The sequence below is a fragment of the Pristiophorus japonicus genome, unplaced genomic scaffold (assembly GCF_044704955.1).
Source record: "Pristiophorus japonicus isolate sPriJap1 unplaced genomic scaffold, sPriJap1.hap1 HAP1_SCAFFOLD_1116, whole genome shotgun sequence".
Classification (NCBI taxonomy): domain Eukaryota; kingdom Metazoa; phylum Chordata; class Chondrichthyes; family Pristiophoridae; genus Pristiophorus; species Pristiophorus japonicus.
The window spans coordinates 1-105302 of record NW_027250773.1 but is presented as its reverse complement, the minus strand read 5'-3'; the positions used below and the strand labels follow the sequence as shown (position 1 = coordinate 105302).

Below are 105302 nucleotides of genomic sequence, written 5' to 3'. Positions count from 1 at the left end.
AGTCTGGGAGCTGTTTAATATTTATAGTTAAAGCTCCTGTTAATTGACAATGAATTTAAATTATGATCCAATTTTGAGTCAGCCCCAGTGAGATTTGAACCCACAACCCCTGGTTTACGAGACCAGTGCTCTAACCCCTGAGCTATGGGTCATTCCCCAGTTAGTGCTGTGTGTTTGAAGAATGAGGAGGGGTCAGTGAAACACTCAGATTGTGTCTCATCCCCCAGACTCCTGCCTCCGTCTCTTCAATATTCGCTTCTCAACATCGATATATCGGGTCTTTCACGTAGTAAAACATCCCAAGGCAACTCAGTCACACTCTGCCTCAATCTCTCCGTCTCTCTGTCTCTCTGTCTCTCTCACTCCTGCTCCTATTTCTTGTGTTGTTATGATTGTTCAGAGATGAATCACCCAGTCTCAGAGCCACCCGTATATAACCCGATATTTCACACTTCCTGCTTTATTCCCAGGATGTGATGAAGGGGAAAATGAACCAGTTGGGGTTTTTACCCATAATGCATCCCTCAGCGATGTGTTTGACCCCTGATAGATAGATGGATAGATAGATAGATAGATGGATAGACAGACAGATAGATAGATAGACAGACAGACAGACAGACAGACAGATAGATAGATAGATAGATAGATAGACAGATAGATAGATCGATAGACAGACAGACAGACAGATAGATAGACAGATAGATAGACAGATAGACAGACAGACAGACAGATAGATAGATAGATAGATAGATAGATAGATAGATAGATAGATAGACAGACAGATAGATAGATACACAGCACTAACTGGGGAATGACCCACATGCCAAAACAGGTAGCTCCAAAGCTCAGGGGTTAAAGCCCTGGTTTGGTAAACCAGGGGTTGTGAGTTTAAATCTCAGTGGGGCCTACTCAAAATTAGCTGAGTATTTAAACTCACTGTCAATTAACAAGAGTCTTAAGAATAAATATTAAACAGCTCTGCAACCAACCCAGAAACAACAGACTCCTATTTGCCCCCTTCACCAATCTTTCTCACTCCTTTATTCTTCTCTCTATCTCTCCGCTTCTGCCTTTCCCTTCATTCTCACTTTCTATTTCCCCCCCTCTCATTGCCAGTCGCTCTGTCTCTCTCTCTGCCCTTTACGTCTCTCTCTCTCTCTTTCTGTCTCTCTCTGTCTCTGCCATTCGGCCCCTCGAGCCTGTTAGAGAGGGTGCAGAAAATATTTACCAGCATTTGTAGGATCTTGCGGAGACATCGTTGGTGGTATTTCTCCAGCGACTTGAGCTGTCCGCTGTACATGGTCCATGTCTCTGAGCCATACAGGAGGGTGGCTATTACTACAGCCCTGTAGACCATGAGCTGGGTGGTAGGTTTGAGGCCTGGTCTTCAAACACTCTTTTTCTCAGGCGGCCGAAGGCTGCACTGGTGCACTGGAGGCGGTGTTGGATCTGGTGGTCAATGCCTGCCCTTGTTGATAGGAGGCTCCCGAGGTTTGGGAAATGGTCCACGTTGTCCAGGGCCACGCGTGGACCTTGCTGACTGGGGGGCAGTGCTGTGCGGCGAGGACAATTTGGTGGAGGACCTTTGTCTCACGGATGTTTAGTGTAAGGCCCGAGCTCTCGTACGCCTCAGTAAATACGTTGACTATATCCTGGAGTTCAGCCTCTGAATGTGCGCAGACTCAGGTGTCGTCCGCGTACTGTAGCTCGACGACAGAGGTTGTGGTGGTCTTGGTGATCATCGATTCCATTCATGCCGCTTCAAAGGATACGTTTGCAAGGGCTGTGTAACAATGGGACACCTCCAACGTATGTGCAGGCGAGCTGCAAACCCTGCTAATCCTGCAAACCATCATGTTGCAGAGGAGGACAGATCCACGGCGCAACACGATGAACCAGAGCCTCAGACCGAGGAGGCAGAGGCTCCAAATCTTTCTCTGCCCTCCCCATCTACACAACCTGTTCTACATTTTTATCTTGTTTTCCCCATCTCTCACTCATTCCCCTCTCTCACCCTCTGCCTTCTCCCCTTTCTCCTCCCTCTCTCTCTCCCCTTCCCGCTCTTACACACTCGTTACCCTCTCTCTTGTTCCTTCCCCCCTCTCTCTCACTCCTTCACTTTTCTCTCTCCCTTTCCTCTCTCCTCTTCTCGTCTCTCTTACACACTCTCTCCCCTTCCAAATCCCTCTCTCCCTTCCCCATCACGACCCGTTCCACATCTTTTCACCCCTCTCTCCCTTTCCCGCTATCTCGTTTTCCCTGTCTCTCACTCATTCCCCTCTCCCTCCTTCCCCTTCCCTCACCTCACCCTCTCTCCTTCCCCCTCTCTCCCCTTCCCTCACTCACACCTTCCCCACTCGCTCCCCCTTCCACTCTCTCTCTCTCCCCGTCCCCTCCCTCTATCTCCCCTTTCCCTCCCTCTATTTCCCCTTTCCCTCTCTCTTCCTCCCTCTCTCTCCCCTTCCCCACTCTCTCCCCTTCTCCTCCCTCTCTTTCCCCTCCCCTCTCTCTCCCCTTTCCCTCTCTCTTCCTCCCTCTCTCACTCCTTCCCCACTCTTTCCCCTTCCCCCTCTCTCTCACTCCTTCCCCACTCTCTCCCCTTCCCAACTCTCTCCCCTTCCTCCTCTCTCTCACTCCTTCTGTTATGTATGTAAACCTGTAATTACCATGTCTAACCACCAGAGGGCTTATCCCCCGGAGTCCAAAGGGAGCCCACACTCCCTTGGGAGCACCTGTATATAAGGAGTCCACACAGGCTGGAGAGGCACTCTGAGATCTGCACTAAAGGACTACGGTCACACTTACTTTGAGCTTGCAGCATCTAGTCTGACACTTTTTTCAAGACATAACAACAGGCGACGAGATACAGATGACAAACCCCAATGCAACAATGCGGAGAACTGTGAGCATCCTGGAGAAATTTTCGAAGGGAGTAGTTTGGGAAACCTTCGTGGAACGACTTGAGCAATACTTCGTGGCCAACGAGCTGGAAGGAGAAACGAACACTGCCAAACCAAGGGCGATCCTCCTCACCGTTTGTGGGCCATCAACATATGGCCTCATGAAAATCCTGCTCGCTACAACAAAACCCACAGACAAGTCCCACTCACCCATCACCCCCTGTGCTCACTGACCCGTGTCCTAACTCGCACCGAGTCCCGCTCACCCATCACCCCCTGTGCTCACTGCCCCGTGTCCTAACTCACACCCAGTCCCGCTCACCCATCACCCGCTGTGCTCGCTGCCCCGGTGTCCTAACTCGCACCCAGTCCCGCTCACCCATCACCCCCTGTGCTCGCTGCCCCCGTGTCCTAACTCGCACTGAGTCCCGCTCACCCATCACCCGCTGTGCTCGCTGCCCCCGTGTCCTAACTCGCACCGAGTCCCGCTCACCCATCACCCCCTGTGCTCACTGCCCCGTGTCCTAACTCGCACCGAGTCCCACTCACCCATCACCCCCTGTGCTCACTGCCCCGTGTCCTAACTCACACCCAGTCCCACTCACCCATCACCCCCTGTGCTCGCTGCCCCGTGTCCTAACTCGCACCGAGTCCCACTCACCCATCACCCCCTGTGCTCACTGCCCCGTGTCCTAACTCGCACCGAGTCCCACTCACCCATCACCCCCTGTGCTCACTGCCCCGTGTCCTAACTCGCACCAAGTCCCACTCACCCATCTCCCCCTGTGCTCGCTGCCCTACATTGGCTCCCGGTTAAGCAATGCCTCGATTTCAAAATTCTCATCCTTGTTTACAAATCCCTCCATGGCCCTCGCCCCTCCCTATCTCTGTAATCTCCTCCAGCCCCACAACCCTCCCTATCTCTGTAACTTCCCACAACCCTCCCTATCTCTGTAATCTCCTCCAGCCTCACAACCCTCCCTATCTCTGTAACTTCCCACAACCCTCCCTATCTCTGTAACCTCCTCCAGCTCCTACATCCCTCCCTATCTCTGTAACCCCACAATCATTGAATGGCGGAGCAGGCTCAAGGGGCTAGATGGCCTACTCCTGTTCCTAATTCTTATGTCCTTATGTCTGCACTCCTCTAATTCTGCCCTCCTGACCATCCCTGATTATAATCGGTCCACCATCGGTGGCCATGCCTTCTGTTGCCTGAGCCCCAAGCTCTGGAACTCCCTCCCTAAACCTCTCCGCGTCTCTACCTCTCTTTCCTCCTTCAAGACTCTCCTTAAAACCGACCTCTTCACCTGCGCTAATTTCTACTTTTGTGGCTCGGTGTCAAATTTCTATCCCATAATCCTCCTGTGGAGCACCTTGGGACGTTTCACTACGTTAAAGGCGCTATATAAATATACATTATTGTTGGTGTTCCCTCTGTCTCTCCTCTTCCCCGTCTCTCTCTCACTCCTTCCCCTCACTCTCCCCTTCCCTCTCTCTCACTCCTTCCCCTCACTCTGCCCTTCCCTCTCTCTCACTCCTTCACCTCACTCTCCTCTTCCCTGTCTCTCTCTCACTCCTTCCCCTCACTCTCCCCGTCTCTCTCACTCCTTCCCCTCACTCTCCCCTTCCCTCTCTCTCACTCCTTCACCTCACTCTCCTCTTCCCCGTCTCTCTCTCACTCCTTCCCCTCACTCTCTCTCTCACTCCTTCCCCTCACTCTTTGCTTCCCTCTCTCTCACTCCTTCCCCTCACTCTCCCCTTCCCTCTCTCTCACTCCTTCTCCTTACTCACCCTTCCCTCTCTCTCACTCCTTCCCCTCACTCTCCCCTTCCCTCTCTCTCACTCCTTCCCCTCACTCTCCCCTTCCCTCTCTCTCACTCCTTCCCCTCACTCTCCCCTTCCCTCTCTCTTCCTCTAATAGAGCCCCACCTAGTGGACTACCGATGTAATAACAACTACTGACACGCTCCTCTCTCTCTCCATCTCACACTCTCCCTCTCTCCCCTTCCCCCCCTCACTCGCTCCTTCCCTCACGCTGTCCCATTCCCCCGCTTTCTCCCCTTCCCACTCTCTGCTCCTCTCTCTCCACTCACTCCTCAATCTCTCTCCTCCCTCTCTCTCTCTCTCTCCTTTCTCTTCTGACTTTCCCCTTCCCCCTCTCTAACCCCTTCCGGCTCGAGAGACAGTGAGCGACAGAGAGAAAGTGATAGAGAGACAGAGGGAGAGAGAGAAAGAGATTGAGAGACAGAGAGATTGGGGCAGAGTGTGACTGAGTTGCCTTGGGATGTTTTACTACGTGAAAGACCCGATATATCGATGTTGAGAGGTGAATATTGAAGAGACGGAGGCAGGAGTCTGGGGGATGAGACACAATCTGAGCGTTTCACTCACCCCTCCTCATTCTTCAAACACACAGCACTAACTGGGGAATGACCCACAGCCCAGGGCAGGTGGCTCCATAGCTCAGGTGTAAGAGCACTGGTCTAGTAAACCAGGGGTCATGGGTTCAAATCTCACTGGGGCCTACTCAAAATTAGCTCAATGTTTAAATTTACTGTCAATTAACAAGGGCTTTAATTATAAATATTAAACAGCTCTGAGACCAACCCTGGAACAACAGACTCCTGTCTCTCTCTTCCCCATCATGACCTGTTATACATCTCTTTCCCAGCTCTCACTCATTCCCGCCTCACCCTCTCTCTCCGCTATCCACTCTTTCGCCAACCCAGGCTCTCCACCCTCTCTCCCCTTCCCCTCACCTTTTCACTCTCCACTTCCCTCCCTCCCCTCCTTCCTCTCTCGCTCTCTTTTCCCTTTCTTTTCAGAGTCTCCCATTCTCCCTCTCTCTCCCCTTCCTTTCTCTCTCCCTTGCCTCCTCCCTCTCTTGCCTTCCCATCTCTCTCCCCTTCCCCCCTCTCCCCTTCCATCTCTTACTCTCCCCTTCCCCCTCTCTCTCACTCCTTCCATTCTCTCTTTTCCCTTCCCCTCCCTTTCCTGCTCCTTCCCCTGTCTTTTCACAAAGCAGGTGGCTCCATAGCTCAGGGGTTGGAGCACTGGTCTAGTAAACCAGGGGTCGTGGGTTCAAATCTCGCTGGGACCTACTCAAAATTAGCTCAGTATTGAAGTTCACTGTCAATTAACAAGGACTTTAATTATAAAAATTGAACAGCTCAAAGACCGACCCTAAAACAACAGGCTCCCTGTGTACTCTTACACTCTCTCCTCCCTTCCCATTGTAACCTCTTTTTCCCAGTCTCTCACTCATTCCCCTCTCTCACTCATTCCCCTCCCTCTCTCTCCCCTCCCCTTCTCTCCCCTACCCACTCTCTGTGTCTCTTCTCCCTTTCTTTTCAGATTCTACGATAAAAACATAAGAACATAAGAAATAGGAGCAGGAGTAGGTCATACGGCCCATCGAGCCTGCTCCGCCATTTAATACCATCATGGACTCAGCTCCACTTCCCTGCCCGCCCCCTTATCCCCTTATCGGTTAAGAAACTGTCTATCTCTGTCTTAAATATATTCAATGTCCCAGCTTCCACAGCTCTCTGAGGCAGTGAATTCCACAGATTTACAACCCTCTGAGAGAAGAAATTTCTCCTCATCTCAGTTTTAAATGGGCGGCCCCTTATTCTAAGACCATGCCCCCGAGTTCTAGTCTCCCCCATCAGTGGGAACATCCTCTCTGCATCCACCTTGTCAAGCCCCCTCATAATCTTATACGTTTCGATAAAATCACCTCTCATTCTTCTGAATTCCAATAAGTAGAGGCCCAACCTCCTCAACCTTTCCTCATAAGTCAACCCCCCTCATCCCCGGAATCAACCGAGTGAACCTTCTCTGAACTGCCTCCAAAGCAAGTATATCCTTTCGTAAATATGGAGACCAAAACTGCACGCAGTATTCCAGGTGTGGCCTCACCAATACCCTGTATAACTGTAGCAAGACTTCCCTGCTTTTATACTCCATCCCCTTTGCAATAAAGGCCAAGATACCATTGGCCTTCCTGATCACTTGCTGTACCTGCATACTAACCTTTTGTGTTTCATGTACAAGTAACCCCCAGGTCCCGCTGTACTGCGGCACTTTGCGATCGTTCTCCATTTAAATAATAACTTGCTCTTTGATTTTTTCTGCCCAAGTGCATGACCTCACACTTTCCAACATTATACTCCATCTGACAAATTTTTGCCCACTCACTTAGCCTGTCTATGCCTTTTGCAGATTTTTTGTGTCCTCCTCACACATTGCTTTTCCTCCCATCTTTGTATTGTCAGCAAACTTGTCTACGTTACACTCAGTCCCTTCTTCCAAGTGGTTAATATAGATTGTAAATAGTTGGGGTCCCAGCACTGATCCCTGCGGCACCCCACTAGTTACTGGTTGGTAACCAGAGAATAAACCTCTTGTGTTCCTAACACAGATGAGACTGCACACAGGGAGGTTAAAGTAACAGTGACCTCAGTCTTTATTAAGACACTCCAGAGTGAGGAACAGGCCTTAGGGCCCGGCTGAAATACCATGCTCCCAAGGGATGCTGGGATCCCTTGGGACTTCAGGGGATGTGCTCCCTGGTGGCGGAAGATGGGAGTGCCTGCTTTACAGATACACAACACAACCATCTATTCTTCTCTCTCCCCTTCCCTCTCTCAGTCCTTCCGCTCTCTCTCCCCCCCTTAACTCTATCTCTTCCTCCCTGCTCTTTCCCCCTCCCCCTCTCTCTCTCCCCTTCCCCTCCCACATTACCATTCCCCTCGCTCACTCCCCTTCCCCTCCCTCTCTCTCTCTCCCCTTTCCTCTCTACTGTCATTCTCCCCCCACTCCTTCCCCCCTCTCTCCTCCCTCCTCTATCTTGCCTCTCTCTCCCCTCCCCCTCTCTCCCCTTCCCCCTCTGCTTTTTCACTCTCCCTTTCACTCTCCCTCTCCCCTTCCACTCTCATCCCTCCCCTCCCTCCACTCTCTCTCTTTACCATTCTTTTCCGATTCTCCCCTTCGCCCTCTCTGTCTCCCCTTCCTTTCTCTCTCCCCTGCCTCCTCCCTCTCTCGTCTTCCCATCTCTCTCCCCTTCCCGTCTCTCCCCTCCCCCTCTCCTTCTCTCCCATTCCTCTCTCTCTCACTCCGTCTCCCTCTCTCTCCCCTTCCTCTCTTTCCCCTTCCCCATCTCTCTCACTCCTTCCACGCTCTCTTTTCCCTTCCCCTCTCTTTCCTGTTCCTTCCCCTGTAACTCCTCAAACAGGAGTCTCCATAGCTCAGGGGTTAGAGCACTGGTCTTGTAAACCAGCGGTCATAAGTTCAAATCTCAATGGGGCCTCCTCAAAGTTAACTCAATATTTAAATTCAACCTCAATTAACGAGGCTATTAAACAGCTTTGAGACTGACCCTGGAGCAACAATCTCCTTTTGTCTCCAGTAATATCGCTCTCCCTTCCCGTTCTGCATCTTTTTCCCGCGATGGAGCTTTCCCCGTCCCTCACAGACTCCCCTCCCCCTCTCTCCCCCATCCTTTCACTCTCTCTCTCTCCGTCCCCTCTCTTTCCCCTCGCCCCTCTTTCTCTCTCCCTTTCCCCTTCACTTCTCTTTCCAACTCCTCCATGATCACCTTCCCCTTCCCGCCTCTCTCTAACCCTTCCCTTTTCTCGCTCTCCACTTCCCCTCTCTCCCCTTCTCTCTCACTTTCATTCACCGCGCACTCCTTCCCTCTCTCTCCTTCCTCCTCTATCTTCCCTCTCTCTCCCCTCCCCCTCATTCCCCTACCCACTCTCTCCACCCTCTCTCCCCCTCCCGTTCTGCCTTTTCACTCTCCCTTTCCCTCTCCCCTCCCCTCTCTCTCCTCCCTTACCTCCTCTGTCTCTCCCATTTCCCTTTCTTTTCAGATTCTCCCCTTCTCCCTCTCTTTCTCGTTCCCATCTCTCCTCTCCCCATCTCTCTCCCCTTCCCCCTCTCTCACTCCTTCCACTCTCTCTCCACTTCCCCTCTCTCTCTCTCACTCCTCCCCTCTCTTCCCCTCCCCTCCCCCTCTCACTTCTTCTACTCTCTCCCTCCCTTCCACACTCTCTCCCTCCCTTCCACACTCTCTCTCCCCTTTCCCCCTCTCACTCCTTTCCCTCCCTCTCTTCCTCTTCCCCCTCCGTCCCCCTCTCTCTCACTCCTTCCTTCTCTGTCTCCCCTTCCCCCTCTCTCTCACTCCTTCCACTCTCTCTTTTCCCTTCCCCTCTCTTTCCTGCTCCTTCCCCTGTCTTTCCCAGAGCAGCTGGCTCCATAGCTCAGGGGTTAGAGCACTGGTCTTGTAAACCAGGGGTCGTGAGTTCAAATCTCAATGGGGCCTACTCAAGATCAGCCTATTTATTAAATTCACCGTCAATTCACAAGGGCTTTAATTATAAATATTAACCAGCTCTGAGACTGACCCTGGACCTGCAGGCTGCTCTCTCTCCCCTTCCTCCTTCCTGTCTCTCTCCCCTTGCCCACGTTCTCCCCTTGCCCACTCTCTCCCCTTCTCCACTCTCTCCCCTTCCCGCTCTCTTTCTCTCCCTTCCCCTCTCTTTCCTGCTCCTTCCCGTGTCTTTCCCAAAGCAGGTGGCTCCATAGCTCAGGGGTTAGAGAACTGGTCCAATAAACCAGGGGTCATGAGTTCAAAACTCCCAGGGGCCTCCTCAAAATTCAATGTCTATTCGGAAAAGTTTCAATCATAAATATTAATAAGGGTTTTAATGATAAATATTAAACAGCTCCAGGACCGACCCTCCAACAACAGTCTTTTGTCTCTGTTACACTTTCTATCCATCCAAATCTCTCTCTGCCTTCCCCATTCGACATCTTTTTACCCCGCTCTCCCTTTCCCGCTATTTCGCTCTCCCTGTCTCTCACTCATTCCCCCCTCGCCACACACTCTCTCCCCTCACTCTCTATCCTTTCCCGTCTCTCTCTCTCTCCCCTTCCCTCTCTCACTCCTTCCCCTCAATCTCTCCATCCCCTCCCCGCCCCTCCATCCCCTTTCCCCTGTTTCTCACTTCTTCCTACATTATACCCGACGTAAACTAGAGGTGATCTAAAACTCGGCTGCCCCCATATCCTAACTCGCACTGAGTCCCACTCACCCATCACCCCCTGTGTTCGCTGCCCCGTGTCCTAACTCACACCGAGTCCCACTCACCCATCACCCCTTGTGTTCGCTGCCCCGTGTCCTAACTCACACCCAGTCCCACTCACCCATCACCCCCTGTGCTCACTGCCCCGTGTCCTAACTCGCACCGAGTCCCACTCACCCATCACCCACTGTGCTCACTGCCCCCTGTCCTAACTCGCACCGAGTTCCACTCACCCATCACCCCCTGTGCTCGCTGCCCCATGTGTCCTAACTCACACCGAGTCCCGCTCACCCATCACCCTCTGTGCTCACTGCCCCGTGTCCTAACTCACACCCAGTCCCACTCACCCATCACCCTCTGTGCTCACTGCCCCCGTGTCCTAACTCGCACCCAGTCCCGCTCACCCATCACTCTCTGTGCTCACTGCCCCTGTGTCCTAACTCACACCGAGTCCCACTCACCCATCACCCCCTGTGCTCACTGCCCTGTGTCCTAACTCGCACCCAGTCCCACTCACCCATCACCCCCTGTGCTCACTGCCCCCGTGTCCTAACTCACACCCAGTCCCGCTCACCCATCACCCACTGTGCTCACTGCCCTGTGTCCTAACTCGCACCCAGTCCCACTCACCCATCACCCCCTGTGCTCACTGCCCCCGTGTCCTAACTCACACCCAGTCCCGCTCACCCATCACCCACTGTGCTCGCTGCCCAGTGTCCTAACTCGCACCCAGTCCCACTCACCCATCACCCCCTGTGCCCACTGACCCCGTGTCCTAACTCACACCCAGTCCCACTCACCCATCACCCACTGTGCCCACTGACCCCGTGTCCTAACTCACACCCAGTCCCGCTCACCCATCACCCACTGTGCTCGCCGACCAACATTGGCTCCCGGTTAAGCAACGCCTCGATTTCAAAATTCTCATCCTTGTTTACAAATCCCTCCTAGGCCCTCGCCCCTCCCTATCTCTGTAATCTCCTCCAGCCCCTACACCCCTCCGTATCTCTGTAACTTCCTCCAGCCCCGACACCCCTCCTTATCTCTGTAACTTTCTCCAGCACTACACCCCTCCCTATCTCTGTAACCTCCTCCAGCCCCTACACCCTCCCTATCTCTGTACCCTCCTGCTGCACCTACACCCTTCCCTATCTCTGTAACCTCCTCCAGCCCCTACACCCCTCCCTATCTCTGTAACCTCCTCCAGCCCCTACACCCCTCCCTATCTCTGTAACCTCCTCCAGCCCCTACACCCCTCCCTATCTCTGTAACCTCCTCCAGCCCCTACACCCCTCCCTATCTCTGTAACCTCCTCAAGCCCCTACATCCCTCCCTATCTCTGTAACCTCCACCAGCCGCTCACCCCTCCCTATCTCTGTAACCTCCTCCAGCCCCTACACCCCTCCCTATCTCTGTAACCCCCTCCAGCCCCTCGCCCCTCCCTATCTCTGTAATCTCCTCCAGCCCCACAACCCCCCGAGATGTCTGCACTCCTCTAATTCTGCCCTCCTGAACATCCCTGATTATAATCGCTCCACCATCGGGGGCCGTGCCTTCTGTTGCCTGGGCCCCAAGCTCTGGAACTCCCTCCCTAAACCTCTCCGCTTCTCTACCTCTCTTTCCCCTCTCTCCCCTTCCCCTCTCTCTCACTCCTTCCCCCTCTTTCTAATTTCTTCCCCCTCTCTCCACTTCCACTTCCTCTCTCCCCTTCCCCCTCTCACTCCCCTTCCCACCTGTCACTCCCCTTCCCCCCTGTCACTCCCCTTCCCCCCTCTCTCGCCCCTTCCTCACTCTCCCCCGTTCCCCTCTCTCTCCCCTTCGCCTCTCTCTCCCCTTCCCCTCTCTCTCCCCTTCCCTCTCTCTCCCCTTCCCCTCTCTCTCCCCTTCCACACTCTCTCCCCTTCCACACTCTCTCCCCTTCCCCTCTCTCTCCCCTTCCCCACTCTCTCCCCTTCCCCTCTCTCTCCCCTTCCCCACTCTCTCCCCTTCCCCTCTCTCTCCCCTTCCCCTCTCTCTCCCCTTCCCCTCTCTCTCCCCTCCCCCTCTCTCTCCCCTTCCACACTCTCTCCCCTTCCCCTCTCTCTCCCCTTCCCCACTCTCTCCCCTTCCCCTCTCTCTCCCCTTCCCCTCTCTCTCCCCTTCCCCTCTCTCTCCCCTTCCCCTCTCTCTCCCCTCCCCCTCTCTCCCCTTCCCCCTCTGCTTTTTCACTCTCCCTTTCACTCTCCCTCTCCCCTTCCACTCTCGTCCCTCCCCTCCCTCCACTCTCTCTCTTTACCATTCTTTTCCGATTCTCCCCTTCGCCCTCTCTCTCTCCCCTTCCTTTCTCTCTCCCCTGCCTCCTCCCTCTCTCGTCTTCCCATCTCTCTCCTCTTCCCGTCTCTCCCCTCCACCTCTCCTTCTCTCCCATTCCTCTCTCTCTCACTCCGTCTCCCTCTCTCTCCCCTTCCTCTCTTTCCCCTTCCCCATCTCTCTCACTCCTTCCACGCTCTCTTTTCCCTTCCCCTCTCTTTCCTGTTCCTTCCCCTGTAACTCCTCAAACAGGAGGCTCCATAGCTCAGGGGTTAGAGCACTGGTCTTGTAAACCAGCGGTCATGAGTTCAAATCTCAATGGGGCCTCCTCAAAGTTAACTCAATATTTAAATTCACCCTCAATTAACAAGGCTATTAAACAGCTTTGAGACTGACCCTGGAGCAACAATCTCCTCTTGTCTCCAGTAATATTGCTCTCCCTTCCCATTCTGCATCTTTTTCCCGCGATTGAGCTTTCCCCGTCCCTCACAGACTCCCCTCCCCCTCTCTCCCCCATCCTTTCACTCTCTCTCTCTCCGTCCCCTCTCTTTCCCCTCGCCCCTCTTTCTCTCTCCCTTTCCCCTTCACTTCTCTTTCCAACTCCTCCATGATCACCTTCCCCTTCCCGCCTCTCTCTAACCCTTCCCTTTTCTCGCTCTCCACTTCCCCTCTCTCCTCGTCTCTCTCACTTTCATTCACCGCGCACTCCTTCCCTCTCTCTCCTTCCTCCTCGATCTTCCCTCTCTCTCCCCTCCCCCTCATTCCCCTACCCACTCTCTCCACCCTCTCTCCCCCTCCCGTTCTGCCTTTTCACTCTCCCTTTCCCTCTCCCCTCTCCTCTCTCTCCTCCCCTACCTCCTCTGTCTCTCCCTTTGCCCTTTCTTTTCAGATTGTCCCCTTCTCCCTCTCTTTCTCGTTCCCATCTCTCCTCTCCCCATCTCTCTCCCCTTCCCCCTCTCTCACTCCTTCCACTCTCTCTCCACTTCCCCTCTCTCTCTCTCACGCCTCCCCTCTCTTCCCCTCCCCTCCCACTCTCACTCCTTCTACTCTCTCCCTCCCTTCCACACTCTCTCCCTCCCTTCCACAAGCTCTCTCCCCTTTCCCCCTCTCACTCCTTTCCCTCCCTCTCTTCCTCTTCCCCCTCTCTCTCACTCCTTCCCCCTCTCTCTCACTCCTTCCTTCTCTGTCTCCCCTTCCCCCTCTCTCTCACTCCTTCCACTCTCTCTTTTCCCTTCCCCTCTCTTTCCTGCTCCTTCTCCTGTCTTTCCTAAAGCAGGTGGCTCCATAGCTCAGGAGTTAGAGCACTGGTCTTGTAAACCAGGGGTCGTGAGTTCAAATCTCACTGGGGCCTCCTTAAGATCAGCTTATTTATTAAATTCACCGTCAATTAACAAGGGCTTTAATTATAAATATTAACCAGCTCTGAGACCGACCCTGGAACAACAGGCTCCCCTCTCCTCTCCTTGTCTCCCTCACACTCTCTCTCCCCTTCCAAATCTCTCTCTGCCCTCCCCATCACTGTTATGTTCAGAATAAATCCACGGGACCGTATCGTAAGCTGAACCTATTGTGACCTTGGTCTCTTTATTGAGACCCCAGAGTGGGGAAGCAGCATGGTGGATCACCTTATGTACCTGCTTGTCCCAGGTGCACAAGTGACCCTTAGGCCTCCCACAGGTGTGCCCCCTAGTGGCAAGTCTGACATATTGGTGAGGTTTAGGTGCATACATAACATCACTCCCCCCCCCGCCCCCTCCAAAGGCTTATGTACCAGTTATTTGCAAGTTGAGGCGATATGATGCCCTGTGTCCCCGGGTCGATCACCTGATTTGAATTCCTGGCCTGGGTGAGTTGGTCGGAACGTTGCTGCCCGGCCGAGTGCCTGGTGTGATGGGACAGACGTGGCCAGGTCCTTTCACAATGGTGGCCTGCTTATCGATAGTTTGCAGTCTGGTCTGGTCCAAACGCTTTCTGCGTTTGCTCAGTACATGGTTACACAACCAAACACTCCATTTTCATCACACACACACACACACTCCATTCCCCTCTTTGTCTCACACAGTGCTCTCGGCCCCATCTGGGGGCCCTGAATATTGTCCACGTCACTTATTCTGATGTGGCGTGGAGGGGGGCCGTACGATCGTGGTGCATTCTCTGCTGATAGCAGACGGAAGGCTCGGTCCTGAGCGACTCTGTCCGGTGACTGCGTAGCAACCCGGGACAGCCGGGGTCTGTAGGAAGTCTACCGCGACACGTGTGGTGCTCGGCTTGGTGATCTGGGCTGCCCGCTGCGGACTATTGTCGCTGACCCTAAGGCCTGGAGAGCCCAGGATGGGCCGATACGGCCCTCAGACTTTCAGTGGTAGCGGGAGGCCGTGTGGTCCCCCGTGGATCCTGGGACGTAGTACGGAGGTTCCCGCACCACCGACTGTGTGTAGCCTCCCTGCCTTTCTTTGTAACACGTTGCAGGGTTTGCCCCACACGGGGGGGGCGCAATCTGATGGGATGAGCATTACGTCTTTGCGACGGATAAGCTGCAACACTCCCGTCTGGCGGTTCGCCGTGAGCAGGCGGTAATGTGGGACCCTGGCTGGTCCAGGGCCTAAACTGAGGGGGCCCTTACGGTGGACCCATCGCTTTCTCGCACTTCCGTAACAACGAGCAGGTCTGTGGGCTGCGCCGTTTCCACCCCGGGGGGGTGGGCAAGGTTGGTCAACTGAGGGCATCAGCGCCATTCTCAGTGCCTGGCCCGTGGCGGATCATGTTACAGAGCACAGACAGTGTGAGACATATTCCAAACAAAGCCTTGATAATGTGCCTCTACTCTCCCGAAACTGTGGGATGGGCAGCTTGTCTGACTCGGGCACATATTGGGACCCTCGTTGGTGCCTCTCTTTTGCCCCATGAAGGCAGGCTACTGCCTTGGGTAACTTATAGGATACATGTACAACCGGTTGGGGCTCGCCCGCTACTTTGGCTCGGTGTACAACACTCCCGACCTCGTGTGGTAACACATCACTTGCTACAAGTACTTTGTCAGATACATATACGACCGGTTGGTGTTCACCCGCTACTTTGGCTTGTTTTAACGTACCCCCGACCCCATATGATGGTACATCATTGGCCGCGAAAGAACGCTCACATGGGTTCCACAGTGCAAACAACTTATTGGAACATAGTGGGTTCCTGGACTTCTCAGCGTCCCTCCGCTTTACCTTTGCACCAAATCTCACTGGGGCCTATTCAATTTTGGCTTCTGTTACTGAATTGACCGTCAAGAGGCGACAGGCCGACACCATCAACAGGAACCACTCATTCCGCACTTTACAATCTGCCCACAGCACTTTCACTTCCCACCCCCAGTCTGTATCCCACCTTTTCCACATCCAGTCTCAGAGACACCGATATATCATCGACTCATAGAAACTTACAGCAGCGAAGGAGACCATTTCGGTCACCTCAGGACTCATGTTTCGAGTGGGAGCAAGTCTTCCTCGATTCCGAGGGACTGCCTATGATGATGATATGATCCCAGCCTGATCCCACTTTCCAGCTCTCGGTGCGTAGCCCTGTAGCTTACGGCACTTCAAGTGCACATCCAAGTACCTTTTAAATGTGGTGAGGGTTTCTGCCTCTACCACCCTTTCAGGCCGTGAGTTCCAGACCCCCACCACCCTCTGGGTGAAGGAATGGAGGTCTCCCCTCAGCCTCCTCTGTTCCAAAGAAAACAACCCCAGCCGATCCAATCTTTCCTCGTCGCTAAAATTCTCCAGTCCCGCCAACATCCTGGTAAATCTCCTCTGCACCCTCTCCAGTGCAATCACATCCTTCCTGCGATATCCTGACATTTCCCAGTTCCTGCCTTCGCTGGTTTTAGGCTCAAGATGCGGCAATGGACACAAGATGATCCAGTTGGGATTTTCCACAAATAATGAATCCCACGGCCACATCTGTTTGACCCTCGGAGGGCACTCTGTAAATTCACCAAATTTATTAAATGCATACCTTACCCCCGCCCTGTGGTTACGCTCGAACTGTACACAACACTGGTTAGGCCACAGCTGGAGTACTGCGTGCAGTTCTGGTCACCACATTACAGGAAGGATGTGATTGCACTGGAGAGGGTGCAGAGGAGATTTACCAGGATGTTGCCGGGACTGGAAAACTTTAGCCATGAGGAAAGATTGGATAGGCTGCGGTTGTTTTCCTGGGAACAGAGGAGGCTGAGGGGAGATTTAATTGAGGTGTATAAAATTATGAGGGGCCTGGATAGAGTGGATAGGAAGGACCTATTTCCCCTTAGCAGAGGGGTCAATAACCTGGGGCACAGATTTAAAGTAATTGGGGGGAGGTTTAGAGGGGATTTGAGGGGAAATGTCTTCACCGAGAGGGTGGTGGGGGTCTGGAACTCACGGCCTGAAAGGGTGGTAGAGGCAGAAACCCTCACCACATTTAAAAAGTACCTGGATGTGCACTTGAAGTGTCGTATCCTACAGGGCTACGGACCGAGAGCTGGAAAGTGGGATTAGGCTGGGTAGCTCTTGGTCGGCCGGTGTGGACACGATGGGCCGAATGGCCTCCTCCCGTGCTGTAAATGTTTATGATTCTCTGATTCTCTCTCTCACTCCTTCCCACATTCTACCTGTCGTAAACTAGAGGTGATCAAAAACTCGGCTGCCCCATGTCCTAACTCGCACCGAGTCTCACTCACCCATCACCCCCTGTGCTCACTGACCCCGTGTCCTAACTCACACCCAGTCCCACTCACCCATCACCCCCTGTGCTCATTGCCCCGTGTCCTAACTCACACCCAGTCCCGCTCACCCATCACCCACTGTGCTCACTGACCCCGTGTCCTAACTCGCACCGAGTCCCACTCACCCATCACCCCCTCTGCTCACTGCCCCCCGTGTCCTAACTCACACCCAGTCCCGCTCACCCATCACCCCCTGTGCTCACTGCCCCGTGTCCTAACTCACACCGAGTCCCGCTCACCCATCACCCCCTGTGCTGACTGACCCGTGTCCTAACTCACACCGAGTCCCGCTCACCCATCACCCCATGTGCTCATTGCCCCGTGTCCTAACTCGCACCGAGTCCCGCTCACCCATCACCCCCTGTGCTCACTGACCCATGTCCTAACTCGCACCAAGTCCCACTCACCCATCACCCCTGTGCTCACTGCCCCGTGTCCTAACTCGCACCGAGCCTCACTCACCCATCACCCCCTGTGCTCGCTGCCCCGTGTCCTAACTCGCACCGAGTCCCGCTCACCCATCACCCCCTGTGCTCGCTGCCCCGTGTCCTAACTCGCACCGAGTCCCACTCAGCCATCACCCACTGTGCACGCTGCCCCGTGTCCTAACTCGCACCGGGTCCCGCTCACCCATCACCCCCTGTGCTCGCTGCCCCGTGTCCTAACACGCACCGAGTCCCGCTCACCCATCTCCCCCTGTGCTCACTGACCTACATTGACTCCCGGTAAAGCAACCCCTCGATTTCAAAATTCTCATCCTTCTTTAAAATCTCTCCATGGCCCCTCACAACTCCCTATCTATGTAATCTCCTCCAGCCCCACAACCCTCACTATCTCTGTAACCTCCTCCAGCCCCTACACCCCTCCCTATCTCTAACCTCCTCCAGCATCTACACCCCTCGAGATGTCTGCACTCCTCTAATTCTGCCATCTGACCATCCCTGATTATAATCGCTCCACCATCGATGGCCGGGCCTTCTGTTGCCTGGGCCCCAAGCTCTGGAACTCCCTCCCTAAACCTCTCCACCTCTCTCCCCCTCTTTCCTCCTTCAAGACGCTCCTTAAAACCGACCTCTTCACCTGCCCTAATATCTCATTTTGTGGCTCGGTGTCAAATTTTATCCCATAATCCTCCTGTGGAGCACCTTGGGACGTTTCACTACGTTAAAGGCGCTATATAAATATACATTATTGTTGGTGTTCCCTCTGTCTCTCCTCTTCCCCGTCTCTCTCTCACTCCTTCCCCTCACTCTCCCCTTCCCTCTCTCTCACTCCTTCCCCTCACTCTCCCCTTCCCTCACTCTCACTCCTTCACCACACTCTCCTCTTCCCTCTCTCTCATTTCTTCCCCTCACTCTCCCCTTTCCGCTCTCTCACTCCTTCCCCTCATTCTCCACTTCCCTCTCTCTCCCTCCTTCCCCACACTCTCCCCTTCTCTCTCTCTCACTCCTTCCCCTCACTCTCCCCTTCCCTCTCTCTCATTCCTTCCCCTCACTCTCTCCTTTCCGCTCTCTCACTCCTTCCCCTCACTCTCCCCTTCCCTCTCTCTCACTCCTTCCCCTCACTCTCCCCTTCCCTCTCTCTTGTTCCTTCCTCTCACTCTCTCCTTCCCTCTCTATCCCTCCTTCCCCTCACTCTCCCCTTCCCTATCTCTCACTCCTTCCCCTCACTCTCCCCTTCCCTCTCTCTCACTCCTACCCCTCACTCTGTCCTTCCCTCTCTTTCACTCCTTTCCCTCACTCTACCGTTCCCTCTCTATCACTCCTTCCCCTCACTCTCCCCTTCCCTCTCTCTCACTCTTTCCCCTCACTCTCCCCTTCCCTGTCTCTCATTCCTTCCCCTCACTCTCTCCTTCCCTCTCTCTCATTCCTTCCCCTCACTCTCCCCTTCCCTCTCTCCCACTCCTTCCCCTCACTCTCCCCTTCCCTCTCTCTCACTCCTTCCCCTCACTCTCCCCTTCCCTCTCTCTCAATCCTTCCCCCTCACTCTTCCCTTCCCTCTCTCTCACTCCTTCCCCTCACTCTCCCCTTCCCTCACTCTCAATCCTTCCCCCTCACTCTCCCCTTCCCTCTGTCTCATTCCTTCCCCTCACTCTCCCCTTCCCTCTCTCTCACTCCTTCCCCTCACTCTCTCCTTCCCTCTCTCTCACTCCTTCCCCTCACTCTCAATCCTTCCCCCTCACTCTCCCCTTCCCTCTCTCTCATTCCTTCCCCTCACTCTCCCCTTCACTCTCTCTCACTCCTTCCCCTCACTCTCCCCTTCACTCTCTCTCACTCCTTCCCCTCACTCTCCCCTTCCCTCTCTCTCATTCCTTCCCCTCACTCTCTCCTTCCCTTCTCACTTTCCCCTTCCCCCTCTCCAACCTGTTCCGGCTCGAGAGACAGTGAGTGACAGAGAGAAAGTGATCGAGAGACAGAGAGAGAGAGACAGTGATACAGAGACAGAGAGACAGAGCCAGAGTGTGACTGAGTTGCCTTGGGATGTTTTACTACGTGAAAGACCCGATATATCGATGTTGAGAAGTGAATATTGAAGAGACGGAGGCAGGAGTCTGGGGGATGAGACACAATCTGAGCGTTTCACTGACCCCTCCTCATTCTTCAAACACACAGCACTAACTGGGGAATGACCCACAGCCCAGGGCCGGTGGTTCCATAGCTCAGGGGTTAGAGCACTGGTCTAGTAAACCAGGGGTCGTGGGTTCAACTCTCACTGGGGCCTTCTCAAGATTCTTTCAGTATTTAAGTTAGCAAGGGCTTGAATTGTAAATATGGTCAAATACTTTATTAAGATGGAGAATGACAGAGGTAATTCAGAAATGAGGGGCCTGAAGTTCAGAAAAGGTAACTTTGATGGTATGAGACTGGAATAGACTGGCCAGTGATCCTGAAAGGGTTGATGTTGGATTGACAATGGCAAACAATTAAAGATCACATGGATGAACTCCAACAATTGTACATCCCTGTCTGGAGTAAAAATAAAATGGGGAAGGTGGCTCAACTGTGGCTAACAAGGGAAGGATAGTGTTAAATCCAAGGAAGAGGCATATCAATTGGCCAGAAAAAGCAGCAAACCTGAGGATTGTGGGAGTATTTTGTAACACAGCAGAGGAGGACAAAGGGTTTAACCAGGAGGGGGGGGAAATAGAGTATGAGAGGAAGCTTGCAGGCTTCTAAAAAAATTAGTGACGACAAACATAGATCCCTTGCAGTCAGATTCAGGTGAATTTATAATGGGGAACAAAGAAATGGCGGACTTACTACTAGGGGGATCAAGGGGTATGGTGAGAAAGCAGGAATGGGGTACTGAAGTTGCATGTTCAGCCATGAACTCATTGAATGGCGGTGCAGGCTAGAAGGGCCGAATGGCCTGCTCCTGCACCTATTTTCTATGTTTCTATGAAACTATTGTGACCTTGGTCTCTTTATTGAGACCCCAGAGTGGGGAAGCAGCATGGTGGATCACCTTATGTACCTGCTTGTCCCAGGGTGCACAAGTGACCCTTCGGCCTCCCACAGGTGTGCCCCCTAGTGGCAAGTCTGACATATTGGTGAGGTTTAGGTGCATACATAACATCACTCCCCCCACCCCCGCCCCCTCCAAAGGCTTATGTACCAGTTATTTGCAAGTTGAGGCGATATGACGCCCTGTGTCCCCGGGTCGATCACCTGATTTGAATTCCTGGCCTGGGTGAGTTGGTCGGAACGTTGCTGCCCGGCCGAGTGCCTGGTGTGATGGGACAGACGTGGCCAGGTCCTTTCACAATGGTGGCCTGCTTATCGATAGTTTGCAGTCTGGTCTGGTCCAAACGCTTTCTGCGTTTGCTCAGTACATGGTTTCACAATCAAACACTCCATTTTCATCACACACACACACACACTCCATTCCCCTCTTTGTCTCACACAGTGCTCTCGGCCCCATCTGGGGGCCCTGAATATTGTCCACGTCACTTATTCTGATGTGGTGTGGAGGGGGGCCGTACGATCGTGGTGCATTCTCTGCTGATAGCAGGCGGAAGGCTCGGTCCTGAGCGACTCTGTCCGGTGACTGCGTAGCAACCCGGGACAGCCGGGGTCTGTAGGGAGTCTACCGCGACACGTGTGGTGCTCGGCTTGGTGATCTGGGCTGCCCGCTGCGGACTATTGTCGCTGACCCTAAGGCCTGGAGAGCCCAGGATGGGCCGATACGGCCCTGAGACTTTCAGTGGTAGCGGGAGGCCGTGTGGTCCCCCGTGGATCCTGGGACGTAGTACGGAGGTTCCCGCACCACCGACTGTGTGTAGCCTCCCTGCCTTTCTTTGTAACACGTTGCAGGGTTTGCCCCACAGGGCGGGGGGCAATCTGATGGGATGAGCATTACGTCTTTGCGACGGATAAGCTGCAACACTCCCGTCTGGCGGTTCGCCGTGAGCAGGCGGTAATGTGATAACACATCACTTGCTACAAGTACTTTGTCAGATACATATACGACCGGTTGTTGTTTGCCCGCTACTTTGGCTTGTTTTAACGTACCCCCGACCCCATATGATAGTACATCATTGGCCGCGAAAGATCGCTCACATGGGTTCCACAGTGCAAACAACTTATTGGAACATAGAAACATAGAAACATAGAAAATAGGTGCAGGAGCAGGCCATTCAGCCCTTCTAGCCTGCACCGCCATTCAATGAGTTCATGGCTGAACATGAAACTTCAGTACCCCCTTCCTGCTTTCTCGCCATAACCCTTGATCCCCCGAGTAGTAAGGACTTCATCTAACTCCCTTTTGAATATATTTAGTGAATTGGCCTCAACTACTTTCTGTGGTAGAGAATTCCACAGGTTCACCACTCTCTGGGTGAAGAAGTTTCTCCTCATCTCGGTCCTAAATGGCTTACCCCTTATCCTCAGACTGTGACCCCTGGTTCTGGACTTCCCCAACATTGGGAACATTCTTTCTGCATCTAACCTGTCTAAACCCGTCAGAATTTTAAACGTTTCTATGAGGTCCCCTCTCATTCTTCTGAACTCCAGTGAATACAAGCCCAGTTGATCCAATCTTTCTTGATAGGTCAGTCCCGCCATCCCGGGAATCAGTCTGGTGAACCTTCGCTGCACTCCCTCAATAGCAAGAATGTCCTTCCTCAAGTTAGGAGACCAAAACTGTACACAATACTCCAGGTGTGGCCTCACCAAGACCCTGTACAACTGTAGCAACACCTCCCTGCCCCTGTACTCAAATCTCCTTGCTATGAAGGCCAACATGCCATTTGCTTTCTTCACTGCCTGCTGCACCTGCATGCCAACCTTCAATGACTGATGTACCGTGACACCCAGGTCTCTTTGCACCTCCCCTTTTCCTGATCTGTCACCATTCAAATAATAGTTTGTTTCTCTGTTTTTACCACCAAAGTGGATAACCTCACATTTATCCACATTATACTTCATCTGCCATGCATTTGCCCACTCACCTAACCTATCCAAGTCGCTCTGCAGCCTCATAGCATCCTCCTCGCAGCTCACACTGCCACCCAACTTAGTGTCATCCGCAAATTTGGAGATACTACATTTAATCCCCTCTTCTAAATCATTAATGTACAATGTAAACAGTGGGACCCCAGCACAGAATCTTGCGGTACCCCACTAGTCACTGCCTGCCATTCTGAAAAGTACCCATTTACTCCTACTCTTTTCTTCCTGTCTGACAACCAGTTCTCAATCCACGTCAGCACACTACCCCCAATCCCATGTGCTTTAACTTTGCACATTAATCTCTTGTGTGGGACCTTGTTGAAAGCCTTCTGAAAGTCCAAATATACCACATCAACTGGTTCTCCCTTGTCCACTCTACTGGAAACATCCTCAAAAAATTCCAGAAGATTTGTCAAGCATGATTTCCCTTTCACAAATCCATGCTGACTTGGACCTATCATGTCACCTCTTTCCAAATGCGCTGCTATGACATCCTTAATAATTGATTCCATCATTTTACCCACTACCGATGTCAGGCTGACCGGACTATAATTCCCTGTTTTCTCTCTCCCTCCTTTTTTAAAAAGCGGGATTACATTGGCTACCCTCCACTCCATAGGAACTGATCCAGAGTCAATGGAATGTTGGAAAATGACTGTCAATGCATCCACTATTTCCAAGGCCACCTCCTGAAGTACTCTGGGATGCAGTCCATCAGGCCCTGGGGATTTATCGACCTTCAATCCCATCAGTTTCCCCAACACAATTTCCCGACTAATAAGGATTTCCCTCAGTTCCTCCTCCTTACTAGACCCTCCGACCCCTTTTATATCCGGAAGATTATTTGTGTCCTCCTCAGTGAATACCGAACCAAAGTACTTGTTCAATTGGTCCGCCATTTCTTTGTTCCCCGTTATGACTTCCCCTGATTCTGACTGCAGGGGACCTACGTTTGTCTTTACTAACCTTTTTCTCTTTACATATCTATAGAAACTTTTGCAATCCGTCTTAATGTTTCCTGCCCTAATCAAACCCTTTGTCCTCCTCTGCTGAGTTCTAAATTTCTCCCAGTCCCTGGGTTCGCTGCTATTTCTGGCCAATTTGTATGCCACTTCCTTGGCTTTAATACTATCCCTGATTTCCCTTGATAGCCACGGTTGAGCCACCTTCCCTTTTTTATTTTTACGCCAGACAGGAATGTACAATTGTTGTAGTTCATCCATGCGGTCTCTAAATGTCTGCCATTGCCCATCCACAGTCAACCCCTTCAGTATCATTCGCCAATCTATCCTAGCCAATTCACGCCTCATACCTTCAAAGTTACCCTTCTTTAAGTTCTGGACCATGGTCTCTGAATTAACTGTTTCATTCTCCATCCTAATGCAGAATTCCACCATATTATGGTCACTCTTCCCCAAGGGGCCTCGCACAACGAGATTGCTAATTAATCCTCTCTCATTACACAACACCCAGTCTAAGATGGCCTCCCCCCTAGTTGGTTCCTCGACATATTGGTCTAAAAAACCATCCCTTATGCACTCCAGGAAATCCTCCTCCACCGTATTGCTTCCAGTTTGGTTAACCCAATCTATGTGCATATTAAAGTCACCCATTATAACTGCTGCACCTTTATTGCATGCACCCCTAATTTCATGTTTGATGCCCTCCCCAACATCACTACTACTGTTTGGAGGTCTGTACACAACTCCCACTAACGTTTTTTGCCCTTTGGTGTTCTGCAGCTCTACCCATATAGATTCCACATCATCCAAGCTAATGTCCTTCTGAACTATTGCGTTAATTTCCTCCTTAACCAGCAATGCTACCCCACCTCCTTTTCCTTTTATTTTATCTTTCCTGAATGTTGAATACCCCTGGATGTTGAGTTCCCAGCCCTGATCATCCTGGAGCCACATCTCCGTAATCCCAATCACATCATATTTGTTAACATCTATTTGCACAGTTAATTCATCCACCTTATTGCGGATACTCCTTGCATTAAGACACAAAGCCTTCAGGCTTGTTTTTTTAACACCCTTGGTCCTTTTAGAATTTTGCTGTACAGTGGCCCTTTTTGTTCTTTGCCTTGGGTTTCTCTGCCCTCCACTTTTCCTCATCTCCTTTCTGTCTTTTGCTTTTGCCTCCTTTTTGATTCCCTCTGTCTCCCTGCATTGGTTCCCATCCCCCTGCCATATTAGTTTAACTCCTCCCCAACAGCACTAGCAAACACTCCCCCTAGGACATTGGTTCCGGTAATTATAAATATTAAACAGCTCTGAGACCGACCCTGGAATTACAGCTCCCCTCTCCTCTTCTCATCCTGGTTTACTCTCTCTCCCACATTAAAAATCTCTCTTTCCCTTCCCCATCATGACCCATTCTGCATCTTTTTTTCACTCATTCTTCTTTCTTATCCTCTCTCCTTCCCGTCTCTCCCTCCTTCCCCTCCCTGTTCTCACCACCCCTCTCTCTCCTTCCCCTCCCTCTCTTTCCCCTTCCCCTCTCTCTCTTTCCCTTTCCTCACTCTCCCCTTCCCCTCTCACTCTCCCTCTTTCCCCTCTCTCTTCTCTCTCCCCTTCCCTCTCGACTTTCATTCTCTCCCCACTCCTTCCCCTCCTCTCTCCCCTTCCCCTCTCTCCCCTTCCCTCTCTACTTTCATTCTCTCCCCACTCCTTCCCCTTCTCTCCCATTCCCCTCTCTCCCTTTCCCCCTCGAGAGACACACAGAGAGAAAGTGAGAGTGTGTGAGAGAGACAGAGAGAGTGAGAAAGTGTTGTGTGTGCAATAACTCAACAGACAGATTACTGTAAACTCCGAACAGGTACACACCTGGCTCTACTTTATTAGGGCCCAAAGTGATTACATTACAAGATGGCTGGCCTTTTATACCTGGGCCACACTCGCGTGTGTACAGCCCAATGACCTCCGACGGTGGCCCCACCTGGTGGCTAGTAACCCCAAGCACACACACATGACAGAAAGAGAGAGACAGAGAGACAGAGAGACAGAGAGATTGGGACAGAGTGTGACTGAGTTGCCTTGGGATGTTTTACTCCGTGAAAGACCCGATATATCGATGTTGAGAGGTGAATATTGAAGAGACGGAGGCAGAAGTCTGGGGGATGAGACACAATCTGAGCGTTTCACTGACCCCTCCTCATTCTTCAAATACACAGCACTAACTGGGGAATGACCCACAGCCCAGGGCAGGTGGTTCCATAGCTCAGGGGTTAGAGCACTGGTCCAGTAAACCAGGGGTTGTGGGTTCAAATCTCACTGGGACCTACTCAAAATTAGCTCAGTATTTAAATTCACTGTCAATTAACAAGGGCTTTAATTATAAATATTAACAACTCTGAGACTGACCCTCAAACAACAGGCCTCTGTCTTGCTGACACTCTCTCTCTACTTTCCAGGTCATGACCTGTTCTGCATTTTTTTTTCCTGCAATCTCACTTTCTCCATCTCTCACTCCTTCCCCTCTCTCTCCCCTTCCGCTCCCTCCCCTCTCTTCTCTCTCTCCCTCTCCCTCTTTTAACTTTCTTTTCAGATTCTCCCCTGCTCCCTCTCTCTTCCCTTCCTTTCTCTCTCCCCTGCCTCCTCCCTCTCTCGACTTCCAATCTCTCTCCCCTCCCCCACTCGCTCTCCCCCAATCCGCTCTCTCCCATTCCCCTCTGTCTGACTCCTTCCCCCTCTCCCTCCCATTCCCTCTCCCACTTATCCCTCTCTCCCTCCTTTTACAACTTCCAAGCACTAATCTCTCTCACCGACACAGACACGATGGGCCGAATGGCCCTCCTTGTGTGCTGTAAGATTCTGTCAATGTTCAGGGATGAATCACTGAGAATGATTATTCAGGCCCCACCTCCTTGTTAACAATAGTAAGATGCAAACAGGAGCTGGTGTTACAGGTGGCTCCATAGCTCAGGGGTTAGAGCACTGGTCTTGTAAACCAGGGGTCGTGGGTTCAAATCTCACTGGGGCCTACTCAATTTTGGCTTCTGTTACTGAATTGACCGTCAATCGGCGACAGGCCGACACCATCAACAGGAACCACTCACTCCGCACTTTACAATCTGCCCACAGCACTTTCACTTCCCACCCCCAGTCTGTATCCCACCTTTTTCACATCCAGTCTCAGAGACACCGATATATCATCGACTCATAGAAACTTACAGCAGGGAAGGTGACCATTTCGGCCCATCGTGTCCGCACCAGCCGACCAAGAGCTATCTGCTGGGCAGGGCCACATTGTCCGCATGTCCCAGACACGAGACTCCCCAAAGCAAGCGCTCAACACGGAACTCCTTGACAGCAAACGAGCCAAAGGTGGGCAGAGGAAACGTTACAAGGGAAACCCTCAAAGCCTCCCTGATAGAGTGCAACATCCCCACTGACACCTGGGAGTCCCAGGCCAAAGACCAGTCGGCCCGGAATGGAGGAAGTGCATCCAGGAGGGCGCTGAGCACCTCGAGTCTCGTCGCCGAGAGCGTGCAGAAACCAAGCGCAGGCAGCGGAAGGAGCGTGCGGCAAACCAGTCCCACCCTCCCCTTCCCTCAACGTCTATCTGTCCCACCCTCCCCTTCCCTCAACGTCTATCTGTCCCACCTGTGACAGGGACTGTGGTTCCCGTATTGGACTGTTCAGTCACCTCAGGACTCATGTTAAGAGTGGAAGCAAGTCTTCCTCGATTCCGAGGGACTGCCAATGATGATGATATGATCCCAACCTGATCCCACTTTCCAGCTCTCGGTGCGTAGCCCTGTAGCTTACGGCACTTCAAGTGCACATCCAAGTACCTTTTAAATGTGGTGAGGTTTTCTGCCTCTACCACCCTTTCAGGCCGTGATTTCCAGACCCCCACCACCCTCTGGGTGAAGGAATGGAGGTCTCCCCTCTGCCTCCTCTGTTCCAAAGAAAACAACCCCAGCCGATCCAATCTTCCCTCGTCGCTAAAATTCTCCAGTCCCGTCAACATCCTGGTAAATCTCCTCTGCACCCTCTCCAGTGCAATCACATCCTTCCTGCGATATCCTGACATTTCCCAGTTCCTGCCTTCACTGGTTTTAGGCTCAAGATGCGGCAATGGACACAAGATGATCCAGTTGGGATTTTCCACAAATAATGAATCCCACGGCCACATCTGTTTGACCCTCGGAGGGCACTCTGTAAAGTCACCAAATTTATTAAATGCACACCTTACCCCCGCCCTGTGGTTACGCTCGAACTGTACACAACACTGGTTAGGCCACAGCTGGAGTACTGCGTGCAGTTCTGGTCACCACATTACAGGAAGGATGTGATTGCACTGGAGAGGGTGCAGAGGAGATTTACCAGGATGTTGGCGGGACTGGAGAATTTTAGCGACGAGGGAAGATTGGATCGGCTGAGGTTGTTTTCCTGGGAACAGAGGAGGCTGAGGGGAGACCTCCATTCCTTCACCCAGAGGGTGGTGGGGGTCTGGAACTCACGGCCTGAAAGGGTGATAGAGGCAGAAACCCTCACCACATTTAAAAAGTACTTGAATGTACACTTGAAGTGTCGTAACCTACAGGGCTACGGACCGAGAGCTGGAAAGTGGGATTAGGCTGGGTAGCTCTTGGTCGGCCGGTGCGGACACGATGGGCCGAATGGCCTCCTCCCGTGCTGTAAATGTTTATGATTCTCTGATTCTCTCTCTCACTCCTTCCCACATTCTACCCGTCGTAAACTAGAGGTGATCCAAAACTGGGCTGCCCCATGTCCTAACTCGCACCGAGTCCCGCTCACCCATCACCCGCTGTGCTCACTGACCCCGTGTCCTAACTCGCACCCAGTCCCACTCACCCATCACCCACTGTGCTCACTGCCCCCGTGTCCTAACTCACACCCAGTCCCGCTCACCCATCACCCCCTGTGCTCACTGCCCCATGTCCTAACTCGCACCGAGTCCCACTCACTTATCACCCTCTGCGCTCGCTGACCCCGTGTCCTAACTCACACCCAGTCCCGCTCACCCATCACCCCCTGTGCTCACTGACCCGTGTCCTAACTCGCACCCAGTCCCGCTCACCCATCACCTCCTGTGCTCGCTGCCCCGTGTCCTAACTCGCACCGAGTCCAACTCACCCAACACCCGCTGTGCTCACTGACCCCGTGTCTTAACTCGCACCGAGTCCCGCTCACCCATCATCCCCTGTGCTCACTGCCCCCGTGTCCTAACGCGCACCCAGTCCCGCTCACCCATCACCCACTGTGCTCACTGCCCCGTGTCCTAACTCGCACCCAGTCCCGCTCACCCATCACCCACTGTGCTCGCTGACCCCATGTCCTAACTCGCACCCAGTCCCGCTCACCCATCACCCACTGTGCTCATTGCCCCGTGTCCTAACTCGCACCCAGTCCCGCTCACCCATCACCCCCTGTGCTCACTGCCCCCATGTCCTAACTCGCACCCAGTCCCGCTCACCCATCACCCACTGTGCTCACTGCCCCGTGTCCTAACTCGCACCCAGTCCCGCTCACCCATCACCCCCTGTGCTCACTGCCCCGTGTCCTAACTCACACCGAGTCCCACTCACCCATCATCCCCTGTGCTCGCTGCCCCCGTGTCCTAACTCAAACCGAGTCCCGCTCACCCATCACCCCCTGTGCTCGCTTACCCCGTGTCCTAACTCGCACCCAGTACCACTCACCCATCACCCCTTGTGCTCACTGCCCCGTGTCCTAACTCACACCGAGTCCCGCTCACCCATCACCCCCTGTGCTCACTGACCCTGTGTCCTAACTCACACCGAGTCCCGCTCACCCATCACCCGCTGTGCTCGCTGCCCCTGTGTCCTATCTCACACCGAGTCCCGCTCACCCATCACCCGCTGTGCTCGCTGACCTACATTGGCTCCCGGTTAAGCAACGCCTCGATTTCAAAATTCTCATCCTTGTTTACAAATCCCTCCATGGCCCTCGCCCCTCACTACTCCCTATCTCAGTAACCTCCTCCAGCCCCTACACTCCTCCCTATCTCTGTAACCTCCTCCAGCACTACACCCCTCCCTATCTCTGTAACCTCCTCCAGCACTACACCCCTCCCTATCTCTGTAACCTCCTCCAGCCCCTACACCCCTACCTATCTCTGTAATCTCCTCCAGCCCCACAACCCCCGAGATGTCTGCACTCCTCTAATCCTGACCTCTGACCATCCTTGATTATAATCGCTCCACCATCGGTGGCCGTGCCTTCTGTTGCCTGGGCCCCAAGCTCTGGAACTCCCTCCCTAAACCTCTCCGCCTCTCTACCTCTCTTTCCTCCTTCAAGACATTCCTTAAAACCGACCTCTTCACCTGCGCTAATTTCTACTTTTGTGGCTCGGTGTCAAATTTTTATCCCATAATCCTCCTGTGGAGCACCTTGGGACGTTTCACTACGTTAAAGGCGCTATATAAATATACATTATTGTTGGTGTTCCCTCTGTCTCTCCTCTTCCCCGTCTCTCTCTCACTCCTTCCCCTCACTCTCCCCTTCCCTCTCTCTCACACCTTCCCCTCACTCTCCCCTCCCTCTCTCTCACTCCTTCCCCTCACTCTCCCCTTCCCTCTCTCTCACTCCTTCCCCTCACTCTCCCCTTCCCCGTCTCTCTCTCACTCCTTCCCCCACTCTCCCCTTCCCTCTCTCTCACTCCATCCCCTCACTCTCCCCTTCCCGCTCTCTCACTCCTTCCCCTCACTCTCCCCTTCCCTCTCTCTCATTCCTTTATCTCACTCTCCTCTCCCCTCTCTCTCACTCCTTCCCCTCACTCTCCCCTTCCTTCTCTCTCACTCCTTTCCTTCACTCACCTCTTCCCTCTCTCTGGCAGGAGTCTGGGGGATGAGACACAATCTGAGCGTTTCACTGACCCCTCCTCATTCTTCAAACACACAGCACTAACTGGGGAATGACCCACAGCCCAGGGCAGGTGGCTCCATAGCTCAGGGGTTAGAGCACTGGTCTAGTAAACCAGCGGTCATGAGTTCAAATCTCACTGGTGCCTACTCAAAATTAGCTCAGTGTTTCAATACAGTGTCAATTAACAAGGGCTTTAATTATAAATATTAACAACAGGCTCCCCTCACAGCCTTCTCTCGATCTCTGCCTGACATGTTTTACATCTTTTTTCTGCTATCTCGCTTTTTCCGTCTCTCACATTCCCATCTCTCACCCTCTTCCGTCCCCCACTCTCCCCTGCCCTCTCTTCCCTCCCCTCCCTCCTCTCTCTTTTCCCTTTTTTTTCAGATTCTCCCATTCTCCCTCTCTCTCCCCTTCCTTTCTCTCTCTCCTCTGTCTCCTCCCTCTCTCCTCTTCCCTTCTCTCTCTCCCCCTCCCCTCCCTCTCTCGCCTTCCCCTCCCTCTCTCGCCTTCCATCTCTTTCTCTCCCCTTCCGCTCTCTCCTTTTCCCCTCTCTCACTCCTTTCCTCTCTCTCTATCTCTCTCCTTCCCCCTCTCTCTGCCCCTCCCTCTCTTTCCCCTCCCCCTCTCTCTCTCCCCTTCCGCTCTCTCTTCCTCCCTGTCTCCCCTTCCAAATCTCTCTCACTCCTTCCTACCTCTCTCCCTTTCCCACTATCTTGCTTTCCCCGTCTCTCACTGTGATATATTCACAGAGCACAGCACACACAGCTCCTAACAAGGCAGGCAGCTCTCTCGGAAGCCTCCGGAAATCTGCCTGGTTCTGTTTAATTATTAACTCTGCAGTTGCAGTACACAATATGTCCACATCCACAGTGTGGAGCGACAAACATTACAAGCTTACAGACATTACACTCACTCATTCTCCTCTCTAACCCTCTCCCCTCACTGTCTCTCCTTTTCACTCTCCGCTTCCCTCTCCTTCCTCCCTCTCTTTCGTCCCCTCCCAGCCCTTCCTCCTCTCTCTCTCTCTCTTTTTTCCATTTCTTTTCAGATTTCCCCCTTCTCCCTCTCTCTCCCCTTCACCACCCGCTTTTTCCCCTTCCCCCTCTATCACTCCTTCCCCCTCTCTCTCACTCCTTCCACTCTCTCTTTCCCCTTCCCCTCTCTTTCCCACTCCTTCCCCTCTCTATCTCTCCCCTTCCCCTCCCGCTCTTTCACATTCCCAACTTTCCCTTTTCCCTTCCCCTCTCTTTACCTCTCCTTCCCCACTCTCTCTCTCCCCTTCCCCTCTCTCGCTCTCTACTTCCCCTCTCTCCCCTTCCCTCTCTGCTTTCATTCTCTCACTCCTTCTCCTCTCTCTTCTTCCTCCTCTATCTTCCCTCTCTCTCCCCTTCCCCTTCCCTCCCTCCCCTCCTCTCTCTCTCTCTCTCTTCTCCCTTCCTTTTCAGACTCCCCCCTTCTCCCTGGTGTGAATGGTTTTGATCCTGGCCCAATTGCTAGACGGATGTTTCTAATCGCCCTCACCTTACGAAAGTTCTGTACCCGGGGATTATTATTCAGAGTGTAAATGGAATGAGTTACAGACAGGAAAGCCTCGGTGAAACACCGTTACTGATATTTATTAGGTCTAACGTACACTGGGTAAAACATGCACTACTAAACGCAATCACTGTCTGTGTGGAGATTAATATCCAGGTTACAAACAACATACACACAGTACGGAACTGAGGACCGGTCCCATGCAGTCATTCCCTTGTTGCTACGGTGGATTCTAACTCCACCCTGAACAACGAATTACCTCATCACACAAGCCCCTTCCCCTGGCTCAACCAAACAAAGCTCCCTCCCCAGAATCGCCCCGAAAAAGCTTCACTTCTGAGAAAGAACCCTGAGCCGTTACACCTCACCTGGGCCACCTCTGGTTACTGGCTTGGGACACCCGCGACCATGTTCACCAGCACACACACAGTCGCTCTCGATCGCTCAGCTCAGCCGTGGGAAGTCACTGCCCTGGAGGTCGTACCCCGTGAGGGGTACGTGGTTCTCAGTCTCAGCGCCTTCTTCTGTCGAACTGTGGCTTCCCCCTCTGGTACGTCTTCTTGTTCCGTCGATCTCGGTGGAGCGAGAGCGAGAGGGAGCACGAGAACGGTGGAAAAGTGACGATCTTTATCGGAGTCGAGCTACCCCTATCTGTCCCACCAAACTTTTGTTTCGAAGCGCTCCGCTGCTTAGTCAGTGATGGGCCATCATCAGACCCACGTGTGTTCTGTGATTGGACGAATGGCCCTGAGTCTGGGACATATCTCGCTCGGTGTGTTGGGAAAAAACTGGCTCCTCTTCACCTGGCCAGGCTGTGGGTTCATTGTTCAGCTTCCCGTCTGAGACTGGAGATGGGAAGTGCTTTCGCGTTCGAGTGGCTTTCTAATCTGGTCACTGGCTTCACGTGAACGGGTGCCTCAGGTTCCTGAGCCCCTTTGTCAGTGGCCCCCCCCTTCCTTTTGCTGGGACTGGCGGGTGAACCTTTACATCCTGGGTTTTGTCACAGACAGCCGCCATGTGGTCTCCAGAGTTTTAACAAACCAGCGTTTTCACGTACCTGCACAGGGAGATCCCATCACAGGGAAAATACCCTCAGAGACAAACCCTACAAAGTCCACGCAATATTCTCGACTGAGTCCATTCTTTAACCAGAGACTTTGCGATCTCTTCACTCTCTCTCCCCTTCCCATCTCTCTCCCTCTCTTTCCCCTCCCCCTCTCTCTCTCCCCTTTCCCTCTCTTTCTCTCCCCTTCCCCCCCTCTCCCCTTCCCTCTCTACATTCATTCCCTCTTCACACGTTCCCCTCTCTCTCCTTCCTCCTCTAACTTCCCTCTCTCTCCCCTCCCCCTCTTTCCTCTACCCAATCTCTCCCCCTTCTCTCCGCTTACCCCATTGCCGTTTCACTCTCCCTTTCCCTCTCCCTTCCCCTCCGTCCGCTCTCTCGCTTTCTCTTCCCTTTCTTTTCAGATTCTCCACTTCTCCCTCTCTCTCCCCTTCCTTTCTCTCTCTGTCACCTCCCTCTCTCCCCTTCCCCTCTCTCCCCTTCCACTGTCTCTCACTCCTTTCCCCTTTCTCTCCCCTTCCCCTCTCTCTCACTCCTTCCCCCACTCTCTCCCCTTCCCCTCTCTCTCACTCCTTCCCCCCTCTCTCTCCCCTCACCCTCTCTCTCACTCCTTCCCCCTCTCTCTCCCCTCCCCCTCTCTCTCACTCCTTCCCCCTCTCTCTCGCTCCTTCCCCCTCTCTCTCACTCCTTCCCCCACTCTCTCCCCTTCCCCTCTCTCTCACTCCTTCCCCTCTCTCTCCCCTCACCCTCTCTCTCACTCCTTCCCCCTCTCTCTCCCCTCCCCCTCTCTCTCACTCGTTCCACCACTCTCTCCCCTTCCCCTCTCTCTCACTCCTTCCCCCTCGCTCTCCCCTTCCCCCCTCTCTCACTCCTTCCCCTATCTCTCTCCCCTCCCCCTCTCTCTCGCTCCTTCCCCCTCTCTCTCACTCCTTCCCCCACTCTCTCCCCTTCCCCTCTCTCTTGCTCCTTCCACCACTCTCTCCCCTTCCGCTCTCTCTCACTCCTTCCCCCCTCTCTCTCCCTTTCCCCTCTCTCTCATTCCTTCCGCACTCTCTCACTGCTTCCCCTATCTCTCTCCCCTCCCCCTCTCTCTCACTCCTTCCCCCTCTCTCTCACTCCTTCCCCTATCTCTCTCCCCTCCCCCTCTCTCTCACTCCTTCCCCCTCTCTCTCACTCCTTCCCCCACTCTCTCCCCTTCCCCCTCTCTCACTCCTTCCCCCCTCTCTCGCCCCTCACCCTCTCTCTCACTCCTTCCCCCTCTCTCTCCCCTCCCCCTCTCTCTCACTCCTTCCCCCACTCTCTCCCCTTCCCCCTCTCTCACACCTTCCCCCCTCTCTCGCCGCTCACCCTCTCTCTCACTCCTTCCCCCTCTCTCTCCCCTCCCCCTCTCTCTCACTCCTTCCCTCTCTCTCTCACTCCTTCGCCGCTCTCTCACTCCTTCTCCCACTCTCCCACTCCTTCCCCCACTTTCTCCCCTTCCCCCTCTCTCTCACTCCTTCCCCCACTCTCTCTCCCCTTCCCCTCCCTCTCTCACTCCTTCCCTCTCTCTCTCACTAATTCCACTCTCTCTTTTACCTTCCCCTCTCTTTCCTGCCCCTTCCCCTATCTTTCCCAAAGCAGTTTGCTCCATAGCTCAGGGGTTAGAGCACTGGTCTAATAAACCAGGGGTCGTGAGTTCAAATCTCACTGGGGCCTATTCAAAATTAGTTCTGTATTTAAATTTGCCGTCAATTAACAAGGGTTTTAATTATAAATATTAAAAAGCTCCGAGACCGACCCTGGAACAACAGGTTCTCATCTCTCTCTCTCTCCCTTCCCCATCACGACCCGTTCTACATCTTTTTACCCCTCTCTCCCTCTCTCTCTTTCCCTTTCCTCGCACTCCCCTTCCCCTCTCACTCTCCCTCTTTCCCCTCTCTCTCCTCTCTCCCCTTCCCTCTCTACTTTCATTCTCTCCCCACTCCTTCCCCTTCTCTCCCCTTCCCCTCTCTCCCCTTCCCCTCTCTCCCCTTCCCTCTCTACTTTCATTCTCTCCCCACTCCTTCTCCTCTCTCTCACTCCTTCCCCCTCTCTCTCCCCTTCCCCTCTCTCCCTTTCCCCCTCGAGAGACACACAGAGAGAAAGTGAGAGTGTGTGAGAGAGACAGAGAGAGTGAGAAAGTGTTGTGTGTGCAATAACTCAACAGACAGATTACTGTAAACTCCGAACAGGTACACACCTGGCTCTACTTTATTAGGGCCCAAAGTGATTACATTACAAGATGGCTGGCCTTTTATACCGAGGCCGTACACGCGTGTGTACAGCCCAATGACCTCCGACAGTGGCCCCACCTGGTGGCTAGTAACCCCAAGCATACATACATGACAGAAAGAGAGAGACAGAGAGACAGAGAGATTGAGCCAGAGTGTGACTGAGTTGCCTTGGGATGTTTTACTACGTGAAAGACCCGATATATCGATGTTGAGAAGCGAATATTGAAGAGACGGAGGCAGGAGTCTGGGGGATGAGACACAATCTGAGCGTTTCACTGACCCCTCCTCATTCTTCAAACACACAGCACTAACTGGGGAATGACCCACAGCCCAGGGCAGGTGGTTCCATAGCTCAGGGGTTAGAGCACTGGTCTAATAAACCAGGGGTCGTGGGTTCAAATCTCACTGGGGCCTTTTCTAAATTAGTTCAGTATTTAAATACAGTGTCAATTAACAAGGGCTTTAATTATAAATATTAACAACTCTGAGACTGACCCTCAAACAACAGGCCTCTGTCTTGCTGACACTCTCTCTGCTTTCCAGGTCACGATCCGCTCTGCATTTTTTTTTCCTGCAATCTCACTTTCTCCTTCTCTCACTCTTTCCCCTCTCTCTCCCCTTTCCCTCTCTCTCCCCTCTCTCTCACTCTTTTGCCTTTCTTTTCAGATTCTCCTCTGCTCCCTCCCTCTCTCTTCCCTTCCTTTCTCTCTCCCCTGCCTCCTCCCTCTCTCGACTTCCCATCTCTCTCCCCTCCCCCTCTCGCTCTCCCCCGTTCCGCTCTCTCCCATTCCCCTCTGGCTGACTCCTTCCCCCTCTCTCTCCCATTCCCTCTCCCACTCATTCCCCTCTCTCCCTCCTTTTACAACTTCCAAGCACTAATCTCTCTCACAGAGCCGACACCGACACGATGGGCCGAATGGCCCTCCTTGTGTGCTGTAAGATTCTGTCAATGTTCAGGGATGAATCACCGAGAATGATTATTCGGGCCCCACCTCCTTGTTAACAATAGTAAGATGCAAACAGGAGCTGGTGTTACAGGTGGCTCCATAGCTCAGGGGTTAGAGCACTGGTCTTGTAAACCAGGGGTCGTGGGTTCAAATCTCACTGGGGCTTACTCAATTTTGGCTTCTGTTACTGAATTGACCGTCAATCGGCGACAGGCCGACATCATCAACAGGAACCGCTCACTCCGCACTTTACAATCTGCCCACAGCACTTTCACTTCCCACCCCCAGTCTGTATCCCACCTTTTCCACATCCAGTCTCAGAGACACCGATATATCATCGACTCATAGAAACTTACAGCACGGAAGGAGACCATTTCGGCCCATCGTGTCTGCACCAGCCGACCAAGAGCTATCTGCTGGGCAGGGCCACATAGTCCGCATGTCCCAGACACGAGACTCCCAAAGCAAGCGCTCGACTCGGAACTCCTTCACGGCAAGCGATCCAAAGGTGGGCAGAGGAAACGTTACAAGGGACACCCCTCAAAGCCTCCCTGATAAAGTGCAACATCCCCACCGACACCTGGGAGACCCTGGGCCAAAGACCAGTCTGCCCGGAGTGGAGGAAGTGCATCTGGGAGGGCGCTGAGCACCTCGAGTCTCGTCGCCGAGAGCGTGCAGAAACCAAGCGCAGGCAGCGGAAGGAGCGTGCGGCAAACCAGTCCCACCCTCCCCTTCCCTCAACGTCTATCTGTCCCACCTGTGACAGGGACTGTGGTTCCCCTATTGGACTGTTCAGTCACCTAAGGACTCATGTTAAGAGTGGAAGCAAGTCTTCCTCGATTCCGAGGGACTGCCTATGATGATGATATGATCCCAGCCTGATCCCACTTTCCAGCTCTCGGTGCGTAGCCTTGTAGCTTACGGCACTTCAAGTGCACATCCAAGTACCTTTTAAATGTGGTGAGGGTTTCTGCCTCTACCACCCTTTCAGGCCGTGAGTTCCAGACCCCCACCACCCTCTGGGTGAAGGAATAGAGGTCTCCCCTCAGCCTCCTCTGTTCCAAAGAAAACAACCCCAGCCGATCCAATCTTCCCTCGTCGCTAAAATTCTCCAGTCCGGCAACATCCTGGTAAATCTCCTCTGCACCCTCTCCAGTGCAATCACATCCTTCCTGCGATATCCTGACATTTCCCAGTTCCTGCCTTCGCTGGTTTATGCTCAAGATGCGGCAATGGACACAAGATGATCCAGTTGGGATTTTCCACAAATAATGAATCCCACGGCCACATCTGTTTGACCCTCGGAGGGCACTCTGTAAATTCACCAAATTTATTAAATGCCCGCCCTGTGGTTACGCTCGAACTGTACACAACACTGGTTAGGCCACAGCTGGAGTACTGCGTGCAGTTCTGGTCACCACATTACAGGAAGGATGTGATTGCACTGGAGAGGGTGCAGAGGAGATTTACCAGGATGTTGCCGGGACTGGAAAACTTTAGCCATGAGGAAAGATTGGATCGGCTGGGTTTGTTTTCCTGGGAACAGAGGAGGCTGAGGGGAGATTTAATTGAGGTGTATAAAATTATGAGGGGCCTGGATAGAGTGGATAGGAAGGACCTATTTCCCCTTAGCAGAGGGGTCAATAACCAGGGGCATAGATTTAAAGTAATTGGGGGGAGGTTTAGAGGGGATTTGAGGGGAAATGTCTTCACCCAGAGGATGGTGGGGGTCTGGAACTCACGGCCTGAAAGGGTGGTAGAGGCAGAAACCCTCACCACATTTAAAAGTACTTGGATGTACACTTGAAGTGTCGTAACCTACAGGGCTACGGACCGAGAGCTGGAAAGTGGGATTAGGCTGGGTAGCTCTTGGTCGGCCGGTACGGACACGATGGGCCGGAATGGCCTCCTTCCATGCTGTAAATGCTGTATGGTTCTCTGATTCTCTCTCTCACTCCTTCCCACATTCTACCAATCGTAAACTAGAGGTGATCCAAAACTCGGCTGCCCCATGACCTAACTTGCACCGAGTCTCACTCACCCATCACCCCCTGTGCTGACTGACCCGTGTCCTAACTCACACCCAGTCCCGCTCACCCATCACCCCCTGTGCTCGTTGCCCCGTGTCCTAACTCGCACCGAGTCTCACTCACCCATCACCCACTGTGCTCACTGCCCCTGTGTCCTAACTCGCACCGAGTCCCACTCACCCATCACCCCCTGTGCTCACTGCCCCCGTGTCCTAACTCGCACCAAGTCCCACTCACCCATCACCCCTGTGCTCACTGCCCCGTGTCCTAACTCGCACCGAGCCCCACTCACCCATCAGCCCTTGTGCTCGCTGCCCAGTGTCCTAACTCGCACCGAGTCCCACTCACCCATCACCCCGTGTGCACGCTGCCCCGTGTCCTAACTCGCACCGGGTCCCGCTCACCCATCACCCCCTGTGCTCGCTGCCCCGTGTCCTAACTCGCACCGAGTCCCGCTCACCCATCACCTCCTGTGCTCACTGCCCCCGTGTCCTAACTCTCACCGAGACCCGCTCACCCATCTCCCCCTGTGCTCACTGTCCGACATTGACTCCCGGTAAAGCAACCTCTCGATTTCAAAATTCTCATCCTTCTTTAAAATCTCTCCATGGCCCCTCACAACTCCCTATCTATGTAATCTCCTCCGGCCCCACAACCCTCCCTATCTCTGTAACCTCCTCCAGCCCCTACACCCCTCCCTATCTCTAACCTCTTCCAGCATCTACACCCCTCGAGATGTCTGCACTCCTCTAATTCTGCCATCTGACCATCCCTGATTATAATCGCTCCACCATCGGTGGCCGGGCCTTCTGTTGCCTGGGCCCCAAGCTCTGGAACTCCCTCCCTAAACCTCTCAACCTCTCTCCCCCTCTTTCCTCCTTCAAGACGCTCCTTAAAACCGACCTCTTCACCTGCCCTAATATCTCATTTTGTGGCTCGGTGTCAAATTTTTATCCCATAATCCTCCTGTGGAGCACCTTGGGACGTTTCACTACGTTAAAGGCGCTATATAAATATACATTATTGTTGGTGTTCCCTCTGTCTCTCCTCTTCCCCGTCTCTCTCTCACTCCTTCCCCTCACTCTCCCCTTCCCTCTCTCTCACTCCTTCCCCTCACTCTCCGCTTCCCTCACTCTCACTCCTTCACCTCACTCTCCTCTTCCCTCTCTCTCATTCCTTCCCCTCACTCTCTCCTTTCCGCTCTCTCACTCCTTCCCCTCACTCTCCTCTTCCCTCTCTCTCCCTCCTTCCCCACACTCTCCCCTTCTCTCTCTCTCACTCCTTCCCCTCACTCTCCCCTTCCCTGTCTCTCATTCCTTCCCCTCACTCTCTCCTTCCCTCTCTCTTGCTCCTTCCCCTCACTCTCCCCTTCCCTCTCTCTCCCTCCTTCCCCTCACTCTCCCCTTCACTCTCTCTCACTCCTTCCCCTCACTCTCCCCTTCCCTCTCTCTCACTCCTTCCCCACACTCTCCCCTTCTCTCTCTCTCAATCCTTCCCCTCACTCTCCCCTTCCCTCTCTCTCACTCCTTCCCCTCACTCTCCCCTTCCCTCTCTCTCAATCCTTCCCCTCTCTCACCTCTTCCCTCTCTCTCAATCCTTCCCCTCACTCTCCCCTTCCCTCTCTCTCACTCCTTCCCCTCACTCTCCCCTTCCCTCTCTCTCACTCCTTCCCCTCACTCTCCCCTTCCCTCTCTCTCACTCCTTCCCCTCACTCTCCCCTTCCCTCTCTCTCACTCCTTCCCCTCACTCTCCCCTTCCCTCTCTCTTCCTCTAATAGAGCCCCACCTAGTGGACTATCAATGTAATAACAACTACTGACACGCTCCTCTCTCTCTCCATCTCTCTCTCTCCCTCGCTCCCCGTCCCCCTCAAACTCACTCCTTCCCTCACGCTGTCCCTTTCCCCCGCTTTCTCCCCTTCCCACTCTCCGCTCCTCTCTCTCCACTCAATCCTCAATCTCTCTCCTCCTCTCTCTCTCTCTCTCTCTCTCTCTCCCTTCCCTTCTGACTTTCCCCTTCCCCCTCTCTAACCCCTTCCGGCTCGAGAGACAGTGAGCGACAGAGAGAAAGTGATAGAGAGACAGAGAGAGAGAGAGACAGAGGGAGAGAGAGAAAGAGATTGAGAGACAGAGAGATTGGGGCAGAGTGTGACTGAGTTGCCTTGGGATGTTTTACTACGTGAAAGACCCGATATATCGATGTTGAGAGGCGAATATTGAAAAGACGGAGGCAGGCGTCTCCCCTGCCTCCTCCCTCTCTCTCTTTCCGATCTCTCTCCCCTTCCCCCTCTCTCTCACTCCTTCCACTCTCTCTTTTCCCTTCCCCTCACTTTCCTGCTCCTTCCCCTGTATTTCCCAGTGCAGGTGGCTCCATAGCTCAGGGGTTAGAGCACTGGTCTCGTAAACCAGGGTTCATGAGTTCAAATCTCACTGGGGTCTGCTCAAAATTAGCTCAGTGTTTAAATTCACTGTCAATTAACAAGGGCTTTAATTATAAATATTAAACAGCTCTGAGACTGTCCCTGGAACAACAGGGTCCCCTCCTCTCTCCTCCTTCTTGTGTCTCTGACACTCTCTCTCCCTTTCCAAATCTCTCCCTCCCTTCCCCATCACGACCCGTTCTACACCTTTTTATCGCTTTCCCGTCTCTCACTCATTCCCTTCTCCCCCTATCCCCCTCCCTTGCCTCACCCTCTCTCTCCGCTATCCACTCTCTCACCCCCTCTCTCCGCTCACTCTGTCTCTTTCGCCAACCCAGTCTCTCCACCCTCTCTCCCCTTCCCCTCACCTTTTCACTCTCCACTTCCCTCCCTCCCCTCCTTCCTCTCTCGCTCTCTGTTCCCTTTCTTTTCAGAGTCTCCCGTTCTCCCTCTCTCTCCCCTTCCTTTCTCTCTCCCTTGCCTCCACCCTCCCCATCTCTCTCCCCTTCCCCCCTCTCCCCTTCCCCTCTCTCCCCTTCCATCACTTACTCTCCCCTTCCGCTCTCATCCATTATTCTCTCTCACTCACTCCATCGCCACCCTTCCCTCTCCCTCTATTTCCCCTTCCCCCTCTCTCTCACTCCTTCCACTCTCTCTTTTCCCTTCCCCTCTCTTTCCTGCTCCTTACCCTGCATTTCCCAAAGCAGGTGGTTCCATAGCTCAGGGGTTAGAGCACTGGTCTAGTAAATCAGGGTCGTGGGTTCAAATCTCACTGGGGCATACTCAAAATTAGCTCAATATTTAAATTCACCGTCAATTAACAAGGGCTTTAATTATAAATATTAAACTGCTCTGATACCGACCCTGAAACAACAGGTTGTCGTCTCTATTACACTTTCTCTCCATCCAAATCTCTCTCTGCCGACCCCCATTCTGCATCTTTTACCCCCTTTCCCGCGATCTCGCTTTGCCCGTCTCCCCCCTCCCTTGCCACACCCACTCTCTATCCTTTCCTGTCTCTCTCTCTCCCCCTTCCGCTCCCCACCTCTCACTCCCCTTCCCCCTGTCTCTCAATTCTTCCCACATTCTATCCAATATAAACGAGAGGTGATCCAAAACTCGGCTGACCCCGTGTCCTAACTCGCACCGAGTCCCACTCACCCATCACCCCCTGTGCGTGCTGCCCCGTGTCCTAACTCGCACCCAGTCCCACTCACCCATCACCCCCTGTGCTCACTGCCCCGTGTCCTAACTCGCACCCAGTCCCACTCACCCATCACCCCCTGTGCTCACTGCCCCGTGTCCTAACTCACACCCAGTCCCACTCACCCATCACCCCCTGTGCGTGCTGCCCCGTGTCCTAACTCGCACCCAGTCCCACTCACCCATCACCCCCCGTGCTCACTGCCCACGTGTCCTAACTCGCACCGAGTCCCGCTCACCCATCACACCCTGTGCTCGCTGCCCCGTGTCCTAACTCGCACCCAGTCCCACTCACCCATCACCCCCTGTGCTCACTGCCCACGTGTCCTAACTCGCACCGAGTCCCACTCACCCATCACCCCCTGTGCTCTCTGCCCTACATTGGCTCCCGGTTAAGCAACGCCTCGATTTCAAAATTCTCATTCTTGTTTACAAATCCCTCCATGACGCTCGCCCCTCCCTATCTCTGTAACTTCCTCCAGCACTACACCCCTCCCTATCTCTGTTACCTCCTCCAGCATCTACACCCCTCCCTATCTCTATAACCTCCTCCAACACCTACATCCCTCCCTATCTCTGTAACTTCCTCCAGCACTACACCCCTCCCTATCTCTGTTACCTCCTCCAGCGTCTACACCCCTCCCTATCTCTATAACCTCCTCCAACACCTCCATCCCTCCCTATCTCTGTAACTTCCTCCAGCACTACACCCCTCCCTATCTCTGTTACCTTCTCCAGCGTCTACACCCCTCCCTATCTCAATAACCTCCTCCAACCCCTGCACCTCTCCCTATCTCAATAACCTCCTCCAACACCTACACCCCTCCCTATCTCTGTAACCTCCTCCAGCACTACACCCCTCCCTATCTCTGTTACCTCCGCCAGCGTCTACACCCCTCCCTATCTCTATAACTTCCTCCAGCACTACACCCCTCCCTATCTCTGTTACCTCCTCCAGCCCCTACATCTCTCCCTATCTCTGTAATTCCCTCCGGCCCCACAACTCCCCGAGATGTCTGCACTCCTCTAATTCTGCCCTCTGACTATCCCTGATTATAATCGCTCCACCATCGGTGGCCGGGCCTTCTGTTGCCTGAGCCCCAAGCTCTGGAACTCCCTCCCTAAACCTCTCCGCCTCTCTACCTCTCTTTCCTCCTTCAAGACGCTCCTTAAAACCGACCTCTTCACCTGCGCTAATTTCTACTTTTGTGGCTCGGTGTCAAATTTTTATCCCATAATCCTCCTGTGGAGCAGCTTGGGACGTTTCACTACGTTAAAGGCGCTATATAAATATACATTATTGTTGGTGTTCCCTCTGTCTCTCCTCTTCCCCGTCTCTCTCTCACTCCTTCCCCTCACTCTCCCCTTCCCTCTCTCTCACTCCTTCCCCTCACTCTCCCCTTCCCTCTCCCTCACTCCTTCACCTCACTCTCCTCTTCCCCGTCTCTCTCTCACTCCTTCCCCTCACTCTCCCCTTCCCTCTCTCTCACTCCTTCCCCTCACTCTCCCCTTCCCTCTCTCTCACTCCTTCCCCTCACTCTCCCCTTCCCTCTCTCTCACTCCTTCCCGTCACTCTCCCCTTCCCTCTCTCTCACTCCTTCCCCTCACTCTCCCCTTCCCTCTCTCTCACTCCTTCCCCTCACTCTCCCGTTCCCTCTCTCTCACTCCTTCCCCTCACTCTCCCCTTCCCTCTCTCTTCCTCTAATAGAGCCCCACCTAGTGGACTATCGATGTAATAACAACTACTGACACGCTCCTCTCTCTCTCCATCTCTCTCTCTCCCTCTCTCCCCTTCCCCCTCTCACTCACTCCTTCCCTCTCCCTGTCCCTTTCCCCCGCTTTCTCCCCTTCCCACTCTCCGCTCCTCTCTCTCCACTCACTCCTCAATCTCTCCCCTCCCTCTCTCTCTCTCTCTCTCCTTTCCCTTCTGACTTTCCCCTTCCCCCTCTCTAACCCCTTCCGGCTCGAGAGACAGTCAGCGACAGAGAGAAAGTGATAGAGAGACAGAGAGAGAGAGAGACAGAGGGAGAGAGAGAATGAGACAGAGAGACAGAGAGATTGAGGCAGGGTGTGACTGAGTTGCCTTGGGATGTTTTACTACGTGAAAGACCCGATATATCGATGTTGAGAGGCGAATATTGAAGAGACGGAGGCAGGAGTCTCCCCTGCCTCCTCCCTCTCTCTCTTTCCGATCTCTCTCCCCTTCCCCCTCTCTCTCACTCCTGCCACTCTCTCTTTTCCCTTCCCCTCACTTTCCTGCTCCTTCCCCTGTATTTCCCAGAGCAGGTGGCTCCATAGGGGTTAGAGCACTGGTCTCGTAAACCAGGGGTCGTGGGTTCAAATCTTACTGGGGCCTGCTCAAAATTAATTCAGTATTTAAATTAACATGGGCTTCAATTATAAATATTAAACAACTCTGAGACTGTCCCTGGAACAACAGGGTCCACTCCTCTCTCCTCCTTCTTGTGTCTCTGACACTCTCTCTCTCCCTTCCCCATCACGACCCGTTCTACACCTTTTTATCGCTTTCCCGTCTCTCACTCATTCCCTTCTCCCCCTTTCCCCCTCCCTCGCCTCACCCTCTCTCTCCGCTATCCACTCTCTCACCCCCTCTCTCCGCTCACTCTGTCTCTTTCTCCAACCCAGTCTCTCCACCCTCTCTCCCCTTCCCCTCACCTTTTCACTCTCCACTTCCCTCCCTCCCCTCCTTCCTCTCTCGCTCTCTTTTCCCTTTCTTTTCAGAGTCTCCCGTTCTCCCTCTCTCTCCCTTTCCTTTCTCTCTCCCTTGCCTCCTCCCTCTCTTGCCTTCCCATCTCTCTCCCCTTCCCCCCTCTCCCCTTCCCCTCTCTCCCCTTCCATCACTTACTCTCCCCTTCCGCTCTCATCCATTATCCTCTCTCACTCACTCCATCGCCACCCTCCCCTCTCCCTCTATTTCCCCTTCCCCCTCTCTCTCACTCCTTCCACTCTCTCTTTTCCCTTCCCCTCTCTTTCCTGCTCCTTACCCTGCGTTTCCCAAAGCAGGTGGTTCCATAGCTCAGGGGTTAGAGCACTGGTCTAGTAAATCAGGGTCGTGGGTTCAAATTTCACTGGGGCATACTCAAAATTAGCTCAATATTTAAATTTACCGTCAATTAACAAGGGCTTTAATTATAAATATTAAACTGCTCTGATACCGACCCTGGAACAACAGGTTGTCGTCTCTATTACACTTTCTCTCCATCCAAATCTCTCTCTGCCGACCCCCATTCTGCATCTTTTACCCCCTTTCCCGCGATCTCGCTTTGCCCGTCTCCCCCCTCCCTTGCCACACCCACTCTCTATCCTTTCCTGTCTCTCTCTCTCCCCCTTCCGTTCTCCACCTCTCATTACCCTTCCCCCTGTCTCTCAATTCTTCCCACATTCTACCCCAATATAAACTAGAGGTGATCCAAAACTCGACTGACCCCGTGTCCTAACTCGCACCGAGTCCCACTCACCCATCACCCACTGTGCTCACTGCCCCGTCTCCTAACTCACACCCAGTCCCGCTCACCGATCACCCTCTGTGCTCCCTGCCCCGTGTCCTAACTCACACCAAGTCCCGCTCACCCATCACCCCCTGTGCTCGCTGCCCCGTGTCCGAACTCGCACCCAGTCCCGCTCACCCATCACACCCTGTGCTCACTGCCCCGTGTCCTAACTCGCACCGAGTCCCGCTCACCCATCATCCCCTGTGCTCACTGCCCCGTGTCCTAACTCACACCCAGTCCCGCTCACCCATCACCCCCTGTGCTCACTGCCCCCGTGTCCTAACTCACACCCAGTCCCGCTCACCCATCACCCCCTGTGCTCACTGCCCCGTGTCCTAACTCGCACCGAGTCCCGCTCACCCATCACCCCCTGTGCTCACTGCCCCGTGTCCTAACTCGCACCGAGTCCCGGTCACCCATCACCCACTGTGCTCACTGCCCCATGTCCTAACTCGCACCGAGTCCCGCTCACCCATCACCGTCTGTGCTCTCTGCCCCACATTGGCTCCCGGTTAAGCAACGCCTCGATTTCAAAATTCTCATCCTTGTTTACAAATCCCTCCATGACGCTCGCGCCTCCCTATCTCTGTAACTTCCTCCAGCACTACACCCCTCCCTATCTCTGTTACCTCCTCCAGCGTCTACACCCCTCCATATCTCTATAACCTCCTCCAACACCTACACCCCTCCCTATCTCTGTAACTTCCTCCAGCACTACACCCCTCCCTATCTCTGTAACTTCCTCCAGCACTACATCCCTCCCTATCTCTGTTACCTCCTCCAGCGTCTACACCCCTCCCTATCTCTATAACCTCCTCCAACACCTACACCCCTCCCTATCTCTGTAACCTCTTCCAGCCACTACACCCCTCCCTATCTCTGTAACCTCCTCCAGCCCCTACACCCCTCCCTATCTCTGGAACCTCCTCCAGCCCCTACACCCCTCCCTATCTCTGGAACCTCCTCCAGCACCTACACCCCTCCCTATCTCTGTAACCTCCTCCAGCCCCTACACCCCTCCCTATATCTGTAACCTCCTCCAGCCCCTACACCCCTCCCTATCTCTGTAACCTCCTCCAGCCCCTACACCCCTCCCTATCTCTGTAACCTCCTCCAGCACATACACCCCTCCCTATCTCTGTAACCTCCACCAGCCCCTACACCCCTCCCTATCTCTGTAACCTCCACCAGCCCCTACACCCCTCCCTTTCTCTGTAATCTCCTCCAGCCCCTACACCCCTCCCTATCTCTGTAACCTCCTCCAGCCCCACAACCCTCCCTATCTCTGTAACTTCCCACACCCCTCCCTATCTCTGTAACCTCCACCAGCACCTACACCCCTCCCTATCTCTGTAACCTCCTCCAGCACATACACCCCTCCCTATCTCTGTAACCTCCACCAGCCCCTACACCCCTCCCTATCTCTGTAACCTCCACCAGCACCTACACCCCTCCCTATCTCTGTAACCTCCTCCAGCACCTACACCCCTCCCTATCTCTGTAACCTCCTCCAGCCCCTACACCCCTCCCTTTCTCTGTAATCTCCTCCAGCCCCTACACCCCTCCCTATCTCTGTAACCTCCTCCAGCCCCACAACCCTCCCTATCTCTGTAACTTCCCACACACCTCCCTATCTCTGTAATCTCTTCCAGCTCCTACATCCCTCCCTATCTGTGTCACCCCACAATCAGCCATGATCTTATTGAATGGCGGAGCAGGTTCAAGGGGCTAGATGGCCTACTCCTGTTCCTAATTCTTATGTCCTTATGTCTGCACTCCTCTAATTCTGCCCTCCTGACCATCCCTGATTATAATCGTTCCACCATCGGTGGCCGTGCCTTCTGTTGCCTGGGCCCCAAGCTCTGGAACTCCCTCCCTAAACCTCTCCACCTCTCTACCTCTCTTTCCTCCTTCAAGACTCTCCTTAAAACCGACCACTTCACCTGCGCTAATTTCTACTTTTGTGGCTCGGTGTCAAATTTTTATCCCATAATCCTCCTGTGGAGCACCCTGGGACGTTTCACTATGTTAAAGGCGCTATATAAATATACATTATTGTTGGTGTTCCCTCTGTCTCTCCTCTTCCCCGTCTCTCTCTCACTCCTTCCCCTCACTCTCCCCTTCCCTCTCTCTCACTCCTTCCCCTCACTCACCCCTTCCCTCTCTCTCACTCCTTCCTCTCACTCTCCCCTTCCCTCTCTCTCACTCCTTCCCCTCTCTCTCCCCTTCCCTCTCTCTTCCTCTCATAGAGCCCCACCTAGTGGACTATCGATGTAATAACAACTACTGACACGCTCCTCTCTCTCTCCATCTCTCTCTCTCTCTCGCCTTCCCCCCTCACTCACTCCTTCCCGCTCCCTGTTCCTTTCCCCCGCTTTCTCCCCTTCCCACTCTCCGCTCCTCTCTCTCCACTCACTCCTCAATCTCTCCCCTCCCCCTCTCTCTCTCTCCTTTCCCTTCTGACTTTCCCCTTCCCCCCTCTAACCCCTTCCGGCTCGAGAGACAGTGAGCGACAGAGAGAAAGTGATAGAGAGACAGAGAGAGAGACTGAGAAAGAGAGAGAAACAGAGAGAGAGTGAGTGAGTGAGAGAGAGAGAGACAGAGAGACAAAGTGATCGAGAGACAGAGAGAGAGACTGAGAAAGAAAGACAGAGAGAGAGAGACTGAGAAAGATACACAGAGACACAGAGAGACAGAGAGACTGAGAGATTGAGGCAGAGTGTGACTGAGTTGCCTTGGGATGTTTTACTACGTGAAAGACCCGATATATCGATGTTGAGAGGCGAATATTGAAGAGACGGAGGCAGGAGTCTGGGGGATGAGACACAATCTGAGTGTTTCACTGACCCCTCCTCATTCTTCAAACACACAGCACTAACTGGGGAATGACCCACAACCCAGGGCAGGTGGTTCCATAGCTCAGGGGTTAGAGCACTGGTCAAGTAAACCAGGGGTCGTGAGTTCAAATCTCACTGGGGCCTACTCAAAATTAGTTCAGTATTTAAATACAGTGTCAATTAACAACAGGTTAAATTATAAATGTTAAACAGCTCTGAGACTGACCCTGGAACAACAGGCTCCTCTTATAACGTTCTCTCTCTCTGCCTGACATCTTTTTTCCGCTATCTCGCTTTTCCCGTCTCACATTCCCATTTCTCTCCCCTCCCTCCTCTATCTCTCTTTTCCCTTTTTTGCAGATTCTCCCATTCTCCCTCTCTCTCCCCTTCCTTTCTCTCTCTCCCCTTCCCCTCCCTCTCTCGCCTTCCATCTCTTTCTCTCCCCTTCCGCTCTCTCCTATTCCCCTCTCTCACTCCTTTCCTCTCTCTCTATCTCTCTCCTTCCCCCTCTCTCTGTCCCCTCCCTCTCTTTCCCCTCCCCCTCTCTCTCTCCCCTTCCACTCTCTCTTCCTCCCTGTCTCCCCTTCCAACTCTCTCTCACTCCTTCCTACCTCTCTCCCTTTCCCACTATCTCGCTTTCCCCGTCTCTCACTGTGATATATTCACAGAGCACAACACACACAGCTCCTAACAAGGCAGGCAGCTCTCTCGGAAGCCTCCGGAAATCTGCCTGGTTCTGTTTCATTATTAACTCTGCAGTTGCAGTACACAATATGTCCACATCCACAGTGTGGAGCGACAAACATTACAAGCTTACAGACATGACACTCACTCATTCCCCTCTCTAACCCTCTCCCCTCACTGTCTCTCCTTTTCACTCTCCGCTTCCCTCTCCTTCCTCCCTCTCTTTCGTCCCCTCCCAGCCCTTCCTCCTCTCTCTCTCTCTCTTTTTTCCATTTCTTTTCAGATTTCCCCCTTCTCCCTCTCTCTCCCCTTCACCACCCGCTTTTTCCCCTTCCCCCTCTATCACTCCTTCCCCCTCTCTCTCACTTATTCCACTCTCTCTTTCCCCTTCCCCTCTCTTTCCCACTCCTTCCCCTCTCTATCTCTCCCCTTCCCCTCCTGCTCTTTCACATTCCCAACTTTCCCTTTTCCCTTCCCCTCTCTTTACCTCTCCTTCCCCACTCTCTCTCTCCCCTTCCCCTCTCTCACTCTCTACTTCCCCTCTCTCCCCTTCCCTCTCTGCTTTCATTCTCTCACTCCTTCTCCTCTCTCTCCTTCCTCCTCTAACTTCCCTCTCTCTCCCCTCCCCCTCTCTCCACTACCCAATCTCTCCCCCTTCTCTCCGCTTACCCCATTGCCGTTTCACTCTCCCTTTCCCTCTCCCTTCCCTTCCGTCCGCTCTCTCGCTTTCTCTTCCCTTTCTTTTCAGATTCTCCACTTCTCCCTCTCTCTCCACTTCCTTTCTCTCTCTGTCACTTCCCTCTCTCCCCTTCCCCTCTCTCTCACTCCTTCCCCCTCTCTCACTGCTTCCCCTATCTCTCTCCCCTTCCCCTCTCTCTCACTCCTTCCCCCACTCTCTCCCCTTCCCCTCTCTCTCACTCTCTCCCCCTCTCTCTCACTCCTTCCCCCTCTCTCTCACTCCTTTCCCCTTTCTCTCCCCTTCCCCTCTCTCTCGATCCTTCCACCACTCTCTCCCCTTCCTCTCTCTCTCACTCCTTCCCTCTCGGTCTCCCCTTCCCCTCTCTCTCACTCCTTCCCCCCTCTCTCACTCCTTCCCCTATCTCTCTCCCCTCCCCCTCTCTCTCACTCCTTCCCTCTTTCTCTCACTCCTTCCCCCACTCTCTCCCCTTCCCCTCTCTCTCGCTCCTTCCACCACTCTCTCCCCTTCCGCTCTCTCTCACTCCTTTCCCCCTCTCTCTCCCCTTCCCCTCTCTCTCACTCCTTCCCAACTCTCTCACTGCTTCCCCTATCTCTCTCCCCTCCCCCTCTCTCTCACTCCTTCCCTCTCTCTCTCACTCCTTCCCCCACTGTCTCCCCTTTCCCTCTCTCTCGCTCCTTCCCCCCTCTCTCTCCCCTCACCCTCTCTCTCACTCCTTCCCCCTCTCTCACCCCTCCCCCTCTCTCTCACTCCTTCCCCCTCTCTCTCACTCCTTCACCTCTCTCTCACTCCTTCCCCCACTCTCTCCCCTTCCCCCTCTCTCTCACTTCTTCCCCCTCTCGCTCACTCCTTCCCCCACTCTCTCTCCCCTTCCCCTCCCTCTCTCACTCCTTCCCCCACTCTCTCACTCCTTCCCCCACTCTCTCCCCTTCCCCCTCTCTCTCACTCCTTCCCCCACTCTCTCTCCCCTTCCCCTCCCTCTCTCACTCCTTCCCTCTCTCTCTCACGAATTCCACTCTCTCTTTTACCTTCCCCTCTCTTTCCTGCTCCTTCCCCTATATTTCCCAAAGCAGTTTGCTCCATAGCTCAGGGGTTAGAGCACTGGTCTAATAAACCAGGGGTCATGAGTTCAAATCTCACTGGGGCCGATTCAAAATTAGTTTTGTATTTAAATTTGCCGTCAATTAACAAGGGTTTTAATTATCAATATTAAAAAGCTCCGAGACCGACCCTGGAACAACAGGTTCTCATCTCTCTCTCTCTCCCTTCCCCATCACGACCCGTTCTGCATCTTTTTACCCCTCTCTTCCTGTCCTGCTATCTCGCTTTCCCCGTCTCTCACTTATTCCCCTCTCTCCCGTTCCCCCTCGAGAGACACACAGAGAGAAAGTGAAAGTGTGTGAGAGAGACAGAGAGAGTGAGAAAGTGTTGTGTGTGCAATAACTCAACAGACAGATTACTGTAAACTCTGAACAGGTACACACCTGGCTCTACTTTATTAGGGCCCAAAGTGATTACATTACAAGATGGCTGGCCTTTTATACCTGGGCCGTACACACGTGTGTACAGCCCAATGACCTCCGACAGTGGCCCCACCTGCTGGCTAGTAACCCCAAGCATACATACATGACAGAAAGAGAGAGACAGAGAGACAGAGAGATTGGGGTAGAGTGTGACTGAGTTGCCTTGGGATGTTTTACTACGTGAAAGACCCGATATATCGATGTTGAGAGGTGAATATTGAAGAGACGGAGGAAGGAGTCTGGGGGATGAGACACAATCTGAGTGTTTCACTGACCCCTCCTCATTCTTCAAACACACAGCACTAACTGGGGAATGACCCACAGCCCAGGGCAGGTGGCTCCATAGCTCAGGGGTTAGAGCATTGATTTAGTAAACCAGGGGTTGTGGGTTCAAATCTCACTGGGGCCTACTCAATTTTGGCTTCTGTTACTGAATTGACCGTCAATCAACGACAGGCCGACACCACCAACAGGAACCACTCACTCCGCACTTTACAATCTGCCCACAGCACTTTCACTTCCCACCCCCAGTCTGTATCCCACCTTTTCCACATCCAGTCTCAGAGACACCGATATATCATCGACTCATAGAAACTTACAGCAGGGAAGGAGACCATTTCGGCCCATCGTGTCCGCACCAGCCGACCAAGAGCTATCTGCTGGGCAGGGCCACATTGTCCGCATGTCCCAGACACGAGACTCCCAAAGCAAGCGCTCTACTCGGAACTCCTTCACGGCAAGCGAGCCAAAGGTGGGCAGAGGAAACGTTACAGGGACACCCTCAAAGCCTCCCTGATAAAGTGCAACATCCCCACCGACACCTGGGAGACCCTGGCCAAAGACCAGTCCGCTCGGAGTGGAGGAAGTGCATCCGGGAGGGCGCTGAGCACCTCGAGTCTCGTCGCCGAGAGCGTGCAGAGACCAAGCGCAGGCAGCGGAAGGAGCGTGCGGCAAACCAGTCCCACCCTCCCCTTCCCTCAACGTCTATCTGTCCCACCTGTGACAGGGACTGTGGTTCCCCTATTGGACTGTTCAGTCACCTCAGGACTCATGTTTCGAGTGGGAGCAAGTCTTCCTCGATTCCGAGGGACTGCCGATGATGATGATATGATCCCAGCCTGATCCCACTTTCCAGCTCTCGGTCCGTAGCCCTGTAGCTTACGGCACTACAAGTGCACATCCAAGTACCTTTTAAATGTGGTGAGGCTTTCTGCCTCTACCACCCTTTCAGGCCGTGAGTTCCAGACCCCCACCACCCTCTGGGTGAAGGAATGGAGGTCTCCCCTCAGCCTCCTCTGTTCCAAAGAAAACAACCCCAGCCGATCCAATCTTTCCTCGTGGCTAAAATTCTCCAGTCCCGCCAACATCCTGGTAAATCTCCTCTGCACCCTCTCCAGTGCAATCACATCCTTCCTGCGATATCCTGACATTTCCCAGTTCCTGCCTTCGCTGGTTTTAGGCTCAAGATGCGGCAATGGACACAAGATGATCCAGTTGGGATTTTCCACAAATAATGAATCCCACGGCCACATCTGTTTGACCCTCGGAGGGCACTCTGTAAAGTCACCAAATTTATGAAATGCACACCTTACCCCCGCCCTGTGGTTACGCTCGAACTGTACACAACACTGGTTAGGCCACAGCTGGAGTACTGCGTGCAGTTCTGGTCACCACATTACAGGAAGGATGTGATTGCACTGGAGAGGGTGCAGAGGAGATTTACCAGGATGTTGCCGGGACTGGAAAACTTTAGCCATGAGGAAAGATTGGATAGGCTGCAGTTGTTTTCCTGGGAACAGAGGAGGCTGAGGGGAGATTTAATTGAGGTGTATAAAATTATGAGGGGCCTGGATAGAGTGGATAGGAAGGACCTATTTCCCTTAGCAGAGGGGGTCAATAACCAGGGGGCACAGATTTTAAAGTAATTGGGGGGAGGTTTAGAGGGGATTTGAGGGGAAATGTCTTCACCCAGAGGGTGGTGGGGGTCTGGAACTCACGGCCTGAAAGGGTGGTAGAGGCAGAAACCCTCACCACATTTAAAAAGTACTTGGATGTGCACTTGGAGTGTCATAACCTACAGGGCTACGGACCGAGAGCTGGAAAGTGGGATTAGGCTGGGTAGCTCTTGGTCGGCCGGTGTGGACACGATGGGCCGGAATGGCCTCCTCCCGTGCTGTAAATGTTTATGATTCACTGATTCTCTCTCTCACTCCTTCCCACATTCTACCCGTCGTAAACTAGAGGTGATCCAAAACTCGGCTGCACCATGTCCTAACTCACACCGAGTCCCACTCACCCATCACCCCCTGTGCTCACTGCCCCGTGTCCTAACTCACACCGAGTCCCACTCACCCATCACCCCCTGTGCTCACTGCCCCGTGTCCTAACTCGCACCGATTCCCACTCACCCATCACCCCCTGTGCTCACTGCCCCGTGTCCTAACTCACACCCAGTCCCACTCACCCATCACCCCCTGTGCTCACTGCCCCGTGTCCTAACTCACACCCATCCCCGCTCACCCATCACCCTCTGTGCTCACTGCCCCCGTGTCCTAACTCGCACCCAGTCCCACTCACCCATCACCCTCTGTGCTCACTGCCCCCGTGTCCTAACTCGCACCCAGTCCCACTCACCCATCACCCCCTGTTCTCGCTGACCCCATGTCCTAACTCGCACCCAGTCCCACTCACCCATCACCCCCTGTTCTCGCTGACCCCATGTCCTAACTCGCACCCAGTCCCACTCACCCATCACCCCCTGTTCTCGCTGACCCCATGTCCTAACTCGCACCCAGTCCCGCTCACCCATCACCACCTGTGCTCACTCCCGTGTCCTAACGCGCACCGAGTCCCGCCCTCCCATCAGCCCTGTGCTCATTGCCCCGTGTCCTAACTCGCACCGAGTCCCACTCACCCATCACCCTCTGTGCTCACTGCCCCGTGTCCTAACTCGCACCGAGTCCCACTCACCCATCACCCCCTGTGCTCACTGCCCCGTGTCCTAACTCGCACCTCGTCCCACTCACCCATCACCCCCTGTGCTCACTGTCCTGTGTCCTAACTCGCACCGAGTCCCGCTCACCCATCACCCCCTGTGCTCACTGACCCCGTGTATTAACTCACACCCAGTCCCACTCACCCATCACCCCCTGTGCTCGCTGCCCCGTGTTCTAACTCGCACCCAGTCCCACTCACCCATCACCCCCTGTGCTCATTGACCCGTGTCCTAACTCACACCCAGTCCCGCTCACCCATCACCCCCTGTGCTCACTGCCCCGTGTCCTAACTCGCACCCAGTCCCACTCACCCATCACCCCCTGTGCTCACTGACCCGTGTCCTAACTCGCACCCAGTCCCGCTCACCCATCACCCCCTGTGCTCACTGCCCCGTGTCCTAACTCGCACCGAGTCCCGCTCACCCATCACCCCCTGTGCTCACTGCCCCCGTGTCCTAACTCACACCGAGTCCCACTCACCCATCACCCCCTGTGCTCACTACCCCCGTGTCCTAACTCGCACCGAGTCCCACTCACCCATCACCCACTGTGCTCACTGACCCCGTGTCCTAACTCGCACCCAGTCCCGCTCACCCATCACCCCCTGTGCTCACTGACCTACATTGACTCCCGGTAATGCAACGCCTCGATTTCAAAATTCTCATCCTTGTTTACAAATCTCTCCATGGCCCCTACACCCCTCCCTATCTCTGTAATCTCCTCCAGCCCCTACACCCCTCCCTATCTCTGTAACCTCCAGCCCCTACACCCCTCCCTATCTCTGTAACCTCCTCCAGCCCCTACACCCCTCCCTATCTCTGTAATCTCCTCCGGCCCCACAAGCCTCCGTATCTGTGTAACTTCCTCCAGCCCCTACACCTCTCCCTATCTCTGTAACCTCCTCCAGCCCCTCGCCCCTCCCTATCCCTGTAACCTCCTCCAGCCCCACAACCCCCCGAGATCTCTGTAACCTCCTCCAGCCCCTACACCCCTCCCTATCTCTGTAACCTCTTCCAGCCCCTACACCCCTCCCTATCTCTGTCACCCCGTCCAGCCCTACACCTCTCCCTATCTCTGTAACCTCCTCCAGCCCCTACACCCCTCCCTATCTCTGTAATCTCCTCCGGCCCCACAAGCCTCCGTATCTGTGTAACTTCCTCCAGCCCCTACACCTCTCCCTATCTCTGTAACCTCCTCCAGCCCCTCGCCCCTCCCTATCTCTGTAACCTCCTCCAGCCCCACAACCCCTCCCTATCTCTGTAACCTCCTCCAGCCCCTACACCCCTCCCTATCTCTGTAATCTCCTCCAGACCCACAACCCCCCGAGATGTCTGCACTCCTCGAATTCTGCCCTCCTGACTATCCCTGATTATAATCGCTCCACCATCGATGGCCGGGCCTTCTGTTGCCTGGGCCCCAAGCTCTGGAACTCCCTCCCTAAACCTCTCCGCCTCTCTACCTCTCTTTCCTCCTTCAAGACGCTCCTTAAAACCAACCTCTTCACCTGAGCTAATTTCTACTTTTGTGGCTCGGTGTCAAATTTTTATCCCATAATCCTCCTGTGGAGCACCTTGGGACGTTTCACTACGTTAAAGGCGCTATATAAATATACATTATTGTTGTTGTTCCCTCTGTCTCTCCTCTTCCCCGTCTCTCTCTCACTCCTTCCCCTCACTCTCCCCTTCCCTCTCTCTCACTCCTTCCCCTCACTCTCCCCTCCCCTCTCTCTCACTCCTTCCCCTCACTCTCCCCTTCCCTCTCTCTCACTCTTTCCCCTCACTCTCCCCTTCCCTCTCTCTCACTCCTTCCCCTCACTCTCCCCTTCCCTCTCTCTCACTCCTTCCCCTCACTCTCGCCTTCCCTCTCTCTCACTCTTTCCCCTCACTCTCCCCTTCCCTCTCTCTCACTCCTTCCCCTCACTCTCCCCTTCCCTCTCTCTCACTCCTTCCCCTCACTCTCGCCTTCCCTCTCTCTTCCTCTAATAGACACTCACCTCGTGGACTGTCGATGTCATGACAACTACTGACACACTCCTCTCTCTCTCCTTCTCTCTCTCTCTCTCTCTCCCCTTCCCTGTCCCTTTCCCCCGCTTTCTCCCCTTCCCCACTCTCCGCTCCTCTCTCTCCACTCACTCCTCAATCTCTCTCCTCCCTCTCTCTCTCTCTCTCCTTTCCCTTCTGACTTTCCCCTTGCCTCTCTCTAACTCCTTCCAGCTCGAGAGACAGAGAGCGACAGAGAGAAAGTGATGGAGAGACAGAGAGAGAGCGTAAGAGAGATATAGTGAGCGACAGAGAGACTGAGAGATTGGGACAGAGTGTGACTGAGTTGCCTTGGGATGTTTTACTACGTGAAAGACCCGATATATCGATGTTGAGAGGCGAATATTGAAGAGACTGAGGCAGGAGTCTGGGGGATGAGACACAATCTGAGCGTTTCACTGACACCTCCTCATTCTTCAAACACACAGCACTGACTGGGGAATGACCCACAACCCAGAGCAGGTGGTTCCATAGCTCAGGGGTTAGAGCACTGGTCTAGTAAACCAGGGGTTATGAGTTCAAAGCTCCCTGGGGCCTATTCTAAAGTAGCTCAATATTTAAGTTCACTGTCAATTAACAAGGGCTTTAATTATAAATATTAAACAGCTCCGAGACCGACCATGGAACTGCAAGTTCTCGTCTCGCTTACATTGTCTCTCCATCTGCCTTTGCCATTTTACATCTTTTTACCCCTCTCTCCCTTTTCCGCTATCTCACTGTGATATATTCACAGAGCATAAGCACACACAGCTTCCAACATGGCAGGCAGCTCTCTCGGAAGCCTCCGGAAATCTGCCTGGTTCTGTTTATTATTAACTATGCAGTTGCAGTACACAATACGTCCACATCCACAGAGTGGAGCTATAAACATTACAAGCTTACAGACATTGCACTTCTCCCTCCTCAATGAAGAAGTTATTATAACAAACATCATACATAACTTTCATGTTTATACATAACACAGGATATAAACTTATTCTTTTTTCCATATTTACAAATTTAACTTTACCACTTGTTTTCTGTTTCGAAGAGGATTTCTTCGCTCTTGAACAGAACCTTCCAAACATGGTGTCGATTTCACACTCATTCGAGGCTCATCCTGAAGAACGTTTTCCTCACGGAATTTCCTTGATTTTCATTTGAACTCACTCTAACTTCAGGCTCTTTGTTTTCCTGACTCGGACTCAGACTTTCATTCTGATTCTCTCCTGGATTTGTTTCCAGTACATTGGATTTAGGATTTGCTCCTGGTGTATCAGAACTATCTGATGAGTCAGAAATAATTGAATCATTCCCACCTTCAACTCCTTCCATGTCTGTCGGTAAAATATGATCAATATGAACAAACCTAACCTGTCCATTATCAAACATCCTTACCAAATATGTGCGCGGACCACATATCTTCATCACTCTTCCTGGTAACCACTTTAAACATTTATGGTGATGGTTCTTCACTCTCACCTTCTGGTTCAATTTCACACTTCTCTCTTTTACTCTACCTCTATCATGGTTCTCTTTCTGTCTTAATTGTGTCTCTTCTACGGACTGTGCCAAATTTGGCTTTAACAACGAGAATCTGGTTCGTGGCTGTTGTTTGAGAAACAACTCTGCTGGTGTTCTACCAGTAGTTGTATGAGGAGTATTTCAATATGGAATCAAAAAATTAACCAATTTGTGATCCAATGACAATTGTCGTTTCCTTGGATTTGGATCTAACATTTGTTTTGTGAGGACACGTTTTACAATTTGTACAGTGCGCTCTGCTGCACCATTCGAAGCAGGATGGTATGGTGGAACCTTGGTATGTTTCACACCATTTTTGCTCGTGAACTGTGCAAATTCTTCTGAACGAAATTGTGGTCCAGTATCTGAAACAATTTCTTCAGGGAGGCCAAATGAAGAAAATAATTTTCGTAAAATGTCCACTGTTTTACTTGTTGTTATTTTCCACATTGGAAACACCTCAACCCACTTCGAATGGCTATCAATCACAATGAACAATTGTTGTCCTTCTAACTCAGCAAAATCAATATGTAGCCTTTGCCACACCCTGGGAGTGGGTGCATTCCTAATTGCATCCAGCTTTCCCATGGTTGGATGTAAACCATCTTTGTCTACTCTGTACCCTAAGTACTCCACTGAGTTTTTAAATAACTCACACTTACGAGCAGACACGCGCACTCTGTGCTTCTCAAGCCTTTTGAGGACTTCATTCAATATGTTATTGTGAATTTGTCTATTTGATGCTGAAATTCGTATGTCATCTAAATAACATACTAACCCTTCAATACCTTGCAAAATCTGGTTCATCACCCCTTGGAATATGGCAGGGGCGGAAGACACTCCAAACGGTAGCCTATTAAATTGATATAGGCCTAGATGAGTATTTATAGTCAAACATGACTTGGACTCCTCATCTTGTTCAAGCTGGAAATCACGCAATTTGTCGATGTACAGCGACTCCGCTATTACACTCACGGATGCACCCGTGTCAATTTCCATTGATATCTCTCACTCCATCCACTCTCTCTCCCCTTCCCCCCATTCCCCACTCTCTCTCTCCCCTTCCCCCTCTCTCTCACTCCTTGCACTCTCTCTTTTCCCTTCCCCTCTCTTTCCTGTTCCTTCCCCTGTCTTTCACAGAGTAGGTGGCTCCATAGCTCAGGGGTAAGAGCACTGGTCTTGTAAACCAGGGGTCGTGGGTTCAAATCTCACTGGGGCCTACTCAAAATTAGCTCAGTATTTCAATTAACAAGGGCTTTAATTATAAATATTAAACAGCTCCAAGACCAACTCTGCAACAACAGGCTCCCTTCCCCCTCTCCTCTTCTCGATTCTCTTTCCCCTTCCAAATCTCTTTCTCCCTTCCTCATCACGACCTGTTCTATATCTTTTTACCCCTCTCTCCTTTCCCGCTATCTCGCTTTCCCCGTCTCTCACTCATTCCCCTTTCCCCCCTTCCCTTGCCTCACCCTCTCACTCCTCTTGCTCTCCCCTTCCCTCTCTACTTTCATTCTCTCCCCACTCCTTCCTCTCTCTCCTTCCTCGTCTATCTTACTTCTCTCCCTAACCCCTCTGTCCGCTAACCACTCCTTCCCCCTCTCTCCCCTTCCCTCTCTCACTCCTTCCACTCTCTCCCCACCATTCCAGACACTCTCTCCACTTACCCCCTCTTTCCTCTCCCCCTCTGACTCTCCCTTCCCCTCACTCTTCCTACCTGTCTCCCCTTCCCTCTCTCTCACTCCTTCCCCTCTCTCTCCCCTTCCCCTCTCTCTCTCCTCTCTCTCTCTCCCCTTCCCTGATACGTCCTTACTGCACAGTATAAATGCACACGAGGCCCATGCTTGAGAGAAGGTCAGTCTGTGACCTGTCCTTTATTCCACAGCACTCAAGTGATGGAAGTGGGTGGAGCTTCCACTTTTATACCTGAAGATCCAGGTTAGGAGTGTCTCCCACAAGTTCACCCCCTTGTGGTCAATGTTCTCATAGTGTACAGCTTTGGTCAGATGAGACATGGGTTAAAATGCTGGTTGAATAAATGACAATTCCCCTCTCTCTCACTCCTTGCACTCTCTCTTTTCCCTTTCCCTCTCTTTCCTGCTCCTTCCCCTGTCTTTCTCAAAGCAGGTGGCTCCATAGCTCAGGGGCTAGAGCACTGATCTAGTAAACCAGGGGTTGTGAGTTCAAATCTTACTGGGGCCTACTCAAAATTAGTTCAGTATTTAAGTTCACTGTCAATTAACAAGGGCTTAAATTATAAATATTAAACAGCTCTGAGACCGACCCTTGAAAAACAGGCTTCTCTCTACCCTTCCAAACCTCTTTCTTCCTTCCCTATCACAATCCATTCTGCATCTTTTTACCCTCTCTCCCGCTATCTCTCTTTCCCCGTCTCTCACTCCTTCCCCTCTCTCCCCTCACTCTCTATCCTTTCACCTATCTCGCCCCTTCTGCTCTCTCCTTGCTGATCTTTCTCCTCTTCCCCCTCTCTCTCAGCTTCCCCCCTCTCTCCCTCTCCTTCCCCCCTCGCTCCCCATTCTGCTCTCTCTCCCCTTCCCCTCTCACTCACTCCTTCCTCTCTCCCTTTTCATTTTCTCCCCTCCTCGCTCTATCTTCCCTCTCCTTCTCCCTCCCTTCACCTGTCTCCACTCCCCTCCCTCCTGACTTTCTCTCCTTCCCTCACTCTCGCTCTCCCCTTTCCCATCAGACTCTCCCCCTCCCCATCTCAACAATTCTCCCCTTCTCCCTCTCTCCCCTTCCTCCGCTCTGCACAGAAAGAGAGAGACAGTGAGAGAGAGAGAGAGAGAGAGATCGAGAGACTGAGAGACAGAGAGAAAGAGAGAGAGACAGAGAGATTGAGGCAGACTGTGACTGAGTTGTTTTGGGATGTTTTACTACGTGAAAGACCCGATATATCGATGTTGAGAGGCGAATATTGAAGAGATGGAGGCTGGAGTCTGGGGGATGAGACACAATCTGAGCGTTTCACTGACCCCTCCTCATTCTTCAAACACACAGCACTAACTGGGGAATGACCCACAGCCCACAACAGGTGGCTCCATAGCTCAGGGGTTAGAGCACTGGTCTAGTAAACCAGGGGTCGTGGGTTCAAATCTCACTGGGGCCAACTCAAAATTAGCTCAGTATTTAAATTAGTAAGGGCTTTAATTGTAAATATGGGTCAAATACTTTATTACGATGGAGAGTGACAGAGTTAAATCAGAGATGAGGGCCTTGAAGTTCAGGAAAGATAACTTTGATGGTGTGAGATGTGAATAGACTGGCCAGTGATCCTTAAAGGGTTGATGTTGGATTGACAATGGCAAACATTTAAAGATCACATGGATGAACTCCAACAATTACACATCCCTGTCTGGAGTAAAAATAAAATGGGGAATGTGGCTCACAAGGGAAATGAAGGATTGTGTTAAATCCAAGGAAGAGGCAGAAAAATTGGCCAGAAAAAGCAGCAAACCTGAGGACTGGGAGAATTTTGTAATACAGCAGAGGAGGACAAAGGGTTTAACCAGGAGAGGGGGGAGGGGCAAATAGAGGATGAGAGGAAGCTTGCAGGCAACATAAAAGCTTCCAAAAAGATGAGTGACGACAAACATAGATCCCTTGCAGTCAGATTCAGGTGAATTTATAATGGGGAACAAAGAAATGGCGGACCAGTTAAACAAATACTTTGGTTCTGTCTTCACGAAGGAAGACACAAATAAGTTTCCGGAAGTACGAGGGGACTGGGGGGGTCCAGTGAGAAGGGGGAACTGAAGGATATCCGTATTAGGTGGGAACTTGTGTTCGGGAAATTGATGGGATTGAAGGCTGATAAATCCCCAGGGCCTGATAGCCTGCATCCCAGAGTACTTAAGGAAGTGGCCCTCAAAATAGTGGATGCATTGGTGATCATTTTCCAACAGTCTATCGACTCTGGATCAGTTCCTATGGACTGGAGGGTAACTAATGTTATGCCGCTGTTTAAAAAAGGAGGGAGAGAGAAAGCGGGTAATTATAGACCGGTTAGCCTGACATCGGTAGTGGGGAAAATGATGGAATCAATTATTAAACATGAAATAGCAGCACATTTGGAAAGCAGTGACAGGATCGATCCAAGTCAGCATGGATTTATGAAAGGGAAATGATGCCAGACAAATCTTCTGGAATTTTTTGAGGATGTAACTCGGAGAGTGGACAAGGGAGAACCAGTGGATGTGGTGTATTTGGACTTTCAAAAGGCTTTTGACAAGGTTCCACACAAGAGATTAGTGTGCAAAATTAAAGCACATGGTACTGGGGGTAATGTACTGACGTGGATAGAGAACTGGTTGGCAGACAGGAAGCAAAGAATCGGGATAAACGGGTCGTTTTCAGAATGGCAGGCAGTGACTAGTGGGGTGCCGCAGGGCTCAGTGCTGGGACCCCAGCTATTTACAATATACATTAATGATTTGGATGAGGGAATTGAGTGTAATATCTCCAACTGGGTGGCAGTGTGAGCTGTGGGGAGGACACTAAAAGTGTGTAGGGTGACTTGGACAGGTTAGGTGAGTGGGCAAATGCATGGCAGATGCAGTATAATGTGGATAAATGTGAGGTTATCCACTTTGGGGGCAAAAACATGAAGGCAGAATATTATCTGAATGGCGGCAGATTTGGAAAAGGGGAGGTGCAACGAGACCTGGGTGTCATGGTACATCAGTCATTGAAAGTTGGCATGCAGGTACAGCATTTTTCTCTGCCCTCCCCATCACTGTTATGTTCAGAATAAATCCACGGGACTGTATCGTAAGCTGAAACTATTGTGACCTTGGTCTCTTTATTGAGACCCCAGAGTGGGGAAGCAGCATGGTGAATCACCTTATGTACCTGCTTGTCCCAGGGTGCACAGGTGACCCTTAGGCCTCCCACAGGTGTGCCCCCTAGTGGCAAGTCTGACATATTGGTGAGGTTTAGGTGCATACATAACATCACTCCCCCCCCCGCCCCCTCCAAAGGCTTATGTACCAGTTATTTGCAAGTTGAGGCGATATGACGCCCTGTGTCCCCGGGTCGATCACCTGATTTGAATTCCTGGCCTGGGTGAGTTGGTCGGAACGTTGCTGCCCGGCCGAGTGCCTGGTGTGATGGGACAGACGTGGCCAGGTCCTTTCACAATGGTGGCCTGCTTATCGATAGTTTGCAGTCTGGTCTGGTCCAAACGCTTTCTGCGTTTGCTCAGTACATGGTTTCACAACCAAACACTCCATTTTCATCACACACACACACACACTCCATTCCCCTCTTTGTCTCACACAGTGCTCTCGGCCCCATCTGGGGGCCCTGAATATTGTCCCCTGGTTCTGGACTTCCCCAACATCGGGAACATTCTTCCTGCATCTAACCTGTCCCGTCCCGTCAGAATCTTATACGTTTCTATGAGATCCCCTCTCATCCTTCTAAACTCCAGTGTTTAATGGTCCAGTTTATCCAGTCTCTCCTCATATATCAGTCCAGCCATCCCGGGAATCAGTCTGGTGAACCTTCGCTGCACTCCCTCAATAGCAAGAATGTCCTTCCTCAGATTAGGAGACCAAAACTGAACACAATATTCCAGGTGAGGCCTCACCAAGGCCCTGTACAACTGCAGTAAGACCTCCCTGCTCCTATACTCAAATCCTCTCACTATGAAGGCCAACATACCATTTGCCTTCTTCACCGCCTGCTGTACCTGCATGCCAACTTTCAATGTCTGATGAACCATGACACCCAGGTCTTGTTGCACCTCCCCTTTTCCTAATCTGTCACCATTCAGATAATATTCTGCCTTCCTGTTTTTGCCACCAAAGTGGATAACCTCACATTTATCCACATTATACTGCATCTGCCATGCATTTGCCCACTCACCTAACCTGTCCAAGTCACCCTGCAGCCTCTTAGCATCCTCCTCACAGCTCACACCGCCACCCAGCTTAGTGTCATCTGCAAACTTGGAGATATTACACTCAATTCCTTTATCTAAATCATTGACGTATATTGTAAATAGCTGGGGTCCCAGCACTGAGCCCTGCGGTACCCCACTAGTCACTGCCTCCCATTCCGAAAAGGGCCCGTTTATCCCGGGATCCGGCAGACAGCAGCTTGCGAAGGATGACCTCGTGACCGATTCCGAGCACGAAACCGTTCGGCAACATTTCCCGCAAAGATCCCGCAAAAACCGTACTGCCCCGCAAGGAATCTTCTGGCCCTGGGAGCGCCGGTGGGTGTAAAAGTGATACCTGGCCTTTAAGGTGCTCTCCTTCGGCTTGAGGCGTTCCCACACCAGCACACACAGCTCTGTGTAAGTCTTCTCCTCTGGTTTGACCGGTGCCAGCAGGTTTTTGAGCAGGCCGTATACCGGAGACCCACATACGGTGAGGAGAATCGCCCTGGTCTTGATCGCCCTCTCTCAGCCTCGTCCTGTTCATTGGCGACGTAGTACCGGTCGGGACGCTCAACGAAGGCTTCCCACATCATCACCCTCAACAAATCCCTCAACAAGACCAACGGCAGCCATTACCGTGTGAAGGTTGGTGATCCGTTACTCGTCGCCAGTGAGTGATGTTCAGAATAAATCCACAGGACTGTATTGCAAGCTCAAACTGTGGTGACCTTGTGCTCTTTATTCAGACTCCAGGGTGGGGAAGCAGTATGGTGAGTCACCTTTTTTCCCTGCTTGTCCCAGGGTGTACAGGTGACCATTGGGTCTCCCACAGGTGTGCCCCCTAGTGGCAAGTCTTACATATTGGTGACGTTTACATGTGTACACAACAATCACGACCCGTTCCACATCTTTTTATTCCTCTCTCACTTTCCCGCTATCTCGCTTTCACCGTCTCTCACTCATTCCCCTCTCCCCCTTTCCACTCCCTCACCTCACCCCCTTCCCGTCCCACTCTCTCCCCTTCCGACTCTGCCTTTCCACTCTCCCACTCCCTCCTCCTTCTCCGCTCCCTTTCCTCCCTTCCCTCCTCTCTCTCTCTCATTTCCCTTTCCTTTCAGATTCTCCCCTTCTCCCTCTCTCCCCTTCCCCTTTCTCCCTCCCCTGCCTCACTCTCTCACTCCTTCCCCTCTCTCTCTCACTCCTTCCCCATCACTCTTCTTAACATCTCTTTCACCTTCCCCCCGCTCTCTCTCTCCTTCCCTCTCTTTCCCCTCCCCTCTCTCGCTCTTGCCTTCCCTCTCTCTCTCTCCCATTCCCCTTTCACTCACTCCTTCCCTTCTCCCTTTTCATTTTCTCCCCTCCTCTCTCTCTCCCCTCCATCACCTTCTTCCTCCCCTCCCCAGTCTCCACTCCCCTCCATCCTCCCTTTCATTCCTTTACTCGCGCTCTCCGCTTTCCCATCAGACTTTCCCCCGCCCCATCTCTCCCATCCCCCCGCTCTCTCCCCTTCCCCCGCTCTCCACTGCCTCCTCGAGGGACCGAGTGAGAAGGTGAGAGACAGAAAGAAAGAGAGAGAGACAGAGACACAGGGAGAAAGAGAGACAGAGCCAGAGTGTGACTGAGTTGCCTTGGGATGTTTTACGACGTGAAAGACCCGATATATCGATGTTGAGAGGCGAATATTGAAGAGACGGAGGCAGAAGTCTGGGGGATGAGACACAATCTGAGCGTTTCACTGACCCCCCTCCTCATTCTTCAAACACACAGCACTAACTGGGGAATGACCCACAGTTCAGGGCAGGTGGTTCCATAGCTCAGGGGTTAGAGCACTGGTCTAGTAAACTAGGGGTCGTGGGTTCAAATATCACTGGGGTTTACTCAAAATTAATTAAGTATTTAAATACAGTGTCAACTAACAAGGGCTTTAATTATAAATATTAAACATCTCTGAGACTGACCCTGGAACAACAGGATTCTCTCCCTCTCTGCTTGACATGTTTTACATTTTTTTCCGCTTTCTCGCTTTTCCCGTCTCTCACATTCCCGTCTCTCACATTCCCGTCTCTCACATTCCCATCTCTCACCCTCTTCCATCCCCCACTCTCCCCTTCCCTCTCTTCCCTCCCCTCCCTCCTCTCTCTCTCTTTTCCCTTTTTTTTCAGATTCTCCCATTCCCCCTCTCTCTGTCCCCTCCCTCTCTTTCTCTCTCTCCCCTCCCTCTCTCCTCTTCCCTTCTCTCTCTCCCCTTCCTCCCTCGCCTTCCATCTCTTTCCCTCCCCTTCCGCTCTCTCCTATTCCCCTCTCTTATCCTTTCCTCTCTCTCTATCTCTCTCCTTCCCCCTCTCTCTGTCCCCTCCCTCTCTTTCCCCTCCCCCTCTCTCTCTCCCCTTCCGCTCTCTCTTCCTCCCTGTCTCCCATTTCCAACTCTCTCTCACTCCTTCCTACCTCTCTCCCTTTCCCACTATCTCGCTTTCCCCGTCTCTCACTGTGATATATTCACAGAGCACAGCACACACAGCTCCTAACAAGGCAGGCAGCGATCTCGGAAACCTCCGGAAATCTGCCTGGTTCAGTTTAATTATTAACTCTGCAGTTGCAGTACACAATATGTCCACATCCACAGTGTGGAGCTACAGACATTACAAGCTTGCAGACATTACACTCACTCATTCCCCTCTCTAACCCTCTCCCCTCACTGTCTCTCCTTCCCCCTCTCTCCGCTTTTCACTCTCCGCTTTCCTCTCCTTCCTCCCTCTCTTTCGTCCCCTCCCTCCCCTCCCTCCTCTCTCTCTCTCTCTTTTCCATTTCTTTTCAGGTTTCCCCCTGCTCCCACCCTCTCCCCTTCCCCTCCCGCTCTTTCACATTCCCAACTTTCTCTTTTCCCTTCCCCTCTCTTTCCCTCTCCTTCCCCACTCTTTCTCTCCCCTTCCCCTCTCTCTCTCACTCCTTCCCCATCACTCCTCTCAACATCTCTTTCACCTTCCCCCCACTCTCTCTCCCCTTCCCTCTCTTTCCCCTCCCCTCTCTCGCTCTTGCCTTCCCTCTCTCTCTTCCATTCCCTTCTCGCTCACTCCTTCCCCTCTCCCTTTTCATTTTCTCCCCTCCTCTCTCTCTCCTCTCCCTCACCTTCTCTCTCCCCTCCACAGTCTCCACTCCCCTCCATCCTCCCTTTCATTCCCTCGCTCTCGCTCTCCCCTTTCCCATCAGACTCTCCCCCTCCCCATCTCTCCCATCCCCCCCTCTCTCTCCCCTTCTCCCTCTCTCTCCCCTTCCCCCGCTCTACCCTCTCCCCTCGAGGGACAGAGTGAGAAGGTGAGAGACAGAAAGAAAGAGACAGAGGCAGTGAGATAGAGAGACAGAGAGATTGGGACAGAGTGTGACTGAGTTGCCTTGGGATGTTTTACTACGTGAAAGATCCGATTATATCGATGTTGAGAGGCGAATATTGAAGAGACGGAGGCAGGAGTCTGGGGGATGAGACACAATCTGAGTGTTTCACTGACCCCTCCTCATTCTTCAAACACACAGCACATACTGGGGAATGACCCACAGCCCAGGGCCAGTGGCTCCATAGCTCAGGGGTTAGAGCACTGGTTTAGTAAACCAGGGGTCGTGGGCTCAAATCTCACTGGGGCCTACTCAAAATTAGTTCAGTATTTAAATTCACTTTCAATTAATAAGGGCTTTAATTATAAATATTAAACAGCTCAGAGACCGACCTTGGAACAACAGGCTCCCTGTGTACTTTGACACTCTCTTCTCCCTACCCATTCAACATATTTTTCCCCCTCTCCCCTCACCCTCTGTCCCCTACCCAATCTCTGTGTCTCTTCTCCCTTTCTTTTAAGATTCACCGATAAAAACATTAGAACATCAGAAATAGGAGCAGGAGAAGGCCATACGGCCCCTCGAGCCTGCTCCGCCATTCAATACGATCATGGCTGATCCGATCATGGACTCAGCTCCACTTCCCTGCCTGCTCCCCTTATCTCCTTATCGGTTAAGAAACTGCCTATCTCTGTCTTAAATTTATTCAATGACCCGGCTTCCACAGCTCTCTGAGGAAGAGAATTCCACAGATTTACAACCCTCTGAGAGAAGAAATTCCTCCTCATCTCAGTTTTAAATGGGTGGCCCCTTATTCTAAGACCATGCCCCCTAGATCTAGTCTCCCCCATCAGTGGAAACACCCTCTCTGCATCCACCTTGTCGAGCCCCCTCATAATCTTATACGTTTCGATAAGATCACCTCTCATTCTTCTGAATTCCAATGAGTAGAGGCCCAACCTCCTCAACCTTTTCTCATAAGTCAACCCTCTCATCCCCGGAATCAACCGAGTGAACCTTCACTGAACTGCCTCCAAAGCAAGTATACCCTTTCGTAAATATGGAAACCAAAACTGCACGCAGTACTCCAGGTGTGGCCTCACCAATACCCTGTATAACTGTAGCAAGACTTCCCTGCTTTTATACTCAATCCCCTTTGCAATAAAGGCCAAGATACCATTGGCCTTCCTGATCACTTGCTGTACCTGCATACTAACCTTTTGTGTTTCATGCACAAGTAACCCCCAGGTCCCACTGTACTGCGGCCCTTTGCAATCGTTCTCCATTTAAATAATAACTTGCTCTTTAATTTTTTTCTGTCAAAGTGCATGACCTTACACTTTCCAACATTATACTCCATCTGACAAATTTTTGCCCACTCACTTAGCCTGTCTAGGTCCTTTTGCAGATTTTTTGTGTCCTCCTCACACATTGCTTTTCCTCCCATCTTTGTATCGTCAGCAAACTTGCCTACGTTACACTCAGTCCCTTCTTCCAAGTCGTTAATATAGATTGTAAATAGTTGGGGTCCCAGCACTGATCCCTGCGGCACACCACTAGTTACTGGTTGGTAACCAGCGAATGAACCTGTTGTGTTCCTAACACAGATGAGACTGCACACAGGGAGGTTAAAGTAACAGTGACCTCAGTCTTTATTAAGACACTCCAGAGTGAGGAACAGGCCTTAGGGCCCGGCTTATATACAGTGCTCCCAAGGGATGCTGGGATCCCTTGGGACTTCAGGGGATGCGCTCCCTGGTGGCGGAAGATGGGAGTGCATGCTTTACAGATACACAACAGAACCATCTATTCTTCTCTCTCCCCTTCCTTCTCCCAGTCCTTCCGCTCTCTCTCCCCCCCTTAACTCTATCTCTTCATCCCCGCCCTTTCCCCCTCCCCCTCTCTCTCTCCCCTTCCCCTCCCACATTACCATTCCCCTCGCTCACTCCCCTTCCCCTCTCTCTCTCTCTCCCCTTTCCTCTCTACTGTCATTCTCCCCCCACTCCTTCCCCTCTCTTTCCTCCCTCCTCTATCTTGCCTCTCTCTCCCCTCCCCCTCTCTCCCCTTCCCCCTCTGCTTTCTCACTCTCCCTTTCACTCTCCCTCTCCCCTTCCACTCTCGTCCCTCCCCTCCCTCCACTCTCTCTCTTTACCATTCTTTTCCGATTCTCCCCTTCGCCCTCTCTGTCTCCCCTTCCTTTCTCTCTCCCCTGTCTCCTCCCTCTCTCGTCTTCCCATCTCTCTCCCCTTCCCGTCTCACCCCTCCCCGTCTCTCCCCTCCCCCTCTCCTTCTCTCCCATTCCTCTCTCTCTCACTCCGTCTCCCTCTCTCTTCCCTTCCCAGAGCAGGTGGCTCCATAGCTCAGGGGTTAGAGCACTGGTCTAGTAAACCAGGGGTCGTGAGTTCAAATCTCACTGGGGCCTCCTCAAGATCAGCTTATTTATTAAATTCACCGTCAATTAACAAGGGCTTTAATTATAAATATTAACCAGCTCTGAGACCGACCCTGGAACAACAGGCTCCCCTCTCCTCTCCTTGTCTCCCTCACACTCTCTCTTCCCCTTCCAAATCTCTCTCTGCCCTCCCCATCACTGTTATGTTCAGAATAAATCCACGGGACCGTATCGTAAGCTGAAACTATTGTGACCTTGGTCTCTTTATTGAGACCCCAGAGTGGGGAAGCAGCATGGTGGATCACCTTATGTACCTGCTTGTCCCAGGGTGCACAAGTGACCCTTAGGCCTCCCACAGGTGTGTCCCCTAGTGGCAAGTCTGACATATTGGTGAGGTTTAGGTGCATACATAACATCACTCCCCCCCGCCCCCTCCAAAGGCTTATGTACCAGTTATTTGCAAGTTGAGGCGATATGACGCCCTGTGTCCCCGGGTCGATCACCTGATTTGAATTCCTGGCCTGGGTGAGTTGGTCGGAACGTTGCTGCCCGGCCGAGTGCCTGGTGTGATGGGACAGACGTGGCCAGGTCCTTTCACAATGGTGGCCTGCTTATCGATAGTTTGCAGTCTGGTCTGGTCCAAACGCTTTCTGCGTTTGCTCAGTACATGGTTTCACAACCAAACACTCCATTTTCATCACACACACACACACACTCCATTCCCCTCTTTGTCTCACACAGTGCTCTCGGCCCCATCTGGGGGCCCTGAATATTGTCCACGTCACTTATTCTGATGTGGTGTGGAGGGGGGCCGTACGATCGTGGTGCATTCTCTGCTGATAGCAGGCGGAAGGCTCGGTCCTGAGCGACTCTGTCCGGTGACTGCGTAGCAACCCGGGACAGCCGGGGTCTGTTGGAAGTCTACCGCGACACGTGTGGTGCTCGGCTTGGTGATCTGGGCTGCCCGCTGCGGACTATTGTCGCTGACCCTAAGGCCTGGAGAGCCCAGGATGGGCCGATACGGCCCTGAGACTTTCAGTGGTAGCGGGAGGCCGTGTGGTCCCCCGTGGATCCTGGGACGTAGTACGGAGGTTCCCGCACCACCGACTGTGTGTAGCCTCCCTGCCTTTCTTTGTAACACGTTGCAGGGTTTGCCCCACAGGGGGGGGGGGCAATCTGATGGGATGAGCATTACGTCTTTGCGACGGATAAGCTGCAACACTCCCGTCTGGCGGTTCGCCGTGAGCAGGCGGTAATGTGGGACCCTGGCTGGTCCAGGGCCTAAACTGAGGGGGCCCTTACGGTGGACCCATCGCTTTCTCGCACTTCCGTAACAACGAGCAGGTCTGTGGGCTGCGCCGTTTCCACCCCAGGGGGGGTGGGCAAGGTTGGTCAACTGAGGGCATCAGCGCCATTCTCAGTGCCTGGCCCGTGGCGGATCATGTTACAGAGCACACACAGTGTGAGACATATTCCAAACAAAGCCTTGATAATGTGCCTCTGCTCTCCCAAAACTGTGGGATGGGCAGCTTGTCTGACTCGGGCACATATTGGGACCCCTGTTGGTGCCTCTCTTTTGCCCCATGAACGCAGGCTACTGCCTTGGGTAACTTACAGGATACATGTACAACCGGTTGGGGCTCGCCCGCTACTTTGGTTTGGTGTACAACACTCCCGACCTCGTGTGGTAACACATCACTTGCTACGAACACTTATAAGAACATAAGAACATGAGAATTAGGAACAGGAGAAGACCATCTAGCCCCTCGAGCCTGCTCCGCCATTCAACAAGATCATGGCTGATCTGGCCGTGGACTCAGCTCCACTTACCCGCCCGCTCCCCGTAACCCTTAATTCCCTTATTGGTTAAAAATCTATCTCTCTGTGACTTGAATACATTCAATGAGCTAGCCTCAACTGCTTCCCTGGGCAGAGAATTCCACAGATTCACAACCCTCTGGGAGAAGAAATTCCTTCTCAACTCGGTTTTAAATTGGCTCCCCAGTATTTTGAGGCTGTGCCCCCTAGTTCTAGTCTCCCCGACCAGTGGAAACAACCTCTCTGCCTCTATCTTGTCTATCCCTTTCATTATTTTAAATGTTTCTATAAGATCACCCCTCATCCTTCTGAACTCCCAACGAGTAAAGACCCAGTCTACTCAATCTATCATCATAAGGTAACCCCCTCATCTCCGGAATCAGCCGAGTGAATTGTCTCTGTACCCCCTCCAAAGCCAGTATATCCTTCCTTAAGTAAGGTGACCAAAACTGCACGCAGTACTCCAGGTGCGGCCTCACCAATACCCTGTACAGTTGCAGCAGGACCTCCCTGCTTTTGTACTCCATCCCTCTCGCAATGAAGGCCAACATTCCATTCGCCTTCCTGATTACCTGCTGCACCTGCAAACTAACTTTTTGGAACAACGTTTCCGTAGTGTAGTGGTTATCACGTTGACCTTAACACGCCAACAGACCATGTTTGGAAACCGGTTGGTAGCATTTCTCAAAAGAGTTTCATGCACAAGGACCCCCAGGTCCCTCTGCACTGCAGCATGTTGTAATTTCTCCCCATTCAAATAATATTCCCTTTTATTGTTTTTTTTCCCAAGGTGAATGACCTCACACTTTCCGACATTGTATTCCATCTGCCAAACCTTAGCCCACTCGCTTAACCTACCGAAATCTCTTTGCAGCCTCTCTGTGTCCTCTACACAACCCGCTTTCCCACTAATCTTAGTGTCATCCGCAAATTTTGTTACACTACACTCTGTCCCCTCTTCCAGGTCATCTGTGTATATTGTAAACAGTTGTGGTCACAGCACCGATACATATACAACTGTTAGATACATATACAACCGGTTAGGGCTCGCCCGCTACTTTGGCTTGGTGTACAACACTCCCGACCTCATGTGGTAACACATCACTTCCTACAAGTACTTTGTCAGATACATATACGACCGGTTGTTGTTTGCCCGCTACTTTGGCTTGTTTTAACGTACCCCCGACCCCATATGATAGTACACCATTGGCCGCGAAAGAACGCTCACATGGGTTCCACAGTGCAAACAACTTATTGGAACATAGTGGGTTCCTGGCCTTCTCAGCGGCCCCCCCCTTTACCTTTGCCCCAAACCCAGTGGCCTTCCTCGCTGGCCAGCACATGCCTCTGTTCCGTAGCGGCCACATCCCGTGGTCTGGACGTTTCTCTCGACCCGTGGTCTGGACGCTTCTCTCGACTGCCGCCATCTTCCTCCCCAGGGATTCCCGCCTCTGGCGTCGGGAAGACACATTCGGATGGTTTCGGCCGGAGCCCCGCTCCGCTTGGTCGACCTGGAGCCTCTTCCGTCGCCGCCAAGAGGTCGTCGGCTTCGGGTGGTGAGTACCCCCGTCTGTAACCGCTGCTCGGTTGGTCTTCGCCTCCTGGTGGTCGCGATGAGCGGCCTGTGCCTCGGGGGTCTGCAAATGGATCTGCACTTCGACGCCTGGTTCAGCTGAAGGTGGGGGGCTTGCTCAGCCTTTGAGCAAGGGGAGAGGTTGTTCGCCAGAGAAGGTACACAGAGGTCTTCCCAGTTCCATCGAATCTTCCCCATCCACCTTCTACCAAGCAGCATTGGCCCATCACCTGAAACAATCCACAGAGGTAAATCGCGCACCGCTCCCTCATGGGATACCCTTATGCCCGCACTACCAATAACTGGTCTCAGTTCCTTGGTGTAGGTGCCCAGCTTTGCCTGAATCGGGATCAGCTTGGGTCATTGTGCTCTGTCGCCCCCCCCCACAGCCTCTCGAATGCCTTCTGGCTCATTATTGATTGACTCGCCCCCGTGTCTAGTTCCATGGAGACTGGAGTGCCATTAGGTTCAACTTTTCACATTATCGGAGGGCTTTTGGTGGTGAAGGTGTGTGCCCCATGTACTTCCCCTTCAGCCTCAGGTTGAGTTGCCTCTCCTGCTCGTTCAGCGTGACCCTCGCTGGATCGATGGTCCTCTCCTGACTCTGCCACGTGGTGAGTCACAGACCGTTTGCACATTCGCTGGAGGTGCCCCATTGTTCCACGGCCCTTGCACACACAGGGCTTGAATCGACATTGATGGGCTCGATGGCTGACCCCAGCAGCGCCAACATGGTGCTAATGGATCCGCATTCACGGCCCACGGCGGACTCTGAGTCACTCGAGGCCTAGGTCTGGCCTCTGCGGTCATGTGGGCCCTGTCCTGTGCCGTGCTGCCTGCTGAATACATTATTTTATGCACAGTACTTGCCGGTGAGCTTCGAATCTGTTTCGTGTTATCGCTCGTGGATATGAAGGCCTGGGCTGTCGTGATGGCCTTGCTCAGATAGAAACATAGAAACAGAGAAAATAGGTGCAGGAGCAGGCCATTCGGCCCTTCGAGCCTGCACCACCATTCAATAAGATCATGGCTGATCATTCACCTCAGTACCCCTTTCCTGCTTTCTCTCCATACCCCTTGATCCCTTTAGCCTTAAGGGCCATATCTAACTCCCTCTTGAATATATCCAATGAACTGGCCTCAACAACTCTCTGCGGCAGGGAATTCCACAGGTTAACAACTCTCTGAGTGAAGAAATTTCTCCTCATCTCAGTCCTAAATGGCCTAACCCTTATCCTTAGACTGTGTCCCCTGGTTCTGGACTTCCCCAACATCGGGAACATTCTTCCCGCATCTAACCTGTCCCGTCCCGTCAGAATCTTATACGTTTCTCTGAGATCCCCTCTCATCCTTCTAAACTCCAGTGTATAAAGGCCCAGTTTATCCAGTCTCTCCTCATATATCAGTCCAGCCATCCCGGGAATCAGTCTGGTGAACCTTCGCTGCACTCCCTCAATAGCAAGAATGTCCTTCCTCAGATTAGGAGACCAAAACTGAACACAATATTCCAGGTGTGGCCTCACCAAGGCCCTGTACAACTGCAGTAAGACCTCCCTGCTCCTATACTCAAATCCTCTCGCTATGTCGACCAACATACCATTTGACTTCTTCACCGCCTGCTGTACCTGCATGCCAACTTTCAATGACTGATGAACCATGACACCCAGGTCTCGTTGCACCTCCCCTTTTCCTAATCTGTCACCATTCAGATAATATTCTGCCTTCCTGTTTTTGCCCCCAAAGTGGATAACCTCACATTTATCCACATTATACTGCATCTGCCATGCATTTGCCCACTCACCTAACCTGTCCAAGTCACCCTGCAGCCTCTTAGCATCCTCCTCACAACTCTCACTGCCACCCAGCTTAGTGTCATCTGCAAACTTGGAGATATTACACTCAATTCCTGTATCCAAATCATTGATGTATATTGTAAATAGCTGGGGTCCCAGCACTGAGCCCTGCGGCACCCCACTAGTCACTGCCTCCCATTCCGAAAAGGGCCCGTTTATCCCGGGATCCGGCAGACAGCAGCTTGCGAAGGATGACCTCGTGACCGATTCCGAGCACGAAACCGTTCGGCAACATTTCCCGCAAAGATCCCGCAAAAACCGTACTGCCCCGCAAGGAATCTTCTGGCCCTGGGAGCGCCGGTGGGTGTAAAAGTGATACCTGGCCTTTAAGGTGCTCTCCTTCGGCTTGAGGCGTTCCCACACCAGCACACACAGCTCTGTGTAAGTCTTCTCCTCTGGTTTGACCGGTGCCAGCAGGTTTTTGAGCAGGCCGTATATCGGAGACCCACATACGGTGAGGAGAATCGCCCTGGTCTTGATCGCCCTCTCTCAGCCTCGTCCTGTTCATTGGCGACGTAGTACCGGTCGGGACGCTCAACGAAGGCTTCCCAAATCATCACCCTCAACAAATCCCTCAACAAGACCAACGGCAGCCATTACCGTGTGAAGGTTGGTGATCCGTTACTCGTCGCCAGTGAGTGATGTTCAGAATAAATCCACAGGACTGTATTGCAAGCTCAAACTGTGGTGACCTTGTGCTCTTTATTCAGACTCCAGGGTGGGGAAGCAGTATGGTGAGTCACCTTATATACCTGCTTGTCCCAGGGTGTACAGGTGACCATTGGGTCTCCCACAGGTGTGCCCCCTAGTGGCAAGTCTTACATATTGGTGACGCTTACATGTGTACACAACAATCACGACCCGTTCCACATCTTTTTATTCCTCTCTCACTTTCCCGCTATCTCGCTTTCCCCGTCTCTCACTCATTCCCCTCTCCCCCTTTCCCCTCCCTCACCTCACCCTCTTCCCGTCCCACTCTCTCCCCCTCCGACTCTGCCTTTCCACTCTCCCTCTCCCTCCTCCTTCTCCGCTCCCTTTCCTCCCCTCCCTCCTCTCTCTCTCTCTTTTCCCTTTCCTTTCAGATTCTCCCCTTCTCCCTCTCTCCCCTTCCCCTTTCTCTGTCCCCTTCCTCGCTCTCTCACTCCTTCCCCTCTCTCTTTCACTCCTTCCCCATCACTCCTCTTAACATCACTTTCACCTTCTCCCCGCTCTCTCTCCCCTTCCCTCTCTTTCCCTTCCCCTCTCTCGCTCTCGCCTTACCCCTCTCTCTCCCATTCCCCTCTCGCTCACTCCTTCCCCTCTCCCTTTTCATTTTCTCCCCTCCTCTCTCTCTCCCCTCCCTCTCCTTCTCCCTCCCCTCCCCAGTCTCCACTCCCCTCCATCCTCCCTTTCATTCCCTCGCTCTCGCTCTCCCCTTTCCCATCAGACTCTCCCCCTTCCCATCTCTCCCATCCTCCCCCTCTCTCCCCTTCTCCCTCTCTCTCCCCTTACCCCGCTTTAGCCTCCCCGCTCGAGGGACAAAGTGAGAAGGTGAGAGACAGAAAGAAAGAGAGAGAGACAGAGAGACAGAGAGAAAGAGAGACAGAGCCAGAGTGTGACTGAGTTGCCTTGGGATGTTTTACTCCGTGAAAGACCCGATATATCGATGTTGAGAAGTGAATATTGAAACATAGAAACATAGAAACATAGAAAATAGGTGCAGGAGTAGGCCATTCGGCCCTTCTAGCCTGCACCAACATTCAACTTCAGTACCCCATTCCTGCTTTCTCGCCATACCCCTTGATCCCCCTAGTAGTAAGGACCTCATCTGACTCCTTTTTGAATATATTTAGTGAATTGGCCTCAACAACTTTCTGTGGTAGAGAATTCCACAGGTTCACCACTCTCTGGGTGAAGAAGTTCCTCCGCATCTCGGTCCTAAATGGCTTACCCCTTATCCTTAGACTGTGACCTCTGGTTCTGGACTTCCCCAACATTGGGAACATTCTTCCTGCATCTAACCTGTCTAACCCCGTCAGAATTTTAAATGTTTCTATGAGGTCCCCTCTCATTCTTCTGAACTCCAGTGAATACAAGCCCAGTTGATCCAGTCTTTCTTGATAGGTCAGTCCCGCCATCCCGGGAATCAGTCTGGTGAACCTTCGCTGCACTCCCTCAATAGCAAGAATGTCCTTCCTCAGGTTAGGAGACCAAAACTGTACACAATACTCCAGGTGTGGCCTCACCAATGCCCTGTACAACTGTAGCAACACCTCCCTGCCCCTGTACTCAAATCCCCTTGCTATGAAGGCCAACATGCCATTTGCTTTCTTAACCGCCTGCTGTACCTGCATGCCAACCTTCAATGACTGATGTACCATGACACCCAGGTCTCTTTGCACCTCCCCTTTTCCTAATCTGTCACCATTCAGATAATAGTCTGTCTCTCTGTTTTTACCACCAAAGTGGATAACCTCACATTTATCCACATTATACTTCAAGAGACGGAGACAGGAGTTTGGGGGATGAGACACAATCTGAGTGTTTCACTGACCCCCTCCTCATTCTTCAAACAGTATTTAGTAAACCAGGTATCGTGGGTTCAAATCTCACTGCGACCTACTCAAAATTAGCTCAGTATTTAAATTCACCGTCAATTTACAAAGGCATTGATTATAAATATTAAACAGCTCTGAGATTGACCCTGGAACTACAAGCTCCCCTCACACCTTTCCCTGTCCCTCTAGATCACGACCCGTTGGACATTTTTTTTTTAACTCCTCTCTCACTTTCCCGCAATCTCACTTTCTCCATCTCTCTCTCCCCTTTCCCTCTCTCTCTCCCCTTCTACTCTCTCTCCTTCCGCTCCCTCCCCTCACTCCTCTCTCTCCCTCTTTTGCCTTTCTTTTCAGATTCTCCCCTGCTCCCTCTCTCTCCCCTTCCTTTCTCTCTCCCCTGCCTCCTCCCTCTCTCGACTTCCCATCTCTCTCCCCTTCCCCTCTCTCCCCTCCCTCCTCTCTCTCACTCTTTTGCCTTTCTTTTCAGATTCTCCCCTGCTCCCTCTCTCTCCCCTTCCTTTCTCTCTCCCCTGCCTCCTCCCTCTCTCGACTTCCCATCTCGCTCCCCTCCCCCTCTCGCTCTCTCCCATTCGGCTCTCTCCCATTCCCCTCTGGCTGACTCCTTCCCCCTCTCTCTCCCATTCCCTCTCCCACTCATTCCCCTCTCTCCCTCCTTTTACAACTTCCAAGCACTAATCTCTCTCACAGAGCCGACACAGACATGATGGGCCGAATGGCCCTCCTTGTGTGCTGTAAGATTCTGTCAATGTTCAGGGATGAATCACCGAGAATGATTATTCGGGCCCCACCTCCTTGTTAACAATAGTAAGATGTAAACAGGAGCTGGTATTACAGGTGGCTCCATAGCTCAGGGGTTAGAGCACTGGTCTTGTAAACCAGGGGTCGTGGTTTCAAATCTCACTGGGGCCCACTCAATTTTGGCTTCTGTTACTGAATTGACCGTCAATCGACGACAGGCCGATATCATCAACAGGAACCACTCACTCCGCACTTTACAATCTGCCCACAGCACTTTCACTTCCCACCCCCAGTCTGTATCCCACCTTTTCCACATCCAGTCTCAGAGACACCGATATATCATTGACTCATAGAAACTTACAGCAGGGAAGGAGACCATTTCGGCCCATCGTGTCCGCACCAGCCGACCAAGAGCTATCTGCTGGGCGGTCCGCATGTCCCAGACACGAGACTCCCCAAAGCAAGCGCTCCACTCGAAACTCCTTCACGGCAAGCGAGCCAAAGGTGGGCAGAGGAAACGTTACAAGGGACACCCTCAAAGCCTCCCTGATAAAGTGCAACATCCCCACCGACACCTGGGAGTCCCTGGCCAAAGACCAGTCTCCCCTTCCATCTCTCTCACTCCTTCCCCACTCTCTCCCCTTCCCCTCTCTCTCCCTCCTTCCACTCTCTCTTTTCCCTTCCCCTCTCTTTCCTGCTCCTTCCCCTGTCGTTCAGAGAGCAGGTGGCTCCATAGCTCAGGGGTTAGTGCACGGGTCTTATAAACCAGGGGTCGTAAGTTCAAATCTCACTGGGCTCTAATTTTAGTATTTAGATACCCGTTTCTCATTCCTCCCACTCTCTTCCCCCTTGAAAGGATGCAAAATTCGAAAGGATATTTAATTTTGGACTATCGATCGCAAAGTTTGCAACCCTAAAGTGCTTATGGAAGAAACTATGAACTTTAGTAGAATTTTGGAATTTTTAAAGACAAATTCAAGGCTGTGTGCGGGCCCAAAGAACGAACAGGAGACAACTTGATTATTGAGGCTGTCTGGGTGTTGGGACTAATGTAACTTGTCTGGAGAAATGGGTAGTCGAGAATCCTTCTCCACAAGAGACATTAGCATTACAACAAATAACCCAGAGATAGCCAACCATCAACCTGAATCTGGAAAACCATTTCAGCATATACATCAAAAAGAGGCCCAAACCAGCCTGTTTGCGAAAAACTAAGCACAAAAGGACATTGCGATTACCAAACTAATATTTCCATCAGGAAACAGTTTATCGAACATCAACCCACCCAAAACATATTAACTTTTAACGAGCCCGCCAAAATATTACAAAGAGGAGTCAAGCCCGCCAAATTCAATCAAAGAATCCTGGGCTGATTTGGTGTGAAGATTAGAACCACTCAAACCGTATAACTGGCCCCTGTTTTAACAGAGGGTGTGACATACTTTGCCATACAACCGAGACCACGCTTGTGTCATCAAGAAGGGAGAGAAACCAACGCGACCATTGTAAACTAACTTCTCCAGCCTCGAAGTCCTGAAGTCCTGAAGGAAGAACATCACCATCGCGGCAACAACTGACCACAGCCAACGTGGTATCAATGAAAATCCACCGTGATCGACCAAACGACAAATAAACTCCAACTGGAAGAAACCGAAGAATCGAAAGTTTCCAGTCTACAATCTAAGCCCTGACTACCAACAGGTGAAAACATTACCTAAAGAGACTTTGAACCTATTTCTAACGAAGAAAACCGGGTACTTACCCCATAGATCCAAAACGTGCTTTACCGCATCAGTGGACTCAACCCAACTGAAGATTATGCAGCTAGAAGTCTTCTCCGACGTTCGGGGTGCGGCAAGCAGAACCTACACAATTCAAGGAACCCCGAAACCGCGAACTACCGCTAACTGACCAGAAAGGATTGGTAAGCATAGTCCCTGCCTGCCCTGGAGTCTAACCTAGCTAGGATTAGGTATGGGGAGGTGGGAGGTGTCATTATACTGTACACCCCCTTTGAATGTGTAATGTATTGTTCTTTATTCGAGTGATTATAAGTTTTGACATTGTATTTTCTTGTCTTTAATAAAATCAAAGTTCTTTTGCACCAAACCAGTGACCTTTGCACTTTGTCACACCCCCCCAAATAAATCCAGAGTCTAGAACCCAAGGGAGTGGGGGCGATTCGAACCGCTCAAGTAGGTCAGAGGTGAACCTGACCCCCGGGACCACCACCACACCCTTACACTCCCGTCTCTCTCTTTTCCCTTTCCTTTCAGGTTCTCCCCCTCTCTGCTCTCCCCCTCTCTCTCTCACTCCTTCCCCCTCTCTCCCCGTAACATCTCTCTCCCCTTCCTCCCTCTCTCTCCCTTGCCTCTCCATCTTCCTCCCTGTCTCCCCATCCCCTTCCCCTCCCACTCTTTCCCCTCCCCCTCACTCTCCCGCTCCTTCCCCTCTCTCCCCGGCCTTCCACACTCTCTCTCTCCCCTTCCCCTTCCTCTCTCTCCCTTTCTCCGCTCTCTCTCACCCCTTCCCTCACTTTTTTCCCTCCTTTCAGGTTGTCTCCCTCACTGCCCTCACCCTCTGTCTCTCATTCCTTCCTCCTCTCTCTCCCCTTCCCTCACTCACTTCCCCCTTTTCCCTCTCTCCTTTCTCTCTCTTTTCCCTTTCCTTTCAGATTCTCTCCCTCTCTCTCCCCTTCCCCTCTCTGCCCTCCCCCTCTCTCTCTCATTCCTTCCCCCTCTCTCCCCTTAACATCTCTTTCCCCATCCTCTCTCTCCCCTGCCCCTCCTAGTCTCCTCTTCCCCCCTCTCTCTCACTCCTTCCCCACTCTCTATTTTGCCCTGTCTCCCCCTCCCCTTCCCCTCCCACTCTCCCTCTCTTCCACTCATTCAGCTCTCTTTACCCACTCACTCTCTCTCTCCATCCCCTCCCTCTCTTTCCCCACCTTCCTCTCTTCCTCGCTGTCTCCTCTTCCCCGTCTCTCTCTCACTCCTTCCCCTCACTCTCCCCTTCCCTCTCTCTCACTCCCTCCCCTCACTCTCCCCTTCCCTTTCTCTCACTCCTTCCCCTCACTCTCCCCTTCCCTTTCTCTCAATCCTTCCCCTCACTCTCCCCTTCCCTCTCTCTTCCTCTAATAGAGCCCCACCTAGTGGACTATCGATGTAATAACAACGACTGACACGCTCCTCTCTCTCTCCTTCTCTCTCTCTCTCTCTCTCTCTCCCCTTCCCACTCTCACTCTCTCCTTCCCTCTCCCTGCCCCTTTCCCCTGCTATCTCCCCTTCTCCACTCTCCGCTCCTTTCTCTCCACTCACTCCTCAATCTCTCTCCTCCCTCTCTCTCTCTCTCCCCCCTTTCCCTTCTGACTTTCCCCTTCCCCCTCTCGAACCCCTTCTGGCTCGAGAGACAGTGAGCGACAGAGAGAAAGTGATAGAGAGACAGAGGGAGTGAGAAAGAGACAGACAGAGAGACAGAGAGATTGAGGCAGAGTGTGACTGAGTTGCCTTGGGATGCTTTACTACGTGAAAGAGCCGATATATCGATGTTGAGAAGTGAATATTGAAGAGACGGAGGCAGGAGTCTGGGGGATGAGACACAATCTGAGCGTTTCACTGACCCCTCCTCATTCTTCAAATGAAAAAACTGGCTCCTCTTCACCTGGCCAGGCTGTGGGTTCATTGTTCAGCTTCCCGTCTGAGACTGGAGATGGGAAGTGCTTTCACGTTCGAGTGGCTTTCTAATCTGGTCACTGGCTTCACGTGAACGGGTGCCTCAGGTTCCTGAGCCCCTTTGTCAGTGGCCCCCCCTTCCTTTTGCTGGGACTGGCGGGTGAACCTTTACATCCTGGGTTTTGTCACAGACAGCCGCCATGTGGTCTCCAGAGTTTTAACAAACCAGCGTTTTCACGTACCTGCACAGGGAGATCCCATCACAGGGAAAATACCCTCAGAGACAAACCCTACAAAGTCCACGCAATATTCTCGACTGAGTCCATTCTTTAACCAGAGACTTTGCGATCTATTCACTCTCTCTCCCCTTCCCATCTCTCCCTTTCCCCTCTCTCTCCCCTGCCTCCTTCCTCTCTCCCCTTCCCCACTCTCTCTCTCACCCCTTCCCTCTCTCTCCCCTTCCCCTCTCTCCCCTTCCATCCCTTATTCCCCCCTTCCCCACTCTCTCTCTCAACTTCCCCCTCTTTCTCATTCCTTCCCGCTTTCTCTCTCCTCTTCCCCCTCTCTCTCCCCTTCCCCTCTCTCCCCTTCCATCCCTTATTCCCCCCTTCCCCACTCTCTCTCTCAACTTCCCCCTCTTTCTCATTCCTTCCAGCTCTCTCTCTCTCCTTCCACTCTCTCTTTTCCCTTCCCCGCTCTTTCCTGCTCCTTCCCCTGTCGCTCCCAGCACAGGTGGCACCATAGCTCAGGGGTTAGAACACTGGTCTTGTAAACCAGAGATCCTGAATTCAAATTTCCCAGGAACCCACTCTAAATTAGCTCAGTATTTAAATTCACTCTCAATTAACTTCAAGCCTGTCTCTCCCCTTCCAAATATCACCCTTTCTACTCCGCTTCCCCTCCCTCCTCCTCTCTCTTTCTTTTCAGATTCTCCCCTGCTCCCTCTCTCTAACCTTCCTTTCTCTCTCCCCTGCCTCCTCCCTCTCTCGACTTCCCATCTCTCTCCCCTCCCCCTCTCGCTCTCTCCCATTCCCCTCTGGCTGATTCCTTCCCATTCCCTCTCCCACTCATTCCCCTCTCTCCCGCCTTTTACAACTTCCAAGCACTAATCTCTCTCACAGAGCCGGCACAGACACGATGGGCCGAATGGCCCTCCTTGTGTGCTGTAAGATTCTGTCAATGTTCAGGGATGAATCACCGAGAATGATTATTCGGGCCCCATCTCCTTGTTAACAATAGTAAGATGTAAACAGGAGCTGGTGTTACAGGTGGCTCCATAGCTCAGGGGTTAGAGCACTGGTCTTGTAGACCAGGGGTCGTGGGTTCAAATCTCAAATCTCACTGGCCTACTCAAAATTAGTTCAGCAATTTAAATTCACCATCAATTAACAAGAGGTTTAAATTATAAATATTAAACAGCTCTGAGACTGACCCTGGAACAACAGGATCTTCTTGACTCTCTGTCCCTTTCCAAATCTCTCTCTATTCCCCATCAAGACCCGTTCTACATCTTTTTTCCCCATCGCTCACACATTCCCCTCTCCCCCCTTCCCCCTCCCTCGCCTTGTCCTCTTTCCTTCCCCTCTCTCTCTCCCCTTCCCCTCCCTCTCACTCCTTCCCCCTCTCTCCCCTTCCCCTCTCTCTCCCTCCTTCCACTCTCTCTTTTCCCTTCCCATCTCTTTCCTGCTCCTTCCCCTGTCTAGTTCAAAACAGGTAGATCCATAGCTCAGGGGTTAGAGCACTGGTCTAGTAAACCAGGGGTATTGGGTTCAAATCTCACTGGGGCCTACTCAAAATTAGTTCAGTATTTAAATTAGCAAGGGCTTTAATTGTAAATATGGGTCAAATACTTTATTTGGATGGAGAGTGACAGAGTTAATTCAGAGATGAGGGGCTTGAAGTTCAGGAAAGATAACTTTGATGGTGTGAGATGTGAATAGACTGGCCAGTGATCCTTAAAGGGTTGATGTTGGATTGACAATGGCAAACATTTAAAGATCACATGGATGAACTCCAACAATTACACATCCCTGTCTGGAGTAAAAATAAAATGGGGAATGTGGCTCACAAGGGAAGGATAGTGTTAAATCCAAGGAAGAGGCATATAAATTGGCCAGAAAAAGCAGCAAACCTGAGGACTGGGAGAATTTTGTAATACAGCAGAGGAGGACAAAGGGTTTAACCAGGAGGGGGGAAAATAGAGTATGAGAGGAAGCTTGCAGGCAACATAAAAACTGACTGCAAAAGCTTCTAAAAAGATGAGTGACGACAAACATAGATCCCTTGCAGTCAGATTCAGGTGAATTTATAATGGGGAACAAAGAAATGGCGGACCAGTTAAACAAATACTTTGGTTCTGTCTTCACGAAGGAAGACACAAATAAGTTTCCGGAAGTACTAGGGGACTGGGGGGGAGTCTTGTGAGAAGGGGGAACTGAAGGATATCCGTATTAGGTGGGAACTTGTGTTCGGGAAATTGATGGGATTGAAGGCTGATAAATCCCCAGGGCCTGATAGCCTGCATCCCAGAGTACTTAAGGAAGTGGCCCTCAAAATAGTGGATGCATTGGTGATCATTTTCCAACAGTCTATCGACTCTGGATCAGTTCCTATGGACTGGAGGGTAACTAATGTTATGCCGCTGTTTAAAAAAGGAGGGAGAGAGAAAGCGGGTAATTATAGAGCGGTTAGCCTGACATCGGTAGTGGGGAAAATGATGGAGTCAATTATTAAACATGAAAAAGCAGCACATTTGGAAAGCAGTGACAGGATCGATCCAAGTCAGCATGGATTTATGAAAGGGAAATCATGCCAGACAAATCTTCTCGAATTTTTTGAGGATGTAACTCGTAGAGTGGACAAGGGAGAACCAGTGGATGTGGTGTATTTGGACTTTCAAAAGGCTTTTGACAAGGTTCCACACAAGAGATTAGTGGGCAAAATTAAAGCACATGGTATTGGGGGTAATGTATTGACGTGGATAGAGAACTGGTTGGCAGACAGGAAGCAAAGAATCGGGATAAACGGGTCGTTTTCAGAATGGCAGGTAGTGACTAGTGGGGTGCCGCAGGGCTCAGTGCTGGGACCCCAGCTATTTACAATATACATTAATGATTTGGATGAGGGAATTGAGTGTAATATCTCCAACTGGGTGGCAGTGTGAGCTGTGGGGAGGACACTAAAAGTGTGTAGGGTGACTTGGATAGGTTAGGTGAGTGGGCAAATGCATGGCAGATGCAGTATAATGTGGATAAATGTGAGGTTATCCACTTTGGTGGCAAAAACATGAAGGCGAATATTATCTGAATGGCGGCAGATTAGGAAAAGAGGAGGTGCAACGAGACCTGGGTGTCATGGTACATCAGTCATTGAAAGTTGGCATGCAGGTACAGCATTTTTCTCTGCCCTCCCCATCACTGTTATGTTCAGAATAAATCCACGGGACCGTATCGTAAGCTGAAACTATTGTGACCTTGGTCTCTTTATTGAGACCCCAGAGTGGGGAAGCAGCATGGTGGATCACCTTATGTACCTGCTTGTCCCAGGGTGCACAAGTGACCCTTAGGCCTCCCACAGGTGTGCCCCCTAGTGGCAAGTCTGACATATTGGTGAGGTTTCGGTGCATACATAACATCACTCCCCCCCCCCGCCCCCTCCAAAGGCTTATGTACCAGTTATTTGCAAGTTGAGGCGATATGACGCCGTGTGTCCCCGGGTCGATCACCTGATTTGAATTCCTGGCCTGGGTGAGTTGGTCGGAACGTTGCTGCCCGGCCGAGTGCCTGGTGTGATGGGACAGACGTGGCCAGGTCCTTTCACAATGGTGGCCTGCTTATCGATAGTTTGCAGTCTGGTCTGGTCCAAACGCTTTCTGCGTTTGCTCAGTACATGGTTTCACAACCAAACACTCCATTTTCATCACACACACACACACACTCCATTCCCCTCTTTGTCTCACACAGTGCTCTCGGCCCCATCTGGGGGCCCTGAATATTGTCCACGTCACTTATTCTGATGTGGCGTGGAGGGGGGCCGTACGATCGTGGTGCATTCTCTGCTGATAGCAGGCGGAAGGCTCGGTCCTGAGCGACTCTGTCCGGTGACTGCGTAGCAACCCGGGACAGCCGGGGTCTGTAGGGAGTCTACCGCGACACGTGTGGTGCTCGGCTTGGTGATCTGGGCTGCCCGCTGCGGACTATTGTCGCTGACCCTAAGGCCTGGAGAGCCCAGGATGGGCCGATACGGCCCTGAGACTTTCAGTGGTAGCGGGAGGCCGTGTGGTCCCCCGTGGATCCTGGGACGTAGTACGGAGGTTCCCGCACCACCGACTGTGTGTAGCCTCCCTGCCTTTCTTTGTAACATGTTGCAGGGTTTGTCCCACAGTGGGGGGGGGCAATCTGATGGGATGAGCATTACGTCTTTGCGACGGATAAGCTGCAACACTCCCGTCTGGCGGTTCGCCGTGAGCAGGCGGTAATGTGATAACACATCACTTGCTACAAGTACTTTGTCAGATACATATACGACTGGTTGGTGTTTGCCCGCTACTTTGGCTTGTTTTAACGTACCCCCGACCCCATATGTTAGTACACCATTGGCCGTGAAAGAACGCTCACATGGGTTCCACAGTGCAAACAACTTATTGGAACATAGTGGGTTCGTGGCCTTCTCAGCGGCCCCCCCCTTTACCTTTGCCCCAAACCCAGTGGCCTTCCTCGCTGGCCAACACATGCCTCTGTTCCGTTGCGGCCACATCCCGTGGTCTGGACGCTTCTCTCGACCCGTGGTCTGGACGCTTCTCTCGACTGCCGCCATCTTCCTCCCCAGGGATTCCCGCCTCTGGCGTCGGGAAGACACATTCGGATGGTTTCGGCCGGAGCCCCGCTCCGCTTGGTCGACCTGGAGCCTCTTCCGTCGCCGCCAAGAGGTCGTCGGCTTCGGGTGCTGGGTACCCTCCGTCTGTAACCGCTGCTCGGTTGATCTTCGCCTCCTGGTGGTCGCGATGAGCGGCCTGTGCCTCGGGGGTCTGCAAATGGATCTGCACTTCGACGCCTGGTTCAGCTGAAGGTGGGGGGCTTGCTCAGCCTTTGAGCAAGGGGAGAAGTTGTTCGCCGGAGAAGGTACACAGAGGTCTTCCCAGTTCCATCGAATCTTCCCCATCCACCTTCTACCAAGCAGCATTGGCCCATCACCTGAAACAATCCACAGAGGTAAATCGTGCACCGCTCCCTCATGGGATACCCTTATGCCCGCACTACCAATAACTGGTCTCAGTTCCTTGGTGCAGGTGCCCAGCTTTGCCTGAATCAGTATTTAAATTAACCGTCAATTAACAAGGGATTTAATTATAAATATTAAACAGCTCTGAGATTGACCCTGGAACTACAGGCTCCTGTCACACCTTTCCCTGTCTCTCTGCTTTCCAGATCACGACCCGTTCTACATTTTCTTTTTACTCCTCTCTCACTTTCCCGTGATCTCACTTTCTCCATCTCTCTCTCCTCTTCCCCTCTCTCTCTCCCCTTCCCCTCTCTCTCCTTCCGCTCCCTCCCCTCACTCCTCTCTCTCACTCTTTTGCCTTTCTTTTCAGATTCTCCCCTGCTCCCTCCCTCTCCCCTTCCTTTCTCTCTCCCTGCCTCCTCCCTCTCTTTCTCCTTCCCCTCTCTCTCCCTCCTTCCACTCGCTCTTTTCCTTGTCCCTCTCTTTCCTGCTCCTTCCCGTATCTTTTCCAGAGCAGTTTGCTCCATAGCTCAGGGGTTAAAGAACTGGTTTTGTAAACCAGCGGTTGTGAGTTCAAATCCCACTGTGGGTTAATTTTAGTTTTTAGATACCTGTCTCTCATTCCTCCCACTCTCTTCCCCCTTGAAAGGGTGCAAAATTCAGAAGAACCCCCTCACAGTGTTTGGGCTCATTCGAAAGGAAATTTAATTTGGGACTATCCATCAGAAAGTTTGGAACCCGGAAGTGCTTATGGAAGAAACGACGAACTTGAATAGAATTTTGGAATTTTTAAAGACAAATTCAAGGCTGTGTGCGGGCCTAAAGAACTGACAGGAGACAACTTGATTATTGAGGCTGTCTGGGTGTTGGGACTAACATAACTTGTCTGGAGAAATGGGTATTCGAGAATCCTTCTCCACAAGAGATATTAACATTACAACAAATAACCCAGAGATAGCCAACCATCAACCTGAATCTGGAAAACCATTTCAGCATATGCATCACAAAGAGGCCCAATCCAGCCTGTATGCGAAAAACTAAGCACAAATGGACAGTGCGATTACCAAACTAATATTTCCATCAGGAAACAGTTTATCGAACATCAACCCACCCAAAACATTAACTTTTAATGAGCCCGCCAAAATATTACAAAGAGTCAAGCCTGCCAAATACAAACAAAGAATCCTGGACTGATTTGGCGCGAAGATTAGAACCACTCAAACCGTATAACTGGCCCCTGTTTTAACAGAGGGTGTGACATACTTTGCCATACAACCGAGACCATGCTTGTGTCATCAAGAAGGTAGAGAAACCAACGCGACCGTTGTAAACTAACTTCTCCAGCCTCGAAGTCCTGAAGTCCTGAAGGAAGAACATCACCATCGCAGCAACAACTGACCACAGCCAACGTGGTATCAATGAAAAACCACCGCGATCGACCAAACTACAAATAAACTCCAACTGGAAGAAACCGAAGAATCGAAAGTTTCCAATCTACAATCTAAGCCCTGACTACCAACAGGTGAAAACATTACCTAAAGAGACTTTGAACCTATTTCTAACGAAGAAAACCGGGTACTTACCCCATAGATCCAAAACATGCCTTACCGCATCAGTGGACTCAACACAACTGAAGATTGTGCAGCTAGAAGTCTTCTCCGACGTTCGGGGTACGGCAAGCAGAATCTACACAATTCAAGGAACCCCGAAACCGCGAACTACCGCTAACTGACCAGAAAGGATTGGTAAGCATAGTCCCTGCCTGCCCTGGAGTCTAACCTAGCTAGGATTAGGTATGGGGAGGTGGGAGGTGTCATTTTACTGTACACCCCCTTTGAATGTGTAATGTATTGTTCTTTATCAGAGTGATAAAAAGTTTTGACATTGTATTTTCTTGTCTTTAATAAAATCAAAGTTCTTTTGCACCAAACCAGTGACCTTTGCACTTTGTCACCCCCCCCCCCCCAAATAAATCCAGAGTCTCGAACCCAAGGGAGTGGGGGCGATTCGAACCGCTCAAGTAGGTCAGAGGTGAACCTGACCCCCGGGACCACCATCACACTCTTACACTCCCGTCTCTCTCTTTTCCCTTTCCTTTCAGGTTCTCCCCCTCTCTGTCCTTCCCCTCTCTCTCTCACTCCTTCCTCCTCTCTCCCCTTAACATCTCTCTCCCCTTCTTCCCTCTCTCTCCCCTGCCCCTCTCTCTTCCTCCCTGTCTCCCCATCCCCTTCCCCTCCCACTCTTTCCCCTCCCCCTCACTCTCCCGCTCCTTCCCCTCTCTCCCCGGCCTTCCACACTCTCTCTCTCCCCTTCCCCTTCCTCTCTCTCCCTTTCTCCGCTCTCTCTCACCCCTTCCCTCACTTTTTTCCCTCCTTTCAGGTTTTCTCCCTCACTGCCCTCACCCTCTGTCTCTCATTCCTTCCTCCTCTCTCTCCCCTTCCCTCACTCACTTCCCCCTTTTCCCTCTCTCCTTTCTCTCTCTTTTCCCTTTCCTTTCAGATTCTCTCCCTCTCTCTCCCCTTCCCCTCTCTGCCCTCCCCCTCTCTCTCTCATTCCTTCCCCCTCTCTCCCCTTAACATCTCTTTCCCCATCCTCTCTCTCCCCTGCCCCTCCTAGTCTCCTCTTCCCCCCTCTCTCTCACTCCTTCCCCACTCTCTATTTTGCCCTGTCTCCCCCTCCCCTTCCCCTCCCACTCTCCCTCTATTCCACTCATTCAGCTCTCTTTACCCACTCACTCTCTCTCTCCATCCCCTCCCTCTCTTTCCCCACCTTCCTCTCTTCCTCGCTGTCTCCTCTTCCCCGTCTCTCTCTCACTCCTTCCCCTCACTCTCCCCTTCCCTCTCTCTCACTCCCTCCCCTCACTCTCCCCTTCCCTCTCTCTCACTCCTTCCCCTCACTCTCCCCTTCCCTTTCTCTCAATCCTTCCCCTCACTCTCCCCTTTCCTTTCTCTCAATCCTTCCCCTCACTCTCCCCTTCCCTCTCTCTTCCCTATCTAAGGGTTAAGTCATGGCAGGACAGCTCGGTCATGTGATATGCTCCTCCTGTACCATGTGGGAACACGGGGACAACACCAGTGTCCCTGACGACTACATGTGCGGGAAGTGTGTCCACCTCCGGCTACTGACGGTCCGCGTTGCGGAGTTGGAGCTGAAGGTGGATTCACTCTGGAGCATCCACGATGCTGAGAATGACGTGAGTATCACGTGTAGCGAGTTGGTCTTACCGCAGGAGAAGGGTCCACAGCCAGCGAGGGAATGGAAGACCAGCAGGAAGAGTAGTGCAAGGAAGGTAGTGCAGGGGTCCCCTGTGGTCATCCCACTGCAAAACAGATACACTGCTTTGAGTGCTGTTGAGGGGGATGACTCATCAGGAGTGGGCAGCAGCAGCCAAGTTCATGGCACCGTGGCTGGCTCTGTTGCACAGGAGGGCAGGAAAAAGAGTGGGCGAGCGATAGTGATAGGGGATTCAATTGTAAGGGGAATAGATAGGCGTTTCTGCGGCCGCAACCGAGACTCCAGGATGGTATGTTGCCTCCCTGGTGCAAGGGTCAAGGATGTCTCGGAGCGGGTGCAGGACATTCTAAAAAGGGAGGGAGAACAGCCAGTTGTCGTGGTGCACGTTGGTTCCAATGACATAGGTAAAAAAAGGGATGAGTTCCTACGAAATGAATTTAAGGAGCTAGGAGCTAAATTAAAAAGTAGGACCTCAAAAGTAGTAATCTCGGGATTGCTACCAGTGCCACGTGCTAGTCAGAGTAGGAATCGCAGGATAACTCAGATGAATACGTGGCTTGAGCAATGGTGCAGCAGGGAGGGATTCAAATTCCTGGGGCATTGGAACCGGTTCTGGGGGAGGTGGGACCAGTACAATCCGGACGGTCTGCACCTGGGCAGAATCGGAACCAATGTCCTCGGGGGAGTGTTTGCTAGTGCTGTTGGGGAGGAGTTAAACTAATATGGCAGGGGGATGGGAACCAATGCAGGGAGGGAAACAAAAAGGAGGCAAAAACAAAAGACAGAAAGGAGATGAGGAAAAGTGGAGGGCAGAGAAACCCAAGGCAAAGAACAAAAAGGGCCATTGTACAGCAAAATTCTAAAAGGACAGAGGGTGTTAAAAAAACAAGCCTAAAGGCTTTGTGTCTTAATGCAAGGAGTATCCGCAATAAGGTGGATGAATTAACTGTGCAAATAGATGTTAACAAATATGATGTGATTGGGATTACGGAGACGTGGCTCCAGGATGAGCAGGGCTGGGAACTCAACATCCAGGGGTATTCAACATTCAGGAAGGATAGAATAAAAGGAAAAGGAGGTGGGGTAGCATTGCTGGTTAAGGAGGAGATTAAGGCAATAGTTAGGAAGGACATTAGCTTGGATGATGTGGAATCTATATGGGTAGAGCTGCAGAACACCAAAGGGCAAAAAACGTTAGTGGGAGTTGTGTACAGACCTCCAAACAGTAGTAGTGATGTTGGGGAGGGCATCAAACAGGAAATTAGGGGTGCGTGCAATAAAGGTGCAGCAGTTATAATGGGTGACTTTAATATGCACATAGATTGGGCTAACCAAACTGGAAGCAATACGGTGGAGGAGGATTTTCTGGAGTGCATAAGGGATGGTTTTTTAGACCAATATGTCGAGGAACCAACTAGGGGGGAGGCCATCTTAGACTGGGTGTTATGTAATGAGAAAGGATTAATTAGCAATCTCGTTGTGCGAGGCCCCTTGGGGAAGAGTGACCATAATATGGTGGAATTCTGCATTAGGATGGAGAATGAAACAGTTAATTCAGAGACCATGGTCTAGAACTTAAAGAAGGCTAACTTTGAAGGTATGAGGCGTGAATTGGCTGAGATGGATTGGCGAATGATACTTAAGGGGTTGACTGTGGATGGGCAATGGCAGACATTTAGAGACCGCATGGATGAACTACAACAATTGTACATTCCTGTCTGGCATAGAAATAAAAAAGGGAAGGTGGCTCAACCGTGGCTATCAAGGGAAATCAGGGATAGTATTAAAGCCAAGGAAGTGGCATACAAATTGGCCAGAAATAGCAGCGAACCTGGGGACTGGGAGAAATTTAGAACTTGGCAGAGGAGGACAAAGGGTTTGATTAGGGCAGGGAAAATGGAGTATGAGAAGAAGCTTGCAGGGAACATTAAGACGGATTGCAAAAGTTTCTATAGATATGTAAAGAGAAAAAGGTTAGTAAAGACAAACGTAGGTCCCCTGCAGTCAGAATCAGGGGAAGTCATAACGGGGAACAAAGAAATGGCGGACCAATTGAACAAGTACTTTGGTTCGGTATTCACGAAGGAGGACACTAACAACCTTCCGGTTATAAAAGGGGTCGGGGGGTCTAGTAAGGAGGAGGAACTGAGGGAAATCCTTATTAGCCGGGAAATTGTGTTGGGGAAATTGATGGGATTGAAGGCCGATAAATCCCCAGGGCCTGATGGACTGCATCCCAGAGTACTTAAGGAGGTGGCCTTGGAAATAGTGGATGCGTTGACAGTCATTTTCCAACATTCCATTGACTCTGGATCAGTTCCTATGGAGTGGAGGGTAGCCAATGTAACCCCACTTTTTAAAAAAGGAGGGAGAGAGAAAACAGGGAATTATAGACCGGTCAGCCTGACATCGGTAGTGGGTAAAATGATGGAATCAATTATTAAGGATGTCATAGCAGTGCATTTGGAAAGAGGTGACATGATAGGTCCAAGTCAGCATGGATTTTTGAAAGGGAAATCATGCTTGACAAATCTTCTGGAATTTTTTGAGGATGTTTCCAGTAGAGTGGATAAGGGAGAACCAGTTGATGTGATATATTTGGACTTTCAGAAGGCGTTCGACAAGGTCCCACACAAGAGATTGATGTGCAAAGTTAGAGCACATGGGATTGGGGGTAGTGTACTGACATGGATTGAGAACTGGTTGTCAGACAGGAAGCAAAGAGTAGGAGTAAATGGGTACTTTTCAGAATGGCAGGCAGTGACTAGTGGGGTACCGCAAGGTTCTGTGCTGGGGCCCCAGCTGTTTACACTGTACATTAATGATTTAGATGAGGGGATTAAATGTAGTATCTCCAAATTTGCGGATGACACTAAGTTGGGTGGCAGTGTGAGCTGCGAGGAGGATGCTGTGAGGCTGCAGAGCGACTTGGATAGGTTAGGTGAGTGGGCAAATGCATGGCAGATGAAGTATAATGTGGATAAATGTGAGCTTATCCACTTTGGTGGTAAAAACAGAGAGACAGACTATTATCTGAATGGTGACAGATTTGGAAAAGGGGAGGTGCAAAGAGACCTGGGTGTCATGGTACATCAGTCATTGAAGGTTGGCATGCAGGTGCAGCAGGCGGTTAAGAAAGCAAATGGCATGTTGGCCTTCATAGCAAGGGGATTTGAGTACAGGGGCAGGGAGGTGTTGCTACAGTTGTACAGGGCATTGGTGAGGCCACACCTGGAGTATTGTGTACAGTTTTGGTCTCCTAACCTGAGGAAGGACATTCTTGCTATTGAGGGAGTGCAGCGAAGGTTCACCAGACTGATTCCCGGGATGGCGGGACTGACCTATCAAGAAAGACTGGATCAACTGGGCTTGTATTCACTGGAGTTCAGAAGAATGAGAGGGGACCTCATAGAAACATATAAAATTCTGACGGGGTTAGACAGGTTAGATGCAGGAAGAATGTTCCCAATGTTGGGGAAGTCCAGAACCAGGGGTCACAGTCTAAGGATAAGGGGTAAGCCATTTAGGACCGAGATGCGGAGGAACTTCTTCACCCAGAGAGTGGTGAACCTGTGGAATTCTCTACCACAGAAAGTTGTTGAGGCCAATTCACTAAATATATTCAAAAAGGAGTTAGATGAGGTCCTTACTGCTAGGGGGATCAAGGGGTATGGCGAGAAAGCAGGAATGGGGTACTGAAGTTGAATGTTCAGCCATGAACTCATTGAATGGCGGTGCAGGCTAGAAGGGCCGAATGGCCTACTCCTGCACCTATTTTCTATGTTTCTATGTTTCTATGTTTCCTCTAATAGAGCCCCACCTAGTGGACTATCGATGTAATAACAACGACTGACACGCTCCTCTCTCTCTCCTTCTCTCTCTCTCTCTCTCTCCCCTTCCCACTCTCACTCTCTCCTTCCCTCTCCCTGCCCCTTTCCCCTGCTATCTCCCCTTCTCCACTCTCCGCTCCTCTCTCTCCACTCACTCCTCAATCTCTCTCCTCCCTCTCTCTCTCTCTCCCCCCTTTCCCTTCTGACTTTCCCCTTCCCCCTCTCGAACCCCTTCTGGTTCGAGAGACAGTGAGCGACAGAGAAAAAGTGATAGAGAGACAGAGGGAGTGAGAAAGAGAGAGACAGAGAGACAGAGAGATTGAGGCAGAGTGTGACTGAGTTGCCTTGGGATGTTTTACTACGTGAAAGAGCCGATATATCGATGTTGAGAAGTGAATATTGAAGAGACGGAGGCAGGAGTCTGGGGGATGAGACACAATCTGAGCGTTTCACTGACCCCTCCTCATTCTTCAAATGAAAAAACTGGCTCCTCTTCACCTGGCCAGGCTGTGGGTTCATTGTTCAGCTTCCCGTCTGAGACTGGAGATGGGAAGTGTTTTCGCGTTCGAGTGGCTTTCTAATCTGGTCACTGGCTTCACGTGAACGGGTGCCTCAGGTTCCTGAGCCCCTTTGTCAATGGCCCCCCCCTTCCTTTTGCTGGGACTGACGGGTGAACCTTTACATCCTGGGTTTTGTCACAGACAGCCGCCATGTGGTCTCCAGAGTTTTAACAAACCAGCGTTTTCACGTACCTGCACAGGGAGATCCCATCACAAGGAAAATACCCTCAGAGACAAACCCTACAAAGTCCACGCAATATTCTCGACTGAGTCCATTCTTTAACCAGAGACTTTGCGATCTATTCACTCTCTCTCCCCTTCCCATCTCTCCCTTTCCCCTCTCTCTCCCCTGCCTCCTTCCTCTCTCCCCTTCCCCACTCTCTCTCTCACTCCTTCCCTCTCTCTCCCCTTCCCTCTCTCTCCCCTTCCGCTCTCTCCCTTTTCCCCTCTCTCTCCCCTTCCTTTCTCTCTGCCCTGCCTCCTTCCTCTCTCCCCTTCCCCACTCTCTCTCACCCCTTCCCTCTCTCTCCCCTTCCCCTCTCTCCCCTTCCATCCCTTATTCCCCCCTTCCCCACTCTCTCTCAGCTTCCCCCTCTATCTCATTCCTTCCCGCTTTCTCTCTCCTCTTCCCCCTCTCTCTCCCCTTCCCCTCTCTCCCCTTCCATCCCTTATTCTCCCCTTCCCCACTCTCTCTCTCAACTTCCCCCTCTTTCTCATTCCTTCCCGCTCTCTCTCTCTCCTTCCACTCTCTCTTTTCCCTTTCCCTCTCTTTCCTGCTCCTTCCCCTGTCTAGTTCAAAGCAGGTAGCTCCATAGCTCAGGGGTTAGAGCACTGGTTTTGTAAACCAGGGGTTGTGGGTTCAAATCTCACTGGCCTCCTCAAAATTAGTTCAGTATTTAAATTCACCATCAATTAACAAGGGGTTTAAATTATAAATATTAAACAGCTCTGAGACCGACCTTTGAAGAACAGGCTTCTCTCTCCCCTTCCAAACCTCTCTCTTCCTTCCCCATCACATTCCGTTCTGCATCTTTTTACCCTCTCTCCCGCTATCTCTCTTTCCCTGTCTCTCACTCCTTCCCCTCTCTCCCCTCACTCTCTATCCTTTCACCTATCTCGCCCCTTCTGCTCTCTCCTTGCTGATCTTTCTCCTCTTCCCCCTCTCTCTCAGCTTCCCCCCTCTCTCCCTCTCCTTCCCCCCTCGCTCCCCATTCTGCTCTCTCTCCCCTTCCCCTCTCGCTCACTCCTTCCTCTCGCCCTTTTCATTTTCTCCCCTCCTCGCTCTATCTTCCCTCTCCTTCTCCCTCCCCTCACCTGTCTCCACTCCCCTCCCTCCTGACTTGCTCTCCTTCCCTCGCTCTCGCTCTCCCCTTTCCCATCAGACTCTCCCCCTCCCCATCTCAACAATTCTCCCCTTCCACCTCTCTCCCCTTCCTCCGCTCTACACAGAAAGAGAGAGACAGTGAGAGAGAGAGAGATCGAGAGACTGAGAGACAGAGAGAAAGAGAGAGAGACAGAGAGATTGAGGCAGACTGTGACTGAGTTGTTTTGGGATGTTTTACTACGTGAAAGACCCGATATATCGATGTTGAGAGGCGAATATTGAAGAGACGGAGGCAGGAGTCTGGGGGATGAGACACAATCTGAGCGTTTCACTGACCCCTCCTCATTCTTCAAACACACAGAACTAACTGGGGAATGACCCACAACCCACAGCAGGTGGCTCCATAGCTCAGGGGGTTAGAGCACTGGTCTAGTGTACCAGGGGTAGTGGGTGCAAATCTCACTGGGGCCTACTCAAAATTAGTTCAGTATTTAAATTAGCAAGGGCTTTAATTGTAAATATGGGTCAAATACTTTATTTGGATGGAGAGTGACAGAGTTAATTCAGAGATGAGGGGCTTGAAGTTCAGGAAAAAGATAACTTTGATGGTGTGAGATATGAATAGACTGGCCAGTGATCCTTAAAGGGTTGATGTTGGATTGACAATGGCAAACATTTAAAGATCACATGGATGAACTCCAACAATTACACATCCCTGTCTGGAGTAAAAATAAAATGGGGAATGTGGCTCACAAGGGAAATGAAGGATAGTGTTAAATCCAAGAAAGAGGCATATAAATTTGCCAGAAAAAGCAGCAAACCTGAGGACTGGGAGAATTTTGTAACACAGCAGAGGAGGACAAAGGGTTTAACCAGGAGGGGGGAAAATAGAGTATGAGAGGAAGCTTGCAGACAACATAAAAACTGACTGCAAAAGCTTCTAAAAAGATTAGTGACGACAAACATAGATCCCTTGCAGTCAGATTCAGGTGAATTTATAATGGGAACAAAGAAATGGCGGACCAGTTAAACACATACTCTGGTTCTGTCTTCACGAAGGAAGACACAAATAAGTTTCCGGAAGTACGAGGGGACTGGGGGGGGGGGGGTCCAGTGAGAAGGGGGAACTGAAGGATATCCGTATTAGGTGGGAACTTGTGTTCGGGAAATTGATGGGATTGAAGGCTGATAAATCCCCGGGGCCTGATAGCCTGCATCCCAGAGTACTTAAGGAAGTGGCCCTCAAAATAGTGGATGCATTGGTGATCATTTTCCAACAGTCTATCGACTCTGGATCAGTTCCTATGGACTGGAGGGTAACTAATGTTATGCCGCTGTTTAAAAAAGGAGGGAGAGAGAAAGCGGGTAATTATAGACCGGTTAGCCTGACATCGGTAGTGGGGAAAATGATGGAATCAATTATTAAACATGAAAAAGCAGCACATTTGGAAAGCAGTGACAGGAGCGATCCAAGTCAGCATGGGTTTATGAAAGGGAAATCATGCCAGACAAATCTTCTCGAATTTTTTGAGGATGTAACTCCTAGAGTGGACAAGGGATAACCAGTGGATGTGGTGTATTTGGACTTTCAAAAGGCTTTTGACAAGGTTCCACACAAGAGATTAGTGTTCAAAATTAAAGCACATGGTATTGGGGGTAATGTATTGACGTGGATAGAGAACTGGTTGGCAGACAGGAAGCAAAGAATCGGGATAAACGGGTCGTTTTCAGAATGGCAGGCAGTGACTAGTGGGGTGCCACAGGGCTCAGTGTTGGGACCCCAGCTATTTACAATATACATTAATGATTTGGATGAGGGAATTGAGTGTAATATCTCCAACTGGGTGGCAGTGTGAGCTGTGGGGAGGACACTAAAAGTGTGTAGGGTGACTTGGATAGGTTAGGTGAGTGGGCAAATGCATGGCAGATGCAGTATAATGTGGATAAATGTGAGGTTATCCACTTTGGGGGCAAAAACATGAAGGCGAATATTATCTGAATGGCGGCAGATTAGGAAAAGAGGAGGTGCAACGAGACCTGGGTGTCATGGTTCATCAGTCATTGAAAGTTGGCATGCAGGTACAGCATTTTTCTCTGCCCTCCCCATCACTGTTATGATCAGAATAAATCCACAGGACCGTATCGTAAGCTGAAACTATTGTGACCTTGGTCTCTTTATTGAGACCCCAGAGTGGGGAAGCAGCATGGTGGATCACCTTATGTCCCTGCTTGTCCCAGGGTGCACAAGTGACCCTTAGGCCTTCCACAGGTGTGCCCCCTAGTGGCAAGTCTGACATATTGGTGAGGTTTAGGTGCATACATAACATCACTCCCCCCCCCCCGCCCCCTCCAAAGGCTTATGTACCAGTTATTTGCAAGTTGAGGTGATATGACGCCCTGTGTCCCCGGGTCGATCACCTGATTTGAATTCCTGGCCTGGGTGAGTTGGTCGGAACGTTGCTGCCCGGCCGAGTGCCTGGTGTGATGGGACAGACGTGGCCAGGTCCTTTCACAATGGTGGCCTGCTTATCGATAGTTTGCAGCCTGGTCTGGTCCAAACGCTTTCTGCGTTTGCTCAGTACATGGTTTCACAACCAAACACTCCATTTTCATCACACACACACACACACTCCATTCCCCTCTTTGTCTCACACAGTGCTCTCGGCCCCATCTGGGGGCCCTGAATATTGTCCACGTCACTTATTCTGATGTGGCGTGGAGGGGGGCCGTACGATCGTGGTGCATTCTCTGCTGATAGCAGACGGAAGGCTCGGTCCTGAGCGACTCTGTCCGGTGACTGCGTAGCAACCCGGGACAGCCGGGGTCTGTAGGGAGTCTACCGCGACACGTGTGGTGCTCGGCTTGGTGATCTGGGCTGCCCGCTGCGGACTATTGTCGCTGACCCTAAGGCCTGGAGAGCCCAGGATGGGCCGATACGGCCCTGAGACTTTCAGTGGTAGCGGGAGGCCGTGTGGTCCCCCTGTGGATCCTGGGACGTAGTACGGAGGTTCCCGCACCACCGACTGTGTGTAGCCTCCCTGCCTTTCTTTGTAACACGTTGCAGGGTTTGCCCCACAGCGGGGGGGGGCAATCTGATGGGGTGAGCATTACGTCTTTGCGACGGATAAGCTGCAACACTCCCGTCTGGCGGTTCGCCGTGAGCAGGCGGAAATGTGACAACACATCACTTGCTACAAGTACTTTGTCAGATACATATACGACCGGTTGTTGTTTGCCCGCTACTTTGGCTTGTTTTAACGTACCCCCGACCCCATATGATAGTACACCATTGGCCGCGAAAGAACGCTCACATGGGTTCCACAGTGCAAACAACTTATTGGAACATAGTGGGTTCCTGGCCTTCTCAGCGGCCCCCCCCTTTACCTTTGCCCCAAACCCAGTGGCCTTCCTCGCTGGCCAACACATGCCTCTGTTCCGTTGCGGCCACATCCCGTGGTCTGGACGTTTCTCTCGACCCGTGATCTGGACGCTTCTCTCGACTGCCGCCATCTTCCTCCCCAGGGATTTCCGCCTCTGGCGTCGGGAAGACACATTCGGATGGTTTCGGCCGGAGCCCCGCTCCGCTTGGTCGACCTGGAGCCTCTTCCGTCGCCGCCAAGAGGTCGTCGGCTTCGGGTGCTGGGTACCCCCGTCTGTAACCGCTGCTCGGTTGACCTTCGCCTCCTGGTGGTCGCGATGAGCGGCCTGTGCCTCGGGGGTCTGCAAATGGATCTGCACTTCTCCCCCCTTCTCCCTCTCCCCCCTTCCCCCTCTCCCCCCTCCCCCCTCTCTCCCCTCCCCCCTCTCTCCTCTCACTCCTTCAGGAGCAGGCCATTGGGAAAAGCATAATTGGGTCAGGCAGAGTCAGCATGGATTTATGAAGGGGAAGTCATGTTTGACTAAGTTGCTGGAATTCTTTGAGGATGTAACCAACAAGGTGGATAAAGGGGAACTCATTTTAAGAGTGGAAAGCAAGTCTTCCTCGATTCCGAGGGACTGCCTCTTGCAATGTCTGTCAGCTTGTAATGTTTGTAGCTCCACATTGAGGATGTGGACGTATTGTGTACTGCAAGTGCAGAGTTAATAATAAACAGAATTCGGCGGGTTTCCGGAGACTTCCGAGAGAGCTGCGCGCCATGTTAGGAAGCTGTGTGTGCTGTGCCCTGTGAATATATCACACCCATGCTGATGATGTTAGAGACAAAGAGTGAGAGAGAAAGAGAAAGTCAGGTTGAGAGATTGAGTGAGAAGGAAAAAGAGTAAGGGAGAGGCAGAATCCCATTCGGCCCATCGTATCCACGCCGGCCGGCCAAGAGCAACCCAGCCTCATCCCACTTTCCAGCTCGAGGTCTGTGGGTTACAGCACTTCAAGTTCTTTTTAAATGTGGTCATCTTTTAACGTGGACAAAAATGTTCCAGGGTCAGTCTGGGAGCTGTTTAATATTTATAGTTAAAGCTCCTGTTAATTGACAATGAATTTAAATTATGATCCAATTTTGAGTCAGCCCCAGTGAGATTTGAACCCACAACCCCTGGTTTACGAGACCAGTGCTCTAACCCCTGAGCTATGGGTCATTCCCCAGTTAGTGCTGTGTGTTTGAAGAATGAGGAGGGGTCAGTGAAACACTCAGATTGTGTCTCATCCCCCAGACTCCTGCCTCCGTCTCTTCAATATTCGCTTCTCAACATCGATATATCGGGTCTTTCACGTAGTAAAACATCCCAAGGCAACTCAGTCACACTCTGCCTCAATCTCTCCGTCTCTCTGTCTCTCTGTCTCTCTCACTCCTGCTCCTATTTCTTGTGTTGTTATGATTGTTCAGAGATGAATCACCCAGTCTCAGAGCCACCCGTATATAACCCGATATTTCACACTTCCTGCTTTATTCCCAGGATGTGATGAAGGGGAAAATGAACCAGTTGGGGTTTTTACCCATAATGCATCCCTCAGCGATGTGTTTGACCCCTGATAGATAGATGGATAGATAGATAGATAGATGGATAGACAGACAGATAGATAGATAGACAGACAGACAGACAGACAGACAGATAGATAGATAGATAGATAGATAGACAGATAGATAGATCGATAGACAGACAGACAGACAGATAGATAGACAGATAGATAGACAGATAGACAGACAGACAGACAGATAGATAGATAGATAGATAGATAGATAGATAGATAGATAGATAGACAGACAGATAGATAGATACACAGCACTAACTGGGGAATGACCCACATGCCAAAACAGGTAGCTCCAAAGCTCAGGGGTTAAAGCCCTGGTTTGGTAAACCAGGGGTTGTGAGTTTAAATCTCAGTGGGGCCTACTCAAAATTAGCTGAGTATTTAAACTCACTGTCAATTAACAAGAGTCTTAAGAATAAATATTAAACAGCTCTGCAACCAACCCAGAAACAACAGACTCCTATTTGCCCCCTTCACCAATCTTTCTCACTCCTTTATTCTTCTCTCTATCTCTCCGCTTCTGCCTTTCCCTTCATTCTCACTTTCTATTTCCCCCCCTCTCATTGCCAGTCGCTCTGTCTCTCTCTCTGCCCTTTACGTCTCTCTCTCTCTCTTTCTGTCTCTCTCTGTCTCTGCCATTCGGCCCCTCGAGCCTGTTAGAGAGGGTGCAGAAAATATTTACCAGCATTTGTAGGATCTTGCGGAGACATCGTTGGTGGTATTTCTCCAGCGACTTGAGCTGTCCGCTGTACATGGTCCATGTCTCTGAGCCATACAGGAGGGTGGCTATTACTACAGCCCTGTAGACCATGAGCTGGGTGGTAGGTTTGAGGCCTGGTCTTCAAACACTCTTTTTCTCAGGCGGCCGAAGGCTGCACTGGTGCACTGGAGGCGGTGTTGGATCTGGTGGTCAATGCCTGCCCTTGTTGATAGGAGGCTCCCGAGGTTTGGGAAATGGTCCACGTTGTCCAGGGCCACGCGTGGACCTTGCTGACTGGGGGGCAGTGCTGTGCGGCGAGGACAATTTGGTGGAGGACCTTTGTCTCACGGATGTTTAGTGTAAGGCCCGAGCTCTCGTACGCCTCAGTAAATACGTTGACTATATCCTGGAGTTCAGCCTCTGAATGTGCGCAGACTCAGGTGTCGTCCGCGTACTGTAGCTCGACGACAGAGGTTGTGGTGGTCTTGGTGATCATCGATTCCATTCATGCCGCTTCAAAGGATACGTTTGCAAGGGCTGTGTAACAATGGGACACCTCCAACGTATGTGCAGGCGAGCTGCAAACCCTGCTAATCCTGCAAACCATCATGTTGCAGAGGAGGACAGATCCACGGCGCAACACGATGAACCAGAGCCTCAGACCGAGGAGGCAGAGGCTCCAAATCTTTCTCTGCCCTCCCCATCTACACAACCTGTTCTACATTTTTATCTTGTTTTCCCCATCTCTCACTCATTCCCCTCTCTCACCCTCTGCCTTCTCCCCTTTCTCCTCCCTCTCTCTCTCCCCTTCCCGCTCTTACACACTCGTTACCCTCTCTCTTGTTCCTTCCCCCCTCTCTCTCACTCCTTCACTTTTCTCTCTCCCTTTCCTCTCTCCTCTTCTCGTCTCTCTTACACACTCTCTCCCCTTCCAAATCCCTCTCTCCCTTCCCCATCACGACCCGTTCCACATCTTTTCACCCCTCTCTCCCTTTCCCGCTATCTCGTTTTCCCTGTCTCTCACTCATTCCCCTCTCCCTCCTTCCCCTTCCCTCACCTCACCCTCTCTCCTTCCCCCTCTCTCCCCTTCCCTCACTCACACCTTCCCCACTCGCTCCCCCTTCCACTCTCTCTCTCTCCCCGTCCCCTCCCTCTATCTCCCCTTTCCCTCCCTCTATTTCCCCTTTCCCTCTCTCTTCCTCCCTCTCTCTCCCCTTCCCCACTCTCTCCCCTTCTCCTCCCTCTCTTTCCCCTCCCCTCTCTCTCCCCTTTCCCTCTCTCTTCCTCCCTCTCTCACTCCTTCCCCACTCTTTCCCCTTCCCCCTCTCTCTCACTCCTTCCCCACTCTCTCCCCTTCCCAACTCTCTCCCCTTCCTCCTCTCTCTCACTCCTTCTGTTATGTATGTAAACCTGTAATTACCATGTCTAACCACCAGAGGGCTTATCCCCCGGAGTCCAAAGGGAGCCCACACTCCCTTGGGAGCACCTGTATATAAGGAGTCCACACAGGCTGGAGAGGCACTCTGAGATCTGCACTAAAGGACTACGGTCACACTTACTTTGAGCTTGCAGCATCTAGTCTGACACTTTTTTCAAGACATAACAACAGGCGACGAGATACAGATGACAAACCCCAATGCAACAATGCGGAGAACTGTGAGCATCCTGGAGAAATTTTCGAAGGGAGTAGTTTGGGAAACCTTCGTGGAACGACTTGAGCAATACTTCGTGGCCAACGAGCTGGAAGGAGAAACGAACACTGCCAAACCAAGGGCGATCCTCCTCACCGTTTGTGGGCCATCAACATATGGCCTCATGAAAATCCTGCTCGCTACAACAAAACCCACAGACAAGTCCCACTCACCCATCACCCCCTGTGCTCACTGACCCGTGTCCTAACTCACATCCAGTCCCGCTCACCCATCACCCCCTGTGCTCACTGCCCCGTGTCCTAACTCACACCCAGTCCCGCTCACCCATCACCCGCTGTGCTCGCTGCCCCGGTGTCCTAACTCGCACCCAGTCCCGCTCACCCATCACCCCCTGTGCTCGCTGCCCCCGTGTCCTAACTCGCACTGAGTCCCGCTCACCCATCACCCGCTGTGCTCGCTGCCCCCGTGTCCTAACTCGCACCGAGTCCCGCTCACCCATCACCCCCTGTGCTCACTGCCCCGTGTCCTAACTCACACCCAGTCCCACTCACCCATCACCCCCTGTGCTCGCTGCCCCGTGTCCTAACTCGCACCGAGTCCCACTCACCCATCACCCCCTGTGCTCACTGCCCCGCGTCCTAACTCACACCCAGTCCCACTCACCCATCACCCCCTGTGCTCGCTGCCCCGTGTCCTAACTCGCACCGAGTCCCACTCACCCATCACCCCCTGTGCTCACTGCCCCGTGTCCTAACTCGCACCAAGTCCCACTCACCCATCTCCCCCTGTGCTCGCTGCCCTACATTGGCTCCCGGTTAAGCAATGCCTCGATTTCAAAATTCTCATCCTTGTTTACAAATCCCTCCATGGCCCTCGCCCCTCCCTATCTCTGTAATCTCCTCCAGCCCCACAACCCTCCCTATCTCTGTAACTTCCCACAACCCTCCCTATCTCTGTAATCTCCTCCAGCCCCACAACCCTCCCTATCTCTGTAACTTCCCACAACCCTCCCTATCTCTGTAACCTCCTCCAGCTCCTACATCCCTCCCTATCTCTGTAACCCCACAATCATTGAATGGCGGAGCAGGCTCAAGGGGCTAGATGGCCTACTCCTGTTCCTAATTCTTATGTCCTTATGTCTGCACTCCTCTAATTCTGCCCTCCTGACCATCCCTGATTATAATCACTCCACCATCGGTGGCCGGGCCTTCTGTTGCCTTGGCCCCAAGCTCTGGAACTCCCTCCCTAAACCTCTCCGCGTCTCTCCCTCTCTTTCCTCCTTCAAGACTCTCCTTAAAACCTACCTCTTCACCTGCGCTAATTTCGACTTTTGTGGCTCGGTGTCAAATTTCTATCCCATAATCCTCCTGTGGAGCACCTTGGGACGTTTCACTACGTTAAAGGCGCTATATAAATATACATTATTGTTGGTGTTCCCTCTGTCTCTCCTCTTCCCCGTCTCTCTCTCACTCCTTCCCCTCACTCTCCCCTTCCCTCTCTCTCACTCCTTCCCCTCACTCTCCCCTTCCCTCTCTCTCACTCCTTCCCCTCATTCTCCCCTTCCCTCTCTCTCACTCCTTCCCCTCACTCTGCCCTTCCCTCTCTCTCACTCCTTCACCTCACTCTCCTCTTCCCTGTCTCTCTCTCACTCCTTCCCCTCACTCTCCCCGTCTCTCTCACTCCTTCCCCTCACTCTCCCCTTCCCTCTCTCTCACTCCTTCACCTCACTCTCCTCTTCCCCGTCTCTCTCTCACTCCTTCCCCTCACTCTCTCTCTCACTCCTTCCCCTCACTCTTTGCTTCCCTCTCTCTCACTCCTTCCCCTCACTCTCCCCTTCCCTCTCTCTCACTCCTTCTCCTTACTCACCCTTCCCTCTCTCTCACTCCTTCCCCTCACTCTCCCCTTCCCTCTCTCTCACTCCTTCCCCTCACTCTCCCCTTCCCTCTCTCTCACTCCTTCCCCTCACTCTCCCCTTCCCTCTCTCTTCCTCTAATAGATCCCCACCTAGTGGACTACCGATGTAATAACAACTACTGACACGCTCCTCTCTCTCTCCATCTCACACTCTCCCTCTCTCCCCTTCCCCCCCTCACTCGCTCCTTCCCTCACGCTGTCCCATTCCCCCGCTTTCTCCCCTTCCCACTCTCCGCTCCTCTCTCTCCACTCACTCCTCAATCTCTCTCCTCCCTCTCTCTCTCTCTCTCCTTTCCCTTCTGACTTTCCCCTTCCCCCTCTCTCACCCCTTCCGGCTCGAGAGACAGTGAGCGACAGAGAGAAAGTGATAGAGAGACAGAGGGAGAGAGAGAAAGAGATTGAGAGACAGAGAGATTGGGGCAGAGTGTGACTGAGTTGCCTTGGGATGTTTTACTACGTGAAAGACCCGATATATCGATGTTGAG

General features: G+C 52.1%; 22 non-coding genes across 22 annotated transcripts; all 22 read left to right on the top strand.

Annotated features, from left to right (window-relative positions):
• Positions 1–5355: 5355 nt before the first annotated feature.
• On the top strand, positions 5356–5428 carry trnat-agu (transfer RNA threonine (anticodon AGU)). Its single transcript has one exon. It is a non-coding gene; the product is annotated as a tRNA-Thr (tRNA).
• Positions 5429–5930: 502 nt separating this feature from the next.
• trnat-agu (transfer RNA threonine (anticodon AGU)) lies at positions 5931–6003 on the top strand. Its single transcript has one exon. It is a non-coding gene; the product is annotated as a tRNA-Thr (tRNA).
• A 3152-nt stretch (positions 6004–9155) lies between these two features.
• Positions 9156–9228, top strand: trnat-ugu (transfer RNA threonine (anticodon UGU)). Its single transcript has one exon. It is a non-coding gene; the product is annotated as a tRNA-Thr (tRNA).
• A 3306-nt stretch (positions 9229–12534) lies between these two features.
• On the top strand, positions 12535–12607 carry trnat-ugu (transfer RNA threonine (anticodon UGU)). Its single transcript has one exon. It is a non-coding gene; the product is annotated as a tRNA-Thr (tRNA).
• Positions 12608–13558: 951 nt separating this feature from the next.
• On the top strand, positions 13559–13631 carry trnat-ugu (transfer RNA threonine (anticodon UGU)). Its single transcript has one exon. It is a non-coding gene; the product is annotated as a tRNA-Thr (tRNA).
• Positions 13632–19684: 6053 nt separating this feature from the next.
• On the top strand, positions 19685–19757 carry trnat-agu (transfer RNA threonine (anticodon AGU)). Its single transcript has one exon. It is a non-coding gene; the product is annotated as a tRNA-Thr (tRNA).
• Positions 19758–25697: 5940 nt separating this feature from the next.
• On the top strand, positions 25698–25770 carry trnat-agu (transfer RNA threonine (anticodon AGU)). The gene has a single exon. It is a non-coding gene; the product is annotated as a tRNA-Thr (tRNA).
• Positions 25771–26398: 628 nt separating this feature from the next.
• On the top strand, positions 26399–26471 carry trnat-ugu (transfer RNA threonine (anticodon UGU)). Its single transcript has one exon. It is a non-coding gene; the product is annotated as a tRNA-Thr (tRNA).
• Positions 26472–30417: 3946 nt separating this feature from the next.
• Positions 30418–30490, top strand: trnat-agu (transfer RNA threonine (anticodon AGU)). Its single transcript has one exon. It is a non-coding gene; the product is annotated as a tRNA-Thr (tRNA).
• A 4079-nt stretch (positions 30491–34569) lies between these two features.
• On the top strand, positions 34570–34642 carry trnai-aau (transfer RNA isoleucine (anticodon AAU)). Its single transcript has one exon. It is a non-coding gene; the product is annotated as a tRNA-Ile (tRNA).
• An 898-nt stretch (positions 34643–35540) lies between these two features.
• trnai-aau (transfer RNA isoleucine (anticodon AAU)) lies at positions 35541–35613 on the top strand. Its single transcript has one exon. It is a non-coding gene; the product is annotated as a tRNA-Ile (tRNA).
• A 626-nt stretch (positions 35614–36239) lies between these two features.
• Positions 36240–36312, top strand: trnat-ugu (transfer RNA threonine (anticodon UGU)). The gene has a single exon. It is a non-coding gene; the product is annotated as a tRNA-Thr (tRNA).
• A 4228-nt stretch (positions 36313–40540) lies between these two features.
• Positions 40541–40613, top strand: trnat-cgu (transfer RNA threonine (anticodon CGU)). Its single transcript has one exon. It is a non-coding gene; the product is annotated as a tRNA-Thr (tRNA).
• Positions 40614–48217: 7604 nt separating this feature from the next.
• On the top strand, positions 48218–48290 carry trnat-agu (transfer RNA threonine (anticodon AGU)). The gene has a single exon. It is a non-coding gene; the product is annotated as a tRNA-Thr (tRNA).
• A 2312-nt stretch (positions 48291–50602) lies between these two features.
• On the top strand, positions 50603–50675 carry trnai-aau (transfer RNA isoleucine (anticodon AAU)). Its single transcript has one exon. It is a non-coding gene; the product is annotated as a tRNA-Ile (tRNA).
• Positions 50676–51386: 711 nt separating this feature from the next.
• Positions 51387–51459, top strand: trnat-agu (transfer RNA threonine (anticodon AGU)). Its single transcript has one exon. It is a non-coding gene; the product is annotated as a tRNA-Thr (tRNA).
• A 7276-nt stretch (positions 51460–58735) lies between these two features.
• Positions 58736–58808, top strand: trnat-ugu (transfer RNA threonine (anticodon UGU)). Its single transcript has one exon. It is a non-coding gene; the product is annotated as a tRNA-Thr (tRNA).
• Positions 58809–59714: 906 nt separating this feature from the next.
• On the top strand, positions 59715–59787 carry trnat-agu (transfer RNA threonine (anticodon AGU)). Its single transcript has one exon. It is a non-coding gene; the product is annotated as a tRNA-Thr (tRNA).
• An 852-nt stretch (positions 59788–60639) lies between these two features.
• On the top strand, positions 60640–60712 carry trnat-agu (transfer RNA threonine (anticodon AGU)). Its single transcript has one exon. It is a non-coding gene; the product is annotated as a tRNA-Thr (tRNA).
• A 6339-nt stretch (positions 60713–67051) lies between these two features.
• On the top strand, positions 67052–67124 carry trnat-agu (transfer RNA threonine (anticodon AGU)). Its single transcript has one exon. It is a non-coding gene; the product is annotated as a tRNA-Thr (tRNA).
• A 2039-nt stretch (positions 67125–69163) lies between these two features.
• Positions 69164–69236, top strand: trnat-agu (transfer RNA threonine (anticodon AGU)). Its single transcript has one exon. It is a non-coding gene; the product is annotated as a tRNA-Thr (tRNA).
• An 8608-nt stretch (positions 69237–77844) lies between these two features.
• On the top strand, positions 77845–77917 carry trnat-ugu (transfer RNA threonine (anticodon UGU)). The gene has a single exon. It is a non-coding gene; the product is annotated as a tRNA-Thr (tRNA).
• The last annotated feature ends 27385 nt before the right edge of the window (positions 77918–105302 follow it).